This window comes from Pseudorca crassidens, chromosome 6 (genome assembly GCF_039906515.1).
Source record: "Pseudorca crassidens isolate mPseCra1 chromosome 6, mPseCra1.hap1, whole genome shotgun sequence".
NCBI classification, from domain to species: Eukaryota; Metazoa; Chordata; class Mammalia; order Artiodactyla; family Delphinidae; genus Pseudorca; species Pseudorca crassidens.
The window spans coordinates 64,648,708-64,792,886 of NC_090301.1; the positions used below are offsets into that span (position 1 = coordinate 64,648,708).

The 144,179-nt window shown below is 36.8% G+C and overlaps 1 protein-coding gene across 2 annotated transcripts; it reads right to left on the reverse strand.

Moving 5' to 3' along the window:
• Positions 1 to 13,639: 13,639 nt before the first annotated feature.
• Positions 13,640 to 82,148, reverse strand: XIRP2 (xin actin binding repeat containing 2). 2 transcript variants are annotated; one of them, XM_067741666.1, is made up of 9 exons: positions 81,943 to 82,148; positions 59,556 to 59,716; positions 54,814 to 54,951; positions 34,050 to 34,160; positions 33,598 to 33,670; positions 32,514 to 32,644; positions 22,497 to 31,851; positions 20,055 to 20,188; positions 15,385 to 15,523 (listed from the first exon to the last, which is right to left on the reverse strand). In XM_067741666.1, the coding sequence occupies exons 2-8, from the start codon at positions 59,610 to 59,612 to the stop codon at positions 20,094 to 20,096; spliced, it is 9,960 nt and encodes a 3,319-aa protein (XP_067597767.1). In that variant the 5' UTR covers positions 59,613 to 59,716; positions 81,943 to 82,148; the 3' UTR covers positions 15,385 to 15,523; positions 20,055 to 20,093. The 2 variants fall into 2 exon arrangements, with proteins under 2 accessions (XP_067597768.1, XP_067597767.1); XM_067741667.1 differs by lacking the exons at positions 22,497 to 31,851; positions 81,943 to 82,148 and having other exon boundaries at positions 13,640 to 15,523; positions 59,556 to 59,709.
• Between the last annotated feature and the right edge of the window lie 62,031 nt (positions 82,149 to 144,179).

Sequence of the window (144,179 nt, forward strand, 5' to 3'; positions counted from 1 at the left end):
ACTGTTCATGACTGAGCTCGCTTTCTGTACCCAATGTGCTTGTCATATTTAGAAGTCCTGCTTGGCTCCATGGGCATTTGTGCATGCTACCCTTTACTTCGTGTCCTTAGACCTGGAAGAGAGAGACAAGCAGTGGACTAAATCTGTACGGTTTCTATGTCCTGTGCCTCTAGACCACTTTGTGCTTCAGTCTTAAATCCAAAATTTGAAAGGGGTAGAAATGTGTTCGACTTCTTCACTGTCATTCAAAATGATGAATGTATTTAGGAAAGATGATAATGATGGATCAACATCTCAATTGCCCTTTCGTTTGTTTCTTTCTGCTGTGAAATGTCTGGTGAATCCAGGAATTTTTCTTTGTTTTTTTACTCACAAGGAAAAGTTATAGAGCAGTGGAGAGAAAGATTTATAATTAGAAGACATGGTATTGTATTTTAAATCTGGAATTCACTAGCTGTGTACCTTGGGGCAAGCCACTAAACTCTTATGAACACATATATAAACTTATCTATAAAATGGATATAATATCTCCCCTATCTCTTTCACAGGACTATTTTAAGGCTCAAGTATGATTATGAATATGAAATGCTTTAAAGAGCATGAAACTGTTAATATAAGGGATTGTTTTTAAATGGAAAATAGACTCTCATACGTTAATAATGGAATGAAATTCAGATATTTGCCTAATTTTTATATTCTTTTGACTATCTATGTTAGACAGAATAATGTTCCCACAAAGACATACACATCTTCATCCTCAGACCCTTTGAATACATTATTTACATGGCTAAAGGGACTTTGCAAGTGAGATGAAGTTAAAGGTATTGCAATGGTGTGCTTCTCCTGGATTGCTACTATGCTGGCATACATGAGCCAAGAATTGCAGGAGGGCTCCAGAAGCTGGAAAAGGATAGGAAACTGATTTTCCCCTAGAGCCACTGGAAGGAACACGATCCTGTTGATATCTTGATCTGGGGACTTCTGACCTCCAGAAAGAAAAGATTATAAGTTTGTGTTGTTTGAAGTCACTAAGTTTGCGGTTATCTGTTATAGCAGCAATAGGAAACTCACATATCCTCGTAGCATACAGGTACAAATATTAAAGAGTAATACTTAGTACAAAGGTACTGAAAAATAGATGCGGTTGGGTGTCTGAAAGTCTGGACTTCATTTTATCTCATTACGGCAAAGGTTCAGATATATGCATGTTTTTATTTTCTTCCTGGGCCCAAAGTTTCCTACATTTCCCAGGCTCCCTTAGGTAGGTGTGGCTATATCATTGAGTTCTGGACAATGAAATGCAGGCAAAAACCACTGGTGAGCCTCGCTCCCCTTTACCTCTCTGTCTGCCAACTCAGGACACTCCAGGGCCTCAGATGAGCATAGAGCCACAACGTGGGAAGACTGAGTTCCTGACGGCCTTTTTGGAGCAGAGTTTCTTCCTCGCCAACTCAAAGTGGCTTGTGATACGAGCAAGGATTAAACCAATCTTAAACCACTGAGATTTCAGGGTCTGTCTGTTACACCTGGAGTTACTGTTGGTAACCGATATATTCCGCTAACTGCCTCTTGGCTTCTGGGGTTTCAGTCCTAGAATCTGAACCAGTCTGTTTTCACGGATGGAACGAACCCCAGTTATACTGCTAAACCCTTTGCTTTTCCTTCATCTGCTCATTATCACTCACGTTTAAATGAAGAGCATCAATAAAAACAAAAAACAAAAACATCCTTCTAAGCTGTTTCCCTGGATAATTTTCTCTCTTACTATTTCCCACATACCTCTACTTCTCAGATCTTCCAGATTAGGTTTAAGCATACTAATTTTTGGCCAGTGTTCCCATGGTCTCTCATAATTTATTGTGATCTGCCACTTTCTAGATGGGTGGCCTTGGGAAAGTAGTTTAACTTCTTCAAGACTTAAGTTCTTTACATAGAGATAATAATACCTTATCTCAGAAGTATGTTATTAAAACTAAATGAACCTCAATCAGTTACCTCAATTATAAAAGCATGATACTTAAATATATGCCCTATATTTTAAGTATCAAATGGATATTAATAGATCTTTATTTTGAAAGATCTATTTACTTTGGCAAAATATAGGCATCCCCATAAGTTTCTTCCCTCCTTTCCTTCTTCGTGCTCTCCTTACTCTCTATTATCAGCTATATTTGGAGACAAAGATCTGAAGGTGCTTCTGCAACGTGCTACCATTCGCTGTCCACGGGAACCTATGCCATTCATTGGTCCATTTATTCATTCGTTCATCTATCAAGAATTAACTGAGCACTCATCGTGTGCTGGCATTAAGGGGGACAGAGGCAGGATGCCACAGCTAATGAAAAAGGCTGGAAAAGGCGGTGGTGTGGGAATAAGTGGCTGCCTACCCAGAGGGCAGGAGAGAGACGAAAAGGAAGACCACGGGGAATGTCTTTAGCGGGCTCTTGTAGAAGATTGCCATTTAAAGCGGAAGCAGCAGAAATCCAGGCTATGTCATTTATGCTCACAATTCCCTTCCTTCTGCCTTGGAATAAAAATATCAGAGGAAATTACTCTGTAAACGCGGCCACTATGTTCTACTTCTACTGATACTGAAGTTCGTTCTTATTCCCCGAGGACACAAGTGAAGGTGGAAGGGAGCTAGTGGTCTGGGTAGGTTGGAGACGCCAAGCCTGGAACTGAACATTTTCTGTAGACAGTCTCTTCGTGGGTAATTGAAAGTGGGCTCTTTGAAATGCTAGTGATTTAATAACTTTCTTATGAATTAAAAAATAGGCAGGTGCTCTTCCTTTCTTCTTTATAACGTAGCCATTTACACATCTTCCAGTGTTGGAAGTATTTCTAGCTTAAATATTTCAGAACTTTGAAACTTAAAAGGTTTGGTATTTAGGGCAAATAGTTCTTGTCCTGTTTCACATAACCAAGGCTGAACATTTCACGTCCTGACATTTCCAGGCACAGGGACAAATGCTGCCATGTTTTACAGTCACACGGAGAGTGAGGTAATTACTAGCAGCAGAGGCGTTGATGTCTTTCTCTAAGTTATTCACAGTCTTCAGGTCCCACATGTGCTGATTCCTACCTGATATCTCCTCTCTGCCACATTCAATTGCTTTTGTTAATTTCATCGATTTAAAAAGAGCAGTTCTGCCTGCTGCTTGCCTTTAAGGTAGGCGGGAGGATTGATATATTTCCTTCACTTCCATTCCCTGAGGTTGATGACATTTTCGATAAGTAATCTTATTTTTTTTCTCTACTTTGCATTATAAATGTGTCTTTGGAATGTACAGGCCTAAGTACCTGGTTGTAGTCATGTAATAATATACGTGTGTGTATGTGTGTATACAGACGCACAAATGCACATAGAAACACACACAGAATGTGATGTGCATATACATTGTACATGTGTATATTCTTTGTAATATATAAATTTATATAGTTATAGGCACATTACTGGTGCATACTTGTGTTCATATTTATATATGTGATCATTTCATGTATATATTTTTACACACACAATGAAGGGTTGAGAGGCCAGATGGAGGTGGAAAAGCCATAGTTAATGGACTTTTTAGTCAGTTAGGTCTAATTTCAGCCTGTGCTTCAGCACTCACAAGCTGGATAACTTGGTTAAACTCAGTCAAGAAACTTAACCTCCCTAATCGACAGGCCCTTCACCAGGAATAATGAAACTTTATCTCATGTCATACCCATGGAACACTTATGAGGAGTAAATGAGATCAGGAACCACAGTGCTGTCCTTCCTGTGAGCTTACAACACAGCAAAAGATGAATGCTACCTGCTACTAATTTATATTATTTTTGTGTGGACATGCATAGCTGTTTTCTCTAATAAAGGGCAATTAGTTCCCTGCCTATCTGTAATTTCTGGTTAAATAATGGTTAATCCACAGGAATGTATAGTGGAGAAAGGACAGCCTCTTCAATAAGTGGTGCTGGGAAAACTGGACAGGTACATGTAAAAGTATGAGATTAGAGCAATCCCTAACACCATACACAAAAATAAGCTCAAAATGGATTAAAGACCTAAAAGTAAGACCAGAAACTATCAAACTCTTAGAGGAAAACATAGGCGGAACACTCTATGACATAAATCACAGCAAGATCCTTTTTGACCCACCCCCTAGAGAAATGGAAATAAAAACAAAAAGAAACAAATGGGACCTAATGAAACTTCAAAGCATTTGCACAGCAAAGGAAACCATAAACAAGACGAAAAGACAGCCCTCAGAATGGGAGAAAATATTTGCAAATGAAGCAACTGACAAAGGATTAATCCCCAAAATTTACAAGCAGCTCATGCAGCTCAATAACAAAAAAACAAACAACCCAATCTAAAAATGGGCAGAAGACCTAAACAGACATTTCTCCAAAGAAGATACACAGACTGCCAACAAACACATGAAAGAATGCTCAACATCATTAATCATTAGAGAAATGCAAATCAAAACTACAATGAGATATCATCTCACACTAGTCAGAATGGCCATCATCAAAAAATCTAGAAACAATAAATGCTGGAGAGGGTGTGGAGAAAAGGGAACACTCTTGCACTGCTGGTGGGAATGTGAATTGGTTCAGCCACTATGGAGAACAGTATGGAGGTTCCTTAACAAACTACAAATAGAACTACCATATGACCCAGCAATCCCACTACTGGGCATATATCTTGAGAAAACCATAATTCAAAAAGAGTCATGTACCAAAATGTTCATTGCAGCTCTATTTACGATAGCCCGGAGATGGAGACAACCTAAGTGTCCATCATTGGATGAATGGATAAAGAAGATGTGGCACATATACACAGTGGAATATTACTCAACCATAAAAGGAAACGAAATTGAGCTATTTGTAATGAGGTGGATAGATCTAGAGTCTGTCATACAGAGTGAAGTAAGTCAGAAAGAGAAAGACAAATACCGTATGCTAACACATATATATGGAATTTAAGGAAAAAAATGTCATGAAGAACCTAGGGGTAAGACAGGAATAAAGACACAGACCTACTGGAGAACGGACTTGAGGATATGGGGAGGGGGAAGGGTGAGCTGTGACAAAGCGAGAGAGAGGCATGGACATATATACACTACCAGACGTAAGGTAGATAGCTAGTGGGAAGCAGCCGCATAGCACAGGGATATCAGCTCCGTGCTTTGTGACCGCCTGGAGGGGTGGGATAGGGAGGGTGGGAGGGAGGGAGACGCAAGAGGGAAGAGATATGGGAACATATGTATATGTATAACTGATTCACTTTGTTATAAAGCACAAACTAACACACCATTGTAAAGCAATTATACTGCAATAAAGATGTTAAATAAAAAAAGAAAAAAACATAATGGTTAATCCAGAGCTTCTTTTTTCTTTTCAATTCTTGTTAAAATCTTCCAAAAACAATGGACTCCATAGGTTATCTAAGTTCATTAAAATCATCAACACACTAAATTTCTAAACATATTGAAATTATGTGTTTATGTAAAAACTAATAAATTGTTTTTTCAGCCAAATCATGTGTCGGACCTTGATTGAGCAGTAGATGTTCCATGTAGTGCTAGAACATTAGAACATTAGTGTGTGTGCATACACATGTATATGCACACATAGATGTACATGTACGCATAAGTGATATATACACACATACACATATATATATATCACAATTATATACAATGATAAATGCAGGAGCAAAAAATAAAGTCAGAAAATGAAATTTAAATTCTTGGTAGCAAAATCACAACAAACCTTTCACAGAGACTGTTTGGATGGAGGAAAGGGTATGGGACTTCAAATAATAACTTTTTCATGTCTTTGTGTCACAGTATTAAATGCGTGATCTTGGGCAACTCAAAAGCTCTAAATCTTGTTTTCCTCAAATATAAACTAGGAATTCTAAGATCTCTTTCATTTCTAATTTACTGGGTTATCTTGGGATAAATATGTATCCTCTCTGAGCCCCAGTTTCTTTATATGTCAGGTGAAGTAAAGATTTACATACAGTATAGGGTTTTTGTGAAGACTGAGATAAATCATATTGACATGCTTTATAAATTACAAGAGAACCACATAAACTTCCATAGCTAGTAAAAATAATAGACGTATTACCATATGAATTCTTATACTTTAAATAAGTTCCTTTAAAATTCCATATTTAACATCATTTTATTTATATGTGGGTATACTTTTTGAAATGTGACCTCCAAATCAAAGACTTATCATCATTCCAGCCTTTAACTATCCAACCAATATGTTCTATACAAGTTATTGTACAGAAAAAGGTAACTACTAATACATGGGAAAATATATACTTTAAAGCTATTGTAATGTATATTAATACAGATTTCACATATATGTATGAGTATATTTGTATGAATGAATTTGTCTATCCTTAGGTACTGGATTAATTTTGTCAGTCTTTAAGAAAATAAACATGTTTTCCTGTAAAAATCTGTCTAGCACTATTTGTAATAATGAAGTCTACCCATTCAGCCATTGGTCTAGAAAAATGCCCAATGGTGCCGTTGACATTTAGATTGGCAGTCTGGGAGTACAACTGCAGTTCTCTTGGCAGTATTGCTTTTAAATATTATCAACATGGTCTGTGGTTGAAACTTTGTGTATAATGCAAAAACCATTCCAGTAGATATCCTTACCCATTTCCATATGTAATTCTAATACAGTGTGTACAGTGGCTCAAGTTTTAGATTTAAATAGTGATTGGCTCTTTCAATTTTTTCAAAATTAATTAAATGCCTACCATATGCCAAACTTTTTGCTGGGACTTGAGGGAATGTGGAGAGTAAAATCAGACCCAGTCCTGTCTTTATAAAGCTTTCAGTCAGTATGGGAGGGATGGGGTTGAGTGCTAACTGCACTCAACAAATAATTTATTAAAAACACATAAAACTACAAACGTGATTTGTGCTAGGAAGAAAAGATAAGAGAGTTATTTAAGCAGTAAAAATCAATTGGATATGGTGAAAGATTTTAATTGTGAAAGGATGAAAAAGTAAGAGTATAAAATATGAGTCCTAGTTTTTTAGCAACTGGATGGCTAATGGAGTCTGAGATAGGAAATAGAGGAAGAGACCCAAGTTTGAGGCTGGAGGTAGGGAGTGGGTGATGCTCTGATTTGGACATGCTGGATTTAAGGTGCCATTGAAACACCCAAGAGAAACTGTCAAACAGGCAGTTGTCTATGTGATTCTAGTGTTCAGAGGAGAGCTCAGGGGAAGTGATATAAATTTGGGAGTTACCGATATTAAAGAGATAATTGAAGCCTTGGGCATGGGTAAAAATGCTAGGAATCATATAGATGAGGAAATAAAAGAGATTAGTATAATGTTTTGAGTAGCTATAATATGGTTACAAGAATTACGTTAATGGACGTGCATTTGCTTACAAGTACTATATCTACGTTGTCAACAACAAACCAATGAAAGTATTAACAAAAAAGAGAGTAAAATGCATAACCTGAATATTACAGTTGGTAACATAAATGTTATCCATTTGATAATAAATATTCAAATAATGTTGTTATTAACTTATAACAAGTACGTATTCAGTGTTGCTGATTTTGACAGCAGTAAGATTAAATGTGTTGGCTTGCTAAAAACAGGCTGAACAGCATTGAAAAGTGCTGATATTGATATTTTTTTTAATAATTTGGATATTAGCTACTAAACACATACACTCACATTCACACATACAAACATGTACACTTACAGTATGAAATTCAGGGATTAAGATTTTTTTAAGACTTTAAAAAGAACTGGGGTATGGTGTTTAATAATTTTTTTTTCCATTATTTGTTCTTAGACATTGCCAGCTTAATTGTGTTTTATGTATCATCTCAGTTACAAAATCCCTGAAACTTTTATCAAACGAGAAATATTTTAGGTTAGATAGAGTTCAGGAAATAACGAATTATTTTGGAATTGGCTTTTTAACTAATTTGTTTGAGGAAATTTCTATATAGGAAATATAGAAAGGTTTGTTTACCAGAAATATCCATTAACCAGTTTGTCCTGCTCCTAAAAGAAAGAGTTAATGGAGATGAAAGGAACACCATGAGAATTAATAAATAAACATGTGCCACCATCTTACAAAACATGTGGCAAATGAGAGGGTGGATACTGTAGTTGTCGTTACCAATTATTGTCTCTATGAAACTTTTAAATCTTCATTCATCAGAAATCATGTGTGGGATGGGTCCAAGTGCAGCAGGACACCTCCTCTTTTTTACCCCAAAGAACCCTGCGCTCCTAAAGGACATGCTGGAAAGGTCACAAATCACACTGCACACAATGCTCAGAGCACAGCCTGTACCTACAAGCCTGTTCCCTCCGTATCAGGGTACATGCAAACTTTTGTTGGAATTGCTTAGCTTTGGTGTGTCAATGGCTCTTGGGAACACCCTCAGCTTCCTGTATTTCAGACTCCATGGGGCAAGGGTCAGGGTCCTTCTACTGTAGCATGAAGTGAGTTGACACTGCCCATGTTGGCTATGGAGTGGATCCACCAGCCATGGGGGACCAACACATTGTAAGGGGCTGGATCTTGCACACACTCTCTCCCCTCTTGCTGTAAGTAAACACTATACAACTAGAGGCTTGCAGTGCTCTCACTCTGACTCTGAATATAAGACTTGCTTCGACCATTAGAATGAGGCAGAAGTAAATGGTGTGCCAGTGTTTCTCCTTCTTCTCTTTTACTTCTGCCATCACCATGAGAAGGGCATGCTCAGAATCACATGCTCAGGTCACAGGAGAAGGATGAATCACCTACTACAGAGCTGTCCCAGCTAAGCACAACCTAGAATACAGCTCCCAGAAGACTTGCTGTTACTTGAGTGAGGTCAGCCAAGACCAGCAGAAGCACCCAGTTGATTGGGGAGAGGCACCCGCATCATCTTTGAGTAAGAGTTTAAGTGTTAATCTATAATAGGGGGGAATGGGCCACTTCCATAGGCTCAGGTCGTTCAGAGGAATCTGGGGTTTCAACAGTTTTGGTTGCATCAGCCAACTTATCTCCATCCATGTTCTGGATCCCATTCTTTTCCAAACAAGTCCCTGACCTTGGCAAAAACTTTAACCTTCCATGGGGCTCAGCTACTCTTACAATTAAACCACATTTAGCCTTTTATTGTTGATTACTACTTTCAGTGTTCTGTTAATTTTTCCCCACAGAGTGACAGGGCTTAACAATGGCCACTCAGTTCCATTTTCATTGCAGTAATTGCTATTTCTCCTACACATCTGAAATATCTGACATATGGTACCAGCTAGGGATTTGCTTCAATCAGTATAGCCATTCTAGTTCAACAATGCTGGGATTTTTAACAATTGCACTGCCATCTTGTGCCCAGTGTCAGGCAGCAAATATTTTAGCTCCAAAATATCATGCCAGAGTCTGCTTTCTTGGGCCACTCCTAGCACCAGCTGGTCCAGGTTGTGTTCTCAAAGACATTGATTCTGAGACAGAGATTAATGTTGGGGATGTTTTATCAGGGTGTGCTCTTGGTTCCAAGGGCAGGGAAGGGATGGGGAAGAAGGCAGATTGGGCAGAAGGAGAAGTTGAGTTGTGTTGTAGGCTCAGTAGAGACCTCAGCCAACCTTACAGGGAGATTGACATTGGAGTGACCCTTCAGATTTGTGCCGGGTTGTCCTTTCATTGATCATTACTGAATACAGTCCATGTTGAGGGAAGTGGCTCTCTTTTGCTAGACCAATCCTGGCAGGGGTCTGAAAGAGAAGAGGTTTCTGTGGGCAGTACTTCCAGCATCTGGGGAAGTAAATCCTTCATTCCTGCAGGGGAATCTTGGCTGTGCATAGTAGAATCCACAACCACATAATTACATCAAAGTAAATTATGATTATGGCAAAATGAAGACAGTTTAGCTTCCAAATCCCCAAATTTCCCACCTGTTTATTTACTACTACTTTGAAGTCTTTCAGTTTAAGAGAACTCTTCGTGGTTATACATTTTCCTGGGTTGGTTCCCTCTATATCCATAAGCATCAGCTGTAATTAATGGTTTTTTTTAATGTTTTTTATTCCAGTCTGAGAGCTTATATGGAAGGTACCATGATTTATTCTTAAAAAGAAAAATCACTGTGCTAACACATACCAAGGGTTCCATATTTGTGGAATGGCTGTTGACTAGGGCACCACAGTCTATATTTGTCAGGCTTTCTATCCATCAGTTTACTTTCTACAAAGAGATACTATATTAAAAGATAATGATCCTATTGTAGACAATCTACAGCTATTACTTTCCCTCTATCACTTCATTTGCATACAAATACCTAAAGTTTTAAAATTTCTCATAATATTTTAGGGGGGAAATATCCATGGTAAATGAACCTTGTTAGGTAGCTTAAATTAGCCTTTCCAAAAGACTCCATCAAATCTGAGATTAAATTACTTTTAGATTATATTTATCCAAAAATATTTCTTGTCTTCTATTAGAGATAATTTCCATGGGACTGAGACTCCAAATTCTTCAGTACCTCTCATATGCTCTCATGGCTCTTATTTTGAATCTGAGTATTACGTTCATTGCCTATTTCTGAACTCCATGTAAATTCAATTTTTCTAGAGTAAGATTTTATATTACTGTTAATACCTGCAGATTTTTAAACTTTTACATTAGATATGGAAATCACCCTTGGTTCTCAATAGCATTTCCAGAGAGGAGAAAATGTATTGCACTTCTCTTTCACTGCAACATCTGTGATTGTCTTTCTATAAGTTCATTTTCTTAGCAATGGGAAAACTTTTCTCCTCCTCAGTTGGATAGTAATTAGTAGCCAGTTACTAAAACATAGCAGAGAAAGTATTATTTTTCTATCTTCCAGTTCCTTAAAAAATTAATGTGCCTTTAGAAATTACTCTAGAGATGTTTATAGAGTATTGTTAGTCTGGGGAAAAATATGGCAGCTGCACATGTTGGTTGCACATTAGGGACTGGGTAGTAGGTGTGCATTCTGCAGTATTATTGCACTGTGGGAAAACCATTGTCCTAAACCAAAGAATGTGCTGCCTAGAGTTCCAAATCTCTCACAAGGGTTGATTGTGTGGAAGCTGAAAAAGATAATTCAGCACAGTTTTCTGGGTAACAGGACATTTTTATAAGATTCATTGGAAGGTCCAGTCTTGAAAAAATAATGCAAAACCCCTTACATGCTAAGCTCTGCCATCATACAGCCTCCTCTGGTAAAGCACTTGGTCTACCATGAGCCCATTTTGATTCCTTTGAAAGAGAATTATTTTCCTGGAAATATTAATTTTTATAGCATAAATCTATATATGACATAGTTCTGTGATATAAATCCCAAGTGAAAAATTATTGGGGAAGTTGTTTCATAATATTAATAGATGTAGTTTAAAAAGACTCAAGGTGAAAGGGGATTACTACTGTTATGGACTGAACTGTGTCCCCCTAAAATTAATATGTTGAAGTCCTAACGCCCAGTATCTGGAAAAGTGACTACATTTGGAGGTTGGGTCTTTGAAGTGATAATTAATGTAAAATGAGGTCATTAAGGTAGGCCCTAATCCAATATAACTGGTGTCATTGTAAGAGGAAGAAATCTGGACACAGACCCATACAAAAGAAAGACCATGACAGAAAGAAGATGACCATTTGTAAGCCAAGTAGAGAGGCATCGGAAGAAACCAACTTGCCAACTTGATCTTGGACTTCAGCCTCCAGAATTGTGTGAAAATAAATTTCTGGCTGTTTAAGCTATTCAGTCTGTAGTACTCAGCTATGGCAGCCCCAGCAAACTGATACCCTGTCTGCAACAATAAGAAAACTTGCTGTATTTTGGATTTGTGTGTTTATCTGTACTTTAGTTCCTAAAGCCTGCTATTTATTTAGCTGAAAGATTTTGTCATAGAGTGAAACAATACTCATTACTAAATAAAACAATATTTGGACTTCTACGTATATCTGAATTTTTAAAAAGTCTTACATGTCATCTAAGGAAGGTGATGAAGTCAATAATTAAGATATTTCTGATAAAGAAGATTTTAAAACAATATGTTGTTGATTGAATGAAGGGTAAACAGAAGAACAGTTCATATTTTTCTATTGTTTTCCCTGATATGTACCTTAGCTTATTTTAATCCCAAGTTTTAACATAACTGAACAGTGGACTGGGCTACAAAGATTAAGTGGGCAGAGTCCCAAGGTAGAATTTTTATAAAGAAAGGCACTTTTGTAAAAGCACAGCTGACATTAAGAAACTATATCTTAAGATACTATGTCATGATCATTCATAAATTATTTTTTCTCTATGGAAACATTTGTGTAATTTCAGCAATATGATTGTAGGTATAATGCTGTGTCTTTAAGAATATATGAAGAGCAGTGCAAAAGTGCACTAATTCAATTTAAACAATAATTTTGCTACTGTAGCCCCACAGCTTACTATTTTCTTGGCAGACTCTCACAGTATTCAATTAAATTGAGTAAAAATGTCCCCACAAAAGGTATATGTTGAAGCCCTATCCCCCAATGTGACTGTATTTAGAGGTAGGGCTGTTATAGAGGTAATTAAGGTTAAATGAGGTCCTCGGAGAGGGGCCCTAACCCAACAGGACTAGTGTCTTTACAGAAAGAGGAAGAGACATCAGCAGTGCACCTGCACAGAGGAGAGGCCATATGAGGACAGAGTGAGAGGGCAGCCATCTGTAAGTCAAGGAGAGACGCCTTAGGAGAAACCAATCCTGCTGACACCTTGGTCTTGAACATCCAACCTCTAGAACTGTGAGAGTAAATTTCTCTTGTTTAAGCCATCCACTATGTGGTACTTTGTATGGCAGCCCTAGCAAACTAATAATGTCTCAGGTATCTGTTGAGAACATACTAACAAGAGAGAATCATTATAATTTCTAAAAAGAGCGAGTTTTCAACACTGCATTTTGGTTTGGACAGGCAACGGTCTGTGCTTATGTAGGAAAATATGGGATAAGGCCTGTTTCAGATACGTACATTCTATATCACCAGGAAGCAGCTCATTTATATTCATGTTAGTTTTCTTCTTAGAATCATCAAATGTATTTGAGGAAAGGCAAATTCAGCAGAAAATTCAGAAGCCAAATCTTCTGTTTTCCTAACAGAAAAAATTAATATCCATTAATTAGGATAAGAAAAAAATCTGACAAAATGTAGTGATATCGCTTGTATGTTTATCAATTGCATATAGTAAGCAATTAAAAATGCAATTGGCATAATTCATTTAAGTAACTTCTAAAACCTTTCCAGTTCATTTGATTTCTGAGTATGGACTCCACATTAATTTGAAGAAAACTGATATTTTTCATTACATGTTTATAGACATGTTCCATGATAGTTTAATGTAGGTAATTAATTAAAGAACCACAGTACCATTTGTATCTTTACAGAAAGAGCAAAAAGGAGAAAGAATATTTTATATTTTCTAACAATACTGTGGCTTTGGTTTAGTATTTAATTTTTCCAGGAGCATGTGTGTGTGTGTGTGTGTGTGTGTGCGTGCGTGTGTATTAAATATTTGGCCCAAGACAAATACTTCCTAAATCATGGAAAACATACATACTTAGAATGACAATATGTATGGAAAAAAGAAACACAAGTGTTTTGGTTTGCACCCCAGGTGGTTTAATTTTATTTCAGCAGAAATTATAGAGGAAGTTTAAGAACAGTGATAAATGTCAGCAGTATAGAATGTCACCAGTGATGTTATCTGGCATGTTGAAAAACAGAGCAATATACTTAAGTGCCGTTTGACAGGAAAACAGAGCCATGTTGTTTCATCTCTTCGTTCCATTCAGATTCAAACCAATTATGAAAAACAACGTATAGTGTAATACAAGGAATATTCCATTGTGATAGACATGAGATTTCTGAACGTTTACAAGTTCAACAAAAGGTTATCAGAATCCCCAAAGTCCTATTTCAGGGCATTGATATTTCTCGATGCCTGAGTGCAGACTGCAAGTGGCCAGAGATGTTTCACTCAGTGTCACTGTAGCACCTGTTCCTTTTAATTTGCTCTTCCACCGTGAGTTGTTCAAACTGGACCTCCACTGTGGGAAATGGAGGCTCAGCTGTAAATTCACTGCTTGAAGCATCAAAACTTGTGTTTCCATTAATACGTGCTGCTCCTATTGTTTCACCATGCCAATGTCTGATGTCCTTCTCCAATTCTCTTAGATATAAACACGGCATATTTTTAATATGATCTACAGAATCTATTAAATTACTCTTAAAAATGTTCTCATTCTTCGTGGAAAAAGCAGCAATTTTCACAGTGTTAGACAAGAAGAACTGTAGGTTTTTGTTATTTGAGTGGTTTCCTTTGATATTTAAGATATTTGTATCAGAAGAGGGCATTGACCTTTTCCCCTTTACTATGATCCTGTCATTGAGGCCTGACTTGGGGACAGACTGCATAGGACTGCCAGCAGTAGCTCTGTCAGTCTGTTTATCAAGAGCCATAGCCAGTACATTCCCCGAGTAAGTCTTTTCAGATTCAAATACACCAAGTAACTCTGAGATTCTAGAAGCATTTTCTAAGTTTTCAGTTTGATATTCATTTGCAGTGTAGTGCGCTTCACTTGACAGTGGCAATAGATCAGGAAATTCTAAAATAGATGTCTTCTGCCTGCAATTATTCAGATATGACGCTGCTACATAATTGTTATTATTATTCTTATTCAAATTCTCTTTACGACTTTCTGGCACCACCTCATCATCAGTGTTAGTAACCTGTGAAACTTCTGTACCATCAGGTTCATTAGTTTTTTCATTTTTCTCCTTCTCAGCACTCTGCACAACCACATTACTGTTGTCATGAAGATCCATTTCACTTTTCCTCTTATTCTTTGTATCTTTGGGCTCATTCAGCTTATCTTGCACATTCTTATTCCCCTCCTTCTTCTCATCTTTTCTTGCTTCATACATTTCCATTTCTTTGATTCCTGTAACATCCACTTTCTGACACATGTGGATGGGCTGCAGACACTGTTGCAGGAAAGGAATGTTATCTTGTTCTTGTCCTTTATTTTCCACAGTTTTCATGTGTTCTATCTGCGACTCACTTTTAAATTCAGCAGATGTAGAGGTTGTCATTTCCGGTGGCCATTTAGGTTTACTCATTTTGAGCTCCTCCTCAAGGGGGAAGGTTTTCTTAGGCATCTCCCTGGAAGGGGGCCAAATGATTTTTAATTTTCCCCTCTCCCCACATTTTCTCAAGTCATCCCTTTGCCCTTCACTGTTACCAGCATCTAAATGTTTATTAAGCTCTCCAAGCATGGGGGTATTTTCTGCATTGTTTTTACACATATTTGGTTCTTCATTGGGAGTAAAGTCAACTGAGCTGCTTTGATTTTTGCAATTCCATCGATCTTTATGCTGTTTGTGTCCAAAACCTTCATCATAATTTCCTTTAGATTTGAAAAGTTGTTTAAAGTGAGGTTTACAATATATTTGTCCATGAAGCGATGCATAATTTCCCAAACTGCCAAAAAGAAAAAAAAATTTTAACATTCTAAATATACACTGCAAATTCATAAGGAATTAGGGAATTGATTATTTCAAGAATGAGTCAGAGATTCAGCACAATTAACTTACTGGCAATAGGAATGTGCTTATTAATTGAACATTCCTGTTAGATAATAGTCATCACTAATGCCCTACATGATACTTGTCTCGGAGTATTTAGAATTTCATGCTGTATGTCAGGTATTGGTATAATAGGTATTCTAGTGTAATGCATATGTAGTTATAGATGGTGTAAAATGATAGGACTAAGTCTTTGCTAACTCAGTGAATTGTGTGAGGGGTTTCAGTTTTCAATAAATCCTGAATAGCATACATGCAAAAATCAACTATTTGAGCTTCCTTGTTAACTGGATTTTGAATGAATTGGAAAGCTTGCCTATGCAATTTTTTATCTTGTCTCTTTGGAGAGATTAACAAATAGAATGCCTGTTAAAATTAAAATCAAATTTAGTCAAAGGCAGCAGCAGCATTTTTTGAATATTTCTGAACCTCCATATAAAAACAGAAAGCAAAACTTAAAACCCATGGATAAAATTACAACAGAACTAAGTGACAAGGTATCCTCACCAACCTCAAAATACAAGGAGGCAAGGACAAACCAACAATAGCTACAAGACTAGCATAATAGTTACATCTGTATGGGTGACAGTAGAGGGAGAAATGAAGGTGTCTAATGGACTTGACAATATGAGACCACAAAATAGGCAATCAATATTTCCTGGAAAGTGTCACATGCCAATCAGAGAGCAGCAGCTGAAATTGGGAGGGGTTTTGCCCGTTTCAATAGCCAGTGAGTGCAAAGGCCCTGTGGTAGGAAAGACTGAAGAGGCTAGTGAAATCAAACTCAAAACTGACCCACTGAGATCCCCTCTTAGAACAAGACTCTACCCTGAGAAAAAAAATTATGGGAGTGGAATCAAAATTGAGTTGGACAATGATGACAGAAATGAAAAGAAGGTCCCAATCAACATGGGGGAGAGGATCCAAGGCAGGAAATCCAAGAAGTCAAGCCACCATACTTTTTTGAACAGTATATGAAAACTAGGAGAGGCAGTTCTGTGAAGGTGGGAAAACCATCCTGAATTTTGCTTCCTTCCAAGATTTGTATAAACTAATTCCATATAAAAATGAGCAACAGGAAAGTATCAAGGCCAAATAGTATATGAAGTTATTATAAGAAATGAAAGAATAAAGAGCGTTATAATATCATTGCAGACAATGAAAACATGCTAGAAAAATGTGTTCTCAAAACATCAAAAATTTAACCTAATATTTCAAAATGAGCTAAAAGACATTAAGAAAATGATAAAAAACCTGAAAGAACAGCATGAATTGTAATTAGAAAAAGTCAGAAACAAGGTATCAGATACCAGGAAGAAAATAGAAGTAAAAGGAAAAAAATCAAGTATGTCAGCAATTAAAACTAAATTAAAAGACATACAAGAGCAAATCCATAGAAAGTGTCTTAAGAAAAACAGGAAAATCAAAAGCTGAAAATTTATAATCATAAATGAAAAAGGAGATAAGGATTTGAGAGATAATAGGAGCTCCTGAAGAAGAAAATAATGAAACAAGTTAAATATTAAAAAGCTATAATTTAAGGAACTTTCCCAATATAAAAAAGTATGAAACTACATATTGAAAGAGCACACTAAATAACTGACACTATTGATCCAGAATGACCAATACCACGAAGTATTCTAATAAAATGACTAGGTTTAAGAAAAAAATCCTTTGTGTATCTAAAAAGAAGAAAAGACCGTATTACTTATAAGGGCAAGAAAATTAGATTATTATCAGACCTTTCCAACACTTCATGCCAGAAAAAAAAAGAAATAATGCATATAAGATACTCAATGAAAGAAAATGTAAGCCAAAAATTTTACTTTCTGCAAAACTTACCTTCCATTGTAATGATCACAAATTGTTATCAATATGTAAGAACTCAAGGAATAAAGTTTCTATGAGCCTTTTCAGAGGACTCTACTTGAAAATAAGCTTGAATAACCAGAATGACTATGGAAATGTCAACATAAGGACAGTTCACAAGCATTAAATAAATTGTTATCTATAAACTGAGATGAAATGAGGGCAAAGAGGGAGATAATATGACATGCATTGGCTACATACTATGACACCAAAGACATAATAGGACAATTTTAAAAAATGGGGTGTGGGTGATCAGAGGGGCAAATGCAATTTTTTAATGCTTTGATAATCAAATCAGTGGTGCTGATAGTTTTGTGATTCCAAAACTTGTTGTCCAAATGAATATGGGAGAGTCTAATTCTGTTATCTCCTTTTCCTTTGAGAACTGGAAGCCCTGAAGTGGAAGAAAGGAGGTCCAGATGTAATAGAGAAGAGGCTAAGCAAAAGGAATGCAATTTTGAATTCAATTTGGAAATATCACTATGAATTCATGATATATTTTTTCTTTATACATAAATATTTACTAGCTCTTAACACTAAAAAAGCTTAGAAATAGTGATCAACCCAGTAGAAAGAGCATCAAGATTGTAGTCTTGAAATATCATTTCTCACTAAAGGAAATCAAGGCTTGGAGAAATAACTGGTTCCAGTAAATGGAACAGTAAATGCACAAGAGGAACATGGGACATCTAGTCCTATCAGATAATGAGGAAGTTATCACAGATTACTAAGGTCCTGTCAAAAGGATTCAGGATACAACTTGAAGTGGCTTCCACTGGCCAGGGATAGGATAACTGGAGTTTCAGTAATGATGATAATTGCATCTGATTGAAACCAGTCGAATATGTGTAACTCTGTGAGTTTATAAAGACATTAAAATATTTTAAAAGTGGTTATCTCTAGGTGGTAAGAAACCATTACATTAAATTGTTAAATAAATAACTGATACATTCACAAAACTGGTAAATAAAGGGAAAGAATTATGTACTTATTCTGCCTTTCCTTTATCAGTTGTACCCCTGTGTAACCAAATAGCAAATGAGGGGAAGCATCTTCCATAAAAGTATTCTCATCATGAAAAAGGAAGAACAAAATTAGAGTATCAGCATTTTGCAAACATCAATTAATGGATATAGGTATTAAGCTTCAATACCTGCTATGATCACAAAATGGGAAAAGCAGACTCCCTATGTTCTTTCAAAAGGAATCTAATCTTAGTTTAAACTAGAACCTAGATTCAGCTGACAGTCTGTTGAAAATACAAAGGATAAAGGAGCATGTGAACTGCACTGTGAGTGTGCAATCAGCAATTCCAGACTGTGGAAAACTCTACCAGTCAAATATCCTGGGTCCTTCACAAATAGATTGTAAGAAATGAAAGGAATGGATGGAAAGTCTATAGATTAAAAAGACGTGAAAGACATATCAGAGTTTTAAAAACGGACAAAACTAGAGTATAGAATCTCGGAAAGCACATTTGGATAAATAAAACTATAAAAATGCAAGGAAACAATTACTACAAAGGATACCATTTACTCACACGCAAGAGACAGGTTGTGTTTGGGTGGGGCCCAGGGAGGAAAGAGCTTCTGGAATGACTAGCAATGTCGTATTTCTTGACCTTGACAGTGGTTACAATATGTTTACTTTATAATAATTTAGTGAGCCACATACTTGCTTTGTTTGTTTTTTTTTGTATTTGTGGGGTTTTATATCATGATTTTTTAAAACAGCAGTCATTGAATAAATATTTTTGAGTCCTTATTGTATATCTGTGTTCACTAGGTGTTGGCAAGACAAACATTAATACATTTCCTACAGCCAGTGACAACTACATTAGATTGTGTTAAGAACGGGGCAAGCACAGGGGATGCTGTGATCCACACAGGGGAGTTAAAGCAGGCTTCGTCAAAGACATAAAGTCTCAGTTGAGATCTGAAGAATGAGTGGTTATTAGCTGGGTGGAGAGCTGGGAGAGAGGCATGGGAAAACTCCTCCAAGGAGCAGCAATAACATTTGGACAGCTAGATGTGAGAGAGAAAAATAATGATTTTGAGGAACTGAAAGAAATTCATGAAAAGTAACATGCAACAGGAGGAAGGGGTGTTGGGAGATGAGAAGGGACAAGATCTTGACGTGCCTTTTAATTCATATTTAGATGTTAATTTTGGGGAGAGAGGAAGCCATTATATGTTTTAAACTGAGAAGGGCTCTCAGATTTGCATTTTAGAAAGATCATTCCCCCTGCACTATGGAGCATGCCACTGGGGCAGGTTGGTGGTGGTGAGAGTAACACTTGATTTTTCTTATTTATGTGATCTCCATGCTGGGACAAAAGGGACCCTTCTGGATTTGATTAAGAAAGCAAAATGTCAAAAGGAAAAAGGTCACAGCCATCCTGAGCAACACATAACAGAACATGATCACATTCCTGTTTGGTGTTGTTTTAACTGATGGCAACAGGATCTGGAAAAGTTGACATCTTTCTAGAGACATGATGTTATAAGTATACTGCAGACTGTTCAAATATTTGTGCCCCAGACCACAAAACATTTTACCTCAGTTTACTGTTGCAATGGTGGCAGCGGAAACAGGATTTATGAAAACTCTGCCTGTCTGCTACTAGGCACTCCATTGGATAAACCGTCTTCTGACAAAGTATACATATTTCCTTGTCTTGGAGTTGCAGTTTCTAAAAATAAAAATTTATAAAAGCTTATGTAATATTGTCTTCTGTCACATCGTTAAAACAAAACAAACAGCAACAGCATATTAACTGGCCATGCAGTTAGAGTAGAAAGCGCTAACACTACTGCCCTGGTTCCTCCGGATGCAGGACATCCCACCAACAGGTTTAAGGTCCTGGTACAATCAACCTTATTCTAGTGTCTCTATTATTTATACATCGTAAAAGTGGATTTTATTATTTAAGGAAACAATACATGAGTATAACGTGTTCATTAACTTTAATACATTCAAAAGAACATATATAGGGAACTCAGCCATGAGGAGCCCTGAGAGCACTTATCATTCTAAATAACTCGGCTTTCCATATATATAAAGGTTTACACCTAACTTGGTCCAAAGTGTTTGTTTTTAAAGCATTCTGAAGAGATTTTCCCGAAACATATACATATCTTTTTCAGCTGATACTGTGTTTGTTTAGATATTTTCTTGATGGCTTAGTGTTGACTCTCTAACACCAGTTCTTTTTTTTTTTTTTTTTTTTTTTGCGGTACGCGGGCCTCTCCTGTTGCGGAGCACAGGCTCCGGACGCGCAGGCTCAGCGGCCATGGCTCACGAGCCCAGCCGCTCCGCGGCATGTGGGATCTTCCCAGACCGCGGCACGAACCCATGTCCCCTGCATTGGCAGGTGGACTCGCAACCACCGCGCCACCAGGGAAGCCCTAACCCCAGTTCTTAACTTTCAGATGAGCCTCCTAAATACACTGAAATGTTCAGGACCATTTGTCCTCAATCTAAACGGCTTAAGATTTTATGCCTCTGGGGATTCTCATATCTGCCTCTTATGATTTTCCTCCCTGTACCTACAGTCACATGCTGCTGCTCGCATGTGAATGCCAGCTCCTATGAATAATAGTAGTTATATTACTAACCAGTGTTTGTATAATGGTTCAAAACTGACACAGAACTTTCACCGGAGTATTGTTTTGATCTTCACAACAATCCTGTGAGAATAAGTAAGCTTTCATAGTAGTTATATACAAGAGCATACAGGCTCAATGTTCTTTATATAAAAAAAAATACATACACTTTAATGCTTTGATGCTCAATTTTGGCTACTGAGAAATCCCCTTGGTTGATTTTGTTCTACTAGGAGACACACTTCTATATTTAATACCATTTTCCTTGTGTTTTTTGTTTGTAGTTATCTTAGAAACTGAGCATTTGAAATTAATTAGACAGTTTTGCTTAATTATGCCAGAAGCAAGTACATTAAGAAATCATATTAACCTGATAAACTAGACACATATGTTGCAAATATGATAGAGGCAGAATTATTAGTTTCAGCAGTTTTTATTTTTAAACTTGCTACTTCAGTCTGTCCAAAAGAATGCACTACATTAATTATGTCAAGTCTTTTTATTGTGAAGTTTCATTAATTGTAAAAAGCAGGAAAATACAAAGAAATGAGCCGTTCTCTGACGTTAAAAAATTTGTACTAAGTTCATATGTTTTAAATCTCCCTCCTTCCAAATATAATCATATTTTAAAATTATTGTCCATGTTCATCTGTGAATGAGGCCAACTGAGCTATAATTTGGGGTTTAAAAAAGGTGAAAAAATCATTTATAGAAAAAAAAAACAGTGGCAGTAGAGAGAGCTAATTCCATCCAACTCAGTAACAATAATTTATATACAAAAGGTCTAATTCCATACCTACACTTTTGTCAGAGATCCCAATCAATAAAAATCCTTAAAACACATATGAAGAGTGTAAATTGTTTCTTGGATTATTAACAGGCTGTGTTGAATTCAAGCTCAAACACCACTTACGTCTGACAGTTAAAAATCTGTCAACAGTAGGTCAAGGAATATTATTTAATATTGTCTGTAACAAGTGGTTGAAATAATAACTTTTCATAAGACATATTCATAATGTGCTAATGGTATACAATGATTAATAAATATATAGTTCCATATAATAGTTAATACTATCACAATAACAATTATTATTATACCTGCTGCTTTATCCAAAGCCTTATTTACGTTGACAAACACAGGTCCCAATAATCTATATAGTAGTATTTGTTACTCTCACAAAGTGCTGGTGAATCATATTAAATTCCTTTGTAAAGAGAAAGTAGTAAAAGCAAGCATTGTAAAGGGAAGGATATCAACAACCAGGGAAAGCTGTTAGTTTTAGGTTATGTTGTTTAGTACTTTCCAGGTACTCTTTTATCTGCAAATCGTCTTAGTTATGGAACAGGTGCCTTTAAATGGGTTAATCTTACTTCACTCTTTGCAAGCTCATTTACCACTCATAAATGCAGATTCCTCTTGGAAGGTGGTTTTCATCTCAGTTGCAGAAGCATCTGAGGTTGCATATCCCAGGTTTTTAAAAACTCTTTCACTCTCCTGCCACGTCTGTTGAAAATTCCTCCTGAGTTCTGTAGGTGAATCAGAAACATCTAAAATATGGCCAGCGATGACATCCTCATAGGTTGGTGGGGCGTGCTTGAAGTCAAAGCCGGATCTGCCAGCTTCTGAGCCTTGTGATGAAGAGACCATCATCCTCGACCCAACAGCTTGACTCTCAAATGCATCCACACCTGAGAAAAGTTCACTTAGAGATCTTGTTTCAGAGCAGATGCTGGGCGGCTTAACAGGCATCGTTTCTTGCAGCTCTCTAGGATGACTGTGAGAAAAGCCGGTAAAGCTAGCGCTTTCTAAAGATGATAATCCAAATTCCTCCTTACAAAATGTACGACTTTCTTGTTTTATATTATGGTTTGCTTCTCCATTTGCATAAACTCTTCTATTTGACTTTGCGTCAAAACCTAGGCCATCCTCAAATCCCCTGAACCATCTGTTTATTTCATTTTCATGGTCATTCATGACATTTTCAGCCACTTGAGCAGTCCGGTTGGCGGCTTCATACCTCTGCACGTGCTCTGATAGGTGAGGTTTTTCGACTTGGCGGATGATTTCGACTGCGTCAAAACTCACAGTATCTGGCACTCTGCGCTTAGTGGAATTTACTCCATCTTTGTGAACGTAAGTCGCCCTTTTCCCTACTTTCCTTTCTTCCTCTTGAGCTTCCATGGATTCTCTGAAGGAACCACTATCAGCGTGATTTACACTTATAGGTATTGTGATTGTAGGTGGAGAGTCCCTACCACGAGCCTCTATCTTAATTTGACGACGAAGTGTTGCAGGAGATGTGATGATCTCAGTCCTCTTCTCTACAATGGGCACCGGGGTTACGGATGAACCTGGGACGGTCCCCCTGGATAACTTCGCAGTGGTGTCTTTGAGTTTGACAAGCTGTTCAGAGTGACTCTTGGGTGGAGACGGGGAGGTATTTGCTCTGAGAATTCTAGGTGGTTGTGACACAGGTCTTGGTGATGGTTCAGCAAAACTGTCCTTTTCAGGGGACTGGGAAAGCTTATCCTTAGCAGAGGTTTCTGTTGGCCGTGCAGTAGACTCGATTGTTATGAAAGTTGGTGATGGCGGGCGTGTTTTTAAAGAGGGAGGAGAAGTCTTGGCATCAACTAGTTTAATTTCCTGATGGGTTTTCACATGATGCTGAGCAGTTGCTTCTTGATGAGTTGCTACTTGGTGGTGCTCTGTTTTTTCTACAATTGTATTTTCTTTCTGCTCAGTGTTTTTATTATAGCTGACATCAGCATTAGACACTTTAGATAATGTTTCATTAACACTAGTAGCTTTATTTCTCTGCTTTCCTGCTTTAGAGGATATCATGGCTGTTTGAATTATCTTTTCACAGGACACAAGCCTATCCTCTGCCTGAGTTTTAATGTGCATTATTTCTTCTTTGATTTTTTCTATGTTATTCTCCATAGCAATGTGAAGTCCATATTCTCTTTTTTCTTCACTTAATAGCCATACTGGAATAATATTTAAGAGCATCTGAAATGTTTTAATGCCATTTTTATCTGGCTCTGCTTCAAACTCTTTTACCCTAGACAAAATCTGTTGTAGTTCTTCACGTTTTCTCAAGAATTCCAATATATTTACCGCACATTTTCCATCTTCCTGCTGGAATTCTCTCACAGAGGAAAATAAAGATTTGTCCTGTGTCATCTCTTGCTTTGAATCTTTAGTGTTAGAAAAGACTTGTTTCTGTTGTAGGCCCTTGACGCCAAGACATTTTTCTTCTTGCAGATTATTACATGGCTGGGGCAACTTTTTATGTTCACCTTGACTTTCAGAAGTCTGTATATATGTTTGGTGAAAATTCTGAGTCTGTGAATCAAGATGTGCACCAGTAACCTTTTGTTTGACTACCTTCTGGGCTGATTTATTCAAATGTTCTTGTTTTCTTTCAACTACTAGTTTTTCTTTCTTTGGACCAATCATTGGTGGTCCCTGAATTGTTTCTGCACTTCCTGGAAGTTTCCCACTCTCAGATTCTCTAAATTCTTTTTGCTTCTCATGAAATATATTGAGCTTACTTTCACGGCTTTTCTCTGTGGATTCTGTAGGCAGTTTTACTGTTACTGTCTTCTCCTTCGTCGGTAACTGATAATATTTTTCAGCCACCAATTGCTTATTGCTACATTCAGTCCTTGCTTCTGTTTTCTCGGTTTCCTGGTACTGTTGTTTGGTAATGGTTTGAACATCAACTTCAGCTTGCTTTTCATGGCTTTCAGAGCTGTGGCTTGTTTCATTTAACTTACGGTCTAGAGTTGGAAGCTTGATGGTTTTAACTTTGAAACTGGGGGAAACTGGTTTGCTTTGGGGCAAGTGCAACTGCTCCAGATACTTCTTCTGTTGTGTTTGCTGTGTCCTACATTCTTGGTGACTCTGTTTAATTTCACGAGCTGATTTAGATTGGATCATGTCCCTTGAGCTCTGCAAAACTTCCTTTTTCACGGTATCTTTGTCTTCTGAGGCTGTTGGAACACGCTGGAGCCTCTTGGCAGTGAATGTCACTGCTGGTGTTGTGGAAAGCTGGTTATCGGTACACACTCCTAGTACTTGAGAAAGACTTTGAGAGACTGGGTTGGTTTGAGCCACAGTGACCCCTGAATCCATTCCAGCTAGGGGGACCTCCTCCTTTGTTTTTTGTAACAGCACTTCCTTTTTCAACTCTGATACGTTTTGATTTTGGCTTTCTGTTTTGACTAGGTTGTAGCAAGAACTCTCCTGTTTTTTCTGTTTTTCAAGTTCTTCTCTTTGTTGTCTGTATTTTTCTTCAGCTATCATTAAAGGCGTCTTAAATTTTCTCATATAAGGTTTTGGACTTTGCTGTCCTGAACCTGCTGGAAATGAATGGGATTTTACAAGAGGTGCTATCAGTTTTTCCTTGGGTGGTGAAGTTTCTGGAACTGTCTGTGAGAGAGACCTTGTAGAGTCCATAGATAATTGTTTTCTTTTATCAAGACTTTTTCTAGATACGTTCTGCTTTGTCTCTATGTGTTCACTGCTACTTGCCATTATTACTCTTTTCTGATCCTTTGAGGGAGTAATTTTACATTCCATATCTGGTGGTGAATTTTCCAATTCAACTTTTGGGGAACTATGATTCTTCTTATCTGCTATCTGCTTGGGAAATTTGGGTTTGGGGAGTGTGGGAGGTGGCAAACGTCCTCCAGATTTTCCTGTTATGATTTTAGCCTGAGAGCTTGAGGCTTCTTCTTGGGAATATTGTATGAATGCTCCATTGTGCTTTTCTTGAACAGAAGAGGAGAGGAGATGTGCTGGTTTTAGAGATGGAGCTGGTGGAGGGGGAGGTGGTGGAAACATTGCTAGACATTCTCTTTCAAACTTCTCATCTTCTGGTGGTGGAGGAAGAGGGAGGCCTGGGAAATTCTCAAATTCAGCCTTTATTTTCTCTGTGGACAGTGAGGGAAGAAACACATTTTTTTCAGGCAACATCATGAAAGGAGGTGGAGGAGGAAGAGGAAATTCAATTTCAGCTGATGAATTGGAAGGTAGAGGAGAAGGTGGAGATGGAGGTGGAAGAGGGAACTCACTTTCTTTTGCATTATTTTCAGGGTTACAGTTGATTGGATTAAAGGACATTTCCATTGCCATTTTTAAGTCTTTGGAAGTATTTGTTTTCGTTAGAAAGTCCTGGCTTTTCAGATGAATATCAGTCTGCTTTTTGTCAGTTGCCTTAAATTTATTGTGGCTTTTTTGGGCGACTTTCACTTCTGTTACATTTGACATGTCTTGATCCACAGGCAAAGTCTGCCACACTGGTTGAGGGGTCATGTTCTTTTTCTTTATATCTTTATTAGAATATTGCATTTCTTGCTTTAACAGAGTCTGCTTCTGAAAGTCCTCTGAAACTTCACATGTTTCTCCAGCCATCTTGTTGACTGGACCCTGGGTTAAACTGGGCTTAGAGCTTTGTGTATCTGTTGATGTTTTAGTGTTTTTGGTATGTTTAGGACTCTTGTCAGGTAAAGCCTCAATCTTCTGGTGGTCATTCCTCACTTCACAAGTTTCAGTCTGTTGCTTTCCAATTGTTTTATCAATAGATTGGGTAAAGACAGCATCCTTCTTCTGTTCTCTCACTGTCTCTGATTCCTTGGTTTTTAGATGTTCCCTAACTGACACAGTTGAAGTCAGTTGTCCACTCACATGTTCATCTCTAAGATGTTGCTCTGTTGTGTTATCAGTCCAGATACCCATTCTGTCTCCTGATCCCAACACATTTTTAATAGCTTTGTGCTGTGAATTAGATAACCTTCTAAGGTTTTTCTCAAGAGCATCATTGTTTTGTTCACGATCTATGACAATCTTTACGGTGCCCTTGGGGGCTTTTGGAAGATGAACCTCAGTTCTTTCTTCTCTTAAATCCCCATGACAAGATTTGCCTCTAGTTTGATTAAGAATGTCTGCTCCCCCCTGCCACCTGGCTGCTGGCTCAAATGGTCCTGGTCTTGGCTGAAGAACGCTTGTTTTGTCCCTCTGGACAGCCACCTGATGATTCTCGATTTTCTGCTCTTCCTCAGATCCTACCATCACAGATTGCACATCTTCTTTGATTACACTTTTTTTATTTACCTCTTTGAAAGCTCTTTGTGCTTCTTTTAGGTTCCTTAATGATGCTTCAAGGTCATCTCGGATAAGCTCCTTTTTCAGGATTTCCATCCTTGTGTTTGCAGTCTTTTCAAGGCATTCAGTAGCTTTCTCTATATCCCCAGGGACGACATCAGGCTGTTTAGATTCTTTCCATTTTTGGTTTGATTCCTTCAGTGACTTGAGTGTGGCCAGCATGTCACCTTTTATAATTTCTTCTGTTTTAGCCACTGTTTTCTGACTTATGGCCTGGCTCACGGAATTTAGGGTTGACTTCAAATCACCTTTTATGATTTCTTCTTTGGGTGACTTACAAGATGTACTCTGAGGCTCTGTCAGAAAAACCTTAACTGTATTATGCACATCTCCTGGGATGATGTCAGTTTCATTAACAGTACGTTCAACCTGAGATTGCCTTTTCTTTAATAACAGTTTTGTACCTTCTACATCGCCACCAATTACATCTTCCTCTTTTTCTTGTTTCCTAGCTGTTAGTGTTTCATCTGACCATGTCTGGAGCTGTCTGAGATAATCCAAAGCTCCAGTTTCTATGCATGTTGTAAAAAACTGAACATTTCCCCTCTCAGAGGCATCGATTTTAACCCTTTCAGATATTTTATTGTTTGATATGGAAGATAGCAAATTATGAATGGTACGTTTTACATCACCCCCTATTACTTCTTCACGCTTAATTGTGTCACCAGCATTTTCATGAAGAAGACAATAGATAGTCATGTGAACATCACCTCTTTCATCTTCCTGAATCAAAATGCCTTTCTTTACAGATCCTTCCTCGGAGAACAGGTTTTTTATTGCTTGTTGGACATCACCACTCACTATCTCTTCTTTTTCAGCATGAAATTCTGTTGATCTGTTTAATAATTGAGTTTTGGTCAAATTAACGTTTCCCTTCTCTTCTTCACTAACCAAAATCTCTCTTTTCTTACAGTCTCTTTTGGAAAGTAGCTTCACCATTATACTTCTGAGGTCAACCCTGACGATTTCTTCTTTCTGTATCTCAGGAGAGGCTTGATTCAGGAGCTTGTATTTTGCCATTCGAACATCCCCAACTTCATCAGCTTCAATGATGATTCCAGGAGCCTCAATAACTTTTTGAGAGTAGAGTTCTTCTAAGGTTTCTTTAATGCTCTTGCCAATAACTTCCACCTTTTCTACCCTACTTTCAGTAAATTCATGAAGGGGTGTAGTTTCAAAGAGCCATGTAGTTGTCTTGACATCAGAAGGAGGGATTTCTTCCTTGGTGATTTTTGTGATGCTTTCATCTGCTTCCTTAATAGAATCTAAAGTTTGGTTTTCAAAAAGCCATACTGCCTGCTTCACATCACCTTTCTGCATATCTTCCTGGGTGACTGTTTTGATATTTTCATATCCTGACCCTTCTCCTCGCAGCTCATCTAGAGTGTGGGTCTCAAATAGCCAAGTAGATGTTTTAACATTGCCCTTTTGTATTTCATTGACACTTACTGTTCTTATATAAGTCTTCTTATCCAAATTTTCAGACTCAAAGAATTGTTTACTTGTCTTTACATCCCCACCTTGAATATAGTCTACAGTGGGCACAATACCATGTGGCTCTTTTGCAATCTGATCCAGTGGCTGGGTTTCAAATCTGTATCTGACAGAACTAACATCTCCCTTCTGAATGTCTTCTTGTGTGACAGATTTAATAACATACACAGTCTCTGATTCATTAATGGAGTCTAATGGTTTCGTTTCAAAAAGCCACCTTGTCCCTCGTACATCTCCATGAATTACCTCTTCCTTTTTAACTGTTGTCACTTCATGATAACACCCTTCTCCATCTTGAATTGCATAGAGTGGATGGGTTTCAAAGAGCATTCTGTAGCTTTTTACGTCACCCTTTATTGCTTCTTCAGTAATTGTTTTCTTGGTGCTAATATAGTCAGATTCTTCTTTAATCTCGTCTAAAGAAAAGGTCTCAAAAATAAAGCACCCCTTTCTTACATCTCCACCTTGTATGTCTGTCACTGTCTTAACTAATTTATCACCTTCTTGGCTTTCTTTTATCATATCAATTGGTTGGTTTTCAAAAAGCCACCTGCAGTTTAAAACATTGCCTTTCTGAATATCTTCAGTCTTTAGGGTTTTGATCTTTTTCAAAACTTCCTCTGAACTGGAACTTATAGAATCTAAGGACTGACTTTCAAATTTATGCCGCAGGCTGGAGACATCCCCAGCTTGGATATCCATTTCCACGGCCTTGATTTCCTTTCCTTCTTCTCCTTTTATGCTGTCCAAATTTTCTGTCTCAAAAAGAAAGCATGCTGTACGAACATCCCCACCATGGATTTCCTCCTGTTTTACAGTTTGCAATTTGACTGTTGCTTCGGAGTCATCTTTTATGGAATCAAGTGACTGAGTTTCAAAGAGCCAAGTACAGGCTTTGACATCTCCCTTATGAATTTCCTCACTGCCAGTCATTAATGAAACTTTTTCATAAAGAGACTCCATTGGCTGGGTTTCAAAAAGCCATCTACAGGTTTTGACATCCCCTTTAATAATATCTGTAGCTTGTTCAGTTTTACTTTCTACTTCTTCCATATTACTAAAATATTTAATCGCATCAAGAGGTTGGGTTTCAAACAGCCATTTAGCAGATTTCACGTTCCCAGTCTGTATTTCTTGAGCAGATATTCCTCTAATTATCTGAAATTTATGAATGCTTTCATCAAACTGGTCAATGGGCCTTGTTTCAAAAAGCCACCTACAGCTTCTTACATCCCCTCTTAGGATTTCTTCTTGCTGGACTGTCTTTACTTGATGATATTTTCCAAGGTGATCTTGAATGGCATACAATGGTGTTGTTTCAAAGAGTGATTTATTTAACTCCACAGCACCTCTTGTGACTCCTTCCACCTCTATTTTATCTGATGCATCAAATTTAATTAAGTTGTTTGATTCAAAGATACGTGTGTAATTCCTTACATCTCCTCTGTCAACCTCTTCAAGTTTCACTGTTCGTACGTACTCTTTTTTATCTTCTCTAATCTCTTCCAGAGGTTGGGTTTCAAAAATCCATTTCTGGTGCCTAACATCCCCCTTTTCTTCTTCAGAAGTAGTAATTTTTTGAAGTTTTCCAACATCAGGGCTATCTTTTAAAGCCTTTATTGGAAGTGTTTCAAATAAATGCTTAGTAGTTTGTACATCACCCCCTATTATCTCTTCAGACCTTAGAGGGTCTGCATCAGGAACTTCTTTTAGAATATCTAATGGCTGTGTTTCAAACATCCAACACTTTCTAGAGACATCTGTACCTATTACTGTTTCCTTTTCAATGATGACCTCTTCTGACTCTTCTTTGATTTTCTCCAAAGGTTGGGTTTCAAATAACCACTTTGCCCTACTCACCCCACCTTTGACATTTTCTTCCATGGATATTCCTCTGATGACTTTAATTTCTGTTATATCCTTGTTAATTGTGTCTAAGGGCTGTGTTTCAAACATCCAACGTGCTCTTCTCACATCCCCCTTTTCAACATCTTCTCTGTGAACGGTTTTAATTTCTAGCATTTGACCTGAACCATCTCTAATAACATATAATGGTTGAGTTTCAAAACATTTTATACTTCTCTTAACATTTCCCTTAATTTCTTTGAGCTCAGACCTGAGTTGCAGTAGGTGCACCTCATCTACTGAGTGAAGGTGTCTAAGTTGATCCAGATGTTGAGTTTCAAACATGTATCTCACAGTCTTGACATCCCCCCCGGTTATGTCCTTTATGGCAGTTACTACTGATTCTTCTTGACTTTGATGCATTTTATGCATTGAGTCTAATGGCTTTGTTTCAAACATCCACCGTGCTGTGCAGACATCTCCTCTGGCTAGCTCAGGAATTTTCTCAGCATTTTCTTCAGTGACAGAAGAATGATCCCCCAGAGTATCGATGGGTTGGGTTTCAAACATCCATGTTGTATATCTCACATCACCACCAGCAATGATTTCTCGATCAGTGATGCCCTTGGAGATGTTATCTTCATCTGGAGAGTCATTGTTAATGGAATCTAATGGCTGATTCTCAAAGATCCATCTCATGGACTGCACTTCCCCCTTCAGAATTTCATCCCACTCCAAGTGTTCTCTTTCCGAGTTCAGACATTTTTGAGAACTGTCATTCGTATTTTCAAAAACATACCGGGCTTGCTGCACATCTGCTGAAACTGAGCTCCCCAGGTTCACTTGACGAGAAACAATCTCAGAAACCTCACTGATATAATCTTTTTCTAAGTTTTTTCTTAACTCAGGATGGATGTGTTTATATAAACGGTTTAATTCATACAAATTTCTTTGCTTGGAATATAATTCTTTGGGGACTGGTGGTATTCTAGGAGGGCTGGGGAGTTCAGGGGACTGGGAAAATGCTGTCACATCTATTGGAGTTTGAAGTATGTCAGGTGGGGGAGGAGGAAATTCTTCTGCCTTTTCCGAAGAAGTGGCATTAACTTGTGCCAGAGTCGAGGAAGTGGCACTGTGGTCACTGTATCTTGTGGTTGATGTTTCCTTCCTCTGGCTGGTTGAAGTGGAAGAGGTACCCACAATTGATGATGGCTTTAAAGTCTCTTCATATTCATTTTCAATCTTTAAGGGAGAGAAAATCAAATCTTATAAAGATGAGTGTAGTGGTAGAGACTTTTTAGGCACTGCCATTCACCTGTCCACCTGCTATGACATCTGCACTGGGAACAACAGGTGGTATACTCCATTTAGAGACCTACTTAGGAGCAACAGTCAGTATTTGTTACTATCTGCCCTATAATCTATTTGCACTTTTTACAGTTATATTCCCTATTCAATACATCAACGACTCAGTATTTTAACATTTACACGTAATCTTGATTATTTTTCCTCCTTTACGTAATGTGCTATGCAGAGTAATCTAGAGGGAAACAATAAAAGTCTTAAAGGACTTTTGAGGGTTGTTTTGTTTTCCTTGGAATTTTAAACAGAACAGAGTAAGTAGCTGACATTTTAAAATTGGCTTTATTACTTTAATATTAGTTATTAAACTTTAGTGCATACATAATTTTTTCTTCCCTAATTTCCTCTAGTGAGAAAAGTTTTCTTTCTACTGCTTTTCTCATATAGAATAATATTCTTCTTACGGAACAGAATAAGCACTGGCTCTGAATATTTTTTGTTGTTGTTGAAAAACCACCTCAAAAATTCAATAATTTGAAAATGTTACGTATTTACATCTGGTTTTACACTTAATATGACTCTGTGCAGAGAAATTATCTTACCTTAATCTGCTTGGTTGGAGTCGTCTCTTTGTCAGAATAAAGGACCTTTTCCTGGGCAGACTTTTCAAATTGTTCTTTTAAAAACTTAGTTGAAACCTTTGGAATCTCTTCATCCTCAGGTGTATCTATGACTACAAACAGAAAACAACACCAGGGATATTATGTAACTAATAAACATGATGTTTGAGAAGACATTATAATGCTATGGAACACTTCTCATAATGTAAGTTAAGTAAAAATATTCAGGATATAAATGTATACATATGGCAGTATTTCATTATGTAAGTTAGTATATGTCAAGAAATATAGGAGGAAAAATGGTGGTGATTATCTCTGGATGGAAAGTCATAAGTAATGAAAGTGCTGTTTATTTTAATTGTATGTAGTTTCCAAATTTTCTACAAGCATGTTTTGCTGTTATGCTCAAAAATAATAATAAAAGTTATAAAACAAGAAGAGAACAGTAGAAGAACAGAAAAGGAAGATCTACTTCTTTAAGCAAAACTAAAATAAAACCAAACTCAGATATAGTCAAATAACATTTGGGTCACAGTTGGCTTAAATCTACCCTTTTAGCACTTTGAGACAGCAAAACTTCTCATTCCACTTTTATAGGCAAGACACCCTGTACCCGTCTTATGCAAACTTGCGCAGGTTTGTCTGTAGTCTAATCTCATATCTGTGGGTTGGAGAATTAGACTTAAACGTGCTTAAATTTGTTATTAAAAGTAATACAATCTAGATAACTTTTCTGTTCCCAGGGAGCTTGATAACATCAAGTTTCATTCTGGATCCCTGAGCAAAATGCAATTCAGAGGTGGCTGGCTTATCACCTTCTAGGCGTTTTGGATGAATACATCATAGGGTTGAAGGGCAATGAACTATTTTAGAAGCTTATTGCATCTCGTACCACAGGCAGAACCCAATTATATATAGAAATACTATTCTGTCCCCTTTGGGATCATAAGTCATAGTTACTAACTTTATTTAGTGGGAAGGTTTGTGCTTTGGAAGTCCTCCATTCAAACACAGAAACATCAATAGGAAAAAGATATATTGGGGTGAAATAATACCAGATTCTTACCTGTTTCTTGAACATATTGATGGAGTGGAGAAGCTTGATTTATTTCCACAGTGTGTTTTTCAAGATGAGAGACCTGTGTTTAAAGATAATTTTAAATAAACAATTGTTTTTAAGAAGTCAATTATTTCAGTATTGCACACATATTCTTCATTGCACCATGATTTTCTTCCAAGACTTCAGTGCACATTGATTACACTTTGGTCATTTATTTTAATGCATGGGTTCATGCTATAACAGAACAAATATGAATTGACACCTAAAGTGCAGTTATATTTTTAGGGTGCTCATTTTATTTTTCAAAGAATATCAACCCTAAAGTACGGAAAGAGACACTGATGTGTATTGATATTAAATATATAAAAGGACAATAAAATCAACTGTTTATAACAAGGTCAGAATTTCCACACAGTTCTGCAAACTGTGTGGAAAGTATTGTCTTTCTAAATAGTTACCGTTTCTGTTCCAAGAACATCAATTTTGTGTGCTTTGGAAGTTTCTTGTTCATTTCTTTCCATTTCCTGGCTGTGTCCTGCAATGTCGACCTGGCTGCTACGGATTACCTCCTGAAAATGAATGGATGAATGAATGAATGGACAATGCTTTAAGAAAATTCTGAAAATTTTAACTTTTATTTTATTAATGCAATTTCAGTGACAGACGCTTCTGAAAAAAAACCTGTTTCCTCAGTATATTAGTTTACTTGGCTGTTATAGCAATTATCACAAAGTTAATATCTTACACTTCTGTAGGTCAGAAGCCCTGAATGGGTCTTACTGGGTGTTGGCAGATGTAAGAAGGCATGCATTTCTTTCTGCAGGCTCTAGGAGAGAATCCATTCTCTTGCCTCTTGCAGTTCTAGAGACTGCCCACTTTCATTGGCTTATGGCCCCCCTCCTCTATCAAGTTGAACTTTTTCTCACTCTGCGACCTCTCTGATTTTCTCTTGGGATCCCCTCTTTCACTTTTAAGGACCACTGTGATTACACTGGACTAATCCAGAGTATTCAGGATTATCTCCCTGTCAAAAGGTCAGTTACTTAGCAGCTCTAATTTCATCTGCAACCTTAATTCTTCTTTGCCATGTAACTTAACATATTCACGAATCCTGAGGATTAAGACATAGATATCTTCAGGAGCCATTATTCTGCCTACTACCCTTAGAAAGCAACAAATGTTAATGAGGCAACTCATACCCAATATGACAAAGATGAATCTCAAAAAGAAAATGAAAACCCTTGATGAAAAAGAAATATATTTTGTTGTTTATAAGCCAGAGTTTCATTCTACAGAAAGACATTCCCATCTTCAAGGTGGCCTTCTGGTTTGATGACACATCCAGAGTTCAATCGAAGACTATAACCATTAAATATAACCAATATAAATAGGCCATATTATGCTAGTGTGTCTCTATCTTCACACATGGCGCTACTTTTGATTTTGGTTAAGTTAGCACAGTGATCCTGGCTGAATTGGAGGGTTGAAACTCCTATTAATTTTGGTGATCCAGCCCTGCTGTTACTACAGAATGTGATCTGACACAAGTATATGATTGATTGATTGACTGATATGGTGAAGCAGCTGGCATACTGCTAAAAATCTTAACATCAAAAAATAAGGCCATAGACAGATGACTCTCCAAGAACACACCTATTTGATTGCCTTTGAGGTTGGGATTTCACTTTACCCTTGATATCTACATGACTAACAAATACTGTTTTTGAGATGGGATTTAAAAATTTTTGTCTTAGTAGAGAATAGTCAAGTGATCAAAGGGGCATTATTACTATTAATCAAATAGGAGCACTAACTTTTTTTTAAAAAAAAAACATGGAGTTAAATAGTTCTAAGGGATCAAATTCTAAACTTTAAACCAAGAATAAGTTTAAAGTTAACTCATGAGATCTTGACTTGTGATTTTTTTTTCTTGCTAGTGGACTTCTAGTGTCTGGCTTACCCCCAGGGGTATCTGGTATACAGGGTTAAAGTTCCGATTAACCAGATGGCAGTCAGACATTTGCTTAGAGATATACAGTATTATCTGATCTTATTACACTATCTAGGAAGGAGAGTTATGACAAAAACTTGATACCCTCCCAAAAGTCCTTCAGAGAATTGAAGCCAAAATGTAGGTTTGCACTTTAAAATGTAGATTACATTTCATTGGGTGTGTTAATTAACTAGATGGGAGGAATCCTTTCACAGTGTGTATGTATATCAAATTATCACTATGTACACTTTAAATTATCTTATAATTTTTTCAATTATACCTCAATAAAGCTGAAAAAATATAAATTATATCTCATTAAATTAAAGGCCAGTGTAATCTTTTCCTAAGCAGAATGGGTTTCTAGCCCTAGTTAATGATCCACATATATCAATAGATATTTATTAACATGCTTGACACATAGTTTATGCTAAGGAAAAGTTTACTTAACGAATGAATGAATAAAACAGCAAATTTCCATTAATAAATGAATTTCATTCAACCTTCTATTTGCCTGAGAATGTCCTAGAACCTGGGGTTAGAACAATGAACAAAATGTGTACTTTACTTTTTCAAGAGGGAGTGTAGGAAATAAACAATTCATATTCTTTCCTTCAAGTTCAAAAAATCATAATTCTATATAATAAAAAGTTTTGCATAATCAAGTTTTATTTAAGGGTATTAATAACATTAGGCTGGAGGGAACAATAACTGTCATTGAAGACCACAGATAGAAAAAAATGCATGGGCACAAATAACAACTCTTTGTATAATAACTGTTTACAACTATGGCAAGTCTTTCCATCTATAGGAATATAATGGGGATATTCTATGGCTTTCTTATGACACACTGAGAAATAGGAAGTACTGATTAAACAGAAAGTGAAAGAGCAAAGGACATGGGAACTGACCAGTACCAAGATCCTTATTGAAAGGCACAATGATCATTACTATAGAATCACGTCTCTGCCTAGAGGCCCAGATGACAAGCTGTGGCCCAGAGACAAGCTTATTTGACCCACTCAATGTTTTTTAAAGTTTTGAAGTAATTAAAACCTACAAAAAAATCAAGATTTCTGCTTATGTTTGAAAATTTTGAAGATCTGGCAATATGCCATATTCCAACATGGCAGTGGCTTGCTGGAACAAAGTAGTGGCCACCTGTCTTAGTTGGGGCATATACTTTTCAGTTGGTCACTGTTCCCATCACTCACTAATAGAGTATTTAACACCAAGCTGACATTTAAAAAAAAAAACCTGCCTATCATCTTTAAATATATTTTCTTGTAGGAGATGACACAACATAAACAGTGGAAGGATACATAAATTTAGTTTAAAGGTATAAGTTTCTACTTCAGCATTATGTGCTATTACTAAATACTACTGTAATTGCTACACTAGTTTGGTATGTCAGTGTCAATGCATCAATTTTACTGCCCCCTGTTTTCTGCAGTTTACATAACGTCTGTCTTAAAATATTCCAAGATTTTGTTTCCATCATTTACTGTGTTTCATATTATGCAACTAGTAGAGTTGGATTTTAAATCTGACTTTCATTCTTCCCGATTGCTGGTGTCTATAGAGTGAAGGGTTAGATAAAAGGATGGATCATCATAATGCTCGGGAAGAAATCAAATTACACAAATAAAATGTAAAAAAGAATTCCGGCCAGAATACCATATGCAAACTCACATAAAATAGTTCATGAAATTGGTACTTAAAAATTAAATTCAAATATAGATCGGGCTGCAAGAAGAAAAATGCAGTTTTGTTCACAGGTGGATTAACCAAAGTCAGGAATGGGGATAGTACTCACTCCCTCCTTTATATTAGATATGCTATAATCTTAGGTAAGTTACTAAATCACACTTAAACTCTTTTTTTAAATATCATTCATCCATGAAAAGAAACACAGATGATATACGTGGTCTAATTTTGGAATCTAAAGGAGAAAATGTGGCATGATCACAAAATGTTATAATATTTGCATAGCTCACGTCAATCTGATATCAGCTCATAGATTAGTCAAGTATATTACAAAAGTCTCTCATGGATGTACACTTCTAAGGAGATTTCTCCAGCACAGGAAAGAGTTCACACTCTGCCTACCCAACTTGCCACTGTTATTATCGTTACAGGAAAAGACATTGTACATTTCCACTGATAAAAATGCAAACTCATGCTAGCATAATGAGAAAGGAAAGAAAAGGACAGACTTTTTATGGTGACTCACTATTATTGTGACTCTTAGAAGTATACCCAGTAGAAAAAAGTGTGATAAAAGACTGGCAGAAAAGTAGATGATTACTGCCTCACTAGAATGGAAAAAACAGCTCATGCTCAATACCAGTAATTCAGCAATTTTACCCATCACTAACCTCATTCTTAATAAAACTAGGAAGGGTTATGATGTATTAATGTTATATGCATCGTTGTCAAACTGACAGAAACAATACCAAAAATGTGCTATTTATGTTAGCAAAGATGTCAGTTGATTCAAGGTTTGAAAGAATAATCAGTTCTTTCTTTTAAGTGGTGAGCATAAAAATTTGTGGTTGATATATTGTGTTTGTCTAGATTTTGATATGTTTGAATTCAAACATGTTTTCTTTTTGCCCTGAATTTTCTCTTTACGTTTTAAAAATTTACTTTAAAACTTTACAGTATAAAATTTGACGTCCCTAGCATTGGAGCTTCAGGTTACGGCTTTTCCTCATTCACTATACACTTCTGAGTTTTGGCTCAAAATTATTTTCTATTTGAAACCTTTCCTGACTTTTCTATACAGAGTTCCCTATTACTGCTTCTTTTATTGTATTCCTGTATGGTCAGTACACACCTCTATTATCTACCTATCCATTTCACATTCATTATTTGATAATACGACCCTTTCCTTTAACTGAATTCATGCATCCTCAAATCCCAATGTTTAGCTTCCTGGTAGAGAGTAGATGCCCCCCAGAATATCAAGGAGTGAATAGTAATACTATGAGCAAATAGTCAATAGTAATATCATGAGCAAATAGCCACTTTTTTCTCAGGAGTGTGAAAATTTTATGATTTTATAAAAATCTAATTTAAAAATTAAAATTCTATTTTTTCCCCACATAATCCTATGATTTTATTTTTTTGTATTTTGGCTGACAATCTTTGACACTGAACATTTTATGATTGGTAGGTGGAGTTACTGAAGCTGATGCATATAACAATAACATGTCCATCACTGACAAAGTATATGAAGAAGAGTTCTCTTGATAACATTGCAAGTGATCAGAACATTTATGGAAGAATATGGGCAGTGCTGTGATGCTGTGAAGAGCAGCTGACATCATTAGAGGGAGGAGAAGCCTGTACCAAGAAACCAAAAAATACACAAAGGTAACAAACACATACAAAAAGGTAAAGAACATTGAAAAATAGGAAAATTTATTTTCAGGTGGCCTTTTTATAAAAAGATCTTCATGGTGCTAAAAAAAACTAAACTAGTCTGTATGTTCTTTTTTTAGTGAATTGTTATTATTCACTGAGTTTGTGAATCTGATGTATTGCCAAGAAATAGCAGTAGACATGTGTTGAGCAGAATTACTATGACATCAAAAAATTAAGTTGAGGTATTTATGATGACAGGAAAAGACAATACTTTATCCTTATTTTTAATATCAAGGGAAAAGAAGAATCAAGGCAAATGTAAGTCGTGATTCTTCATATAACTCAATATATTTGGAAGTGAAGAATACAATTTTACTTGGTTCAGTAGTAATGCTCCCTGAAGCTATGAGTGTGTCCTAGTTAGACTGTTGGACCTAAGAGACTGATGATGCAAAACGTTCAGAAAAAAAATTAAGATAGTAACTTTTTCCTTTGAAATCACTGCATCCCTAAATGTGAGTGATCGTATATAGCTTAACTTATACCTTTATTTATTCAGCCAATAGCTACTGAGCACCAACTATCTCTATAGCATTTTGCTAGGCGTTGTCAGTACTGTTTTAGTAAAAGTTTTATCTACCAACCTATCTACATATCAATCATCTGTCTATTCATCTATCTCTATATCTGTGCAATATATAAAAATACGTACAGGATTTCCCTGGTGGTCCAGCGGTTAAGACTCTGCGCTCCCAGTGCCTGGGTTAGATCCCTGGAACTAGATCCCGCATGCTGCAACTAAGAGCCTGCATTCCACAGCTGAAAAGATCCTACACGCCACAGCAAAGACCCGGTGCAGCTAAATTAATTAATTAATTAATTTAAAAAACTGTACATACATATCTAACGGAATAAAAATGGCTCACTTAGCTTGAAATTCTCTTGAGACAAGATCTGTAATATATACACATGCCTGAATTATGCAGGTTTGTTGTATAAATCTCTGAGAGAAGCACTATCACTCAATTATTTTCAGCTCTTTCTGGGCTCAAAACAATTATGCTTTGGTCATATTTAGCTATAAAGAGCAAAACTTATAGTTTTTTAATAAAAATAATTAATTTGAAAGTAGGAATATTTGACTTCAAAGAGGGAGGTTTATGAATAAGTAATGCCAGCTTTCACTACTAAAACTTTGTCCTCTACTTTCCCCAAAGTGTTATTTATAGAGCCATATCCCAGCATCCAAAAATGCTGAAGATTCATTAAAAGAACATGTAAAAGATGTACTCTCAACTGGGCCATCAAACATATTAGTAATATAAACAACAATACTTATGTGACAAACTAAAAAGAACAGGATACATAAAAACATTCAATTTTCAGTAAAGGACACCTTCTAGAAGTTTTATGTAGATGTATGTTTTTTATACACACATATACGCGCACACACACACACATACATGTATACAGGATTTCAATCTAACATAGACGTAAGGCATCTTAAAACAAAAAAGGCACTTGGATATAAATAAACATAAAAGTACAATAAAAGAGGCTAAAACTTAGTCTCAAGGAGCAGTGAAATTACCAAAAAAAAGCTTGCAAAAAGAATGAAAACATTTTAAAGAAAAAGAAAACCAGGGGTAACATATATCTTACATTAATTAATGCAAACCAAAAGAGAGAAAGAGAAGAATTCTACCTTTTTATTATTACCCCTCTTCACCAATATCCAATTGATTTATAAGCTCTTCCAATTCTATCTTTAATTATCTTTTGAGTCAATGCCCTCTTTACCCTAGAACTTCTGACCCGTTTAAGTCCTCACGTACTTAATCTGCTATTTCAGTAGTCTCCTAACTTATCTTCTTCAGTCTAACCTCGACACCATTTATATCAATCCTATACAACTAGAAAAAATGTTTCTTAAATGCATATCTATTCATCTTACTCCCCTGTTTGTTTCTTCAATGGTTTTTGATTGCCTTAGAATAAAGTAAAAAATCTTTATTGTAGCATATAAGTTTTTCTCTTATCCAGCCTTTGGCTACATCTCCAGCTTCATGACTCAATTGTGCCTCATTATATTCACAAATATACTATTTTACCTTTTGCATAAGTTGTTCCTTTCACTTAGAATGTAATTCTGTATCTATAAAAAATTACTTTAAGTCTCAGCTGAAGCATCCTCCACCCTCAGATTCCCCTCCTTGACCATCCTTCATCCAGAGTAAAGTTTATCACAACCTCCTTGTGTCCCAACAAACCTCATTTATATTTTCCATGACAGAATCTACCATATTGCACTTGTAATTATTTGTTATATGTGTTTCTCTCTGATAGAGTGAGCGTCTTGAGGGCAAAATAATATCATACTCATCATTGAATCTTTTGTGCTTGACATATGGTGAGTGGTTAATGACTATTAGCTGAATAAAAAAAAAAATAAGGCACAGACTCTGGAGTCAGCCTTCCTGAGTTAGGATCACATTTGCTCACTTTCTTGGGCAAGTTACTTAGATCTTTCATGAGTTCATTTCTTGTCAAAAAAAAGTAGGGGGAGGGCAGCTAAAAATAATGCCTATCTCAGAAGGTTATTGTGAGGAGAAAGTCAGTTAACATATGTGAAAACCTGGCTCATAAGTGCTACATTAGTATTTGCTATCTTTGCTTAACATATTCATTGCACACTTACTCTGCATCAGCTATTTTCCTAGTAACTTGGGATACATAGTAAACAAGGAAAAAAAAAAAGATTGAAGGAAAGTAGATCGTCTGTGGTTATGTCAATACATTTTGCCATGAATTTTTTCATTGTAGAATTAAGCCCAGAAACGAAAGAAAAAACAAATTTCAATATGTACATTTTTTTCAACCAGAGAAGTAGTGGATTTGGGGGATTTTTCAAAGAGAAGCAAAAAGGTGCCTATGCATATTATAACTCTTCTAAGTCATTCTGGCCCCTAGGACATGGACATTTCTATAGAGGCATGGCCAGAGAGTGGCTTTCTGATCACCTATCCCGTTCTTCTTTGGTTCATTGTTCATGAACTGGTACCCAGTGGAGAGTCAGTTCACAGTGATTTAATCTACTATTATACAATTCTTCTCACACTTAACTCTTTCCTAAAAGGTCCTGTTGTGTGCCTCTCATCTAGACGATAAAATAAGAATGTTAAGATTTGTAATTTATATATAGTTTTATCAGTCACAGCTCCCAGTGTCAAGCATCAGAGTCTAACTGATTTAAATAGGACAGGTACTTTGTTAAAGAGACATTTCATAGAAGAAGTGTATTCCACAGAGTCTCCAGGAATAAGACTCCAGAAATATACTTATTCTCACAGAATAAGACTTGGAGGTTTTGTAGCCAGGAACACTGCCGAAAAATGCTGCAGAACCTTCTGGAGAAGGCACCCTTGCTGCTGACATTGGACACACTCATTGCCAAAGCCATTGATATTATATAACAGATATTGCTTCTAGAATGGTTCTTTCTTGACAATTGATGTAGCTAATCTCCGCCACCAGCCATCACCAAAACTGATTCTTCATAGTCCCTGCTTCTCATGCCATTTCATTACTTCTTAATGCAAAGACTGAGTTGGAGGTGTCTGATTGGTGCAGTCTAGTTCACAAGCTTGGGTCCTAGATACCAGCAGGGCCAGGAGAGTGAGTGTATGATATTTGCAGCTTCTTCTAGTGGAGGCTGGTTTTGCCTAATGGGGTGGTGGAGTCCCCAAGTACAGGAGGTTCAGATGTCCAAAAGAATGAAAAGTGCACATTACCTTTCCTAAGAAAGTATTATTTGCCAACACAGAGGTCTTATTAACCAAACAGAAACCAGTTAAAAACACAAGAAAAGGAATGCCACTCATTTTTGACAACAGATAACATAGTAGAAAACTATGTTTTCTAGAAATGTCCTATGATGAAATTGATTTGGGCTTATTTCTTGGCAATATATGCTCCATGTGACATTACAACTTCCTTTAGGAAGACTGAGACAGTACAGTTTGCCTGCTAATAGGGTCATGAAGAGTTCCTGTTATACAAACCTGCCTCCTTCATTCACTGTCCCTCTGAGCCTTTATGGTCATCAGTCTTGGTCACTGGGAGGAATACATTTTAAATCCTTATATAAAATCCAAGAGGAAGGAAAAAGCACCATAAAACAGATTTGGCTCTGATGTAAGCATTCCAAGATAATCCATGCAAACAAAGCATTTCAGGATAATTATTAATTATGACTACAAATTAATTACTCTGATCATTTGGGTTTTCTTCATAATGAGGAAAAATCAGGAAAAATAAAAGGGTAATTAGTTGCAATCACTGGTGAATGTATCTACTAGTAAAACGGGGAATGGAAAGAGATTGAAGTAGAGACAGGAATGTTGGGTTATGGGCTGGAGTTTGTCATCAATTCAAGTGAGAAATCAGGTAAGTAAATCACAGCTAATTTCAGTCTCACTTAGAATCCTCATTTGTAATCTGCTGGGGTAGAGAGTAGGGAAGCATTGAAGGAGATAGAAGGAGCTACCACTGATTGAGTGTTGTTATGTATCAGGAAATATACAATGCCCTTCACACTTTATAACATCTAATTTCTTAAGAATTTTACCATTTTTAAATTCTACATGTTGATTACCCATGGACTTAACCAGTAAAAGGAGTTGAAGGGAAAATGCTGTGCAAGATTTGAAAATTCCAAACATATACCATGAATATAGAGATGAACAAGAATTCAGTCAACCAGTTGTTTTGAGTCAATGCTTTTAACACCTTAAAGCAATAAGTGATGTGCTCAACATGCACTTGTGATGTACCTAAAGTGCATTTAAAGTAGGGACAAGAAAGGAGAGTTATTCTCAACTAGCTAAGTATGCTGAAGAACTGCACTGAAATGCCTTCAAAGAATCTAAAAATGAATAATCATGTGCTGTAATTTTTATTGTATATTAATTTTTTTGAAAAAAATCACTGAGTCTTTTACCCTAATATGCTTTTCACCAGTATATCAGGTAATCACACAATTTGCTTTATTTCTTTTAGGGTTGTTGATTCAGTGAACCATCTTTTCTATCAGTATATCGGTCATCAAGTGCAAAGGTTTCAAGAAATATAAAAATCAATGTCAGAGGTTAGAAGGGTCTCAAAATGGAAACAAGGTTCTTACAAAACAGGATAAAGAACGATTTGCTTTAAGTAGATGCTTAAATAGTTTCATTTTGCCTAAAAATATACATCTCCAGCTTATAAAAATTGAGCCATTTAACTCCTATAGATTTGTAGAAACAAATCAGATGAAATGAAATTTAAGGACATACCCTTTGATCTGTACTGGATTTTCTCCCAGTTACACTTATCAGTTCCAGGGCACCCACCCACTTGCTGAAGACTCATGACTGAAGATCAAGTTGGTTCTATAAGGATGCATCAGAGCGGATGAGATTCAAACAGGCTTTGCTAAGGAGTGATAGTCTTTAAAGCTTATTTCAAGTATAGTGGTCTATGAAACAGTCAAAGATAAATACTTGATCACGTATCTCAAAATTATAAGAAGAGAAATAATACTGAGCATAGGTGCCAAACACAGAGCCTACGATCATTATATTTAAGTAATTTAACCTGTATTTTGTGTGACATGATATTGTCTGTCTCACCACTATTTTTACAGGAGGAAATCAACATATTTCCATCTGATTCTGATACAGAAAAAGAAGCTCTGTATGTAAGTATCTATAATTCTCTCATCAGTATTTTTTTTCACACTCCCTCCTCCCCACAAATTATTGCTTTTCTTTCTCTATTTTCGGTACCCAGACTTGATGGTACACTTTCTCATTATCATAATCCCCTCTGTAGTAACGAAAGGCCTGGAAAACATAAAGACAGGGAAGAAAAGGAACTGAGGAAAAAAAGGAAAACTTTTTTTTGATCCTCTAAAAGAAAAACAAAACACAGAAAATATGATTGGGGGGGAATTTGTTGATATTTTTAGAATAATGATACAAAATGCTTCTGATAAAAGGCTCACAAACTGAACCCCAGCCTAAAGTACCGACTTCATCGAAGCACCCTAAACCTCCCCAAACATTTCTATACACTGTGCAATATGATGAATTGCAGGATCCAAGGGAGGAATTTCAAATGCCATAGCAGGATGTCTCTAGAAGACCCTGGTATTTACCCAAGGATAAGGAAGATGAATTGAGCACTTGGCTCCCCCTGTTGGGGTCCATGTAGTGGCTGGTATATGATGTGCCCTGTCCTCCTGATGGGGTTAGAAATGAAGTAGTCTCCTAAAAAGCTGTTTCTTGGACCATGCTGGGTAGATCACTCAGGATAGATAGGGATAAAGAACAAGGACAAGAAAAGGCTGTTAGAAGGAGATGTAATCTTACTCTGGGTTCTGTGATGTTGAGATTTGCAAAGAAGCTGGAAAAAATGAAGAATTTCTTAAACATATCTCTGTAAGGGCATGGTGCTAAGGACAGAATCTCTTAATGCCTCTTCCTTTTCTCGGGCCTTGTGTTCTTCCAGTTTTTTTTAGCATGATAATTCATCTGTAATTATGCAAACTAATAAATAAACGAACATCCAAAAGAATAGACAAGCTTGACTCAATCCAGTCATTTTCAGAGATCCATGAAGACAGGTTTATTCTGAAAAATATGAGACCCAGAAGCAGCAGAAAGAGCTAATAATATCCTCTTATGTCAAGTGCTTACAGAAAACACCCGTTTTATAAAAGTAATCATGTGGAAAAAACATTTTGCAGATTTTACTAAGTTCTGCAAACAAAATGATTGAGTAATCTTAAGGGTTTCTTTTGTTGTTATAATTTTCCTTGCTCCTCACAAACTAGCAAAATCTCAGAACTTAAAATTCTATGTCTTGCCATTCTATTATAAAATTTAAAAAGAAAGTAAATTTAATTAGTATATTATAAGATATTATCTATATACTTGAGAATTCTATTAAGCATAATTATACAAAGAGCACAGTTACAATTCTAAACTAATAGGTGACCAGATTGAAGAAGGGGCTATACAAATGTATTTTTTTCTATTCCAACTTTCCCTAAATATCCACTCCCTCCCATAAAAGAAGACATAAAATTTGATTATGTCAAAACATCTGTGCTTTACATCTTTATCAACATCAAAAACTTTTTCAGATCACCTGCTGAACCTCTAAGAACATGAAACTCTGTGCTCTCACTTTGTGTCTTTGAGGAAAGGGTCTAGGTGACACTCTCTCAATAACCATAGGCCCTGTGATAAGAACAATACCACTCCTTTTCTCCTAAAGCAATCCCAATTCCTTTCACTTTAAAGGAGTGAAGGGTATATCTGTAAGTATACTTTTCTTCTGTAAATGAAACTGAAAATGGATTCTATAAGAACAAATAGGTTTCAGAAACAGAAAACTCACCATTAAAAGTACCATTAAGAGAAAGAGAAACTTTGATAGTAATACTCCAATAATTGGGTAAATGTTACTACTACAACTTTTATTTTGGAGAATAAGATGAATCATAGAAAAGCAACCAATTCAAGGTTTTTTGAAAGCATTGAATCTTGCAACTCAGTTTTACTTATGAGTATTTGTACCATTCACTGAGGCCCTGACTGCCTGAGAAACTGTACTGGGGGCCCCCCTTCCTCTGGTAATGTTTCTAAACCCCTCCAAGCCACCAGGCAGATTAGTTTGTTTGCTCATTTTCAGCACGGTAAAGGAACCCAGGCAGAATGCACACATTGGATGGACTACACTGTTTCATCAAGAAGATAGAGTTTCCACACAAGACCCAGGCAAATGCTTTGCGGGTATCTTCACAGTGCGGGGTTGGAATGTGTTTCCCTTTATAATGATGCACTGGAATGGCCTGCAGTGCTGTCCCAGGGGAGGGAGGTGTGAATCCCTCTGTGCACTAGCATCTACCAACAGATTCTGCAAAAGAAGCTGAAGTTGGAAGTTGCAAAGGAACCATGACTGAGACTTTATGGTCACACCTCAGTTGACAGTTAGCAATTACCATCAACTTCATTTGGGGACAGCAGAAGTTGAGAGTTATAGTGTGTGGCTCTAAAGTAATGTGATTAATGCCAGTAGATCACATAAGATAGTCTTATAGTGCTTTATAGGCACACCTTGTATCCCAGGGGGAGTCCACATATTAGTTTAGCTGTGAAAGGAGCCAAATGTCTATGACCATGTTACTATATGATTTAATAAGGTTTATCACTTTATAATCATCTTATGTCTTTCAGAAATTAATATTATTTTTATAGAAATATCAAAGGTACAAACTCAAGAGACATTAGGTAACCAGATTGTATAATCCTATGAAATTAAAGTTTTTTAATGAAAGATGGCAATATTAATGAGTTAAATCTCAGTTTTAATTAATTATTGGCATATCAGTGTAGCTTAAGCTAATAAATTCATTATTTTTAGTTTATTTTTATTCTAATTGGTTTATTTTAAATGCTTTGATATGTATTTCTTTAGTTCACTTATATCACTCCATTATCTAGCTTTTAAAAAATATTTGAATCTATCTTTGTATATATGCAAAAAAAATCCTCACAATTTTAATACAGTCTGCCATTAACATGGGAGTTAACTGGGCTTGGAGGTACCAGTAAATTGGTCGTTTGGCTGACTGGCATTTATTATATTCACCATGATTCTTTTAAGCCCTTGATTTCTCTGTTCTCAGCAGCCCCTGTTCTATTCTTTGCAGTAGGCATCTCAAGAGAAATCTCAATAGAAATAGAAGGGCCTTGGTATCAGAGTGAAGAATGAGGTGGGCAGTGGAGAAGCCTCAGATGAGAAACTAAGAGGGGAGTGGTCATCTCTGGGATAACAAATCCTGGCTCAACCTTGAACTGCCATGCTCATTGCTGCACATTAGAATCCCCTGGAGGGCTATAAAATTCCCTGATCCCTGACCCCATGCCAGGACAATTAAACCAGAATTACCTGGGCTGCCCTAGGAGTTCCAGTGCATGACCAGAGTTGAGGACCACCTTACTGAGAGCCTAGGAGACTTAGAGGACAAGAGCTCCCACTGAGATTTCATGTCAATTCTAAATCCTTATCCAGTCAGAGAAAAGGTAGGAGGAGACATGTCAGGAGCTCTGAAGAGGTCTTGCTTCAGGTCCAGAGTGATGTAGAAACCAGCAGACAGAGGACTTACTGAAACCCACTCCTACTACATTCCTGTACCCCAACCCAGGGAGGCCTGGGGTAGAAGCCCGTAATAGGTGCTCCATAAGTACCGGAAGCCCCATTTCTAGACAAACCAGGCACATATGGGCTTTTTGGAAGCAGGAGAAGAATTAGTGGTTTGTTGGGGCTGGTAGAAAAAGCCTTTCATCCTGAGAAATACACATTTTCACAGAGTTTAGTTTGTGTTTTTGCTTTCCTCATAGTTGGGAAAAGCAGTACTAAATGCAGTTAATTGGCTTCGCATCTTGAGCAAGGACATTTTTTTTACCAAATATAATTCTTTTCCATTCACCTTCTGTCGGAGAAAATGTGGGATTCCACCAAGACCTACAGAGCTATAGGAAGGTGGACACGGGTAGGAAGGGAGGAGACAGATGGAGACTGGGTAGCAGGAGGTCACCAGTTGCAAAGCATGTACAGGGATGTTAATTATAAACTAATCTTTAATTACCTAATGAGCTTCTAGGAAACGATTCTGTCTCCCCAGGCTAAAAAACTGAAAAAACAGTTAAGGTGTGAGGCACAGAACAATGCCATCCTTTGTCATCTTACCTATACATAAAATGCTTATGAACCGCATTCTACTTTGAGAATAATTACCACTGGATTATGCTTCACTGGCAACACTACTAATGATAATAGCTGGTGTTTACTGAACATTTAATATCTGCTAGGCATTCTAGTAAGAATTTTACATGAACGGTCTCATTTTATTCTTAACACACCTGTTACTTCATCCTCATTTCACAGAATAGGTTACGTGGTTAACTCAGGGAATTCTAACCTGGGCTGTATGACTCTGGAGCCAATAGGCCTAACCATGAGTGTAAACTGCCTCATTTTGAGTGGGGTTACTTTAGTTATAATAGTCATTTTAAAACCGTGCGCACAACTAGAAAACTTTTCAAGACACACTTTTGGTCACAACCTTGTGTGCTGATAGAGATCTAGGTTAGATTGGGGTTGTTAATAGCAATCTAGGCCCTTGAAAAATCGTGCATGGGGCAGAAAGCTAAAGATAGGTTTAAAACATTTACGTGAGACATGCTTTGCAATGTGGACATTTAGCTGATAAAAATATGTTTAGTTTGCTAGAAAATAATTACGGGTCACCTTTAAAGAGTCTAAAACACACAGATGTCAGATTATATCTGTCACAACCTGTCAAAAATATTTTCTATCAGCCTAAAATTGTCCAGAGGTTGTTCCAAATCTACATAATCCTACAGAGTGCTAATGTTTACATGAGGACTTTTGCAACAGCAGATGTATGTGGAAAGATACATACTGTCTTGCAGCTCCCTACTGGTCCCCATCAGACTTGGCGGCAGGGAGTGAAGGTCAGGAATACTTTAGACTCTTGACATAGATTCAGTGCAGCCATTTTCACATGAAAGCAATTACCTAAGCACTGTATCGCACTGATTACTTACCAGACTTTTGGAGCCCCATCTGCTCTTCCCTACTTAAGTCACTTAAAATGAAAACAAAACAAAACTAACAAAAAAAAACAACTCCAGAAAAGAAGATGCTTGTAGGACTTCACAATTAATACGCAAGGAGCTACTCAGTACTGTGTAAATAAAAGAGAAAGAAAACGAAGAGGAAATAAGCATGAGAGAATGAAAATCAAATCCTGAATGTGAGACTATGGCACAAAGAAGGAACGTCTTAAGACTGCTAATGGGTCCAAGGTTTGTTTTTTGGAGGAATGGAAATGTTCTAAAATTAGATTGTGGTGACACTGTACAACTTTGTGAATATATTAAACAGACATTGAATTGTACACTTAAAATGGGTGAGTTCTATGGTATGCAAATTATCTCAATAAAGCTGTTAAAAAAGAAGAAAGAGAGGAAGAAAACCTTTAAAAAAAACAACAACCCAGAAACCATGGAAAGGGTGAGTGAAAATCAACTCTGAAAAGAGACAATGGCCATTTCATACCAACAACATCTGCTCCAGCATACTTCAAGACACACTTTTAAGGATGAGGGGATGGGTTATTTTTCTTTTTTTTCCCAAATGGAGCCTGCTGTACTGAGTGGATTAAAAATCTCTCTCTTAAATGGTCCTTTCCATTCTAGCATTAAGAACCTACTGATTTTCACTGGCATAGAATTCTGAGAAATCAATCCTAAGACAAAGTCAGAAACAATGCTAATGTGATATTTCTAACCTAAATATCAACAGGACACATGCTGAATGGCTCATAATCCCTTAAGGAGGGTTGGATTTCATTCCTATCTACAGGAATCAGTAATGGCTGTTTTGAAAAACAGAATCTAAATGGGTGATATTAAAAATGGGTAGTAGTAACTACCAGAGTCACCTAGTAAAGTTTTCTCCAACACATTCTTCTAAGAAGCTGAACCCTCACCCCAAACATCCTTCACCCAGGGGCCCTGACTGTTGAGAGTAGCTCCTTTTTCTAATTTACATAAGGATACTCCACAGGCTAGCAGTGATGCTGGTAACTGTTAAACAGGCAGAACCATAAAGTATAAGTTTAGAACACATAAATAGGACATCATTCCAAGTTTAAAATGTCTGGCATAAACGAATGTTCCTATATCTTGTACCTCCATTTTTCCCCCCTATTTCAGAACCTCTTTTTCAATACGTATGAAATAATCAATAAAAAAACAGAGGGACCTTTAACCTCAGAGATAGCTTAATTTTCAAAACTTGTTTAGTCCCATTGCTGATCTCCCAGACAAACTGTTTCCAAATAGCTAATTACCCTGAAATAGCTCACTTCAATACATTAGGAAGGAAAGAGGCAGACTGGACTGAATTATTACACCTTATGAAATTATTACTAATTGTGATATTAAATATTGTCAGAAATCCAAAACAAATGTTCTTTCTTTTAACTCTAATTAAACTTGATTTCCAAGCTAATATTAATTTTTATATGTCAGCAAAATAAATATTTTTCTGACCAGTGGCAGACTTAGCAGAGAGCTAAATCTCAAGTACTTTCAATAAAGACTGAAAACACCCTCAGAGCCGACAATAACTTGGGTAAGACAGAATTAACTGTCTGTCTACCAGTAAATGTTTTGTTCTCAATCCCTGCTGATAAAAGAAGTGATTTTTAGAATGCATTCAGATAGCTTTAAAAGTTTAAGTGAATATCTAAGACATGATTTTTCTGTGTTTTCCTCTCTATAACCAAATCTGATATGTATCTCAAATTTCCATTAAGGAGTATAAGTTAGTCATTTGATTTTCTAAGATACAGATGACTTTTTTCTTTCATTTTCCTACAGACTTCTGCATACAGTTCAATAAATGGTATTTACTAGTTTATCCTTCCATATATTCCCTTTATATTTTATTTATATTGCATTGCACTGTGACTTAGATTTAGTTATTCCTCATGGAATTATGGGGTATTATTAGTGTATCTAAACGTAGATAATGAAACTGAAGTTCAGAGAGGTCCCTACAGGCCCAGAGTCATGCAGATATTCAGATTTTTAGCACATGTTTTTTTATTACTCTCACACACTTTAGTATGTCATGGTCACAGAGAAGGAACTACAGCTTATAATAATAAACTATACTTGCAAGGAGCTTATAGTGGATATATATATATATATATATATATATATATATATTTGCTGGTTTGGTTGTTTTTGTTTTTACCCAGTATTCATTTATTCTTTGTTCATAAGGGTATGCTGAGATCTTCCACGTAGCTAAACAGGTACAGAGGCCTCAGCCAATCAGCAACCTCTAGCTACAGCAATTTAGTTCTAGGGGGAGCATGTGTATTCCACTTAGAACCAATTAGATCCTGTAAGGTTTCTTTCCCTGGGGCTTCTGGGAAAAGGATTCTCACTCTTTCTCTGCATTGTTTTTACTCCTTTCTGGGGAAAACCTGGGAGAGAATGGGGCCAGCTCAGAGGAAGTGAAGCTGAGAGGTAAAAAAGAAGAAATATGATCAAGGAGATACTCAGTTTTTTAAACAAACACTTGTGAAGTGCTTATAAAGGGCCAGGTACAGTCTTAAGTACTTTACAAAAACAGCTTAATTAATCCTCTTAACAAACCTATGAGGTGGGTACTATTATAATCTTGACTTTATAATTGAGGAAATTGAGACACAGAGAAGTTAAGAAACTTGCCTAATGTCATTCAGCTAATAAATGAAGGAGGGCTTCCCTGGTGGCACAGTGGTTAGGAATCTGCCTACCAATGCAGGGGACACGGGTTCGAGCCCTGGTCTGGGAAGATCCCTCATGCTGGGGAGCAGCTAAGCCCATGCGCCACAACTGCTGAGCCTGTGCTCTAGAGCCCGCGAGCCACAACTACTGAGCTCTTGTGCTACAACTACTGAAGCCCGCGTGCCTAGAGCCCGTGCTCCGCAACAAGAAAATGAGAAGCCCGCACACTGCAACGAAGAGTAGCCCCTGCTTGCTGCAACTAGAGAAAGCCTGCCGCAGCAACGAAGACCCAATGCAACCAAAAATAAATACATAAAATAAATAAAATAAATAAATAAATAAATGAAGGAGCAGGGATTTGGACCCAGGTGATCATGCTCCATCCCAGTGCTCTTAGCTACTATGCTAGAGACATACTGTGAGTCCTTAATTACATCAATGGTAAGGTAATATATGCTTCACAATGGGTTCTCAAAGAAAAGAAGGAAAGAGGGAAGGAAGGAAGAAGGGAAGGGAAGGGACATCCCTGATTTTTTGCATTTGACAATTCCCTTGGTATAAATATTATCAACATGGCTGATTTCAAGCTATTAACACAATATTATCTGGTTTACAAAATTCCTGAAAATTTAATAATCAAAGAGTTGGTACAAGCCAGTTGCTCTAGTACACCCCTGGAACTTACATCAAGCCTTCCTTCCACAAGACTGCACTTTTATGAATCTGTAATGTTCCTTTTGGTTTAAGACTCTTGTGGTTGAGTTTTTGGTCTTTTGCAATATAAAGCATCCTAACTGATACCAAGTTTCACAGATGATGAAATGCTTTCATGGAAACTGCTCTTTGTCATCTTTGACTGCCACAATCACCTCATGAGATAGACAAAACACTCATCAGTTTCTCCATCATAACTCAACAGAAACTGAGACTTTGAGGGGCTTATGAATTTGGACTATGTAGTACTGGCTACATAATTTGCTACACCCAGTGCAAAATGAAAATGTACGGTCCATTATTCAAAAATCTTAAGAATTTCAAGATGACAGCAGAGCATGAAACTAAGTGCAAGGCCCCTCTAAGTATGGAGCCCTGTTTAACTGCCCACAATGAAGATGGCCCTGGGTCTATGGGACTCAGCTGATAAATGTCAGGGGTGGTGTGTGAACTCAGATCTACAAGTCCCATAGCCCTTACACTCTATCACACCGCTTTCCTGCAAAATAAAGGATATGGAAATACTTTACCTATCTTCTACGTAGGATTTATTTAAATTATTAATGATGACTATATAGCATGTGGTTGATCAGTTTCAAGTAAACACATATACTTGATTCACTTAGAATCCTATGTTGCAAGAGCTATACATTAGGTCACAAGTATATCCAATCTTAATTTATTTATATTACATTTCCTTTAGGCAAAATTAAAAGAAATCTTACCGTAAACTTATTGTGAGCAACTTACATTGCACATTTTTTTTCTTGTTTACTTTTCAAAGCCAGAAAAAGAAAACAAATAATATTCCACATACCAGACTTTTAATCAATCTATCTGATATACTGCCCCTGACGCAACCTTACAAACCCAACTGCCTTAATAGCCACAACTTAGGCAACTCTAAATACCCTAGGGAGTTTTCTGAAAAAACAAGCAAACAAACAAACAAACAAAACCAAAAAACAAAAACAACCCCCACGTTTATCTCTGACTACAACATTTCAGAAATACCCCAGTTACTTTCTTCCTCCTGGAAAACCTGGGCCTAAGTCCAGCTGTTTACAGTGCAATTACTATTTTCCAAAGTGCCAGGCTTACTCTAATGAGTTTTATTACTTAGATTTTCACATGCAAAAATCATCACCCATGACAATATTCGGTAATATAGGACAATGGAGTAATGAAATGGGAAAGAATCTTTTATATAAGATAGCATTTAGAAGTTGTATTATGCAGTTTTATATAACATCTGGTTTCCACTACTCAATTTTTGGTGATTTTTGAAGAAAGCAGAAAACTCATCACAATACGCAGCTGAATAATGCTTCATATTTAATCTATGCAAACAAATAACAGATAGTTTATCATGAATTATAACCTAAAGGCAGAGGCTCAATGTAAATATTGTGCTCAACATTTCTATTTACCTGTTGACTAACCTAGGCTATTTAATTTTCATTTTTGTTTGAGACATTAGAAGCCAAGAGAACAAATATTCCAGTATGATTCCCTAGAAACATGGCAAAATGCTCCAAGTAAATAAATCAATACATTGATATGAATTAACCGTGATTTTTCTAAAACATTTTAAAATTACAATTCTTGTTAATGAGTAATGAAAATAAATATACCACCAAAGAGGGCAGGGATGTGTGTTTTATATTAGCACTGAAATGAAAGCATTTCAACCAGACACGATTTATCCTTTACCAATAGTAGTACTACCTGCTCAGATCTGTCCTGGTGCTGGTATTGGTACTGAGTAAAGGTATTACAGGAAGAAGCAATTTTGTCCTTCTCAAATTGTTTCTTCACTCTGGCCAAACCGCCAGGCACTGTGCACATTTCTGATTCTTCCAGCATCTAAGACAAGAAAAAGGAAAGAAAAAGGAAATTTCAGCTTGACATCTTCTCAGGATGGGATTCTCAAGCTATTTTTTAAAAAAATGGTTGATAATTATTGAGTGGTATATTAAAAAGATATTAACATACACAATTATTTCAGGAGGATCTTATTACAGAAAACCTTAATAAAAATAAGTTCTCCATGTTGTTTTTTCCTGTATCAGTCTTTTGATATAAAGTCAGAAGGATCTTTAAAATATTGAGTTAATTTTCCTTATCTCAGATAGATTTTTATGTCTGGAGATTAGGTCTGTTAGAATGGATTTCTCTCATAATACACAGACTAGCAGAAATTAGAGTAATTGATTCAATTTTAATCCACAATAAAGTTGTCATTAAAATTCCAAATGTCTATATAGGTAATACATTAATAAGGATATTAAAAAACATTTGACTTATTCTAAAATGTATTTAAATCATTAAGGATGAACAAAATAGCTTTGAAGCTATTTTGGGGAGCATATTTTTATTACTATACATTAATATTAGTAAAAATAACAACTACTTAATACGTAGTGCTGAGTGATTTTCTATGTATTTACATATATTTTGTCACTTGATGCTTCTCACGTTCTGTGAGATACGGTCATTTATGGTGGGGATGTCTAAGTTTAGAAGGATTCAGGTCTATCATTGGCATTTTACAAATGAGAAAGCCTATTCCAGTAGGTGTCATTTAGAACAACCTGAATCACTGAGGAGTCTTGTCAGATATTATGCCCCTGTGGGAAGTGCAGTAATTCGAAGGCTTTGGTTTTGATGATTCAGCACATGCCCCAGCCTAGTGGGCACTCAAGCCCAGATGGGATGACAACTGTCAAGCAAACAGGCCCCAGGCCAGCCCACTTTCCTCTAAGATACATCCAGGTCCACCTGAAACTGGGAGGAGACTCAGTGACACTTCTTGCACAGGAGATCTCCTGAGGTCTGGCCTAGTCCTGACATAACCCTGGAAGCCTTGAGACCTGAGAGTAACGGAATGCCTGTGAGCTGAGGTTCCCATACCTTGGACTGTGGACTCTTGGGATCCTGCAATCTTCACCCAAATATGTAGTTCCTCAAACAAATACTAAAAATACAGCTACTAAATTGGGGTTTTCCATACTCCAAAATACTGGAGGTGAAATTAATATTCAGGATTATCCGAATTACTAGCAAACACTCAAGTGATTGCTTTGTCAAGTTCATAACCTTTCCCTAGTTACAGGGACTGCCAAATATTTAAGAATATGCACATTGACTCTATGGAAAGAAGGGATACATTCTATCAAATTCTGCAACAAACTTCACATGTAAATCCTGGTCAATTACTGTCACTTGATACATGTTAAAGTCATTAGAAATTATGGCATCTCTTTTGAAATTTAAGATAAAGAAAGGGAAGGGTGAATTAAGGCTACAATATTTCTTTTACCCCCTCTGCCATTTAATTTACATAAATGGCCTTCTTCAATTGATCATATGCAGATAATATATAAATATTAAATTACAGAAATTAAGGCAAATTTTGTTAAGAAGAAACTTACTTTTTCCAACTATAAACAGTGTCCAAACGATGTGCAAATTAATCTGGTAAGCCTCATTAATTATGCTAACGAGTGGGTACTTTACTAGTGTGTGCGTTTACACAAAAATATCAGTTCCTATACTGATCAGGTTGCCTCTTATCTACTAAATGAATTAAAAAACAGATATATCCATTCATTTACTTTAGCACTGTGCTTTGGAATCAGATCATGTTACACAGGCAAAAATGCATACAGTTGATTATTTTTACTAGTAGTACAACCATGACCCCAGCCTTCCTGATGCTTCTCTCCAGCCTAAGGGAGAAAGTCCTTTGAGCTATAGTTTATTTAGTAGTGGCGATGAGGTCTTCTTGTTCAGCTCAGCTTGGAAAGTTTACATATGTAAGATGGCAGGACTTACTCAAGGAGAAGCCTATGGCCATGAGCTGGAGTGATGTTTCTTCGCTCAGACTGAGATCACTTTGCCTTGTTAACCACCATGTGCTAACATCCCAACTAATCTATGTAATTGTAAATGACCACATAACTTAGATTGCTTTGTGTCGAACCTTTTAAAAAATGTTTATCCTTATTCTATGTTTCTTATTCTTGGACACAGAAACAAGATTTGGAATTTAATGGATATGCCGATAATTATTCTATTAACGAGTTAATTTAAATACTTAATACAGAACCTACCTAATGTTATTTTAATAATAAGTTAACTTAAATACATAACACTGAAACCTAGGTAAGTATATTCCATACAGAATCAGCAATTTCCTTTACAAAGAACTGTTCTTGGTTTGTAGGGCATAATAGAAATAACAATCTGGGGAGTTGGACAGACAGTAATTCTAATCCCAGTTGTGACACTTAAAACCTTGGGCTAGAGTTCCTGAACCTCAGTTTTCTTTCCTATAAACTGGGAATAGCAATATATTTCTCACAGATTTCTTGCAAGTGTTAAAAAAGATAAAGGAAATAAAACTGCACAGTACAGAACCTGTTATTTTGTTGCCTAACAAATGTTACTTCTCCTTTCTCCTCTAGGGGGCTTCTGAGGACCGATGCCTTTTCACAGGCAGGAGGCCTTTTCCTTTAGGTTCAACAAAATGCCATCTGCCTGAGTCTAGGACAAAGAGAAACTGATGTAGGACAAAGAGTAACTACTTCAATGTGACTGAAATATAATGGATTCAGTTTGGGGCCAAATCAGTGACTTCCAAATTTTGCACATAAAATATTTGGTTTATTTGTATAGACAGAAATTTGGTTATAAGCAATTTCCATGATTTTTTGATTGAACAAACATTTGATGCAACTGACCAAATAAGGCAGTTATTTTGCTTTACTTTAGATATTTATCAAGATTTCTCTGAGACAATATGTGTGATCATTTTTCTCAAAATATTTATTAGCTTAGGGCCAAACCAAACAGTAGGGCACTTTTTCTGGACCAAAGATGCTTTCTTATATAAGAGGAGGCAGTTGAATATAGTTGAAAGAGTACTAGAGTCAAGAGACTGGAATCTAGTCTGGCTTTGTCCCTGTCTAATTGCATATCTACCATAAATCACTGCCCCTCAATTTGTTTTGTCTGTAAATGCGCAGGAAAGAGAAGGATTATTAAATTCCTTATATGTAGAATTTCTTCAGAATAGCATTAAAATTTAAAATTTTTATATTAAATAGTGAGATAATTTAGTTTCCTTATGTGCCCAATTTAAATATTCTCTTTTTAGTACACAATAAATACGAATCATGCCTTATACAAATTTGTTTTATGGTATATTCTCCTAGTGTTTAGCAAGATAAAAGTCTTCCTAGATAAAAGATTGCTTACTAAACAACCAGTCTTTAACTAGGTATTTTCAAAGTCAGCTTGTTTCACCAAGGATCATGTTTCCAATTTAGAATACTAATTTGTAGTAAAGTTCCTTAATGATCCAGCAGGGGGTGCTATGTAAGAAGACTGGCAGGAGGCGCTGGAGGGATACTATTTGTTTTGGAAGTGATGAAGTTAACTTATGTCATTTCTGTACATTCATTCAAAATCTATGGTGCGCCTGAAATGTATTTCAATAACTATGTAAAAACTCAAATGTCATCTAGAATTGCAACATTGTTAATGAGTTTGGCACAGTCATTCTTGTCTCTGAATGATTTGTAAAGAAAAATGTTCAGGGTAGCTATTTTAGAATACCAGGCTTCTTGGCTATTCTCTCTCTCTCTTTCTCTTTTGGTTAAATGAACAACTTTGCTAATTTGGAGATTATAATTATAAAAGAATATCCTTATATTCCATTAAGCTATAAAGCTACTACTGATAAAATGACTTATCAAATCCTGTGGATTGAAGGCCACAGAATATGGAACCCAACAAATTCTTTTGAATATGACTTTATTATGCATTCGCTCTAAAAACTGGTGGTCTTACTGAATCCTGCTGTTTCCTGTAATCATAACTGGTTTAGCAGACTCTCTACATTGCTAATCTCCCTCATTTCTATGTTGATTAAGCTACTTCTAATGGATTTAGGGCATACAGAGAAACGAGAACAGCAAAAGAAATTATACTGCCAGTGAATTTAAATGAACTATACATGAGACCAAGGAGGGCAGCATGCAGATCCACATTATTAAGATCTGAAATTAATTCCCAACCTTCCCAAGGAGAATAGCTATAGGTTAAATGATAATTATGGCAGTAGTAACACATTTATACAGTGCCTTATGGCTTACACGTAAATGATCTCTTTTACTCTTCACGGAGACGCTCTGCAGTAGATGTGTTTTTTTCCCATTTTTCAGTTAAGGAAACTGAAGTTCAGAGAAGGGTTAAGATAGTAGCTCAAGTTCACACAACTAATAAGTGGCAGAGCTGAAGCTTAATTTCAGATACTCTGGATTTGATACTATTTGAAACACTATTTCTGTGTTTTTTCTACTTTATCCCATTGTCCAGTAGTATTCTTATATTGCAATGTAAAGGAGGCATATGAAAGGCAGACAAGCAGCCTGCCTAATGCAGAAGCACTAGAAGCAGCTTACGTTGGTGGAGAAGCTGCGGCAGTCACCCTTGGAAACAGCTGCCTGGTACCTCGCCATCCGCTCCTTCAAGGACACCACCTCCTGGAGGTCTGACACACCCTCTCTCTGCACAGCACTGTCTTCTGCAAATCCACTCGCTGGCTTACTAGGGCCAGCAGTCACTGAAAACAAATGTAGCATCGTTTCAGGTTTTGAAAAGAAAATAGCATCATCTTAGGAACAGTGAAGGCACTTAAAACATCTGGTCTCGGAAAACAGACTGTAACATTCCATGGTATTTTCCAAGTTTCATGGTCACCCTCTTTTTTTCAAGCTTTCAAGCAAAGCTACAAAATGCCTACACAGAAGCATATGCTTATGCAAACAGCAAATTAAAATATTGTCCCCACTCCTACTCCTGCAATTATTCTGATGAACAATAGGTATTTATTAAGAGATACATAATGTTAATGAACATTTCCTGAAGCATTGTGTTGGAGTTATGCTAAATGCTATAAAAGCATCATCTCATTTACTTCTCTAACATCCTCATGAGGTAGGTTCTATTATTTTCTAAAATTTTTAGATAAAGAAAATGGAGAGTCAGAGTAGTTAAAAAACTTTCCCATGATCACACAATTAGTAAGTGTCAGATTTGGTGGTTTGACTAAATCTTTGGCAAGTCTAAAAATTGCTCTTTGCTTCTCTCCCTACCCTTCAACCCTCAAGGAGATAAATCTAAAATATGTGAATGCTATGAGAATTATAGACTATGGATTTTTTTCCTTTTATTCCATAGAGGCATGTGTAACATAAGAAAGAAATAATAGTCCCATTAAAAAAAAGCTGTGTCAGTTGTTCCAGAGCATCTTATATTTTCCCATGTAAGCCATCTACCTGACAAAAATACAGGGTATTAGGAATTACATACTTGCAAACAGAGCAAAAGACTGATTGCATGATCACAGAATAACAGTTGTTAGAAACAGAAATGTCTTAGAGCTGATACAGTCTCACCTAGTCTAACCAACTCCTTTTAGGCATAAGGAAACATGTCTAAATATTTCCTTATGTGAAAGAAACCTAAGGATTCTCCCTGGTTAATGTGATGGTTATTTAGATATAGGTGCCAGAGTTGGTTCCAAAACTAGTTTTTCTTATTTTATCCAGTGTTCTTTGCTGTTATGACTCTGCTTGTTGGTTTACTATTCACTCTTAAAGAATTGTAATTACAAAATCATTTCAAGGGCTCCTTCTGGAACCAACCAGTATATGGTGTGTCTGTGTATATCTGTGTATGTGTGAGTTCTGATATGTTTATCACTCATTCATACACCCCCTGCCTTTCACCTTAGGGCTGGTAGTCTTTTGTACTCACAGGGTTAGCGGTCTTTGGTATACTTTGTTATTTGAATCGGTTTGATTTAATTACAGTGAACCAAGTCCCAGACAACCCCAGGTAACAGACCACCACCAAGCTGTTCCCTGCCCTGTTCTCCCTACCTTCTTACCCAGTCCCCACATTGAACCATCTTATTACATTGTTTGTTCTTTCTATTAGCTTCTCCAAGATTTCTGTACACAACAGCAGTTGAGAACAACTACTGCGACCCAGGAAAAATTAAAAATCATTTGTTTTTTGACTCCTTGAGTATTTGCTTTTTCTTAAGGACTTCTTATTCAGTTAAAATTTTCATTTATTTTAATAAAATTTGTAAATATATTTTTAAAATTTTAATATTTATTTTTTATATTTTATTTCACACAGTATTAAAGGAAAAAAATATAAAGGAATAAGACATTGTATCATATGAATACTGTGATTGTAGAAACTGATATGTTCACAATAAATGTCAGTTAGTTTTTAAAATTCAACTGTCTTCCAAAACCTCATATCTACCTACACAAAGGTACACTCCTCCAGTTGATCCTGATAAAAAGAGATTCCCACCAACTACTGAAAGTCTTTCACATGCTGAAGAAAATATATCTTTATTTTCCTCTCTGGATTATCTATTTGCACAGATGAATTCCGTTTATGTTCAGCTGTACTCTTCTTACTTTGTTGTAAATGGTCACTATATAAATTTTATTGAACATGAACCACTAAAGTTTTTCCACATTAAGATATAAATTTCATTTTGCACATTATTAATTAAAGATGTTATTATTTTATTAATCTTAACAGAAAGTCAGCAGTTTATTTTTGCAAAAATTTACAGCGAGTATTTACTTCTGAAATATTTCCAAATGATTTTTATCATTTTCATCCTACTGGGAAATGCCTAAGATTAATGGTCAGGAAATCAGTTGCCTGAGTATTAAGAGATTTGGATTCCATTGCCTTGTAGCCTTTTATTCTGATCACAGAAAAAACATTACATTTTAATCTCTCTCTCTCTTTGTCTCTCTTTTTCTCACTCTCTCTCCTTCTCTCTTTCCCATCAGTAACTTTGCCTACGCAGGTAGGGTCGTGGAATAGAAAACCAACCTTCAGCTAACAAACTGTGTCCATGTTGGTTCTTAACCTCCTAAGTCAGTGTCTTTCAATTTCCTCATCTGAAAAGCAAGGTGATGTTTCCTGACTAGTATACTATAAGGCAGTGCACCTATCTGTTCCTATCTTGATGCTGATGACACCTGATGTAAATTTGTAGGGTTGATAAGACAGTCCCTTACTTAGGGACTTAGGGATGTGTGGGGAAGAAGATAGGAACATTGGTCGCCTGACCTCACAATGTGCTATTCCAGAAGACTTGGATGCAACTGAGATTGCAAACAGTGTTTAATGTTTAGGGTAACTTTAAAGAGAAAGGTAACACAGAAGAACAAGTTGTGTGTAAGACAGAATCAAGGATACATTGTACAACATGGGGAATATAGCCAATATTTTGTAATAACTGTAAATGGAAAGTAACATTTAAAATTTATATAAAAAATTTTAAAAAGCAAATAATTGACTGAAAATAATGATGCTACTGTCATCAATAAATAAGTCTATAGAATAAAGTAAAAAGTACTTTGACCTCTTTATTTCACTAAGAGAACACTTGCTAATATCTGAGTTGTGAAGCTGATACTTGCTCTGTCTGACTTACAGTACAGGTGTAAGCAGAGGTGTGTCTGATTTCCTAACCATGGTGAAATCAGAAGAAAGGAAAGTTATCAAAGGTGAGAAGAGAACTAAGGGTATTGAAGGTTTCTTAGAAGAATTAAAATACACATTGAAGGCAGCTAATAGAGTAATACATGCTGCAGAAGAGAAAAACCAATAACATACTAACAACAATGTGAAAGAAGATGACAAAGATAGAGAACAGACAGCAAAATTCAAACTAGAAGATAACAGCATTTCCGTGGGAGGGAGGGAGAGTGGGCAGAACAAATGAAAAACAATAGAAGAAATTTTTGCTGAAGATAAAATTTGGGCATAGATTTAAAGTATTTACCATAATATAGGAATAAAATTAATTTTAAAACACCAATATATCAGCAGATCCTAGTAAAACATTTCAGAATCAAGGAAAAAGAAAAGTTCTACAATTACCCAGACACATGAAGAGTTTCTGTGATGAAGAAACAAAATTCAGAAATCCTGAGGTATCTTCTTTATAACATTGAACACGAAAAGCAGTTAGAGAACTGATTACTTGTTACTGAAATTTTAGTTTTGAGGACTACTCTATGTGAATTCAAGCTGTTACTCATGTGAGAAGTCAACAAAAAGCCAAACACAGACCATTTAACAAAAGTCAGCCAAAAAAGAAAACAAAGATCCTTAACAAAGAAAACCAAATATAATAGTGTAAAACCAAATGTAAATAAACATGGGTCAAACTTCACCCTAAAAGACAAAGACAAATAAATCCAACCATATGCCACCTGCAAGACACAAAATTTAAAAAGAAAATATTGGTCAAGAAATTGTGAGGCAAAAATAAATGAAGAGAAGTTATCATGACTATATTCCTTTCATGCAAAGTAGCATTAAAGACAAAATATGTTAAATGAAATAGAGAGCTATTCTGTAGATAGAAGATGCTGCCCCACTATGAAGCTGTAACAACGATGTGACTCTACATGCTGACTAGCATAGTACAGAAACATATAAAGAGCATCTGTAACAAGAAGAAGAATTTTATGGGACTGTAATCGCTGTGGATGACTCTAACTTTCTTCCATCTTTGCCATATGAAACTTCAAAAATAAATTATTTGAATTATATAATTAATAAGGTTTATTTTAATATACTTATTCATTATTATTAAATAAATATTGATTATCTACAATAAGCATAAGACACATTCACTATGCTCCAGAGATTTCAGTCTAGTTGGCAAGAGAAACAGGCAATTATAGCCCAAGGAGTTTATGGTTTTGCACCAGGTGAGTTGGGAGCCTACGGGGGAGAACCTAATCCACCTGGGTGTGTCAGTGAGCTAGGTGTCTGGAAGGCATCCTGAGAAGTGGAACATTTGCACTGAAACATGAAGGAGTTGGCCATGTGACTATGTGGAAGAGGGAACAATGCAGAAGTGGGAGGAAACAGCAGAATTACCAACAAATCATGTTGGGAAAAGTAGGTAATGATTTCGAGGAAAACATTCAGAGTTCCTCACCACACTGTATGTTACACATGGAGTATTAGATAAGGACTTAAATGCTTTTTTAAATGATGAACAATTCTTAGAGAGATATAAGTAATTCATAAAATGATTTTAGTTGGACTTTCAAAGCATGAAAATTCAAAGTGAAAAAATCTTTCAGAAAATTTATACGGCCAAAGGAAAATGGAAAAGGGACAATTATAATAAAGAGGTTGAAGTGTTAATTTTCTGTAAAGAATACTGGTTGAAAAAAAAACTAACGTTATTGAAAAGACAGATAAAGGACTTAAAAGAATGATTCACAAGTAAAAAAATAATAGCAAATATGTATAAAGTGCATTCTATGTGTCAGACTAGTTAGTCTTTTTAATGGTCTCAACCACCCTATGAGGTAGAGACTATATTTATTTTTAATCTCCATTTTACAGATAAGGAAACAGAGACATAGAAAAGATTGTAAAACTTGCTCAAGATCATGTGGCTGGTGAGTTTCAGAGCTGGAAGGGGAGCTAGACAGTCTGGCTCCAGGTTCTGTGACTTAAGTACAATTCTATGCTACATCTCAAGAAGTACAAGAGTCCAGAAACCAAAAGACAAACCCAAACAATCACTTGCTCAAGGAAACAGATGAAGGGAAATTCAAACAACAAAAAGATGCCTTTTTTGTTGTTAACTGACTCATTGCCTGTGCAATAACATATATACAATAAACAAATAGTCCTGGATAATCCGATGTATAAGTATGACTCAAAAGAAATTGTAAGGTTCAATAGTAATTTGAACTCTCGAGCAGAAAAATGAGAATTTAATGATTTTTTTCTTGGAAATTTTCTAAAATCAATTTGAGAAGCCTTTATTTAGTCCAAACTAAAAGCCAGGCAGAGAATGCGCTGGGGTGTCACATGGAAGCCCACAAAGCTGAGGCAAATATAGATGCCAGCTTCAAGGAGGCAAGCATACTTTTGGTGACATATCAATAGCCTTGCTATTATAATCTGGATGCATTATAAAGAAGTCAACTGCTTTGAACTCAGAAAATTGATTGAGAACTAAATTGGGAGAATGACGAGCTAAATTCTATCAAATCTAAATATATGATCTATACCCCAGCTCGGATTTGTGTACAGCATATCATACCGATGGACATACCATAGACTCAGAGCCATTAGCATGAATAAATTTTCTATAATTTATAATATTTGCATATCCCTCAGCTAATAATAAAATTCATGTCTTTTAAACATTCAGAATGCTGCTGCCAAGTCAAATTTGTAATCAATTTGAGTTTTATATATTTTACCCTCATTTGAATATTATGAAGCCAAGAAACGGAGAATAAAATGAAAGAGCAAGTGTATAGCACAATATTCCATTAATTTACTGTTTTTAAAAAACATGGAGAGGAAGGGCAAAGAGTAAAGTGTATGCCATGATGGCACGAAAGCTATACTGTGCCGTCCCTCCAGCATACGAACCCAGTGAATCAGATTCCACCTTTTAAACTAACTTCCCTATGGTCCCACTCCCCCAAAATGCATTGTGTTGTGTGTACTATTGTCACCTTCCCCAAAATCCATCCATTCATCTGATTAGCATGATTTATACATTAACAAAAACAGATCATCTCTCAGGGTAATAAAAAGGATTAGTTCTTGCCGCCTTACTACATCTTCCATAACCACTATTCTCCTAATTCACCGGGTACTGGAAGAGATCCTATACATCCAGTTGCCTGACAGAGGAAAACGACAAGATTTAGCAATGTGGTAAACCAAATGTTGGTCCTCCAAAGATGTGCACACCCTTATTCCCAGAATTTGTGAATACGCTACATTACATGGCAAAAGGGACTTTGCAGATGTGATTAAGTTAAGGATTTTGAGATGGGGAGTTTATCCTGGATTGTCCAGGTGGGTTCAATGTAGTCACAAGGGTTCTTATAAGTGAAAGAGGGGCAGGAGAGTCAGAATCAGAAAGGAGAGGTAATGACAGAAGGAGAGAGAGAGGGAAGAAGAAGAAGAAGAAAAAGAAGAAGGAGAAGGAGAAGGGGGGAGGGAGAAGAAGAGGGAGAGGAAGAAAAAGAAAGAGAGAGAGAGAGAGAGAGAGAGATGCATTGCAGAATCTAAACTACTGGCTTTGAAAGTGGAGGAAAGGTCCCATGAGTCTAGGAATGTAGATGGATTCTAAAAGCTGGAAAAGGCAAGGAAGGAAACAGGCAACCTCCCTCATAGAGCTTTTAGGAGGAGTGGGGCCCCAGCCAACACCTTGATTTTGACCCAGCAAAACTCATTTTGGATTTTGGATCTCCAGAACTATAATATAATGGATTTGTGCTATTATAAGCCCAATTGTTTGTGCTTACAATTGTTTGCAGTAATTTGTTACAACAGCAACAGGAAACTAATACAAACATCCACTGTACATACACGTACACCTGACCAAGTCAGAAATCACTACACAGTAAATTCTTCTTAAGGCATATTTCAGTTCTAGCTCCCCCTAATCTCACAGATTCATATACACAAACTACCCTGTGATGGAAACATCTTTGAATTTCTTTACACCCCAAAGAATAAATGTCCACCTACTTACAGATAAGACCCAGCATAAATGTCCATTTAGATAGTAATCTCTTTGAGTAACAGAACTGCCATTTCTAATTGTAGTAAGTTTTTCTTATATAGACTTGTCTTCTGTTTTCTGCAGCCCCTATCATCTCACAAGAAGTGCTTCTGTTACGAGAGCAGTTATAAATGTACAGAAGTTAGACAGAGATTAAATAATCATTAGTAGGTTAATATTGCTGGTTTGGGCATATTTGAAAATTCAATCATATTGCTATTAGATTAATTAATTGCTTAGTTTAGTTAAGGAATTGGCCAGTTAAAAAATCAATAATTGAATAAAATGACTTAAATTCCTTTGAAATAGTCAAATAAAACTATTAAATGCTTATAGATGATGCATATTTTTACAATATGTCTCTTGTTAGACACTTCCCTAGCACAATCAGACTTATGTTGCATTATAACAATGATAACCATCTGTTAATGAGTATCAATTACGCATTAATCATTTTACATGTATTCTTTACACATCTACATTTTACATCTAATTCTTATAACAACTATATCTGATGGGTGGTATTATTTCCAGTTTACTGCGGTGAAAGCAACATTTAAAAAGGTAAAAATCATATAGTAAGTGGCTCAGCTTGGAATTAAGTTCAGGTATTTCTTTTTTTTTTTTGCAGTACGCGGGCCTCTCACTGTTGTGGCCTCTCCCGTTGCGGAGCACAGGCTCCGGACGCCATGGCCCACGGGCCCAGCCGCTCCGCGGCATGTAGGATCCTCCCGGACAGGGGCACGAACCCGCGTCCCCTGCATTGGTAGGCGGACTCTCAACCACTGTGCCACCAGGGAAGCCCCAAGTTCAGGTATTTCTGAGTACAAGGCTATTTAACTCTACACAGTCTCTTATGTAAGTATTTTTCATTAAAATATAACATTATAAAGTAAATTTTAAATTAAGGGTATGAATTCTCCTTTCTGTTTCCTAAATATCTACACACAAATCCTTTATTTCAGTGTATATAGGGATAAATCAAAGGGAAACCAATAAGTTGAATTTCTATGTCTCTAAGTGAATCCTTTTTTGTCCTTATAAGCTTGAGTTTAGAATTAAAAATCAAAGCAAATTTTTCAGTTATATTTCTTTGGTCACTATAGAGATCAAACTTGAGATGGGGTTAGGTATTGATCCAAGCCAGCAGGGAGAGAGACAAACTTTACTACAAGGGAAGGAAAATGTGAAGCAAGGTCCACTGCTCTCATTTCTATTGATTTGTTTTGCCTCAAGGCATGGGAGGTGGTGGCATGCTTCCATCAAAGTTTCCTCTTGTTTAAATCTGCATCCCAGGTATACAATAAGAGTATCTGATAAATTCTCCTCTTAAGGCTTTAGGCATACATTCAGTAAACATCTACTACTCATCTGCTGTTGACCAAGCACAGTGCTCAGGGCAGGGCACAAATTACTCACCATTGTATTTAGTCCTGCTCTACCTGAAAAGAGAGGAAAGGAAAAACACCAGAGAGATCCTCAAGAAATACAGTATTCTAAGTGTTAATCTGGCCTTATCTCTAAAAACAGAAATACAACAGGTTGCACCATTTCGACATGCTGATTTAGGAATCAAAAATTTCCCAGATGGCTGGCCCTGCTAAGGAAGTTACCTTTTCTGAAGACATACCAAATGGAGTCCTCCTTAGGTGGGGAATCCTGAGGAACTTGGTAGCACACACTCCACAACCCCATCCCCAAAATCACATTTATTTATACTGAGATGAAACTGAATTAGAATAGATCAAGACCAATCAGATTTGATGGGGTTGAAAAGTCCCTCACATGTATCCTCACAGTGGCTCAATTTCTCTTCAGATTTTTCCGCACTTAATCTAGGCAGTGAGTAGCTCCCTCTGCTGTGCTTTCCCAACATTTAAAAATTACACTTCTGTCTGTATTACTTGTTACTTTTTAGTGTATCATTGAATCTCTCTGTCTTCCCTTCTTCTCTCACCTTCCACCCACATGCGTGCTCCTCCAGCACAGGGTTAAGTTCATTTAGGAAACCTGTTTTACGCTGGGTTCTGTCTTGGTTTCATCCCACAGCAGGCAGACCCACAGGGGGATTGACCATCTACTCTGGACCCAGAAAGCCCAATATTTATTCTATCTCTGACACTTACTTTTGACTTTAAGCAAATTTCTTAACCTCTCGAAGTCTCCTTCTTCTTAGCTATAACATGAGAATGATACCAGAATCTGATTGCCTGTGAGGACTGAAGGAGATCTTATTAAAGTAAGGGGTTTTACATAGTATCTTGCACATAGTAAATAATATACGCTCAGTAACTTCCAGTCACCTTAGGTGTTATTATATATCCTAGATATTATTTTCCAGATAATCTGACATGATACAAGTCTGAGATAATAAAAGTTATGAAATTTTCCCAAATCTCAAAGCTAGTAAGTAGAAAGGACAGGACTTGACTCTGGTCCATATGAATCTAAAGGCTATAATGATATTCCATTCCTCTTAATAAGCCAAGTATCTACCATGTTGCTTGAAACAAGGAGAACGCAATAGATTGTGAAAGAATAGATAATTACAGTAAGAGATTAGGGCAAGGAAGTTGGCACAGTCCTGCTCATATGGCCATAGGAATGGAGAAAATATATGTAAAAGAGAAGAATGTCAATGTATATAATATCAAAGTGTTAGTCTATCTGTGTTTTTGGCACTAGCCAATGAGCTACTAATTTTTCACCAGCAAAGAAGAGGGCAGTCCCCTGAAAATGTAAAGTTCATGAAAATCACCCTAGTATGGCCCACTATAGGGACAGATCTGCTCCTTTTCTCCCTGCGATGGTTCCTCATGTTTTTCCCTGCTCTCTGTTTTTTAGGTAAAATCATGACACCATGATATAACTCAAAGTTATTCACATTTTTCATTTTCCTATAGGGTCTCTGAACACATAGGCTTGGCACAATGAACCCTGGCCTAGACCAGTCAGGTGGGGATGACTGGGCCGCTCCCTAAGTCTCTGCTGCCCTTGTCACCACCCACCAAAGGCAGAGAAGAGAAGGATCCTGGATCCCTCACTTATGATCCATTCCACGGTTGCTCTACTAAGTACCTCTGCATTGCTAGGCACCTCTGTACCCCTACTAAGAAACTTATTTAGGTGTTTGATAACAGCTAAAGGAAGAGGTGTTTTAATATTTGGTTAGTTTGAATATAGGTATTCTTTCTATTTAATCTGTGTATTCCTTCTGTTTAAATTGATTTCCATCCCTTTTTTCCTAAAGTCTCTGTTCTAGAAAGTCTTCAAAGTTGGTATCATTCTACATTATTCACCTCTCCCTAAATTGTTACCTCTTTGATATAACTTCTTTTTCTCACTCATTATTTCCTAATATACTCTTTTTTTATTCCTACTGATTACCAGTTTAGAATTTGTCTTTCCCTAAAATAATCGACTTTTGCTTCTCATAGGCTTTTAAAAAATCCATATGAAGTTAGTTCATGTGTACTGAACTGTTTCGTTTAGTTCCAAGTATGCTGTTGTCACTCAACAGATCAAAAATAAGCAACAGTAATAAAATGCAGATGAACATTTAATAATTTGCAGCTTTGAAAAACATCTTCCCAGCATGCCTACCTTTAAATTGTTTGAGCGTGGGCAGGGTAGGAAAATTACTTAGTTACTATTACCTTAAATAAGTTCTATGCTAGCTGCAGTCTGGAAAAGCCAGACGTTTCCAGATCCATTTTTAGGAATTCCTCAATTCTTCATCCTCTTTCCGACTTTCACCTCTCCATTAAGGTTAGCATCTGAGATTTATTCTGACAAAGGATATTTATTAAAAGAAAGTAAATCACTAAACTCTGACTCTCAATGACTTAGACAATTAATGCTGTGGCAGCTTCTCTCTTACTAATCATTCTTTTCCTTTGAATAATAAAATGTATTTAATTCAGTCCACCTTTTGTCTTAGAGAAATTCGGTCTTCAAATTTACACAGACTCTTTTCAATGACCTTAAGTAAGTCTTTGTTTACGATGCTTTCTCTGCCTAAGTCCACAAATAACAGCATACTTTGATATGGTTTTCTTTTGAACTTAATGGCTGATAGACTTGATCAAAGAAAGGAAAGCACACGAATTCCATATACTTTCTTTACTGAACATTATCTGGAAAAGCTGAGCAATCAAGGAGAAAAGTGAAAATGCTTAAATAATGCAACATTTTGCTTGCGAATAAAAGACGCCTTTGGAAGTAAATTCACTCTTTCAGAGCAGTGATGTACTTAGAAAAATTCTACCTAAAGAAATAAACACTTGGCAAACGATGTGATCTTCAATCATTTAAATGTTTCCTGGGTAGGAAGATAAAACTGTGAGTGTTAAGCAAAAATATTAAGAATCTGTTTTTCTTACCAAAGCTCTGGTTCTTCTAACATGCTCTAAAATGAAAGGTAATCAACACTTGTCAAATGTTTGTACTGTCACAACTCCTTTCTGATTATTGTCCCCCATAATTGCAGGGGACACTAGATAGTGTTGTATACATTTTGAATTTAAGTCTTTTAAATTTCGTACAAGGATGTTTATAAATTAAAGCTATAATGATTTTAATATATCAAAACTTTGAATCAGCCAGGTGCTGGGTTACTCTCCCTGTCACCATTAACATGACCTAAATATCCTCTGCATATCAACACAGACTGTAATTTCAAAAGAAAGAGATGATGTCAGTTTCCTAATGATATGCTGGTCCTAAGAACTGTCCAAAGAGTGGAAGTAATTTAATAGTCTTCCCTGCTTAAGATACACATGGGATACATAGTTAGTCTCATCATCCCTTAATTTATTTATAGTTACTTATCTTAAAAAATTTGGCATTGGCATTTGTTTCTTTTCCCTTAGATTCAAAACCTAATCCTGTAAGTGCCCCATAAGTGGAGGAACTGAGTTTATGCTGCTTATTTCACTCCTGTTTTTAGAGGGTGTAGTGTAAAAATCAGTCTTTAAATGTTATTCAGATTGAAACTTGCTCTTTTCCATGCACATTAAGACAGTAACATCTGTGAACAACAGAGAATTTAATTAAAACTTGCAAACAAAATTTCCCTAGACCAATGGTATTTAAACTCAAGTGTAGTGGAAGGTGAGAAGAGGAAAGTTGTGGGGAGTGAAATGTAAGAAGCAATTAAAACTATATATTGGGCTTCTTTGTAAAATTCCATATGAAGCTAAGCCTTCACAGCTTTAAAATAGAATCACTTTCCAAGACTACTCCCTTTAGGTACCAAAAGCCTTAGGCAGATGGACAAATCACTTCATTTTAGTGTGACCTCCTACTGTTTTAGGACAACTTACCTAAAAGGGAAATCAGACTCTAAAGTTAAGCATCTCCTTGTTTGTTTTTAAAGATTATTTTAAAAATTTAGACACTAACTACAACTACAGGTTATCAACCACTAGCCAGGAACTCAGCATAGTCTCCATCTCTTGAATCTTCTAGTAGCCTGCATAACCGTGTCCACCATGATTTCAGTCAAAGAATCTCTTAGTTTCATCAGTTTACAAAATGGCAACACCCACATTGTGAATATGAAAGGCTGGCCATCACACAGTGGCCAGAAATGCTCCTTGTGGGCCCTTATGTGGAGATAGAAGAAATATAATGCACCTCTAAGCATGACATGCTTGTGTTTTCCCTAACAATGAGTGCCAGAGACTTTCCTAACATTTTTGCAGAACTGGTTATTCAATTTTTATTATACCTAAAATTCCTAGATTGCCAAGAAGCAAACCAACAGTAGAGATGAATATGGCCAACTTCACAGGTATTTAACGTATAACATCATGACTTGTACACAGTGTATGCCCAATAAGCATTTATTGAATGAAACTGCCTTGCAAAAATCCTGCAAAATTCAACGCCCATCTTTTCATGGTTCCTGTTGACAGATTTTAATTTCTCTCTCGTACTTCTTTTTAAAGAGTAGAAAACAAGTTCCAAATTCTGTAACAGAAGTTATTTAAGCAGAGCAGCAATGTGAAATTTGGGATTAGAGTTTCCCGGAGGGAGCAAAAATAAACTTCTTGCCTGTGAACCTGTGAGTCTGCCACAATGAAATCCAGCTCATCCCCCAAAATGCTCAGCGGGACACCACATGAGCAGGTGAAAATTAGAACTGCACAAAAATGTGTGTTTGGAAAGTGAAACTAGTCAACTTTGGGCTTTCTGCCCAGTTTAATTTCTGCCAGAAATTCTCCTGTTATTACATATTTGCAGAAAGAAATTAGAAAAGTGTTATAGCTAAAAAATTTCAGATACATTCATATCTCTATCGCAGTTTGGCCCAGAAAAAATAACTAGCTTCCCCAGGCCAGTGGGCAAGTACAGGACTACGGCTAGAACATGGAAACACTAATACACACACACACACACACACACACACACACACACACTTTTCTTTGGAGGACCATTTAATCACAAGTAGTATCCTATTTGTTTTATGAGATCTAGGAGGAAGACCTCAGTAAGTTTTCAGAGTGTCCCAGTGCAGCTCTGAGTTGAAAGTCTGCCAAGGAAAGCAGATGTGACAGAAAGCCCCAGGTCCCATTCACCAGCAGTGCGGGGCCTGAGGAAAATGTCATAAAACTCATGGAGCCTAACACTTGCCATTATAAGAAATATCTCAGAAGGAGGAATTAAAAATGCTGAGGCTTTGCAGCATTCTCTGCATTGTTCTTTATAAACTCTCAAAACCGAGCGTGGAGTTGGTGAGTAGCTTAGACCAGGAAAAAGTAACACTCATCTATCTATGTCTCCTGAAACACACACACACACACACACACACACACACACACACAAACACACAATTCTTGACACCCAACCATGTATGTTTTTCAGGGCTCCATCCCCAGTCTTCTGTTTCTGCCTTATCACACACACTCCATCAGTTCTCAGCTTCATCCATATTACATCAATGTATATGTCTAGTAACTAAGTCTTAACCTTAACCTTGACAAACCTTTTAAAATTCAACGTGGCTTTTTAAAAAACATATTACCCACAAATTTATTTCCATTTTCAACTTTTCCAGTGGTATATTAGAATAGAGAACATCTGGGATTGTCAGGAATAATGGTGAATGTGATATGCAGTCAATTAAAAGTGAATAAAATGATAGTTGGGTATTAGCATATATGCAAAACAACAGACCTTTAAATATACATATTTAAATATATATATAAATATATACACCTAGGCAGCCTGGGAATGGGAGCAAATATATCAGATTATGAGGAAAATGTTGAACTGGCTTTTTTTTTTTATGGTTAGCATTTTTATTTTTTAATTTATTTTAATTTTTTATTATTATTATTTTTTTTGCAGTATGGGGGCCTCTCACTGCTGTGGCCTCTCCCGTTGCGGAGCACAGGCTCCGGACGCACAGGCTCAGCGGCCATGGCTCAAGGGCCCAGCTGCTCCGCGACATGTGGGATCTTCCCGGACCGGGGCACGAACCCGTGTCCCCTGCATCGGCAGGCAGACTCTCAACCACTGTGCCACCAGGGAAGCCCTGAACTGGCTTTTGATGGGTAGATTTAGCTCAAGAACGTGGGGACAAATGAGATGGGAGGTCAGTGAAAGCTCTTCTCTTGCAGCTGACAATGGCGCCCAGGCGGAGTGGGCATTGGATGTCTCATGGTTCCTTTAAGCTTTAGACCCATCCCTGAAGCCTGGAGTCAGGAGTCCTTAACACCAGGCCACCAACACTTCTGAACTGTTCTTGGCCTTGGTTGAAATGGGTGCCCTAGTCCATCCTAGGCTCCATCCTGTCGTGTTCCTAGCTCTCCTTACTTCTGACCTTGTGATTTATTTTCCCGCTTAGCTTCATCCGTCAAACCTGATGCATTGTACCATTTCACTGGCTCATAAGCTTTTGCTTTCTCTTCCATTATTGGATTCTTCTTTGCCTTTTCTGCTTTAGATTCTCCTGATAAACAGTCTGGCACCCACAGCCCCATCTTTCAGTGCCTCCCTCCCCAGCAAGAGTTCTCCTTCCATCTTTACTCAGACACTGTGAGTGGATCCAAAATACAGAGAGATGAGGCAAAAGAGGCAGAGAGCTGAGGGGCAGGATGTGTTGAGGATGGGAAGACTACGCTGTGGGTCAAGACCAGTTGTAGTTGAAAAGAAAAAAAACTGTGATCTAAAAGAGTATTCTGAGAGTCCAAGAACTAACTCAAAGTAATGACAAGGTCCATTGTATGGCCTTGAGCAGCTCCATCAGAAAGGAGACAGAGTCATTATGGTTGAAGTGGTTGAAGAGTTCAGTTTCTTGAAGTAATGTGATGCTGACATCAGTAAGGATAACCGAAAAGTTCTTAGTTTCAAGTGTTGGAAAGATTATAATAGAAAAAGGGTATTTAATAGCTTTCTACAACTCCAGAGAGGACAGAAATTTAATTTGAGCTCAAGAGTGAACCTCTGAAAGGGAAGGATGCCTTTAACAAGAGAACAACCTATTAAATCAGGTAGATAATTTTCTCTCAAACGGTTCTCATTTAGTGTGCTGTTATTTTGAATGTTCATCATCTAGGATAACTTGGTACTTTATATTCTTATCTTGCTCTCTGGGGAAGATGTAAAGGTTATTGTATTAGTCTCATATATTGAACGATAATAATAATGATAATACAGCAAAAGCTTATGTAGAACTTACTATGTACCAGGCCCTATTGTTTTTGTCATTTTACAAATATGAATTGATTTAATCCTCAAAACAACCCTGTGGGATAGATTTTATTATTATCTCGATTTTCAGATGAGGAAATAGGCACAGAGATGGATTAAATAATTTGCCCAGATTCAACCAGCTGGTTAAGTGTCAGAGCTAGAATTCAAACCCAGGTAGTCTGGCTGCAAAGTCTGTGTTCAACTAATAAGGGTTTACCTGACAGCATTTTCTGGTTTCCTAGTAAAGTGTTATGTGGGTTTCCTTTGGAATTTCTTCTGGCCCTGGGAGATGGTGTTTCTGTGATTCTGATAAACTGAGGACGCTTCATACATCTTAAGGATAGTGATAGCTCTAGAGTTAAGTAATATATTCCAGAGGTCTTTACTAGAAATGAAATAAAAAAGAAGGAAGGAGAAAGGGAGAGAGAGAGAGAACATAGCACATCATTTGTGAAATCTTTCTAATTTCAAAAAGTATTCAAAAAACTTTCTAATTTCAAAATGTAAAAATGATATCAATAATGAAATTTTATATGTCAACTCCTGGAACTCCTTTTACATAGCTCTCTATGGGAGAATAATCCTGTAGAAAATGTTCATTATTGTCATCGTTATTATAAAGATGTAGCTTCGCACTTTCTCAATACAAATGTTTACAAAACTCTGTCAGGCTCTTAACGCAATGTTACACAAAAGGTAGAAAGAGGTGTCATTATGGATGATATTATGGTTATCGAATGTTGTTTGAAGACTCATCTTTCTTTGAACATCTAAATGGACTTTTAAAATATGAAAGAAATGGAGAACAATATGGAGGCATAGGTAACACTGTGCTTTATAGAAAATAACATACACATAACACAGACACATACATACACACATATATGTATATATGAGCATAATGGAGCACAAATTGAAAGAGATGGTTATAGTATAACATAATGACATAGTCGAGAAGCTGGGGCCAGTGGGGCTGAAATGGTGAATTAAATGAAAAGCAGTGAAAATTGAAGTTTGCAGTAATTTGTTGCTTCTATTTAAAGGGTGGACTCTTAGAAACTATAAATCGTAGTTTTGAGCTGACAATTGCAATAGCTGGACTAGATCTTTGTAGGGAAAAAAATATTGCGACTTTAATACAAACATGTGCCTTCCTTTCAAATTTCATTTCTCTGATATTTTACAGAGTTAAACTTGAGGTTATTGTTCAGCTCTGGATGAATGAATGGATGATGAATGCTGAAATCATTCCCATTCCAGAATGAGTCAGTGACTGAAGCACACATGCACTAATACAGTTACATTCCTAAAAATAAATGTTTTTGAGTCCTCGGGGACCCAGAGGGCTAGCATAGTTTCTACTGAAGAAGTCAGGGCTGTAACGAGGTTCTATTCCCACTCTGAGCATCCTCGAATGGCACAGAGGACAGAAAGAGCTGACCAAGCGTCTGACTGCTGCCCGTCGCTCTTTCTTTGGCACCTCTAGCTCTGGCCCCTGTGTTCCAACTGGAAACTGGGCTGGGCTTCACCTTAGTAGCCAAATAGCAGACTTTTACCCTATATAATACTCAGGAGAATCGGTCAAAATCCAACAGAAGCAGAGACAGTGAACTTTAAACAAAGCTTGTAGCTGGAATTGACCACCCTTAAATAATGTGACCAAACTCACTTTATTCTATCTCTTTCCCAGAATATTCCAACTTGACAATAGGACCCTTGTGTCAACAAGAAAAACTTCTAACTTATAAGACAGATAAATTAAAAGGGGATCCTTGGCTTTAAAAAAAGATTTTTCACTGTTTCCCTGGAGCACTTATTTACTATAGTTACTTATGGAGTCTAATTACTTGACAAAAAGGCTTAGTGGTTAGATAAGATAAAACTGAATTCTTATTATGATGGTACTGACTAAAAATAAAATAATCAACAACAACAGAGATAGTGATAAAGCACCCTTCAATTTTAAAGCAATTCAGTGGGGAACTATGACTGTACTCATCAAAATTTAATATACATAGTTTAAACAAACCTAACCACTTTATAATGTGAGTTCTGCCTACATCTTATTTCAATGCAATTAACTTCCTATGAATTAAAAAATAAAATAAAATTACTATTTGAACATTATTTTCTATTCAGTTCATATTTATGAAACTTAACATGAAAACCATTGACATGTTTTGAAATCATTTATAATGCTGGACTTTGCTTTTAAAATTAATGGTGAGGGCTTCCTTGGTGGTGCAGTGGTTAAGAATCCGCCTGCCAATGCAGGGGACACGGTTCGAGCCCTGGTCCGGGAAGATCCCACATGCCGTGGAGCAACTAGGCCCGTGCGTCACAACTATTGAGCCTGCGCTCAGAGCCCACGAGCCACAACTACTGAGCCCGCGTGCCTAGAGCTCATGCTCTGCGACAAGAGAAGCCATCGCAACGAAGAGTAGCCCCCGCTCGCCACAACTAGGGAAAGCCCGTGTGCAGCAACGAAGACCCAACGCAGCCAAAAATAAATAAGTAAGAATAATAAATAAATAAATTTATTTAGAAAAATTAATGGTGGTACAATTTTTTCTTTTTAGCTTTTCTATGTTGATAACTACCAAGTTAATGCATTTAGAAACACACATGCTGATATATTCAGATTTGGGGGAATGTGTTATTGGATCTTTGACCAACAAAAATTTCCTAAAATAAATTCTTTCATTATTATATTTATTTTAAGTCGTATGTGTGCCTGGAGCAATTTGGCCATTATTTACTTTTGAACAGTCAGACATACCTAAAGCATTCACCTCGCCGGGCAACAGGATATATCCCACATACAATTAGAAAAAGGTAGAAGACTAAAACCTACTTGAAGGTCTGCCAAAAAGAGCAGTGAAAAATGATGTCTCCAATGACAAGGTGATGGTGGGGGTCTGCGCTGGGGGTGGGGGCAGAAACAGCTCATCTAGCACAGAAGATGAGCAAACTTAAACGCTTAGCCAAGTTAAAAAATAAACCAATCACCATTTTTTTGAGTTTTAAATGAATATCTGGATCAGTTCTCCTTTTCCATAATTTATCCTAAATTAAAGAGAAACAGGAAATGCAAAATAAAAAGCAATAAAAACCTGGAAGAAAAAAGGCTTTATGAAGGTTTACCTCTAAATGTGTTCCAAGTCATGGGGGTGGAGCAAGGTTGGGGTGATACGGCACAAAGCTTTGCAGAATGACATATAGCACTGAAATATAAGTCAAGAGAGTTGGTTTCTAGTTCTCTCTGTCTAAATCTTGTAAGCTACTAGTTAATGTTCTGTGGCTCAGTCTTCTTATCTAGAACTTAAAGGTGTTAAATCAAATAGTCACTGAGGTTCTTTGTGTTATCTATGTAATAAATTCCTTTTATCCTTTGTGATATTTTAAGAAGTACAGCCACTCTACCAGGAATTTGGATTACCTATTGCACTGCTCACTGCCAGATTATTTTTATGCCATCATGTATGCCCACAAAGTCCCAAGAGTCATTAAATATAGCAATACTCTCATTTCTTGTCTCCAAACTGATACAAATAACTCATTGAATTTGCTGATTCTCAATTCTTAAGAAAAAAAAAACCTTTATTCTTTACACTGGCTGATTATCATTGTTCGTTGTGCTTTTCCTGATTATATTGTACAAATGGAGAAGTACTCAGCTTAGTTAAATTTGCAAAAGAAGGATTCCAATGATTAGGAAAATAAATTGGATGAAACTTTTACTCTGGAGTTTATAGGTAGCGTTTCATAGACGGAGAAGTAACATTGTGGATATATGTGATATAATACAATAAGTATTTGGGTTTTGTCCCTGGTTCCTGGCACAGAGCTCCTAAAACCCTTCAAAACTCCTGAGTGATGTTGTCTTTGGTATGCTAGCGAATGAGCTAATTCCTGGCCTTATGTGGGGTGGGGGAGAAATAGAGATAGCTTCAGGATGGGGCCTGGTTGCCAGAAAAAACACCCAAGAGTCTGAATATTCAGCCCCACTTCCCACCTTGGAAATGGGGAGAGGGGTTAGAGATTGAACCTACTTAACGACGGCCAATGATTCAGCCAATCATCCCACATCATGAAACCTCAATAAAAATTCTAAACAACAGGATTTAGTGAGCTTCCGGTTGGTGAACATGTTGACGAGTGGTGAGCCCAGAGAGTGCATGGAAGCTCTGTGCCCCCCCTGCCCATTACTCTATGAATCTCTTCCACTTGGCCGTTCCTGAGTTAGTGTCTGAAGTGCGGGCAATCGGTGGGTTCTGCTCTAACTCTGGAAGTTAATGTGAGAATGGAACTGAATTGTTGTACACCCCGCTGGTGTCAGAGAATTGGAGAATTGGTTGGTGTCAGGGAAAAAACAACAACAATACAACATATCATGCAGTCACATAAAAACCATGTACTTATATTGAATAAATCAGTGTTCTAAAAAAAGTTATTCCTGAATCAGAAAAGTCTGATGTTACCCACATTCTGCAAAGGATGAACCTATAATTTGAATGAGCAAGGGTTTGTCTCAGTAGCAGGGAAAAAAAAATTACAATTTAATTAAATTTCAAAGTGTAACTTGAACGCTTTTAAAAGAGGGGGTGGGAAGCAAATAAAAAGGATAACATAATGTCATTTAAGTTCTATCCCTCACATATTGTTCAATCAGAAATCTGGGAATTACACTGCCAAGTACTGATTAAGTTTCTGGCCTAGTCTGTAAATTACTGAATCTAGAGGTGACTCCAAGCTAACAAACAAGCGTTACAAAATGGTCTCTTACTGACCAGACTTATGTGTATGCATGAGAGAGAGAGAAGAGAGGAAGTATCAGTTTCCAGTTCCAAGGTTACCATGGGGGCCCAACCCCAAATTGTCTCATCATAAGTAATATTTTACCAAACGAATAAAACGAATACCGATATGCAGAAGTTTTTCAATTGTGGTAAATGTAAGTGAGAGGCAAAATACTGGAAGTGGCTGAATAGTAGACAGCTACCAATGGTAAACAATAGTAAACTATCTATGAACTTTGTGGAGTTTTTTACCCAAAAGTAAACTTGAGGAAAGACAACCAACCCTCTCTTCCTTTGTAATCACTGAAGACTTGAGGCCCGCCTGACATTTTCTGAAGTAAAGCTCTCTGTGATCATTAGAATATCTACTTTTATTTTTCAGGTGGTTGAGGGAAGTTGTATCTAAAAGATGCACAACACTGCATGCAGAAATATTTACTCCAAACTCCAGACTACATTTTCCCCAAACAGCTGGCACTTTGCCACATTGTAGGCATCTGAAATGCTGAATGACTTTAAAAAATGGATCTAGCTGTTCATTTACATGTTAACAGTAAAAAAGGTAAAAGATTCAAAGATTAGGCAGAGAGGTAGAGAAATATTTAAGCACAGAATTCAACACTTTCCCATTTTTTTAGCCAATATTTTTGCCACTCAATGGTAATAGCTTCTAAAACTCAAAACTGGTGCTCATATTAAAATTCAGGGCTCTGAATGTAGCTGAGGTAAATATTTTACTCGTCCTTTGGCACCCTGCACATAAAATTTTTAAATAATTCAAACAAACTCCAGCTCCTCAGTGACCAAATAGAGTTCTGGTAAAAATAAAACATCTTTCAGTTCAGCACCAGCTGGCTAAATTTAAACCCTGTATTATGTAATCTTAAAGTGTCCTTGCTTTTAGTTGGTGTCGTAAGAGATTCTGTTATAATGCCTCTTCCAAATCACTTCAGTCTCTAACATCTAGACATTTAAGGCACAACAGGACCAAATTAAGGTGTTCATAGGCAACTGAAGATAGAATAAATTCATTTGAAACAGTATACAGGCCATGTTATTTTAAAAGTAAAATCTCAGGCTTCTCTCTTTAAGTTTGTAGTTACTATAATTAGGCCCGGCAGATCCAACCGGCAGTGCTTTTCTTAATTCTGCAAAACATGTAAGAACCTGATTCTTTAATCCTTATTCCAGTAATACTCCCAGAGGAGATGAGACTGGCTGGAGCAAGAAGCACAAAATCAAACTAAGGCTGGAGAAAGAATACATTTTATACATTTCTCTGAGCAAGCTGCAACAGTTGAGCATATTTTCAACTTTTTCTTTCCCTCAGCAAATTTTAAGAAGTATAGTTAAAAAAAAAAAAGGAAATATAGATTAGAGTTTCAAACATATTCATTGTGTACATTATCAATTTATGCTCATAAAAGATAAACTAATTTTGTCAGTTTTCCCTTTTAGCTATAAATTGAAGTATAATTTTCATTGATGTCTGTTTATCAAGTTTGGTTCATATCTCTTCAATACTAAAAATAAAAAATGCTAACAATTCTACAAAATCCAATTGAATATTTGCTGTGATGACAATTACAATTTGACCTGTGGTCTTCATTGATCTTAAGCAATCAGCAAGAACATATCACAACTCTGGAAGTAGAGTATCCATGACTATATAACACATACCTTTTGTAATATTTAGACTTAACCCCAAGTTCGTGGAAATGTCATATATCTTTACAGTTCTTCACAGACTAGTTTCCTCCTTGGTACAGCAAATTTCCCAGTCCCCTGAAAGCAGTCGGTGGAGTGGAGGCCAGCTCCACTGAAGGGTCTATCAAGAGAGTAGATGGGACGGCTGAATTTATTTCAGCCCTGCATCTAAAGGATGCAACTTAGCACCTATTTTTAGGAACTGAGCTCTGTATAGGTGGGGCCTGAGTCAACTACTCTTTTCAGAAGTGTTCTCTGAGGGCACTCTGCCTCGTAGTGCCCTCAATAATGTATGCATAGTATTAGCACATGTGCAGTCAATCAAACTCCCTTCCACAGCTATGACCATCGAGCCAACTCTGACCTTCTGAACAAAGCCTAAAATATAACCAGCACTGATGAGGAAAAAGAGGAATGAAAGCTCTTTAATTACTTGCATTTGTTTTAATAATTTCAATCTTTAAGAGTCAAGAATCTGAAAATAAAGCACAGAGAGAATGTTCCAATTTATTCTGGTGGAATTTGGGTTCTCAGGAAGTGGAAACGCTGTTTTTATTTACAGAATGTTCTTAGGCATGGAAAATATTAGTTTGCTTTTTGAGACTTCACATATAAAGCAAAACACTATTGTGATGTTTATATAAGTAAAGAAAGTGCTCTTTTGGACAAAAAGTGAAGGAGGAAGGAGTGATAAGGCATTCTAGAGAGAATAAAGGGCATACCTACTGTGTGATTCCTGCCCATTAATATTAGCTTAAAATCACTTGGCAGGAGGAACAGCAGGCAAGGGACGGGAGTCACCTCACATGCTCCTGAAAGAATCATATTAAGTGTCCTTTGCTGCCACCCTGCTTATTCAGCACACCCTGCAGACCTGACCCGGAAGGAAGTAGGAGAGCTCGCCATTTAGCTCCATAATGCCAACATCTAATACATTCTAAGTAAATATAAAACAACCAGCTTCCCCTATCTTTCCTCTCTTCTATTATTTTCCTCATGTGGGCTTAAGTATGTATACTAATGCCCTCACAGCAAGCCCAAATAAAGAAAGAGAAAATTGCCCTTTGACTTAAAGAGAGCACCTGACTTACATACTGTTTATTTCATACAAATGCTTACAAGTAAGCTATTTACCATATTATTTACTAATAAAGACCAGTATACACATTACATTTTTTTCCATATACAATATTGATTTCTATTAAAAGTAGGTCAAGGAGTGATGTTCCAGCTGATTAAGAAAAAGCTCCTAAAATAGTGTTCTTGTACACTTCACAAGATTTTTCAGGGCCAGCAGCCAATATAATCTAATTAGTTTAGAGTTGTGCTGTCCAGTGTGGTAGCTACTAGACACATGTGACCATTTAAATTTTACTTGATTAAATTAAATAAAATTAAGAGTTCATTTCCTCAATTGTACAAGGCACATTTCAAGTACTCAATTTCTATATGTGCCTGGTGGCTAGGTATTAGACAGTGCAGTGATAGAACATTTCCATTATTGCAGAAAATTCTATAGGACGGTGTTGTTTTAGATCACAGGATTTTAACACAGCTTTGACACTAACTAAACCCTATGACCTGGCAAATTTCATATGTTGTCTGTGCTTCATTTTACTTCTCTATAACTAAACAGGACTAAGTTTACCTACTTTAAATGGTGGTTGTGAGGATTAAATGTCATAATATATAGGTAATACTCATGAAAGTCTAAATCTAGGACAAAATATTTATTTTAAAATAATAATAATTATTATTATGACTTTATCCTGCTATATGGATAAGAAAATGACATTAGGCTGATCTAAGATCACAATAGTTCGATTTAAGTCATGAGGAGATCGACCCACATGTAAATATAGTTAAATTTAATCTGGTATTTGCATATAGGTGCTAATGATGCTTATCATGGTTTTAGTCTTTCAAAATATTGATAATTACTCAAGAATATGACTTGTAGCTTTCTTATTTTCTCTTCTTACTTAAAACTGCCTGCCTTCTCCTTCCATTGTAGTGATACGTTTCTTCACTTGCTTCTCTAAGTTTCATTCAAGATAACCTTTCTTCAAACTTTCTGTTTTCTGCCCTTTCAGGAAAGAAATATATTTGATTTAAATACATACATAAATAAAATTATTTTTTCATATTTTCTAATGTTTATAATCATCCCAAAACTCAATGATTATGCATTGTTGTTGTTGGTTATTTTTTGCGTTACGCGGGCCTCTCACTGTTGTGGCCTTTCCCATTGCAGAGCACAGGCTCTGGACGCAGAGGCTCAGCGGCCATGGCTCACGGGCTCAGCCGCTCCGCGGCATGTGGGATCTTCCCGGACCGGGGCACGAACCCGTGTCCCCTGCATCGGCAGGCGGACTCTCAACCACTGCACCACCAGGGAAGCCCTATGCATTGTTAAAAGAAAAAAAAAAAATGGATAGGAAAAGAATCCTTGTTGAAACATTATAAAATAGGTGGTAATGGATTAAGAGCAATAAATGTTAGATCTGAGGTAGTATGCATAAATTAACTAACGTAAGATCAAGCAAAGTTTTTCAGTTATAGAATTAGCTAGCTATCATACAATTTGGTTTATTCATTTTAGTCATGAAGACAATGAAAATGTCAGCACCTAGATTCTTACCATTTGTTATTTCAGTTGTTTCAGACACTGATTTTCATTCTTCATTTTGTAACAATCTAACTAATTGCTATGAAATTACTCTGAAAGAAAGATGGATGGAGGAGTGGATAGATGGATGGATGAATGGGTAGATGGATGACAGCTAGCTAAATAGGTAGAAAGATCCAGAAGGTTATTCCTTGTATCAAAAATCTTAGAAAATTTAAGTGGAAAATTTTGTTCCCTATCCAATCCATAAACATACTTTATCTTCACAGAGCCTAGATACCTCTACCTATTAAAGCCTGTATTGTACTCAATTGGAACCTACATAAGACTGTTGCTTTTAGTGAGATGGAGTCATTAGCATCAGGCCAATGATCCCACTGAGAAAAATTAGAAAAACTGAATCAGTTACAAAAGTAATATATGTAAGGTATCAAGGATCAGCCAAACAATAAGCACCAGAGAGAGCACAATTCAGGAAATGCAAGACTAAGAGCTAAGAATCTGAAGCTGTCCCTGGAGGTTATTTTTCATTTCCGGATGCAGATAGAGGCTGAGAATCCAGGCTCAACTCAGGAAGAGAACTGCTGCCGGGGGACAGTTTTGGCAGTTACATGGGACTGGAGTAACAAAATTGGAGAGTAGCAGGACCTCAAATTCGTTTTTCTCCCCAAGATATTTGCTAAGTTTCAAAATTTCACAGCAAAGCAGGCTACAGTCATATAAGCCCAAACACAGAGAATTAAAGTGGAATAGCCTGCATTTTCATAATACTTAGGAGACAAAGGTCTACTGGGAGGACAGGTGACAGCTGAAAGTCCTCAAAGGAAAGGAAAATTGACTCTAAAATAATCTGAGATAACTTTGTTCCTAGTGGTGCTTGATAGTGTGGGCTGAGCTGGAGGCTGAGTGAGGATCCTGTTTCAGCCCCTAGAAGGTGGGAGAGAGGTGAAACAGCAAAGTTGGGGACCTGATCAGGCTTGGAGTGATAAAAGTGGTGACTTGAGTAGACTCAGCCATAGCCAGTCTCCCCCTCAAGACATTTGCCAAATTCGGAAGCTTCATGGGGTGTGAGGCTATATATCCAAGCTGAAGACCTCTGAAAAGTAGAGCAGAGATAGAATCTGACAGATTCTCAAAGAAAACTTAAAGTGGTCAGCCCCACTACCCCCTCTACTCTATCTGCCTAGCAGAGGACAGGCTGAACCTCTCTGATGAAAGTATATCATCTGGAGCTTTTCCACCTTTGCTTTTTGGAAACACAATGCTTGACTTTCAATTAAAACAAAATACCTGGCACGCAAGGAGACAGAACACTGTTGCTAGTTACAAGTAAAAAAAAAAAAGGGAGAAAAAGCAGATGGTATAGATGTTTGAATTAGCAGATAAGGACTTTAAAATAATCATGATTTATATATTTAAGAAAATACAAGAAATAACATAAAAAGTATATAAAAGATGGAGAATTTCACAATAAAATTAAACTTACAAAATAATAATGAAATGGACATTCCAGTATTGAAAAATACAATATCAGACATTAAGAACTCAAGGGATAGTTTAATAGCAAATGGGAGATACCAAAAGACAAGATTAGTAATCTGGAAGACAGGTGAATAGAAAATAGAAAGCTTTGGTTTGGATATTTTATATTGAATATCAAAAAGTGCTCACAGGGTTTTCTGCAGCAATATGACATTGTTGAATCATATAACTATCGTCCATTAAAATCTGTCTTTTTTGCATATATTACTGACAAGCCACATCACATTCTCCTATAATTGTTTAGTTTATGCCTAAGCGAATGGCAATGATTCCATTCCATTATTCCAGCTCGCTTCTGCCATCAAGCATAGTTGTTCTCTTCACAAGGCAATATATGTGTTATCTAAGTCAATAATAAAGGATATTTAACAGAATGGAGCCACTAACATATATAAAGTCATACTCCTGCTAAAGATCTCCCTCTGAAGGGAAACTGATATATGAGTTTAGATCCATTTGTGTATCTACATTTGTAGATATTCTTGATGACTTGAAATAAAATGTATCTGATTAGGGGATTTCAAAATTCTCTGTGCTTCTTTACTAGGTCATCAGTAATCTTGAATTTATTCCCTTTTCTACTTTTGCTGGTACCATTTGTAGGTTGAAGCCTATTCTCCTTAACAAGAAAGATACCATCTAGGAATTCATTTGGTTCACTTTCTTTTCTTGTTCATTAATATTAAAAATTTCCAAGAAAAGCAGTGAATCTCTCTTCTTCCTTTAATTTTCCCTTAATAATAAATCTATACTTTATAAGAGAATTGTGCCAGGGTGATTTACATTTATTTTCTTTTATTCTTACAACAACCCCAAGATTTTGGTATTATCACCATTTCATAGAAGGAAACTGAGGGTGAGTAAAGTTAAGTAACTTCTTCAAAGACAAAAGTTAATCAGCATTATTGGGAATTAGACTCAATTCTGTTGATTTCATATGTTTGGATTATTTGGGATATATTATTTATCCTGACCTTAATCTAAAAATTCTATCCAATCGCTATTACATATCCTGAATGATATGCTTTGAGAGGGGTCACCTCTTTCACCTATTGATAAATACTGTGGCTAAGGCACAGTGTAGGCCTTCAAATTACGTAGGCTCTGGCAAGGCCTTTTGTACATGGCAGCAAGCAAAGTGAACGATCAATCAGTGGACATTCCAAAGACAAAAAGAGTGGATGAGTGAGAACTTTAAAGCTGGGACAATTGTACTTCAGTTACCTGCTATATAGTCCCTGGACCAATGGGGCCAATCTAAGATTTCTAGAATTAAAGAACAAAAAGTCTAAAATTTTTAGAATTAAAGAACTTGAATTATTATATAGTCTCAAATTCTACATTATTATCTAGCATACATGAAGTACTAATCCACCAATTAGAGTTTAACAATCTGCTTTGAACATTGTTGATGGCATGACCCATTCAGTTGTCATGCAAGCAGGATTATGGTATTAGTAACTAAATTATGGCTGAATTTAATTGACTGTAATTTTCACTTGCTCAATTCCATTAAAATTACATCACAAGGGGGCTTCCCTGGTGGCACAGGGAAGAGAGTCTGCCTGCCGATGCAGGGGACACGGGTTCGTGCCCCGGTCCGGGAAGATCCCACATGCCGCGGATCCCACATGCCGCGGAGCGGCTGGGCCCGTGAGCCATGGCCGCTGAGCCTGCGCGTCCGGAGCCTGTGCTCCACAATGGGAGAGGCCACAACAGTGAGAGGCCCACATACCGCAAAAAAAAAAAAAAAAAAAAAAAAAATTACATCACAAGGGGCTTCCCTGGTGGTGCAGTGGTTTAGGAGTCTGCCTGCCAATGCAGGGGACATGGGTTTGAGCCCTGGTCTAGGAAGATCCTACGTGCCGCAGAGCAACTAAGCCCATGTGCCACAACTACTGAGCCTGCGCTATAGAGCCCACGTGCCACAATTACTGAGCCCATGCGCCACAACTACTGAAGCCCGTGAGCCTAGAGCCAGTGCTCCGCAAGAAGAGGAGCCACCATAATGAGAAGCCCGTGCACCACAACAAAGAGTAGCCCCCACTTGTGCAACCAGAGAAAGCCCACATGCAGCAACAAAGACCCAACACAGCCAAAAATAATAAATAAATAAAATAAATAAAATTTAAAAAATTACATCACAATATTAAGGAAGCATGAGTAAGTCTTTCAGGCATATATGACTCACATTTTAATTGTATCTCATAGTCTTATGTACGATGATGCAAACCAGGATGCTTTAGAGAGTGAAAGGAACACTATAAATAATTATGCTAACACAACAGCACAATCTGAAACAGTCCAGGGCAAACAGGGATGTGGAATCACCTAATAGGCCAAATGTGGACCTTCTTGACTCACCATCAGGGTCTGCATACAGGGGGATGTCTAGTGACCTGGCTCCCAATATAAAAAAGAAAAAGAAAAACGTTCATTACTAGGTACTTCAGTACGTGAATCATCCCTACTCTTTAAATATAATTTGTATAAAACATGCTCCTTATAACAAAGACAGGGATGAATTAAAGAACTCTAGGGAATCTATGAGATTTGAACCAGAAAAGGGTAAGTTAAAATTAGGGTGCTACCTGGTTAAAAAATGACAGAGGACTAGACATTCCTAATAGGATTTTTATTAACTGTCAAGTAAAATGGTAAAAAAGAAAAAATAAAAAGCAGCACAAAATAGCATGAATTGCTAATACAGTAATGAAAGAGAGAGAGTATTAATGTGATTTTATGTTTGTGTAAGAGAGAAGATGAAGGAGATTAAAAAAATAAGAGAAGGGCTTCCCTGGTGGCGCAGTGGTTGAGAGTCCGCCTGCCAATGCAGGGGACACGGGTTCGTGCCCCGGTCCGGGAAGATCCCACATGCTGCGGAGCAGCTGGGCCCGTGAGCCATGGCCGCTGAGCCTGCGCGTCCGGAGCCTGTGCTCCGCAACGGGAGAGGCCACAACAGTGAGAGGCCCGCGTACCGCAAAAAAAAAAAAAAAAAAAAAAAAATTAAAATAAAAAAAAGTAAGAGAAAAGGAGGAAGAAGAGAAAATACTCTGACATTTGTACAGAATTTCCAATAATGGTTATGATTGAGAGCGACAAACATGAATCACAATTTTGGATGACACATTGCATAGTAAACTCTCTGAATCAGAAGTGGACACAATTTTCTCAAGTAAGAGGGAAAGACTGACTCAGTCCACAGCCTCATGTTGCTCTGACCAAAACTAGGAGGTCTTCCCTCAGTACCATGTGAAATACTTCTGGGCCAACCTGAGCTATAGCCCTGACTCATCTCCACTCCTACCCCTCTCTGTATATATGTCAATACGTGCACTACATCTCTCAGAAGGGAGAAATGGGGTGGATTTTAGGCTCCTAAAGAAGCACTTTAGAGAGTAGATGATGGAACTTTGTACAATTTTTCATGCTTTGCACCATGCAAAAGCAAATTTACATACTGTATCTGATAACCTAAGTTAATTTTGTAAGGTATGGGGTAAAAGTTTCAACCTCTATTCAGCAAATTTGGATAGGACCCAAAATTAAAGATTTTAGATGTGGTTCAGAGACAAAAAGGAAAAATTATGGGAGAAATTATAAGAGCCAAGTGTTCTGTGATGGCAGAAAAGGAAAAAATTCACCTACCCTATCTGAAGGAAATGGCAAGCCTGAATCAATCTCAACACAGTGCAAGTAAAGTAAATAAGTCAAGATGTCATAAGGAGGCACTGCTAGAAGAAGGCAAAGGGCACTGACTTGATGAGGCCAGTTGATAACATAGTTTTTTAAAATTAGTTGATTTTTGAAATAGCTAAAAAATTTACACTTATATTCTTGATGTTCTCAAAAATATTCAGGAGGAGAAGCCTCTACAAAACCATAATAGGTGCTATTAAGGAGAGAATGGGATGGAATGAAAAGAATGGAAAAAGTGAAGACTAAAACTGTTTGTAAGAAAATGCAAAATTCAATAGAAAATTAAAGTAGCATTTGAGATAGTAAAGAGCACATATGAAAAAAATTAATTGAATCAATGAAGTGGGGAAAGATTTGAGAAATTTTTCTGTAATGCAGGAGCAAAATCAAAGAGATGAAAATGATGGCCTAGATAATCATGGATACGAATGGTAGAGATATGATCAAAGAAACAACTGTTTCAGGGGAAGAAAGAGAAAAATAGCAAGTACATAAATAATTAAATTTAAAAGAAAAGAAAAAGTTTTCAAGCTGAAGATCTGAGAGGAAAAAAACCAAAGGCTCATCAAGATACCTGGATATGCCCTTATAAATTTTTGAATTTTAAAGATAAAAAATAATGAATAAGGAAAAAGACAAGCTGTTCTCAGAGTTCTTCACTGAGACATTATGTATTATGATAGAGTGGAATGTTGTATATGAGGTGTTTTGCTTTGTTTGTTTTTATCATGGACATAGATTTGAATGAAGAATTCTCATTATAGACAAGTGCCTGTTATTCACGTATGAGGCACATAGAGATATATTTTTCAATATATAAAAAACTTCTCAAAGAAAATGGTTACTATATCCTCAGTAGGGAAGCAACTAAAATATATCTGCAAGCCTACAAAAGGTGATTCAACATCAAGAATAAAAGAATGAGAAATTTATTGTATAAAAGACTTATTATTTGAATTAAAAGTAAACAAATATTGTAAATGCAGTTACAAAATTGAATGTAAACTCCCCCAAAATCTTTGAAAAATGTATATGGAAAATAATATATTTTTAGTATTCATGACAGCTTATCTTAATAATGTAATAATTCAGAGCTCTAATCATAGATTAAAATAAATTATGTCACATTAAATGTCAAGAGTAGAGAAAAGCAGGGGAAATAAAATCGAGTGTTTTTTTTGGAGTTTGATGAATTTATTCAATCACTCACACATGCATTCATTCATTGAGTAGGTCAGTCATCAAATATTTATAGAGCAGGTGTGTATCAAGTGCTGTCTAGATATAGTGTTTATAGGATGAACAAAAATCCATGGGCCCTAGTAAATACACAAATATATATACTGCATAAAGAGGGATAAGTTTATGAAAAAGAAGAAATCAGTGGTATGAAAAAGAAAACACTTTAATTTGAGTGGTCAAGGTACACACCTTAAGGTGGTGACCAAATTTCAAATTTCATCAGAAAAATGTACACAAAAATTTAATAAAAGAGGTAAAAAACATGATAAATCAATATGGCACACTAGCCCCAAAACAAATTTCAATTTACAAAGCTACATTAATTCAAATACAGTGAATTTGTTGTTGAAATCAATATTCCTTTTAGTGGAATAAAAATAACTATTCTGAATCAAGCATAACAAAATGGAACTAATTCTCCAGAATAAACTCAACTAAATAATTGGAAAAAAAATATTTCAAAGTCTCACCTTATACTTTACTTCAAAATATATTCTAAGCTAATAAAATACTTAAGCCTAAATGCAATAAATAACCATAATAAATAGAGGCATGTATTTTTTTCAAAGTCATATATGGTCAACATTTCACATAGCACAAGAGAGTAGGCATAAAATAAAACCTTTCTCCTAGCCTAGATACCCAGACCTTTTGCATATGGGCAACAGATTGTTGTTAAGTTTTTCATTATCCTGAAATGTTCTCTGTACATAACAGGACACGTATGTGAGTGATAATATATGCATAAAATATGTCTCTGTGTGTGTGTGTGTGTGTGTGTGTGTGTATATATATATATCTCCATACTTTCCTTTTTTATATGAATAGGAGAATTATATACCCAATGGTCTGCATTTGCTTTATTTTTTCGTGAGCAATGATGCAAATCCATTTCCATCTCCAAAGTAGATAATGTCATTCACCATAATTGTAGATTAAAAAAACTTTTAAGTAATTTATCATTCCAGTAACTGAAGAACCATACTTGACAACATTCAATATCCTTTCATGATTAAAAGCTTTCAACAAATTAAGAACAAAAAGAAATTTTTTTAAACTTCAAAAACAGCATGTATATAAAATGCTATAGCCAACATCACACTTAATGATAAAAAGTGAATGCTTTGTTTTTATTAAAAATTAGATGAAGATGTCTACTCTCATCCCTTCCACTTGGCATCATGCTGGAATGTCTTGCCAGTGTAATAGGACAAGAAAAAGAAATATGCGACAAAATGATTAGAAAGGAAGAAGTACAACTATCATTATTCAAATAGCATTACTATATATTTAAAAACCTTCAGAAATTACTATAACTAATAAAAACACAATCAAATACCACCACACATCTTGTAGAATATAGAATACCACTACACAGCTAGTAGAATGCTAATTCCTAAAAATGTATATTTATATATGCTTATTTACATGTAATCCATTGAGGAAAAAACTAGGAGGAAATACACCTGTTTCTCGCTGGGTAGGAATATCAGTAATTTTTATTTTTATTTTATTTTATATTTATTTTATTTTATTTTAAACTTTCTCTATCTTGTAATGGGAAATCCATATTATATTTACAACAAGAACAAAACAATAAACCCCATTAAATTTTTTTAAAAATAAGAAACGTGCTGTCATTTGCCATTGGACAATATACATTTACAAGTGGAAGAACTTTTGTAGCCAGATTTTTTAAATCTAATTTTTTAATATCTTATTTTTCTGTTGCCTATATATGTTAGAAACAACTAGATTGCTTAGAGAATTATTTATTAATAATCACCTCTCCCCAAGACCTGCACATGCCATTCTACTGTTTTCTAGCATTGCACAGGTTGGAGAAAAATTCAGTGCAGCTTGACAATGTTGCTTTGTATATGATGGATTTTCTTCCCGGGATGCTTATAGATTTTTATTCTTTATCCTACATATTTAAGATTTTTTAATGGAAGAAGTAACTCAATAATATATGATAATAACAACAGTAGTCTACAAATGAGCATTATGTATGTGCCAGCTACATTCCAAACACATTGCAAACATCATCCAACATAATCTTCATAAGAAATATATGAAGTAAGTTCTGTGTTTTGTTTGTTTTTTAAATGAAGAAACAGAAACACAGAGAGGTTAAATATTTTTCCCAACATATTTTCCCCAAAGTCTAACAGTCAGAAATTGGACCAGGCTGGTGCCAAATTCAATGCTTTCGATTACCAGGTTGTAAGTTTTACTCCTTATAATAATGGGCAAAATATTTAATCTCATAGTTCTTTATCTTTTAAAACAAATACAGGAAAGATATTTTTAAATGACTTCATCCATGACATAAGAATAAAATATGTCTCCCCTTAGTGAATTGTGACAAATAAATGACATGATATAACTCATCTAAATGTTCTTGATATACCAACGTGTCACTTATCATTTTATTCCTCTAAGCTCCAAATCTACCCTCTGTGGCTCTGTTTGTGATACTGGAACGTTTCTCCCTTGCCAGTTCGCAAGATGGTAAGCTTCATCAGTAGAGAACCCTGGAGGGATCTGGAAGAGAAACAGTTCTTGGTTTCTGCGCATCCTCTCTCCTGGCAGGCTCCTGTAATGCTCTGTGGCCAGCAGCATATGGCATCTCTCCATGGTACCTCCCTCAGCAACCCAGAAGGTGATTTCCCACTTTCCCAGTGCAGAGCCTCGATGAACTCTTCTGCCATCCAGTGGGCCACAGTAGTGCCCTGAGGTCTGGATCCCAGCTTCATTAGGGCAGAGGCCCCTTTCCATATTTGTTTCTTTCTTGGGTGCTCTGTGTTATCCCTAGAGGTCGTGGCTGCTCTCTATATCTGCTATTTCTGTATTCCTTAGAGTTTTCTTTAATCCTTTATATTGAACACCTTTTGCTCCTATTTCCTGCTATAGCTGACGATTCCTTATTTTAAACTTTCCCTGTTGAAATTACTGTAGGCTTCTTGTCTCCTGATTGAAATCTTATTGAAAGAACCATTAAGTGAAATAAAATATAAATGGCTATTTTTGTGATTGAATATCCTCTACACGTATTTGTAGTTTTCTCTGAATCTCCCAGGCTTAAAATGTCCAAGTTTCAATAATCTCATTTATATGCTGGGAATAATAACACTTATCTCAAGGGATAAGAAGTAGATAAGACAAATGTTTGTAAAAATGCCTTATATATTGTTGAAGCACAATAGAAATGTAAGCTATTATTACCACATGGTAAACTCTGTGAGGGCAGGTCTATTTCTGTCCTGCTGTTCCTGGATACCCAGGGCCTTTCACAAGGCTTGGTACACTGTGGGTGCTCCATAAATGCTGGTTTGGTGAACAGATACTTGGACACATCTCTATTACTCCATTTCATGTTTAAGTCCATTTGAACTGAATTTCAAAAATGTTAGATAAATCTAGTGTTTTTAACTTTGCAAAAGGTAAATACTATACAATTAAAAAAACTTTGTATCCTTCAACTGCATGTCACAATCTTCTACTGTAGATTCTTGCCTCCAATACATTTGTAGTTATAAATGAGATAGAAAATATGGAGAAAACGATGTAGCCTCAGAGACTAAAACTGTGATGCTCTGTTTAATTAGTGATTTTCAGGTGCATTTTGTAAGGATATTTACTGTTTGTAACCTGATAAGACATATAATTGACTACGATTTTTCTTTTGTTATCTTTAAGCAAATTATAGGTTCTGATGGCAAACTGTTTATGTTTCTGCATAACTACAGCACCGTTTTAAGGCATTTTATTATGTCGATAAATAACTTCACACTTGATGCCCTTTATTTTCAGGGAGAAAAGAAACAGCTTTCATAGATTTTTTTCACTCTTAGTAGTCTCTCCTACAATATTTTAACCAAAAGCCTTGACAGATATCAAGTTAAACTATGTCACAATGACCAAGATGAAGCTGTACAATTTTTTCTTCTTACATCAATACTCAGGCTTGTGTACACATACTGTTTGTTCCTCCTTCTGCAACATTTTTCATAATGATCTCCAGCAGTCTTGTCAAGGAAGTTTATTACTTTTTTTTCTAAGAGTATGGAATTAGTAACATTTCACAAGCTGCTCTGATCATGGGTGGGGCGTGGGTAGGGGAAGAAAGGCAAGGGTTCTGGGTTCCCAAAACTTTTTCTAAAAGTAATGAAAAATCACTTATTTTTTAGTGGACTTCCTTCTCTGTGTCTGCGTCTGGTGTTTCTAAAAAAACACACACACAAAAAACAATTGGAGATGAAGGATAGCCTCTGAGCTGTTATACATGTATATGTATTTAGTATATGTGTAAGTTTCTTTCCTTTGCTTCACATAAATGAAGAGCAATATCCATACAAAGTAGATACTGACTTTTGACATAGGAACATTCCGTTGAACATACTAGGATCAAATGTTATCCCAAGCAAAAATAATGAATTAAGTCAAAAGCACATCCAAAACATCTGTTTGTTTTATGAAATACAGAATAAATAGATAGATAAGTAAATGAATAAATTAATCAATGAAAGTCAAGAAGATTTGAGGGAAGGATTTAGCAGTACAAAACTAGGTTCACTGGGCTTTCTCATGAACTTATCACCTTTTTCAAGAATGCCATTTGAATGTCATAAACTGCTTCATGTGTCCATTAAGGAGGCTTGTTTCCATGCCTTTATTGCACTCAATGCGCTTGTCGTTGTTGTAAATAACAAAGCATAGTAAACGTTTCTAAGCAACATTTGATTTGTTTATGTTGGGAATTGGGAAAATATGTAGGGATGATTTAATATGGGCATTTTTAGGCTGTGAATTGAAAAAACATAAGCAAGATGAAAATAAAAATCTAAAAATGATGCAGTGGAGCTTGGAAGGGGAGTCAGGAACAGTTTCATTATCTTTGAAGTTTTAGACACTTGTCTGTTTCCTCATCTATTTTTATTGACTAACCAAAGGGCCATTTATGTTTTGCTTCAATTGTCATTTTACATTGATAGGTCAGTTTTTCTTACGCTTCAAGCCTTACTTATTTAAAAAAATATTTTTCTGTTGACAGGTCATAAAAACATGAATACAGCAGACTTTACCTGATACAACGTTTTTTCAAAACTTATCATTTAAATTTATGCCTCAGAAGTGCAATCCATAGGCAACCACCTGGTCAAGACCTGGAAAATCACGTATTCACATAAAAAACATTCCTTGAATGTCTACTAGGTACTGAGTAGGCAAGTACAACTTGCCTTGTATTGATGAACTTACACTTGTTTATTGATGCAAAGAACTTGGAAACATCTTAGAGATATGCTTTAAAATGATTCACTCTATAAATATATCTTATAGATGTTTTATAGAATGCACTTTCCCTAGCTGACAAACAAAATCTGTGCCATTTTGAGTGCTATGCCGTATAATAAGTTATTTTTATGTAATATTCAAGGTAATACCAACAACAGGCCTAAGAGATAGCTATTATTAACTTCACTATTTTAAAGAGTAGGAAATTAAAGCTTAGATCATTTAGGTAACTTTCTCAAGGTTGCACTGTTTATAAGCGCCCAAAACAGGATTTAATTTGGACTTGCCTGCCACCAAAGGGCATTTTCAACTATTTTATCACGAGTCTGTATATGAAAAAGCATATTCCCATATGCACAAAATTATAACTATGTTCAATGATTCTTAGTGTTTCAAAATTAATTTATTCATTCAACAAGTATTTTGAACATACACTTCACACAGGGCACATATTGCTATGTACTTGTGAATAACATAGACAAATAAATCATAACACAGTGCAGAACATGACAGAATCATCATATAGATATATGTAGAGGTTGCATGTGCAATTGGGGGAGGGGTTGCATTTGAGGGGTTGCATTTGAGGGAGCATCTGAAGAAGATGTCCTGGGATCATTTTATCTGTTATTCTAATGTCAGTGGCTCAAAACACCAACTTCCCTTTAAGCTATCTAGGTATTTTCTATTTTGTAGAATGTTGTACTTCTCAAAGTGATTTCATGGAAGCGGGGGCATCAACATGGTAAACAATTTCTCCATGGGCCCATTTTTTCTTCTTTTAAATTTTTTATTGGAGTATAGTTGCTTTACAATGTTGTGTTAGTTTCTACTGTACAGCAAAGAGAATCAGCTATACATATATCTCTTATTTTTTGGATTTCCTTCCCATTTAGGTCATCACAGAGCATGCAGTAGAGGTCCCTGTGCTATACAGTAGGTTCTCATTAGTTATCTATTTTACACATAGTACCAGTAGTGCATTTATGTCAATCCCAATCTCCCAATTCATCCCACCCCCGCTTTCCCCCTGGGTATCCATGTTTGTTCTCTACATCTGTGCCGTTTTTTCTTATTGAAATATCTATTCACATATCTAGAGCTGAGGTTTCTGTTATATTGTTTTTCTAGCCCTAATTAACTAAGATTTGACTTATCTTCTTGCTCTTCAAGCCCAGGTTGTGTTGGGCATGAAGACATATCAAGTCCATTGCTGTGAGGACATAAATGATTATGTATGTATAAATGAAGACTTTAAAAAAACATAAGCAATAATACCCAGCTGGTCTAAAAAAAAAGTAAGCTTAACCTGAATGAAATGAAAGTACATGGTCAGAACATTCCTCTCACAGAACTGTCAGCCACAGATGCTTACTTCAGGAGTTAGCTGATTTACAAATACGACAACAGGAAAAGAGCTGCTATCACCTCTACAATCATTTGACAGCCTACTGACACATAAATAGCTCAGAAAATATCTTGTCAGACTTAAGAGCTAATTCTTTTGAAATCTAGTTGGAAATTCAATTTTAAATATTATGTTTAAATGGTTCCTTTGTCCCCAGTAATTCCATAGCCACCCCCATCCCATACACCCAGTTTTCTTCCTTTACTCTCACAATTTGTCATTACCTATTTTGTTACTAGTTTATGTACTTATTGTCTACCTTCTCCACCAGAATGAAAGATCCATATGGGCAGGAACCACGTTTTTGTTCATCATGGTATATCTAGCGCCTGGTGTCCAGTAGTCACCCCATGAATTTGTTGCTTGAATAAATGAATAGTGATTTCTATAGCTCTATCAGCATTTATTTCAATATATTTGTATCCATATCCATCTTCTTCTCTAAACTGTGAGCTCTGTGAGAGCAAGATTATAGTCTTAATTCATATTTGTGTCTTCTGAGCCTAGTCTATAAGAGATGCTCAACCATAATTTGTTAAATGAATTGATTCAACCCAGATATTGCAAGACTGCTCCACTCACACAAACAACTCCAACATATAATTTCCTTGAATGACTTTAATGGGGAGAGAGGGAGAATCCCAGGATCCATTTGAAAATATATTTCCTATTTCTCTCTGTCTGAAGAGAATTTTTGCTGATCTAAAATTTATGGTACTTTAAATTTGTGTTCTTATGCCTTTGTTAGCTATTTTCATGTTGACTGGCCTGTACCCAAAACTCAAAAGTTTGATCCCACTCCAGCCTAACTCCTGCCTCTCTGCAAACACAAGATGGATCTCAGTACTTATGAGCTGCTAGAATTCAGTGGTATTTCCCTTAGCAAACAAAAATCCAAGATAATATAGTTTACCAAACTAGACCAGAATGCAAGGAAATCACTTGGGAAGTTTATAAAATGCACTGATAGTCAGAGTCCAAATCAAAGAGATAAGCTACATTTTACTTTAAGCTATAGGTTGCATTGAGAAATCTGCATTTTAATAATCATGCTAGCAGGGTGATTTGAGAAACTCAAATTATAAGACCTGAGAATTCAGAGAGGATGCTTTACGTATCCTTGCATTGTCAGTGCCTATGTCTGACACATAATTGGTATTAACGTCCTCCCTTAAAATGTAAATGCCTATGCTCCCTAGAGAATCGGTTTTCTCATGATCTATCTTCTTTTGTTAACCTTTTCTCTGTACCCGAATTCATTTCCTATTACTTCTTATCCTATGTTAGGGCCTAGCCTCAATAGGAATTCAGCCTATTGGTTTATATTTAATGACAACCTTCTTTATGCCATTAACAATTTCCAATATCACTTAAGATAACTGAATTGTTTATTAAGAGCCAGTTGAAATGGAAATAACTTAAGCGATGTCTTATAGTCACTGGGACCCAATCCAGATTGCTTGGTGATAAATGACAAACATTGAATTTATTCCTTTGTAAACCTGTAAAAGAATCTAGACTTTGTTCTTCAGACGATGCAATATCATAGATTGAGCTATGTCCTAAAATAGATTTTACTTAAAGTTATAAGATTTTATATTAACCTCTTCTAAAATACTTTATTCACTAATATTTGTTAAACTTGAAAATCTCTAGAAAACTTCCACCAAGGTGGAAAGAAATTGAAATAACAGTGGTCTTTTAAAAAGTGTGGAATCAAATAAGCAACAAAAGCCCAGTTCCACTGTCCAAATAGCCACATTTTAATAAAATAGTTTTTCACTTATATTGCTATTATAAAATTTAAACGTAACTTTTTACAGCTTTTTATGATTCTTAAGCACATAGATATGCCACTCACAGTACTGAAACCAAGCAGGTCCCCGTGGGGCCCTCCCAGATACAAAAGCCTTTCCGTGTCCCCCATTTCTTGTTTGTAGGAAAAGGTTTCAACCTCCTAGACCTTCCTTGAGTTCCAAAGGGCAGATTCAAACAGTTACTAATTAGAGGAGTGAGGGAATGCAGAAACAAAGGAAAGGCAGTTAAGAAACAATAGTGCAGTGATGGGGCAGGGTCCTGGTTCCTCTTCAAGGGATATACATAACAATCTGATATATATTTCTGAGTTCTTCTACAGGAACTAAAGTCCCCACCCGGGTGGAGAATGATAACTTTAGGCTGAGCACAAGGACATAGACCCCAGACAGATTGAAACCAGAAGACTGATGATTGAGATTCCTGGACCAAAACCCTGTTACCTCACCATCAACCAATCAGATGAAGGCCACACGCCCTGCATACCTCCCCCTAAACTTTGCCTATAAAAACTTTTCCAGGAAAACCATCAAAGAGTCTGGGCTTTTTTTTTTTTTTTTTGCAGTACGCGGGGCTCTCACTGTTGTGGCGTCTCCCATTGTGGAGCACAGTCTCCAGACGCGCAGGCTCAGCGGCCATGGCTCATGGGCCCAGCTGCTCCACAGCATGTGGGATCTTCCCAGACCAGGGCTCGGACCCATGTCCCCTGCATCGGCAGGCAGACTCTCAACCACTGTGCCACCAGGGAAGCCCCTAGTCTGGGCTTTTTGAGCATGAGCCACCCATTCTCCTTGATTGGCCCTTGCAATAAACCTTTGCTCCAAACCCGAGATTTTTGTTTGTTTGGCCTCACTGTGAGTCAGGCACACAAACTTGGGTTTGACAACAGTACTATGAAGATTTCAGTATTTTACTTAATCAAAAAAGTTACCACACGTTTAGGGATTTTTCTATTTTCAAAATTATACTAGTAATACATGGAAAATACTTTCTTGCTGTAGAACATTAAAATAGCAGAGAAACTTAACAACACATCTTAGAAAACTTTCTATGTCAATACCAACTGAACTATCTTATTCTTATCAAAGTTATATAGTATTTCTTGGTATTGGTGAGCCATAATTTATTTAATCATCCCCCTATTGATAGGCATATAAGTATTCCAATCATTCTCTAATAAAATCAATACTGCAATATATATCCTCCAATATTGATGATTATACTCATTTGTAGTGTTTCTTTTAGATAAATAGATAAAAGTTGATAAAAAATTTTGGGGTGAGATTTTGAATTTTAATTAACATTTTAAAATTGTCTCTCCAAGAGATCAAACCATTTCTGTACTACCACCACTAATGTATGAGAGGGTTTATTTCTTTATATATCCTACAAATGCAAATTGTTACACAACTTTTTTTTTTATTCTAATGGTCTGATGGAAAATATTATGCCTAATTATTATGTTAATTTCTATTTTTCCCAATCATTAGTAATGCTGTTCACATTTTCATATGATTATTACCTATTACAGTTTTGTTTTAGTTCATATACTCTGCCCAGTTTTAAGTCTGGTTGTCTCTTCTTTGGTAGGTGTTTCCTATATATATCCTGGATATTAGTGTTTTGTTGGTTATATGTGCAGTAATATTTTTAAATTTTTCTAGTCTTTTAATTAGTTAATATATTGTTCATAGAACTGTGGAAAAAGAATGTCACCTGCCATATCAATAAACAAAGGACATTGGGGCCACCAAGCCATTGGCTATTGTAGCCACCCTGATGGTATGACCTGAGGGGGTTCAGGATGGATAAAAATAGGACACTGGTCCTAGATAGTTGAGGTGCCTATAAAAGGAATAATTTCATTAAGCCCATACTCTTGTATCTTCCCTTACATAGAACAGTGTTAAATTCATAAACTTGAGATGTCTCTTTTTTCCTTAATTAGCAGTAATCTTTTGATGTTCAACTACCTCCTGGGTTTGTTTGGGTTTTTTTGCAAAAACTCCTATATATCCCAGCTCTTCCCTTACCTCCTTAGAACAGTCCCTTGGAGATATCTGAGAGGCTGTGTCCTGGGCTTAATTTCTCAGTAATGTCCCCAATAAAACATAATTCTCAACTTTTAGGTTGTGCATTGTTTTTCAGTCAACATAAGTTTAAATACTTTTATGATGTTGGGTCTCATATTTTCTCTTTCTGGTTCTTGTTTTTAGTGTTTATTTTCCCCTCTGAAGTCATAAATATATCCTTCTATAATTCTTCTAACTTGTTAGAGTTTCGAGTTTTATGTGTAACTCTTTAAACCATCTGGAAGAAAGTTTGTGTATAATGAAAGACACGAACTACTTTTTATTTGTTTTTTTTTTGCGGTATGTGGGCCTCTCACTGTTGTGGCCTTTCCCGTTGCGGAGCACAGGCTCCAGATGCGCAGGCTCAGCGGCCATGGCTCACGGGCCCAGCCGCTCCGCGGCATGTGGGATCTCCCCAGACGGGGGCACGAACCCGCGTCCCCTGCATCAGCAGGTGGACTCTCAACCACTGCACCACCAGGGAAACCCTATTTGTTTGTTTTTAATGACAGACAGTTATCTAAGACTAGTCTATCCATTTCCAATGAACTTGAATGCTAGATGTTTTACAACTAAATTCCATAGTATACAGAGTTCCCTTTCTAAAATCTCTAATTCATACCTGATGTCTATGTAGATATAGTTCTGCTTTGTTATACATGTTGACTCATATAGTTTCGTTTCTTGCCTATGTTGTGATTTTTGATTGTGAGCTCATGTTCACTGGAACTCTATCCCTAGACTTTATTGAGGCCCCAGTTGAAAGTACGTTCCTCCAGAGAGGATTTATATTTTGTCCTACCAGCTATTTACCAACCTGGGTCCATTATAAATTAATATTAAAATTCCTTAATAGTTTCCTATCTATAGTATAACTAAAAGTAATGGGCTCCATGCTCTGACACTATCTTCCCGCAGAGCAGTACATCATTGCTAGGGATGGAGACTGAAGATATTTAAGCAATGAGTCAAAAGTATTGTGACGTGATGATGTAAAATAGGTTTGGAGGTGGTGTATCAAATTCTTCCCTGACGTTTATGAAAAGCGATGGTCTTAACAATCACTAGAGAATGATTACATAACCCCTAATAAATCTGGAATTACCTAGAATGTTACATGCTGAAATATTAGACCTAATAAACTGTGAAACAGGATGAGTTTCCAATTGTGTTTGGCAAGAATTGATTATCTTTTTTTAAATAGATGATCTTCAGAAAATTGAACAACTGGCTTTTTGTCTTAGGCAATACAAAGTTATGTGTTATTCTTTAAGAATTCTGAGACCCTCTGGCTGGGACTTTGAGTACTCTTCTAATTGAGGCCTCATATAGTATTTCATCACTTTGGAAGCTGCAATCATAACTGTGACAGGCAAAACTTATTCATAGAACATTATTTTAGCCCCATCCTCATATTTATAGATGTTCAAAAAAAGCCAAATATAGAAACGTGTAACTCTTTGTAAATGTAACTTCAGAAAGAGAAAAGTTCATGTGCTACTATGTTTTCATATTTATTATTAATAAGTTATTATTCTTATAATTCATCATAGATACTATTTATTTTAAAGGGCCATGTGAAGCTGCATTAAGCAGAAATAATAAGAAATTACCTTTAAAAGTAAAATGTTTCTAATTAATTTTGATTTTAAATAAATGAGGTATTTCTAATATTAGATTGTGTGGAAAAAATACACATTTTTAAATAAAAGTGTGTGGCTCAAAACCTTAAACTACAAATACATAAAAAACTTTATATACTTTGAAAATTGAATTTTAAAGAATAGCTAATATACTTAGTGGCTTTTTTCCCACTCCCCATATCTAGGATGTCTAGAGCTTAGCATTGCCCCTAGAATGCTAGTTTTTTATTGTGGTTAAAAATAGACAAATACTCCATTCCTTCACTTTTGTAAACATTGTTAAAACATGTCAATGAACATTTTAATCAATTCTGAAAGCATAAAAATTGTCTTCCTTTTTCATTCAAACCAGCTCTTAACCTGGCAACTGAGTCTAATTAACCTCAACCTGAATTGTTTCACCCTCATTTTAGAATTGAGAACCCACTCTGGCCCCAGCTCATGGGGTATAAGGACATTCATCGAAATGACCTACTAAGCATCAAACATACGGAGGGTCCCTATTTCCCTCAAATTCCTTACTTTCAATAACCCTTCATGATTTTGCTAGATCTACCTGGAATTTCCACCCTTCCTCCTATTCCTCCCTCTCAAACATCCCTTCTTTCTCTTCTTGATCAAATCCCAATCATACTTCACAATCAGCGGAAAAAAAAAAAAGTAAAAGAGAAAAGGAAAAAGAAAATCAGCACTTGTACAAAGCATCTCAGGTTCAGGCACACATGGCTTCTTCTGTGTCCTTCCATGATAGAACTGTTCATCCTTTAAAGATGATGTTTGTTTATGAACCTGCTTCCTTTCTTAAAATAAAATCACTCAGGGACAGAGTGGGTCTTCACATACTCCCCAATACCGAACACAGGAGCAGGTCCATAGTACATGTTCAGTAAACATCTGCTGAATTTATGGATTTTGCTACTGCTCTCCCTCTGTGTTTGTCTCTGACACCAAAAATAGTTCTTTAATAACTGGATTCTAGCTACTTCTCAAAAGTGTTTTAGAACTGCTTTTTCCTCTCTGTATCTTCCTGCCTTTTTTCCTCCATTCTTACTTGTGTTTCTCTCTGTCCCTTTCTCTGCCTCTGTCCCTCTCCTCCTTTCTTCTTTCCTTCTTCCCTTTCCCTCAAAATCACCAGCTCAAAGTAATGAGTTTTCTTAGTCATGCACTAATCCTTAGTGACTAGGTTTTTTGCTTAAACACAGCTAGGATTGCATCTTCAACACCGGTCATCGAACCTCTCCAATGTGGACCTAACACATTCATGAACCTCTAACGTTGCCTTTATTTTGAAACACTGACGGTCATCTGAGCCATGCCAACCTGGAGAGACACATGAAATCATGAACTCAGGTTAAGATGTGGGGTTCTTGTGTTTCACTTTTGTACTGACATTCTAATTTCAAACCTATTAGGTAACACAATTCTCATGTCCCTTTCCCTAGAATAACCACTTCTAGTTCGGCTCCCATGTGTGGGCTCCAAGTCTTCAGCCAGCCCTGTGATTCTGCCTGAACTCTTTGTCTCCTATCTGGGCCTGTTCTCTGGAGATCAAAAGAGAGCAATAAATACTCCAAATGTATAAGATGTGTATTGAGGAACAAAGGGAGGAATAGTCACACACTTTGCATTGGTGACAGTGGTAAGGTGTAAGGGTTTTACTGCCATATATATCTTTCCTCTGCTTCTAGTAACGGCATAGAAACCAGCAATATAGTCAACTCAGATCATGGGGCTTGGCATCACCCAGGGAGGATTCTGCCTCAAATCTTCATGGATATATTTGTCTTAAACACATTTAAAAATATGACTTTGTATACCCCTAGGGATGAAGAAAAAGAGAAAATATTTTATTCAAGTCTTTGCTTAAATGTCATCTTTTTGTTGTGCTGATCCTGACCACCCCAATTAAAACTGCAGTCCTTCACCAAGAGCCATCCATTCTATCCTGGTCTATATTTTCTATAGTACTTATTACCTTCTGGTATGTAATCTACTTTTTAACTATTTTTTATTGTGCATTGTGTGTTTCTCCCTGTTAGAATACAAGCTGCACAAAGGCAGAGTTTTTTCTTTTTTCTCGTCTTTGTCTGTTTTATTCATGGATGTTCCCAAGCACTTAGACGAGTACCTGGCTCAAGTAAACACTCAAAAAATATTTGCTGAATGAATGAATGGACAAATGAAAACAGTGCATAAAAAATATTCTCTAGGAACAGATATACCTTTCTGATTCTACAATCAGAATATTTAAAAATAATATTTAGTTCTTTCCAATTGCAAGGGAGTAAGATGAATGAATGGTTTTCAAGTGGGATATTTATATTTGTTGTTCTCTTTCTTTGATGGCATCATGTTTTAAAATTAAGTATGACCATGTCCCAGCTTAAAATGATTTCCTGGGATTTTGATTATTAATCAATGGAAATTTTCCAGCATTCCAAGGTGCTGATTTATAGCTATCATGTGAAAGACTTAATGAATAGACCTTTCATTACAATTTCCTCAGAATAGCAAACTCCCAGCTGCCCCATCCAGCAGAGCCCATGATTTAACTCTGGAATTTGTTTTGACTCACTGACTATAAAAGGGACTGAAAGGGCCATGTGGGAGTCATTGAAAAACTGCAGATGAAACCCACTTTAAGAAAGAGAAAAAACAACTCCAAACTGAGTAAACATCAAACATAGCAAATCCTTTTGATGTGACAAAAGGATTCTTCACTTTGGAAAGGACGTCACCCACCTCAGGATTATTTTAAATGGTGATTCACTAACAATATTTTTACTGATGAAATGTCTCCTGTGTGAATCAAAATAACATGGCTGTTTTTCAGAAGATTGTCTGGGGGCGTGAAAGAAGGTACGAACAGGGAAGGAAGCAAGTCTGGAAGCAGAAGTTGGTGTTGAGAGTCTAGGGTTCACCATGGGGTGTCCAGAGACTAAGCTGAAAACCTGTGCTCTGAGTTTCATTAGAGAGAACACATCAGTCAGAGCAGAACAAATGGTGCTGATAGCCGTCACAGGAGATGCTCTGTGACTAAATGTCTGATTTATTTATAAGCTTCCAAATGAAGCCCTTTTTTATTAAAGGAATGGTTCTGTTAATTTTAAAGCATCCTGTTACGGCATTTCATTTAACTTTGTTGACCTTAGGAATTTAGAGAATGGGTTGTTTCCTGACCTGAGAGGATTCATATTCCCAAGACAATTAAGGTCTAGAAATGTTATAGAAAAACGCATAGCCTCACAGTAGATATTTCTGTTTCTATTATAAAACCATTGTTTTTTAGTGCATTGAGAAGGGAACACAGGTGAAACTACGTTTCTCTTAATTTTTTCACCAGGAAATACTGCACAGAAGAGACTGTCACTAGATCTCGAAGACAATCTTTTTACTATGTGGATTATTGCTGCTTACTTGCTTATTTTGCTGACACAAATTTTCTTTACATTTATCCACATATATTTTAAGAAGGATAAATTTGCGGAGACAGGGTAACAAAATGAATAACTATCATCGGGATCCCTTCCTGTGCAAAAGGTAGACAATGAGTTTCTTGGAGAAATGACATGTACTAAAACTATAATGTCCAAAAGAGTGACTACTTGTATTTAAGTTAATTAAAGTGCAATAAAATTCACAATAAGTTGCTCAGTCTCACCAGCTACTTTTGAAGTGCTTAATTAACATTAGTGGTTATTGGCTAGTAGTGTTATCACATTGGACAGCATACATGTGGATCAATTTTATATCACAAAAATCACTACTCTAAAATGCCTAATTTTAAACAACAAATGAGATATGTAAATAATAATCACTCACACACAAATATATATAGTGCACCTACATCAATATTGTAGAAACATTAATAATTGAAAGGATTCCACCACTTAAAGAGCAGTACAAAATTTGAAAAAACAGACCACTCAGTTTGTTTGTAAAATCTGTCAGAGAAGATGAATGGCCACTATAAGAATAAAGAATGAATTTAGCTTTAATGGAGCATAATAAAAAGAGAAATACAGCAGGTAAAGGTTTATCACAAAAGCCTTGAAAAAGTGACTTTGGGGCTTCCCTGGTGGTGCAGTGGTTGAGTGTCCGCCTGCCGATGTAGGGGACGCGGGTTCGTGCCCCGGTCCGGGAAGATCCCACATGCCGCGCAGCGGCTGGGCCCGTGAGCCATGGCTGCTGAGCCTGCGCGTCTGGAGACTGTGCTCCGCAACGGGAGAGGCCACAACAGTGAGAGGCCCGCATACGGCAAAAAAAAAAAAAAAAAGTGACTTTGAATGTATACTTTATCTGTTAGCATTTTACATGTTGATGACTTAGAAAATTAATATTAAAATTATGGTTTAGAGAATAAAAGTGAAAAGCAGGTAATTGTCATATAAAAAAATCCCAAGTAATTTAAACTTGATAAACATTACCTAATCACCTGTGATATGTGAAGCATCCCTTGGACCAGAATTTTTCAGCAGAAAAAGTAGATGTCTTACACTATGTACAGGTGGATCAAACCTAAGTAGATCAAACCATGTAAATCAGTACGTAAGGTTCTCAATATTCACTTTCTAACTTATCCGCTTTTAAATTTCTAAAGGAAATTCCACAAATCAGATTTTTTATATCCCTACGATACTTCCATCAAAACCATTTATATAAATTTATTTTTTTCTCATAACGATCACATCATCCAGATTTGTCAAATTATGGATTTATCATGCTTGACATTTAATTTCAAATGAGCCATGTCTTCCTAGAATCTTTGGAATAATTAACTGCTAGAGTACATACCACAGAAAATGTGAATGGAATGCACTAATGTGTACACACAGTACTGTGTTTTATTTGACACCCGTAGATCAGTGAGGAAATCTTAGCAAACCTAAGAAAAGGGTGGTAAGAGCAATTAAACACAACCTGAGATGGCTCATCAAACATAGAAAGGAGTCTGGGGAAATCCCAGTGCCTTTCTGTGCTGCTCCCTGGGACCTGCAGTTGAGGATAAGGGGCCTGAACTAATCCATCAGGGATCTCTCTTCCTGAGTCCTGAGATGGGACTATCAATTTACATTGATTTTACTAAATTCTAACAATGCAGGACATTAGGTAGCTACATTTTAATGATCTATCGTTAGTTTATTTTAAAAATTCTACTGTTTATGAAAGAGCTATAAATAAATAATACCTTCAAGTATGAAATGCTTGAGGCTACTTAAGTGGTTTAACTAATATGCGAGGCCATTATAGTCACTCATATAATTGTATAAACTCTGACATCTTTCAGTTACCACATTTTATTTAGTCACTTGTATTTATCTTCTTGGAAAAAAGTCTCTTTGCAGCAGAATGACAACATCAATATACTCTTTGGTTGTGTAGGTTTTGTCAAGATTATAAATTAACTCTAAGTATTAAAAGGGCTTATGATCATTCCATCAGAGAGAAAAATTTTAGCCACCATGGAAGAAGTAAAAGGATCCCATAATGGGGCTTCCCTGGTGGCACAGTGGTTAAGAATCTGCCTGCCAATGCAGGGGACACGGGTTTGAGCCCTGGTCCGGAAAGATCCCACATGCCTCAGAGCAACTAAGCCCATGTGCCACAACTACTGAGCCTGCACTCTAGAGCACACGTGTCACAATTACTGAAGACTGCGTGCCTAGAGTCTGTGCTCTGCAACAAGAGAAGCCACCGCAATGAGAAGCCCACACACCGCAACTAAGAGTAGCCCCCGCTCGCTGAAACTAGAGAAAGCCCGCACGCAGCAACAAAGACCCAACACAGCCAAAAATAAATAAATAAAATAAATACATTTATAAAAAAGAAAAAAGTATCCTATAATAAAAGAAGTTTCTCTTTTAAAAAGCAGTGATGGACTTCCCTGGTGGCACAGTGGTTGAGAGTCCGCCTGCCAATGCAGGGGACACGGGTTCATGCCCTGGTCCGGGAAGATCCCACATGCTGCGGAGCGGCTGGGCCCGTGAGCCATGGCCGCTGAGCCTGCACGTCCAGAGCCTGTTCTCCGCAACGGGAGAGGCCACAACAGTGAGAGGCCGGCGTACCGCAAAACAAACAAACAAACAAAAACAAAACCCAGTGATGCATAGGGATTAAAGTTCTTGGGCAATGTGCAGATAAAATTAAAATGAAGTTGGTTGCTATCATCATCCTTAGTGCAATTTCCCTATAATGTTTTTTTTCAGTATACCTGGAAATTTAAATCTGTGATCACTCTTAAATTTGTCATATCTCTTTTAAAAAAATACATCTTTATTGGATTATAATTGCTTCACAATACCGTGTTAGTTTCTGTTGCACAACAAAGAGAATCAGACATATGCATACACATGTCCCCATATCCCCTTCCTCTTGAGGCTCCCTCCCATCCTCCCTATCCCACCCCTCTAGGTCATCGCAAAGCACCGATCTCCCTTTGCTATTCTGCGGCTTCCCACCAGCCAACTACTTTACATTCAGTAATGTATATACGCCGATGCTACTCTCACTTTGCCCCAGCTTCACTGACGCACCCCGTGCTATCAAGTCCATTCTCTGTGTCTACCTCTTTATTCCTGTCCTGCAACTAGGTTCATCAGTATCAATTTTTTTTTTTTTTTTTTTGCGGTACGCGGGCCTCTCACTATTGTGGCCTTTTCTGTTGCGGAGCACAGGCTCCGGACGCGCAGGCTCAGCGGCCATGGCTCACGGGCCCAGCCGCTCCGCGGCATGTGGGATCTTCCCGGACCGGGGCACGAACCCGTGTCACCTGCATTGGCAGGCGGACTCTCAACCACTGCGCCACCAGGGAAGCCCTCAATTTTGTTTTTTAAATTCCATATATATGCGTTAGCATACAGTATTGGTTTTTCCCTTTCTGACTTACTTCACTCTGTATGACAGACTCTAGGTCCATCCACCTCACTACAAATAACTCAATTCCATTTCTTTTAATGCCTCAGTAATATTCCGTTGTATATGTGTGCCACATTTTCTTTATCCATTCATCTGTCAGTGGACATTTAAGTTGCTTCCATGTCCTGGCTATTGTAAATAATGCTTCAATGAACATTGTGGTGCATGTCCCTTTTTGAATTATGGTTTTCTCAGGGTATATGCCCAGGAGTGGGATTGCTGGGTCATATGGTAGCTCTATTTTTATTTTTTTAAGGAACCTCCATACTGTTCTCCATAGTGTTTGTATCAATTTACATTCCCAACAGGGCAAGATGATTCCCTTTTCTCCACACCCTTTCCAGCACTTATTTTTTCTAGCTTTTTTGATAATGGCCATTCTGACCAGTATGAGGTGATACCTCATTGTAGTTTTGATTAGCATTTCCCTAATAATTAGTGATGTTGAGTATCTCTTCGTGTGCCTCTTGGCCATGTGTATGTCTTCCTTGGTGAAATGTCTATTTAGGTCTTCCACCCATTTTTTAACTGGATTGTTTGTTTATTTGATATTGAGCTCCATGAGCTGTTTGTATATTTTGGAGATTAACCCTTTGTCTGTTGTTTCATTTGCAAATATTATCTCCCATTCTGAGGGTTGTCTTTTTGTCTTGTTTATGGTTCCCTTTGTTGTTCAGAAGCTTTTAATTTTCATTAGGTCTCATTTGTTATTTTTGTTTTTATTTTTGTTACTCTAGGAGGTGGGTCAAAAAAGATCTTTTATAGTGTCTGGTCTTACATTTAAGTCTTTAATCCATTTGGAGTTTATTTTTGGGTATGGTGTTAGGTAGTGTTCTAATTTCATTCTTTTACATGTAGCTGTCCAGTTTTCCCAGCACCATTTATTGAAGAGGCTGTCTTTTCTCCATTGTATGGTCTTGCCACCTTTGTTGTAAATTAGGTGTCCATATGTGTATGGGTTTACCACTGGGCATTCTATCCTGTACCATTGATCTATATTTCTTTTTTTTGTGCCAGGACCATACTGTTTTGATTAATGTAGCTTTGTGGTATAGTTTGAAGTCAGGGAGCCTGATTCCTCCAACTCTGTTTTTCTTTATCAAGATTACTTTGGCTATTCAGGGTCTTTTGTGTTTCCATACGAATTGTAAGATTTTTTTGTTCTAATTCTGTGAAGAATGCCATTGGTAGTTTGATAGGGATTGCATTGGATCTGTAGATTGCTTTGGGTAATAGAGTCATATTCACAATATTGATTCTTCCAATCCAGGAACATGGAATATTTCTCCATCTGTTTATGTCATCTTTGATTTCTTTCATCAGTGTTCTATAGTTTTCTGAGTACAAGTTTTTTGCCTTCTTAGGCAGGTTTATTCCTAGGTATTTTATCCCTTTGTTGCAATGGTAAATGGGAGTGTTTCTTTAATTTCTTTCTGATTTTTCGTTGTGGGTGTATAGGAATGCCAGAGATTTCTGTGCATTAATTTGGTATTCTGCAATCTTACCAAATTCATTGATTTCTAGTAGTTCTAGTAGTTTTCTGGTGGAATCTTTAGGATTTTCTATGTAAAGTATCATGTCATCTGCAAAAAGTGACAGTTTTACTTCTTTTCCAATTTGTATTCCTTTTATTTATATTTCTTCTCTGATTTCCATGGCTAGGACTTCCAAAACTATGTTGAATAAGAGTGGCAAGAGTGGACATCCTTGTCTTGTTCCTGATCCTAGTAGAAATGCTTTCAGTTTTTCACCATTGAGTATAATGCTTGCTGCAGGTTTGTCATATATGGCCTTTATTATGTTGAGGTAGGTTCCCTCTATGCCCACTTTCTGGAGAGTGTTTATCATAAATTGGTGTGGAATTTTGTCAAAAGCTTTTTCTACATCTATTGAGATGATCATATGGTTTTTATTCCTTAATTTATTAATGTGGTGTATCACAATGATTGATTTGCGTATATTGGTGAATCCTTGTGTCCCCGGGATAAATCCCACTTGATCATGGTGTATGATTCTTTTAATGTGCTGTTGGATTTTGTTTGCTAGTATTTTGTTCAGGATTTTAGCATCTATGTTTATCAGTGATATTGGTCTAGAATTTTCTTTTTTGTGATATCTTTTTCTGGTTTTGGTATCAGGGTGGTGGTGGCTTTGTAGAATGAATTTGGGAGTGTTTCTCCCTCTGCAATTTTTTGGAAGAGTCTGAGAAGGATCGGTGTTATCTTTTCTCTAAATGTTTGATAGAATTCACCTGTGAAGCCATCTGGTCCTGGAGTTTTGTTTGTTGGAAGATTTCTAATTACGGTTTCAATATCATTACTTGTGATAGGTCTGATTATATTTTCTAATTCTTCCTGGTTCAGTCTTGGAAAATTGTACCTTTCCAAGAATTTGTCCATTTCTTCATGGTTATCCATTTTATTGGCATATAGTTGTTTGTAGTAGTCTCTTATAATCCTTTTTATTTCTGCAGTGTCAGTTGTGATTTCTCCCTTTTCATTTCTAATTTTATTGATTTGTGTCCACTCCCTTTGTTTCTTGATGAGTCTGGCTAAGAGTTTATCAATTTTGTTTACCCTCTCAAAGAACCAGCTTTTAGTTTTATTGATCTTTGCTATTGTTTTCTTCGTTTCTATTTCATTTATTTCTGCTCTGATCTTTATGATTTCTTTCCTTCTACTGACTTTGGGTTTTCTTTGTTCTTCTTTCTTGAGTTGTTTTAAGTGTAGGGTTAGATTGTTTATTAGAGATTTTTCTTGTTTCTTGAGATGAGACTGAATTGCTATAAACTTCCTTCTTAGAATTGCTTTAGCTGCATCCCATAGGTTTTGGGTAATTGTGTTTTTGCTGTCATTTGTTTCTATGTATTTTTTAATTTCTTCTTTGATTTCTCAGTGATCTCTTGGATATTTTGTAGCATATGTTTAGCCTCTATGTATTTGTGTTTTTTTTACTGTTTTTTTGCTGTAATTGATTTCCAATCTCATAGTGTTCTGGTCAGAAAAGATGCATGATACGATTTCAATTTTCTTAAATTTACCAAGGTTTGACTTGTGACCCAAGATGTGATGTATCCTGGAGAATGATCTATGTGCACTTGAGAAGAAAGTGTATCCTGCCACTTTTGGGTGGACTGTTCTATAAATATCAATTAGATCCATCTGGTCTATTGTGTCATTTAAAGCTTGTGTTTCCGTATTTATTTTCTGTTTGGATGATCTGTCCATTGGTGTAAGTGGGGTGTTAAAGTCCCCTACTATTATTGTGTTACTGTTGATTTCTCCTTTCATTGTTGTTAGCATTTTCCTTATGTATTGATGTGCTCCTACGTTGGGTGCATAAACATTTATAATTGTTATATCTTCTCCTTGGATTGATCCTTTGATCATTATATCTTGTCCCTCCTTATCTCTTGTAATAATCTTTATTTTAAAGCCTATTTTATCTTATACGAGTATTGCTACTCCAGCATTATTCTGATTTCAATTTGCATGGAATATCTTTTTCCATCCCTTCACTTTCAGTGTGTATGTGTCCCTGGATCTGAAGTGGGTCTCTTATAGACAGCATATATATGGGTCTTGTTTTTGTATCCATTCAACCAGTCTGTGTCTTTTGGTTGGGGCATTTAATCCATTTACATTCAAGGTTATTATCGATATGTATGTTCCTATTACCATTTTCTTAATTGTTCTGGGTTGTTTTTTTGGGTCTTTTTCTTCTCTTGTGTTTCCTGCTTAGAGAAGTTTCTTTAGCATTTGTTGTAAAGCTGGTTTGGTGGTGCTGAATCCTGTTAGCTTTTGCTTGTCTGAAAAGCTTTTGACTTCTCCATAGAATCTGAATGAGATCGTTGCTTGGTAGAGTAATCTTGGTTGTAGGTTTTTCTCTTTCATCACTTTAAGTATATCCTACCACTCCCTTCTGGCCTGCAGAGTTTCTGCTGAAAAATCAGCTGATAACCTTATGGGGATTCCTTTGTATGTTATTTTTTGTTTTTCCCTTGCTGCTTTTAATATTTTTTCTTTGAATTTAATTTTTGTTAGTTTGATTAATACATGTCTTGTGTTTTTCCTAGGGTTTATCCTGTATGGGACTCTCTGTGCTTCCTGGACTTGGGTGACTATTTCCTTTCCCGTGTTAGGGAAGTTTTCCACTATAATCCCTTCAAGTATTTTCTCAGACCCTTTCTTTTTCTCTTCTTCTTCTCGGATCCCTACAATTCGAACGTTGGTGCATTTACTGCTGTCCCAGATGTCTCTGAGATTGTCTTCAATTCTTTTCATTCTTTTTTCTTTATTCTGCTCCTCGGCAGTTATTTCCACCATTTTATCTTCCAGCTCACTTATTCGTTCTTCTGCCTCTGTAATTCTGTTATTGATTCCTTCTAGAGTATTTTTCATTTCCGTTATTGTGTTGTTCATCTCTGTTTGTTTGTTGTTTAGTTCTTCTAGATTCTTGTTAAACATTTCTTGTATTTTCTCAATCTGTGCTTCCATTCTATTTCTGAGATTCTGGATAATCTTTACTATCATTACTCTGAATTCTTTTTCAGGGAGATTACCTATATCCTCTTCATTTATTTGATCTTGCAGGTTTTTAACTTGCTCCTTCATCTGTGACATATTTTTTTGCTTTTTTTTTTTTTTTTTGCGGTACGCAGGCCTCTCACTGTTGTGGTCTCTCCCGCTGTGGAGCACAGGCTCCGGAGGCACAGGCTCAGCAGCCATGGCTCATGGACCCAGCCGCTCCGCGGCATGTGGGATCTTCCCAGACCGGGGCACGAACCCATGTCCTCTGCATCAGCAGGCGGACTCTCAACTACTGCGCCACCAGGGAAGCCCTTTTTTTTTTTTTATGTTTGGGATTGTGTTCCTGTTTTACTGGTTGTTTGGCCTGAGGCTTCCAACACTGGAATTTGTAGGCTATTGGTAGAGCTAGGTCTTGGTGCTGAGATGAGGAACTCTGTGAGACCACACTCTGATGAATATTCCCTAGATTCTGAGGTTCTCTGTTAATCCAGTGTTTTGGACTCAGAGCTCCCACTGCAGGAGCTTCCACCCGACCCCAGGCTCGTGAATCAAGATCCCACAAGCCACGTGGAGCAGCAAAAAAAAAAAAAAGAGAATAGCAAAGTAAAAAATTAAATTAGACTAAGAACTAACAGATATGGTAGAAAGAATGTAAAAATAAAAATATAGATGAATCAATAGCCAGAATGTACAACAGTACCACAGTAGTAAAAAAGAGGAGGAAGGAAAAAAAAAAGGGCACGGTTGGGGGGTAAGGGAGTGGGAGGGGGAAGGACTCAGCTGTGGAGAGTGGGGTCTAAACAAGGGCGAGGTTTGGGCAGTGGGCAGAGCCAATGCTCAGGACCCACAGGGCTGGAAAATGCCCTAGGGGATATAGGGGGTGGGGCTTAGGCTCAAGGAACAGAAGGGGCCCAGGCTTGCCCCACTCCTGGTCTCAGAGGACAGGGGACCTCACCTGGGAGCCCAGCAGGCTTCCTGAGCTCAAGTGGGCGGGGCAAACACTATCCTCACTTCTGCTCCTCCGGTCTGGGGTCTGGGAGGGCCCCTCCCGCCTGCCTCTCCCGTTCTCCCCTGGGCCTCCCTCCTATGCCCCCAAGGACCCATGTGACCTGAAGGCAGCTTTGGAGGGCAGGGGATTGGCCTGGGAGCTCAGCAGTCTCCCCAGGCTGAGTGGGCAGGGCAATCGCCCTCTCCTCTTCTCCTGCTCCTCCCACAGGGCCCCTCCTGCCTGCCTCTCCTGTTCTCCCCTCAGACTCCCTCCTATGCCCCCATGACCCACACAGCCTGGATGGGGCTTTGGAGGGGTGGGAAGTGGATTGGGAGCTCAGCAGACTCCCCAGCCTGAGTGGGCCAGGCGATTGCCCTCCACTCCTCTCCCACGGTTCCTAGAGAGTCCCTCCCACCTGTCTCTCCTGATCTCCCTGGCCTCAGGGGTGTGGATCTTGTATGGCCTCCACTGCTCCTCCCCCTTTTGTCCCCCTACATCCTACCAATTCACTCTGGGGTTCCTCCTGTCTCCTTGGGGGTCAGAGTTCCCCGCTAGCTGCCGGCAGGCACCCTAGTTGTGGGGAGATGCTAACTCCGCATCTTCCCACACCGCCATCTTGACTCCTCCCCTCTAAGTCATATCTTGAAACTAAATTATAGCTGCCCTCCAAGACTGCCTTTTCTAAGCTTGTAAATTAAAGAGACTTTTAAGAAGCTTTGCAGGGGAACCAAAGAAAACACGGGACAGGAGAAGTAGGGCGAGATAAGAGTTGTTTATCTCATGTAACTTTGATCAGTTTGCCAACCTCATATACACCTCCCTGTGCTAAGATCTCCACAGGCCAGCATCATCAGAACATAAATCATTCCCTAAAGCTTCCCTGTTTTTGGCCTCTGCTAATCTAATTCTTTTCCATTCAGCCAAGTGCACACAAAGTTTAATCACAAGGCTAGAAATATGTGGAGTAAATTCTTCAAGACTGATACTAATCCTATTAGGATATCAATTGGGCATACCAAAACTAATTGAAAATGAAAAAGAGAGATTGAGATTCTCATTTGAAGGTATTTAGAGACCACGCTTGGCCCATCCTTAGAAAACTCCCCTTTATTCTTTCCACACCACCTCCCACTGCAAATTACATACTTAAACCAATTGGAAACAGAATGGGCTAAATCATATGTAAATCATTCTGAGGTTCAGCCTGTACTATCATAGAGTATAGCTTCTCAAACCTTAACGTGCACACGAATCATTTGAGGATCTTGTTAACATGTTGATTCTGATTCAGTAGGACTGGGGAGGGGCCCAAGGTTCTGCATTTCTAATATGCCTCCAGGTGATGCTCCTGGTCTGATTCACAGAAGACATTTTGAATAGCAAAGTTTTAGAGTATCATTTGCTTTCCAAAATTGTGACCTGTCTGTCATATTCCAAAGAATATTCCACATTGCTCATGTTGACTGGTAACTTGATGGCTGGCTATATATAAATATATATATATCAAAGAATGTCCTAAAAGTTGTACTAATTATGATCTTTAACAAACATCACAAATCCTATAATATGCATTACTTGGCTAAAATGGAAAAACCCAGAATGTGACTAATCAGAAATGATAAACAATATCTGTATTTTATAATAAATTATTTATATTTTGCACTTCTGTCATAGTTGAAATTATATTGATAGTGTAATTTCTAACATATGAGCTAGTGACTTTTTAATGACATTTGTAAAACAATCAAATTTAAGAGGTTTTCCCTTAAATTATGACATTCTCATGTCACTTTTTATTCTGAATTCATTAAGCACATTAAGTTTAATTGTCTGAAAAAGAGATGCTGAAGGCATTAAATTTTTTTTGTTTTTCCATCAACAGTTACTTATATTTTATCCTTTTATTTCCCATAGACAGAGAGACAAATACGTTTTCCTTTCTTTCACAAAAGGAAAAGTCAAATGACGGTCAAATGCATTGCTCCAAAAGCATAATACAGAAAATGCTTATTGTACTGATTCATACTTAATTAAAATATATTTTACTTTTAAAAATTAAAGCACATATGGTATAGAGAGAAGTATTTAAATATACCTTCCTTTTTTTCCCCTGAATTGTGTTTCTTGAGCTATTCCTTCCCAATTTTTAAACAAAACTTTTTAAGGCTTTATTTATTAACCACTCATGCTGTATAATATATAATCCCAAGAAATCACATCAAAATATTATGCTAACCTTCAAAGATGTGGCTGTGACCACTTTCAGGTGACATCTTTTCAAAAGGTGTTTCCTCACCTTTCTTGTCTGAATCTTTCACAGAATCATCGGACTGGCTCCCAGGCTGACTCTTAAATGTTGGTGAATACAAATTTCTCTCAATTTCCACTTCCTGTTAGAAGACATTAAAGGGATGTGTGTTAAAGCTATCAGTGGGAAACAGATGTGGTTTTTAGGGGGTTTAGAAGGCGGGAGTGAGTGAGGGAGGAGGTTTCTATGAGTGATGCTTTCCAATATGCTTCGGGTAAAATGTTGATAACTTAGCCAAGAATGGCAAACACATATGTGACGCTTAGTTTACTTTTCTGCCACAGGTTCCACTTCTGAATTAGCTTTTCTTTCATGTGGCTTTTTTTGCTCTCATAAAAGAGAGAAAGTGGAAATAAGAGCCAAAATACAACATAATACAAGTTAATAGATGCAACTTCCTAAGGCCTGAGAAATGTCCATAAGGGATTTCAAAAAATAGCTATATATCAACATTATATGCTTAAGACAGAAGGAAATGAGTTTTTCTTTAATGTCATGCTCATCCTATGGTGATAAACTTAGTAATTACAGAGCTCCCAAACCTATTCAGCTACCATACAAAAGTACAGTTTGGCAGTTCATAGAGATTATGAAATTACTTCTTTGAGACAGTAATTCAAAATTGGAGAGAGAAAAGTTTCCCACTGGAAAAAAGTATAAAGGATATTTCAAATACAGGGAGTCTAATGTTTCTTATTTTATAAATTAATACAATCCAATAAAACAAACCAAGTCAATCAGACTAATTATTTTGAATAAAAAATTGTGAAAAATAAGTAAATTAGCCAAGACAACTTGAGAAGCAAAGCGTATTTTTTTTTAAATCAAGTAATACATTGAAAAAGGTTTTAATAGCTACTCACAAGTTTTATATTTTTGTACATGAGGTGGTATTTTCTAAACAACAACCATTCAGACAAAGATGTGATAAATTGCTCTTCACTTTTGTTACATTTTAAATACACTGGCATGAACGAGTCAAGTTTGAGAGACAGCTAAAAACTCTAAAACATTTCTTAGAGTAGGTATATTTCCTGTATCTATGATATGGTTAGAAAGGCAATGCTTTCAGATAAATAACGTCTTAACTTCTTAGCATGTTTATGTTTTCTAATTTTCACAGATACTACATACATAATATATATACTACATACATACAATATATAATTAGAAAATATTGGCATGTGTTTAATCATCTCATCTTTAAATCTCCCCCCCACCCCCAGTATATGATATATACTATCTTCACTGTGAATGTTTAACTGGAACTAAAAACATTTACAGGAGTAAAACAAAGGAAAAGAAGTTTCCATTTTTTTCAAGGCATTGCCTTTAACATTTGTGTTTCCAACTATTAGCAAAAACCCAAAGGTTCATAACAGCAGTTTGCTTTATGTTGTCAAGACACAGTGTCAGACAAGCCACGGCATGTGGCATGAGCTCCTGAGCTAGTGGACGAGCACAGAATTCCCAACTCAGTTCAGTCTGGTGTCCTCTCCCACTGTCACATGAAGTGACTCTATGAAATGGATGCGACATGTTTATTTGCTCTTGTTTCAGCAGTTTAATCCAACTCCTAGCACTGGCAAAAATAAACTAAGTTAAATAAAGAAAAAATCAAGACGCCTCAAAAAGTAGTGATTCTTGTTCAGAAAATTTTTGTTTTGACAAAGGGCGGAATGCTGAACATGGTCCACGAACTTGATAGATAATGTGAAAGTATCGTCTCTCTGTTTCATATAGAAACATGAAATGTGATTTGGTAAAATCATTTAAGCAAATTTCAGGCAGTGATGACACTAACTTATGCTATATTGATATTCTCAACTCCGAATTCACAACTATCAAAAGTACCTCACATATTGAGGCAGTAAGGGGCCCCGCAGACAATCCACAAACGAAAATAGTAGACCCATTTCTACTCTTTGATCATCAGATCCAAGTCAGTCTGTGGCAAGTTCCTTAGCACCCTGGCAAGTGGTAAGAAGGGGACTGTGTAGAAAAGAACTTCTTAGATAAGGTTGCATTGAGCTATCTCTAATCAAAGCAATGATCTGCTTTAAAATCTTTTAATCTGTTTTATGCACTGTGCTTCTACAAAAGATTTACTCTGAGTGAAAATCTACAGGCTTAAACAAATGCACCCAACACCACTTTAGAGGGGAAAAACACCACAGCTTTTGATTATGAGAAGCTTGGATTCAAGCCTTCCCTTCTCTACTTATTAGCTGCGTGACTTTCTTCAGGTCACTTGATACATCTGGGACTAAGTTTTCTCGTATGTTATAGGAAGAGATTTAGTCACTGAACATCTAACCTCCAACAATCAACCATTAGTAGTGCAATTTCATTTGAAATTAAATAAAACATAATAAAGGATTATAATTCATCTGTTGTAGGTTCCAGTCTAGTAAGGGAGACAAAGCGTAGTAAAGCACATAAATAAATGTAAGTATGCAACTATGTACAGATTATGAAGGAGAGATACATACACTCTGAGCACCTAAAATAGAGGAATTAGCCTAGTGAGGAAAGTCATAAAAAGCCACCCTGGGGAAAAGATCTTCAGCTGATATTTGAAGGATAAATATCCTACTTTGGCAAAATCTACTCTAGAGGTAGGCTGAGCTTTTCACGCTGCAGACCTGATTCTGTCATGTGTGCAAATGTACACACTCACACACACACACACAAATTGCTGAAAATTCTTCAGTAACTCCTCACTAAGCTAAGATCACGATAGTTTGTATGTCCCTTCACTGGCACCACTGACATTTTGAACCAGATAATTCTTTCTTGTGAGGGGCCTATTCTGTACATTGTAGGATGTTTAGCAGCCTTCCTCCTTTTTGCCCGCTAGATGCTAGTAACGCTGCCCCCTAGCCGTGACCATTAAGGTGTGTTCAAACATTGTCAAATCTCCGGTGGGGAGCAAAGTCACACTTGGTTGAGAGCCACTGCTCAAGAGCTGGATGGACTGGAGGAAGGTCAATATGTACATGAGAAGATCAATTATGAGAGTATGGTAGTGCTCCAGGCAAGCAACGACAAAGAGTGGTGATGGAAATAAAGAGAAGTGAACTAAGTTGAAAGCTATTTAGGATGTAAAACTGACAAGACTAGATAATGGGCTGAATCTGAGGTTTGAGAAAGACAGAGAATTTCATTTTTCTTTCTGGCGTACACAGCTAACTGAGTCGTGGTATGATTAAATAATGTCAGAGTACCAGAAGAAGCCTGATTTGGGAGAAAGGAAAGACCATGAATTGGGTACCAAGATGTTCAAAAGACATTGGATTGATAGTCCTGGAGCTCAGTGGAGAGGTCTTAACTGAACAAGTAATTTGTGAGTCATCTGAGTTATAGTGGTTGGTAATTGAAACAGAAGGTGTGAATGAAGTTGCTTCAAGTGTGATGAGGAAAACGTCCAGAGCCAAGCCTTAAGAAATGCTGACATTTAATAGCAGACAAGAAGAAGGATGGAAGAAAATTAGAAGCGAAGAATATTGTTAACAATATTTAATTCTTACTGAGAGTATAAATTAGATAGGAACTTAAATATAGTATATCCTTTGAGTTTAGCAACATGCATATAAACTGTAGAGCAAAACTGTTTTGGTGGAAGTAAAAAGACTGGAAGGCAGATCAAACTGGTGAAGGGTTGACTGAGAGATAGCTGGTGAAGATAATTTCTTGAATAGTTTAGTGTTAAAGTGAAGGGGAGAAATAGAGCAGTAACTTGAGAGACGTGTTTTGCTTATGTTGGTGGTAAAGAGAGAGACTTGCATATGTTGAAAAGTCAACTGAAGGGATCAGTGAGTTGGAGAGGTTGGCTGTGCTGAGGAGAGAGGGAAAAGTCAATGATGTAAAATCCCTGAGAGGGGCAAGAAGATGGCACCCAAAGCGCAGAATCAAATATAACACAAAGATAGGAGAACATAAAGCATTCTGGTTGTCACTGATGGGAAGGAAGGGGAAGTTACCATAGATATAGGTGATTTGTGTGCTTGGAAGCTTGAAGACAGGAACATCTCAATCTGAAATTGTCTGTTTTCTCTGTTAGGATGTGAGGTCTGAAGAAACTGGGAGGAGTATTGGGAAGACAATGAAGAAAGTTTAAGTTCATTGCTGTGGGGTATGGGACGTGAGATGAGCAGACAGAGGTGGCCATGCTTAATGCAGCACTGGGTGCCCATTTGAGGTTAGTAATATCAAGTTTACAGGGCTATTGTTAGGTGTTATTGAGTGAATTTGTCTGAAATTTCTCCACAGTTCTACTTTAGACAATGAGAAAGTGGATAGCTGCTGACTTCAGCCAGATAGAGGTTTTGTGAGGAAAAAATAAAAAGAAAATGGGTATTGTAGGGTAGTCTAAGGTGTGGGAGGGGAGAGGTATTAGGGAATTTAGGTTACCATCAAGAGAAATAAAAGAGTGATTGAAATGATACACCACGGCATGCAAGATGGATCGAAAGGGAAGAAAGTAAAGGAACGGTGGATCAGAAGACAGAAAAAGGATCATCACACTCACTCTCAGTGAGTTTAAAGAACACTTGTATGTACTGTGAATACTTGGCGAAGCAAATTGGAAAGAAAGGCGAATGAGCTGTTCGCTTTACTGATTTGGGAAGTAGAACAGTTACAGTTGTTAGGATCCATTTGTGACCATAAAAATGGAAGCTAAAGTGGAGTAGAGGAAAAAGTTGTTAAATACGAGGAAAGCTAGGAACTCAGAGGCTATAATATTTCAGGTTAATGGAAGGGCTTGGAAGGCTGAGAAAGACTGTAAGTTAAGTCTCAGCCTCCCTGGTAAGCAAGGGAACCTTAACTGAAATTTAATAAATAACAGTGATGAAGGGGGACAAAATGGTACACCTGACTGCCATGAGCCTCAGATGATCACAGTTTTTAACAAGAGAGTGAGAGAGGAGTGGCCAGAAAGAACAATGGCCTCCAAATACACAAGGAGAATTCAAGGATGATGGTTTTTCAAGGAGAGTCATGCTCCTGTTGAGGCAAGAAAGCAGAGAAAGCATTTGTGGAAGAGGTTGAGGGTAGAGAGGAGATTGCTGATGATGGACAGGTAGCTCCAGAAGCACTGGTGCAAGCTCTGGTTTAAATAATATCCAAATAAATAAAATCTCTCAATAATGTTTATAATCTTTTCTAGCTTTAAAACACCTTGAAACCAGGAAAGACATGGAAAATAGGAGAAATTTAAGCTTAAAAGAGAATGGAAACCTTTTTTTACATACATTTATTTCTTTAACATGATATATAATTATTATCTTAGAAGATAAAATATGTATGTTTAAAAGTGTCAGAATGGAAAATGCCAACTTTCAATCACAATCTAGCATCTACTCCCCAAGAGAACATGGAGCTATATAAGATCACCTAAAATGGTCAGAACATCTTCCCAGGCATTCCAAAGGAAAGTGGATTGCCTTATTACTTTGTACTTTTTCTTCTCAGTATGGGTTCATGAGTCACAAGGTCACTGAGGTGGGAGGGGTTGGAAGGTGAGCAGGGACTAATAAAATGAGAATGTTTGGACTTGTCTATACTTAAAGTGCTGAGCTAGCTCATGTACATTCCCGACTCAGTGGGTTCTTGCCTTTAGAGAAATAAAAAGGAAGTTTTATGCCGACATAAAGAAAAGGCCAGAAAGAAAGGGAAATTATCAAGATACAAGAGACAAGTGAAGAAACCTCCTCATGGTGAATTCTGCTGACTTGAGGGAAAAGGAGAACTCCAGTCATGGCTTGAAGACTTCATGAATGAACAATTCTGCTGAAGGTTTATAATCCCTTTTTACCAACCCCTTTCCTGGAAGGTTTTACCTCCTCCCTCTGTGTATTTTTTCTTTTTTAATTAATTAATTAATTAATTTATTTTTGGCTGAGTTGGGTCTTTGTTGCTGTGCATGGGCTTTCTCTAGTTGCGCGAGCGGGGGCTACTCTTTGTTGCGGTGCGTGGGCTCCTCATTGTCGTGGCTTCTCTTGTTGCAGGCTCTAGGTGCGCAGGCTTCAGTAGTTGTGGCACGTGGGCTCAGTAGTTGTGGATCCCGGGCTCTAGAGTGCAGGCTCAGTAGTTGTGGCGCAGGGGCTTAGTTGCTTCGCAGCACGTGGGATCTTCCCCGGCCAGGGCTCAAACCTGCGTCCCTTGCATTGGCAGGCAGATTCTTAACCACTGCGCCACCAGGGAAGCCGCCCCCCTCTGTGTATTAAAAATATCATTTCCCTCGTAACACAACTCAGTGCAGCCTTCTCTATGAAGTTCCTTCAATCATTCCATTCCACAGCATCTTTCATCCATTCAACATACTTTTGAACACTTATTATGTCTCAAGCACTGTTCTAGGCACTGTGAATACAAAGATGATGTGCAGGTTGGGTCCTCAAGAAGCTCATAGTCTAGTGACAGAGAAAGTATATCAATTGACCCTTGTAACACAAAAAAGAGTATGTAATGATAAGGAAATGCAGGCATCCTGGACACACAGAGGGAGAATTTCTTTAAGATGTGGTCAGAGCGAGTTGACCCGCATACCACAAAAAAAAAAAAAAAAAAAAATGGTTATGTCAGAGCTGATTCATGGACTGAAGTTGAATTCCATCCTGTAGGTAACAGGAATCCTTGAAAGTGAATGAAATAGGGGTAACAAGATTAAATTCATACTTTAGATAGATATCTGTCAAGTATATGAAAAATATATAATAATGGAATAAGATGACTATCTTATATAGTAAGTATAATAAGGAGCTTATTAAAATTTCCATTTGAGGAACGGAACAAGCCTACAACAGACTAGTGAGAAGGCGAGTAGAAAGAGAGCACATTAAAAAGGTATAATATTTACACATAAAATTAACAATTTATAAGGTAAAGGTAGTAGAGGAGTGAATGAAGTCTAGCATAGCTCATAGATATTCTAATTTGGATGGTTGTATAAAATTAATAAAACAGGATGAATTTCTTTTCCAAACCCAAAGAAGTTGAGGTCAATTTCAGGGTTCCTTCCGGACCCACCACAAAAAGTGAGGTGATCTAGGAGGGATCCTGGGAGATCAAGCATATACCACACCCTAACGGTTTTGGGGCACTATTACTCCGGATGGAAGCCACAGGGGCTTCTGTTTCTCCCGGTACATATTTCACATATGAAAGTGAAATTTAACCTTTCCATGAAAATATTGATAAAAAACAACAGAGTTATCTTGCTTTAAAAATGATGCCTGGGTTTCATTTTTGAGGGGTTGGTAGGTGCAGCCTCCTCTGTGAATAAGGTCTTTGACATGTGGAATATGAGTTTTCCATGAGACATCCAGATGAAGTCATCCAGGAGGCAGCTACATTTCTCAAAAGAGAAATCTGTGCTAGAGTGAAAGATTGAGGACTCACTAGCAACAAGCTGATAGTTACAACAGTAAGAGTGTATTAAATTACCCAATTAGAGTATATGGAATAAGTGCAGAGAGCTGAGAAAGAACCTCACTGGCAGGAGACAGGCGAAGGAAGATTATCTGGGGAAGGCAGTAGAGGAGGAACAGTCAGAAGCAGGGCCACTCCCAGTCCACTCGGTGCCTTGAGCTCATCAGAAAAAGGTGCCTTCTCTTCCAGACACATTATTCCATCTGTCAGAAAGTTGTCATACTATATTGATTTTTAGACCAGAACATGTTACTGCCACCTGCTGGAAAATGTCACAATAGATACACGATTCTATCTTAGTTTTGCTGGGTACCTCTTTCCCTAGATGTGTGACCTTAAGCAGATTACAACCTGCACAACTGTACGTGGCTGCCAGAAGCAGCCAATGAAGAATGAAGGTCATGAATGCCAAGGATGTAGGGCATTTTCAGAAAACTGGAGAAGAGAAACACTCCTTGAAGAAATCTTAAAGGCCAGCATTTCCTGAATATTACTTTGTGCTAAAGGTTCTGCTCTATATGCATATTTTTATTTGATACTTTAAACAATACTCTGAAGTAGTTATCTTTTTTGTTTGCTTGTTTTAATACTTTGAGTTACAATGCAATACTACATCATTGTTTATTTTGTTGTTCAAACTGTTTCTGCTTTGGCCATTGGGAGCTCGCTCTTTCCTTCTTTCTTTTTTGGCTGCACTGCCCTACACGTGGGATCTTAGTTCCCTGACCAGGGATCAAACCTGTGCCTCCTGCAGTGGAAGCTCAGAGTCCTATCCACTGGACTGCCAGGGAATTCCTCTAAAGTTAGAGAGCTTAAGTAACTTGAATAATTTGCCCAAGTCCACACAGTATTAAGTGCTAGACCTGGGTCTCAAATGCTGATCTGTTTGATTCTTAGCTGATATTTTTAATTGCTACATAAACCTGTCTTCCTACTGTAATTTATTAATCAGTCCCCCAAATTGAAATAATATGGGTTAGAATGGGATGACAGTACCAACTCCTTTACAGCTATAAATGTGCCTTATTCCTCCTTAGACCTTTAGTAGCATTATGCCTTATACATTGCAGGCATTTAACAAACATCGAGCTGAATTTTTAAAATCTCATGACATTTTATATTCACATAGCATCCAGGAACAGAAGTGGAAAATAGGCAAATTCAATAATTAGATGGGGAAAGCGTGATGAGTGTTACAACATAACACACTCTATTGCATGCCACTGCTCAAGAAGGGTCAAAAGAAATCTTGGCTAACTCCCTCATTTAATCACACTTGATCAATATTTTCAATGTTGGGTTTATCAGATGAATTAACTGGGCTGCATGATTTCCTAATAACTTCTCAGTAACTTGGCATTTAGAACCTTTTAATATGGCTCCACCGGGCCCCATCTGCCTATGCTAGCCCATCCCTCTGGCTGTTCTCAAAGGTAAATACCTTTGAGGTATTTACCTAAATACCTATTTACCTTAAGGTAAATACTTATTTACCTTAAGGTAAATACCTAAATCATCTCTGCACTTTCTGCTTCTCCACCTGTGTTCATACATGTTTGCCTAAAAACACTCTCCCCCGTACGCCCACTTGCCATATTTTCCTATAGAAATTCCAAGTGTCTTTTCACATGAGGGTTAAGTGGCTCTTGCTTTAGGAAGCTTTCTCCTAACGCCACAGCGAAAAGCAATCCCTCCCACATCGGAACTCCTCCAGTATCTGCAATCTCCTTGATGCCTCTTTTTCACTCTGCTTTGCATTCTACTCATTTTTTTTCTTTTTGGAGTTTTTAAAAAAATTTTGTTTTGTTTTTGAAGTATAGTTGATTTACAATATTATACTAAAGTATACAGCATAATGATTCAATATTTTTATAGATTATGCAACATTTAAAGTTATTACAAAATAATCTACTCATTTTTGACACATCTTGTTTTCCCCATTACACTGTCAGCTCATTAAGGTTAAGCTTCATTCATCTTTATAGTCCACATGACATCTAACACACTGCTTTCCTTGAACACTGCAGATACTTACTCAACATCTGTTGAATGGATTCAAATAATTTTTGAATTTTATATTCACATAAAAACTGAGAACTCAATACAATCTAGAAATGTCCAGAGATGGTAAAGACATGTGAGATAGAGTGAAAGGGCAGACATTAAAAACAAAACGAGACAAAACAAAAAAAAAAACAGGCTAACTCCTTTGGCGAGAGAAGGAAAAACAAAATTTATACACTACACAGGATAACTCAAAACTTTACTGCCAATACTTTAAAAATATTCCTTTAGACACAACTCAGCAGTCTAATGGAAAGCAATTTTATCACAATTTTAAAACTTTAAACTTAAAAAAATCTATGACACATGAAATAAAAAATTGGAGTATTAAAATTATTGTCTATAAGCAAGAATATATGCATCTTTGCTAAAGTGCTATAAAAAATTTCCTTTTTTAAAACTGATCATCAGTTATTATGGTATTTCTATTACTCCTTCCAGCATGGGTTTAAATATTAAATAACAGAATAGAAGCTACCATTTTCCAGGGAAGAAAATGAATCAATAATTTTTATAACTTTCAAATTGCTTTTATCAATGCTTATTGACTGTACAGCAATAAAATTAACATCGTCCATGTCACTCCTATAGGTACTTTTTTCCCAAGTAATCCTACAGTCCCCTGTTCTACTATGGTGCACACAGATACCACATCCAACCACGTTAATTAATCCATTTCACTTACTACTGTTATGGGCTGAATTGTGTGCCCCCCCCCACCCCCCCGTCCCCAATTCGTATGTTGAAGCCTCAATGCCCTATAGCTCAGAATGTGACTGTATTTGGAGACAGGGCCTTTAAAGAAGTGATTAAGTTAAAATGAGGCCCTTAGGCTGGACCTTATCCAATCAGACTGGGGTCCTTATAAGAAGAGGAAATTTGGACTCCCTAATAGATACCAGGCGTGCACATGCAGAGGGATGACCACAAGAGGAGGTACCAGAGGGTGGCCATCTGCAAGCCAAGGAGAGAACCCACCCTGTCAGCAAGTGTATCTTGGTTTCGGTCTCTGGAATTGTGAGAAAATAAATCTCTGTTGTTTAAACCACCAAATCTGTGTATTTTGTTATGGCAGCCCTAGCAAACTAATATAGTACACTTAGAGCAATAAGGATATAACTGGTCATTGAATATATCTATTAAAATAAGTTCCTCAGTAGCTTTAACAACAACAGACTTATTCAACTGGTTGTGTCTCTACAGCCAGACAGAAACGTTCTTACTAACTACCACTAAGGTGGTCTCTCCTTAGTGAGAGACGCATAAGTCTCTCACTTATTGGATGAATTTAACAGGATAACTATCAGAGTAGCTGTGCATCACAATTTTTGAATGCGTTTACCTCACCATGTCTACTCTGCTTTGGAAGTAAGGCTCACATGTGATATAAGGTATGCAGGCCGTAGTTTCTGAGATTAAGCCATAGGCAAAAGTTTTCCTAGTTATTTTATAACCCCCTGACCAAAGTGAGATTCATTCTTGAAATTCTGACTTTGGCAGATACGTTCCCACTGTGACTCTGTCTGCATTCTGGTCAATGTTATTAAATGCTGACCGATTTTTAGGTCCTCAGGTGAAATGAACATAAGCCTTATCTGTCTCTTGACAAGCCAATACAAATCAAGGCACAAAGTCCCAAAGAATTCTCTGGCAGAAAGACCTAAAGCAAAAAACCATAAACACATAAATAGCACTGACCCTCAAGATCATTCTCTGTGTTTTATTTTATGTTACCTTTGATTTCTTTAATTCTAGGTCCACCACTTAAGGCCATTCTTCACTTTGACTTTAGTTCCGGAATGATATAAAGACTTCTTGAATTTTATCTCTAAACCTGTGATGTATACTAAAATTCTCCCCAACATTTCTTCCTTAGAATTCCTGAAACGGATGCCATGGCCCTCAGGAACAAGGGTATGTCTCTACCATCTTTCATCTTTTCCTCTTGGTGCCCTGCAGAGGGCTAGGAATGGAGGAGGCATGCAGTAAGAAATGTTCTCAAAATAAAAGACGGTCTCTAGGATTTCTGTAGATCACCTAATGTAATAAATGCGCCTACCAATCTTTACTATATTATCAAAGAATTTGACAAATATATTAATTCAAAAAGAGGCCTTTTGCTCACAGATGCAACTAGTGGGCCATCATATAGCTGCAGAACTCAGGAGAGCTCAGCCACCGGGACCTTGGGTCTCCCTGCAGCCAGAATCAGGTCCCTTCAGATGATGCTCTCTGGTGCCTGTGCTCTGCCAGAGAGGCTGGTGAGCCTGGATGGCCGAGCCAGCACTGTCACAGCCAAGTAAATGCTGTCACCTATACTTCTGGGCTGGAAACAATGTTGCTGTCAACTATGGGTAGACCTTCAACCTTTCCCATGCCTGTTACGTTATTTCTCTGCAGAATGAGCCTGCTTCTCATCGCCTCTCTTAGAACGTACAAATGGGTATAAGGCGACTCAGCACACATTCACCTTCTTGGTGTGAAATGTTGTACTGTGCCCTACACGTTAAGTTAGATGTCATCATTCCTGCTTTCTAAGTGGAGGAAATGAAGTATAATTATAGTCCTGGTTCATAGCCCTATTTTTGGTTGAGTCCAAAATGAAAACTCCTAGGTCCCAACTTTTTGAAGAAAATATTCTCTATATGTGTGTGCCCCATTATTTAATATTCTTGGAAGAAGGACTCTTCAGGGAGGGGAAAAGCTGATTCGGGTCTTGAATGCATGTTTCCTCATTTCTTTAGTTTAACCGATCTCATTTAGAAGCTGGGCATGTCCATGATTATTTTGTTGTTTGTTATTGACCTAACAGAAAGAATGCTGTGAAATTGAAAGAGGTATGTTTTGAAGTTCCCCATGCACAAAAATAAACCATGTTGTTATTTGAACTTTGAGTGGCAGTGCATATCATTATGTCCCTTCGTTTCTCACCTCCTTAGAGACCATGTTCATCTGACTTGCTGTGTGCCTAAGAAAGCCTGTGGCATTTTATGCTCTGGGAGAACTGAACACAAATTCCCCCTGAGATGGAGCTTTTTAGTGCTACGTACCCTTATTTTCATGCTGGCATCCTATTTCGGCAGTTAATTTTCCATAAAAAGCAGAAATACCACCTCCTTCTCCTTCTCAGTCAAGAATCAAATTCTGCAGCTTGCCCCAGTTGCTCTCATTTTCTTAAATAGACCCCTAAAGTATTTTATGATTATCTTTATTAGTTGGAGACTATATCCAGGCTTGAAATAATTCTAATGAAAAGAAAACTTCTATTAAAATATTCTAACTAGTTTCAATCGACCATGTTACTGGCAATGGAAAATTCCCTAATGGCTAAACCTTTTAAAGCTAATCTGCTTTAACACAACTTAAAACTGATATGCCATTTGAGATTTAGGTGTTAGCATGCAAAGTGTTTTCTTTTCCTATTCTTATATTCACTTGCTATTTCATTTCCCCTTAACTTTTTGAAAATGAGATAACCCAACAATATTCCCTAGTGTTGCATGAATGAGTTAAAAGCAAATTTCTGTATTCAAACTATCATACTAAAAAATGCAAAAGAATAAAGTGAAAAAATGTATACTTGCATGGATGGTGATCTAACAATGCTCAGAGTGAATCGTTTATGTTTCCTGAGGGGCATGAAGTTCTTGACAACGAGAACATTCACATGATTGTGTTGAGTTGCGGTGACAAGGTGGAAAACGGCTGGAAGCTAGGTGGACCTGGGTTTAAATTTCAACTTCATCACTTTCTGGCTTAGTGAACGTGAGAAAATTATTTCATCTCTGTGAGCTTCCATTTCTTCCTCTATAAAATTATGATAATATTTTTCACTTTGAGGTGAATATAAAATATGGTATTGGGTAGAGTAGGCATTCAACACCTGATAGCTACTCCATAGACATTTCAATACACGATTTTAACAATCATCAATGAAATACTAAGAAGGAAACAGAGTTTTCCAAAGTCAAAGAGACACTTCAGAGAAGATTTCTTGGGGAATGTATTTGATTTCTGGCTGTGAATTCTCTTCTAGACACTAAATTGAATATTCAGAAAAAAAATGTGGTCCTCATAAAGTATAAATATTTATATTCATGGGCTAATTATGCCATGTTGAGATTTTGTTAAAAAGAGCCTGAGATACATGTTCTTATGAAGCTTCTGACTGTCCATGTTTTACAAATTATCAAAAAAGATGGGCTTTAATCTTCTTTCATCTCCTATGAGCTATGGGAACTTGATATATCGTAAACTCCCTGTAACTCTTTTTCTTTACCATAAATTGAGGGCAATGGTAACTCAGACTTGCTGAAGTGATAATTAGAATAATCACTGAAAATAATGCCTATAAAATGCCTTAGATGCTTCGGAGGCAGTGTTGCTCTCAAAGTTCAAATTGTTCAGAATCAAGAAGTAGAAACATTGAGACTTGTGAAGGTATCACATACCCTAACACCGTTATTTGCTGTTTGTAGGGAATACAACACTCGGCACCATGGAGGAACAGGTGGCAAAGAAAGCTTGCTCAAGTCCTCCCTTCCTTGGGGACTGTGCTCTCTGCTAGAAATAACACTGTGGAGCTCTAGGAAGCCAGATACGCTCCCAGAGAGAAGTTCACAGATACGCTCCCAGAGAGAAGTCCATGGAGTGGCACTGAAGAAGTGCAGAAAAGGCCTCATCTTTTCCTGGGAGAGTTCCTGTTTCTGTATTATGTACTACAGATGGTCAAAAAAATGTCAAGGGAGATCAGCCCCACTGAGACTGAGGTAAATCATTTCAAAGGCTCAGGGAAAAGTGGAAAGCATACTAGCACTCTACAATCTCTCATCTCTCAGAAACTCATTTTATAAATCCCCATGAACAACACAACAAGCTGTTTTAAATATAGTAACAAAGAAGGGGAGGCTCCAAGTGGATTATCCATATAACATTTTTACAATGCTGAAAGGGAAAAGAGAGCTCTTATAGGCCAATTAGATCAGCACTTTGCATGCACGACAGACTGATGTTTAACATTTGCAGCAATGAGGGAGAGAAGCAGAAGCAAAATTGTCCTATAAATAAACTGCTGAACTTTAGCATGTGCCATATTAAGAAATTTTCAATCTTCTTAACTCAGAAACTGTGTGTTTTGAATTATAATTATTTCTGTAGCCTTTGGAACAATTGTTGGCATCTTAAGTATAATCCATTTGTTCATTCAGCAAATATTATTAAGCAACTATCAAATGCCAAAAACGTTACCGAAGACTGATATTCTAGAGAGACGAATAGTCAAGAGCTTGTACTTCAAGAGCTCCCAGTCTGGTAGAAGCACCTGTAGGCTGGTGCAATTGTTCTCCGAGGTGGTGAGTCATGAGACTGTGCACAAGTACTGAATTTTGCAAGTGAATTACATATACTCCCTCTTTGCCCTATTTCATGGTGATCCCCATAGTATTTCATTCTTGTTCTGCATTTCAAAGCATTATCTTAATTTAAAAGGGGTGCAAGGGGCTTCCCTGGTGGTACAGTGGTTGAGAATCTCCCTGTTAATGCAGGGGACACGGGTTGGAGCCCTGGTCTGGGAAGACCCCACATGCCGCGGAGCAATGAGGCCTGTGAGCCACAACCACTGAGCCTGCGCACCTGGAGCCTGTGCTCCGCAACAAGAGAGGCCACGATAGTAAGAGGCCCGCGCACGGCGATGAAGAGTGGTCCCTGCTTGGCACAACTAGAGAAAGCCCTCGCACAGCAACAAAGACCCAACACAGCCAAAAATAAAAAAAAATAAAAAAATAAAGGGTGCAAGGCCAACCACTGCAGCAGAAAACCATGAGTTCATTTAGGAGAATGTATCATTCCTATGACCACCATCCATCATGTGCATTTAGAAGTTAGGCCACGGAGACTACTATCTCACACCAAAGAGCTGAAAGAGTCATTTGTCAGTGGACATTTTGCTCTTAAAACTGGATATATTTTAAGAAATCACATTTGTCAATGGAGAATACCTAAGAAGCTAAATCAAAGAGAGTGAATTTAACAACTAAAATTCTATAAAGACCATTAAATTTACCTTAAAATATTGTTTCTGTCCATGCACATAGGAAGCTTCAAAGAAAGAGTAGTGAATATATTCAACCCAATTAAAATATTATTCCATTTCAAAGAAATTGTATCTGTCTTCTCCCTTAATTTTCACAACCGGATTAAAGTGAAACAGGCATTATTTTTTCCTCTAAATCTATGATCTTGCATCTCCAGTCCACCCTCGCTTCCTTTTTTTAATATAATTTTTAAAAAATTTATTTATTTTATTTATTTATTTTTGACTGCGTTGGGTCTTTGTTGCTGTGCGCGGGCTTTCTCTAGTTGTGGCGGGTGGGGGCTACTCTTTTTTGTGGTGTGCGGCCTTCTCATTGCGGTGGCTTCTCTTGTTGTGGAGCATGGGCTCTAGGCACACTGGCTTCAGTAGTTGTGACTCGTTGGGCTCTAGAGCGCGGGGTCGGTAGTTGTGGCACATGGGCTTAGTTGCTTGGTGACATGTGGAATCTTCTTGCGCCAGGGATCGAACCCGTGTCTGCTGCACTGGCAGGTGGATTCTTGACCACTGCACCACCAGGGAAGTCCCCAACCCTTGCTTCTTTTCTGTATACCAAGTGGTATCCTCCTTTTTCTAAGACTAATTCTCTCGCCTGTGCCCTTATTACCACACCTTCTGCCAGAGTTCTCATCTCTGGGTGTTGTTGGGGCCCCACTCTGCATTAATTAAATCAGAATCTCTCAAAGTGGAGCCAGAATTTAAGTACTTTTAAAATATTTTGCAGGAGATTCCTATGTGCAGCCAGGATGAGCGCACTTTCTTGCCTTCTTGGAGATCTTACTCTATAGTTATCCAGCGTCTCTAATGTATGTCAGAAAAATTATCTAAAATTTGAAAATAAGGCCAAAAGCGTGGAAGGCACATTTCAATATCACATTGGAGCTAAGGCACATAAGGATTGTCTTGGGAAATGTATTTAATTCACCTCATATGTTTACTAGAGATCTGAAGTCCAAAATCGGAGACTTAGAGAAGACACATGTCGATGTGTATATTTTTGTCCAAAAGAGTTGCAATTTCCGACCGGTGGAACTGATGACTCCAGTGACTTATGGTGTGTTGGACATGATCAAGTTTTATATCTAATCTAGTAATCTTATCCTAACATATCTTTGTTAGATTGCCTATAACAATCTCAGCTTCTCAGATGCTATAGGAACAGGTCACAATATCACACTGCTTCCTTCATTAATTAATGAGTTATATAAAATCTTTGACTTTATATTTCCATTTGTCTGTTATGATTTTTGCCTTTTTGAAAATTATATTTTAAATATTTTAAACTTTTCCCCAGTTATTAGATTCCTGCTAAAGAACATTCCAAGATGCCAATGTTTATATAATGTTAAAAAAATTTTTTTTAAATTTTCTTCTCCTGGTTCCCTTTCAGGAGCTCATTATCTTCCTCCTCCTTTTTGAAAACCCTGGAAAGAACTGTCCACTGCCACTACCTCCACTTCATTACTTCTCCCTTGCTCCTCAACACATCCCAATGCAGCTTCTGCTTCCACTGATTCACTGCATTGATCTTGTCATGTTGTCAATCTCATCTATATCCTCCTTGCTGCTGAAATCAATGGACATGTCTCAGTCTTTAATTCACTTAACACTCTAGGCTCCTTTCTCCCCTTGAAATCATCTCCTTCCCTTGACTTCTATGACACTGCACTCTCTGGATTTTTCTCCTATTTCTTTGGTCACCTTTGTCTATTTCTTTCTTGCTCTGTCATAGTCCTCTTTTTTTTCCTCTCTCTCTAATATTCTATTACCTAGAATATATGAACATATACATAAACATATATTCTAGGTAATCTCATCTTCATGATTTCTATCTATATATTTTAAACTCCCTATAGATCTTGCAGATATCAGAAGAATAAAAAAGGAATGTTGTTCATCTCTCCACACATAATATGATAGCTCAGATGAAGAGGACTAATTCCTTGAAATGCACTAAATACCAAAACTTACCCAGGATAAAACATAATTTTCATAACCCCATAACTACTAAAGAAATTGAATTTGTAATTTTAAAACTCCCCAAAAAGAAATATCCAAACACATAATATTTTCACTTCAGAACTGTACCAAATATTTTAAGAAGAATTAGGACAAATTGTATAGAATCTCTTTCAGAAAAATAGAAGAGGAGGGGACACTTCCCAATTAATTTTATGAAACTAGTATTACACTGATATCAAAACCAGACAAAGATAGTACCAAAACAAAATAAAACAAAACATAATGACTACAGAACAATATCATAAACATAGGTACAAAAATTCTTAATAAAATAGTAACAAGCAGAATTCATAATATATAAAAGAATTTTACACCTTGAACAATTATAGGGATGCAAGGCTGGTTTAATATTCTAAAATCAATCCATAAAATCCACCACATTAATAGATGGAAGAAGAAAAATCTCAGGATCATAGGATTTAATGCAAGAAATTTTGACAAAATTAAGCAATAATTCATGATAAAAAAAATCTCTGAAAAGTAGAAATAGAGAGAAACTTCCTCAACTTGACAAAAGCATCTACAAAAAACCTAGAGCTAACACAATACTTGACTGTTTCCCACTGAAACTGGGAACAAGGCAAGAATGTCCACTCTTACCAGTCTGATTCAGTATAGTACTGGAACTTATAGCCAGTGCAATAAGGCAACTAGAGGAAATAGAAGCATGTAGATTAGAAAGTAAGGATTAAAACTATTCCTATTTGGAGATGACATGATTGCCTGTGTAGATTATCTTGGGTAATTTACGAAAAACATCCTAGGATTAAAAAGTGAGTTGAGCAAAGTCTCAGAATACAAGATATACAAAAAATATTTAATTTCTTTGTACTAGCAGTGAATACTTGCACTTTGAAATTAAAAATACAATAAGATTTACAATTGTTCACAAATAAACTACATGTAAATAAAACATATACAGGACTTAGATGCTAAAAACAACAAAACACTGATGAAAGAAATAAAAGAAGATCTAAGTAAAGGAAGAGGTATATATGTGGAAATCAAAGAAACTAGAATAGCTAAAACAATTTTGTAAAAAAAAAAGAATAAAGTGGGAGGAAAAAATCAATCTGATTTTAAGAAGTATTATACAGCTACAGTAATCAAGACTGTGATATTAGCAGATAAATGCATAGATTTATGGAACAGAATATAGAACCTAAAAAAAGACCCATGCAAATATGCTCAACTGATTTTTGACAAATGTGCAAAAGCTATTCAATGGAGGAAGTATAGCTTTTTAGGCTTTTCAACAATTACTGGAGCAACTGGACATCCATAGGCAACAACAACCAAATAATAAAAAAATCACAAGGGGCTTCCTTGGTGGCGCAGTGGTTGAGAGTCTGCCTGCCGATGCAGGGGACGTGGGTTCGTGCCCCTGTCCGGGAGGATCCCACGTGCCGCGGAGCGGCTGGGCCCGTGAGCCATGGCCGCTGAGCCTGCGCGTCCGGAGCCTGTGCTCCGCAACAGAAGAAGCCACAACAGTGAGAGGCCCGAGTACAGAAAAAAAAGAAAAAAAGAAAAAAATCACAAGGTAAACCTTACATCTTACACAAAATTAAATCAAAATGGAGCATGGGTTTAAATGCAAAATGTAAAACTGTAAAACTTCTAGGAAGTAAACATAGGGGAAATTATTCAGGATCTAGAGCTAGAAGAGTTTTAGACTTGATATTGAAATAATGATCCACAAAAGGAATATTGATAAATTAGACTACATCAATATTGAAAACTTTTGCTCAGCTAAGAATGTTGTTAAGAGGGTGAAAACACAAGCAACAAATGGGGAGAAAGTATTTGCAAATCATATATAAGTCAAGTGACTGGTGTCTAGAATATATAAAGAACTCTCAAAACAGGAAAAATAACAAAACATAACAAAATTTAATTAGAAAATGCGTAAAAGTCATTAAGAGGCATTTCATTTCAGAAGCACATGAAAAGATGTTTAACTTCATTAGCCATCAGGGAAATGCAAACTAAAATTCAATAAGATAGCTAAAATAAAAATAGGGACAACACCAAAAGGATGTGGATAAACTGGATCATTTATACATTATTGGTGGGGAGGTAAAATGGTATAGCCAATCTAGAAAACAGCTTGGCAATCTTCAGAAAAGCTATACATGAAACTATCACACAACCCAGCAGTTGAACTTTTCGGAATTTATCTTAGAAAACTTAAAATTCATGATCACACAAGAGCCTGTACATAAATGTTCATAACAGCTTTATTTGTAATAGCCCCAAACTGCCATCGACACATATCCTTCAATGGGTGAATAAACAGACTGGTGCATCCATATCATGGAATACTTTTCAGCAATAAAAAAAAAAAAACTATTTACACATATACTCAATGACTTAGATGAATCACCAGAAAATTAGGCTGAATGAAAAAAGCCGATGCTAGAAGGTTACAAACTGCATGATTCCATGTATAGGACATTCTTGAAATGACAAAATTATAGAAGTGGAGAACAGTGGAGATCAGTGATAGCCAAGGGTTGAGGAAGTGGTGGGACTGGAACGGAAATGGATGTCACTATGAAAGGGAATAGGAAGGATCTATGTGGTGATGGAAGTACTCACTGTGAATATCCTGGTTGTGATACTGTGCTAGAGTTTTGCGAGATGTTACTATTGTGGAAAACTGGGTAAAGTGTGCAGAGGATTTCTGTTATTTCTTACAACTGTGTGTAAATCTACAATCATCTCAAAATAAAGCTTGATTAAAAACACTAACTTACTAACTCATTTGGTAATTAGTTATTAATCACAAGTAGATTTTGCTATTCAAATATATTAATTCAACATTTAATTCATAGATCAAGTTAGCAGAAAAATTGTGTTGAGGAACTTTTTACTTTTAGTAAACATTTATATTGGATGATTTCATCATCTGGACTAGCAGCTCAAATGAGCTAAAAGGTATGTACAGAATAAGGATAATTGAATGTTATTATACACAGATATTGTGAGTGATCAAGAAAACAAACTGAAAGTAGCTTTGATGATATAAATCTATCATAACTATGGCTGTGGGTCAACTGATTTGAATCATAAATATATCTAATGCTATTCTTGATGGCAAAACTCAATTTTATGTGGGAAGAAATAAATTAAGCAACACTAAAATAAAACTATGAAAACACCATATTTACCCAAAGGTTACTTATTTGGCAACTACAACCATTAAGAATTCAGAAAGGCAAGTAGAAACAAGTAAATATCTCTAAGAAGCCAAGAAATGTCACTAAGTTCACAAAATGAAGCGCAAGCATTTGGTTCAGGTCATTACTCTTTTAATTTTCCTTCAGAAAAATTTCACATAGCTTGGTTATTTGACATTTTGAAAGTGGAAAATTAGAATCTGTGAGAGTATATAAATGTAAATTGAGACTATTTTGCAACGATAGTGGCTATTTGGGGGGAAGGAATCAAATTATTATGCAGGGTTGGTGAGAGTGAAGGGGAATTTTTAATTTTTATTCTATACGCACCGGTATTTTTGAACATTTTACCAGCATGCATTTCTTTATTTACTAATTTTACAAGGAATGAAATGGAAAATAAAAATAAGACATGAAAAATACTCAGATAAATTCTATTGCAAGAAGTAAGATAATTATTCCAATGAAGTAAAAATATGAAAATCCTTCATGAGAAAAACCAAGAGAATAGAAGACAGTAATTTCTTGTTAAGGAGAATTAATCACAGAAGAACGTCAGCTCCTATCAACTGGTGTGCTGGAAGCTTAGTTTTTGTTCTCATACAAAATGCAAGTGAACACTTTGTGAGAAAAATTCTAAAGGAGCCCTAACAATAATTATAACATGCAAGGCTTTACTAAGAGAGTCAGCTGATTCCTTTTTCTGACGGGGGGGAATACAGATTAGGGCAGAAAAAACAATCACTGGTGCTGGTAATAATGCAATAATAGCGTCTAGTGATAAGAGTAGCTACATTTAAAATCAGCTGTAGTTTGACCTTGGCACTTTACTACTTTTTTCCTATAAAGTGAAGTCATAAGAATGAGTTTTCACAAAGCTGGGCAAGGACATAACTAGTGTTTGACTCCATTTAGCTAAAGTGTTTTCTGACAAATGAATTTCTGTATTTCCTTAGGTATAACTACTTTATGAAAGGTTTCTGTAGAACCTAAAATATAAAGAGTAATCTGTTTTTCTACTCTGTAATAACATCTTGGTCAAATAACAGCTTTCCTGTAGCCTAGAGCATTGCTGTAATATTGGCTAAGTCTGTTTGCTGATTTTGGGCAACATAAATTCCTGGTAGCAATGGTGACTTCCTAAATATCGAGATTTGTTGGAAAAGCCTGTTTGGGTAAGAAAGAAAGATTTTACTGTGCAAACCCAGAAAAGGCCAATCTCAAAGAGCAACAAAAAAGCGGGGTGGGGGCGGTCAGGGGGAGAATGCTAAAGCCAGTTTTATCTGTGATAGACCATTATCCTTTTCAAATATCATAGCTGATGATTTTCAATTTGGAAAAGAAAAAAGCCAATTTTCTAAGAACTGTACCAAAATAGGACACAATTCTTTCTTTGAAAGTAATAATAATAAAAAGTTAATCTGGTAGATTGCAGTAGGCAAACTCCAAAGGGTTTTTATTCTTTGTTATTTACAGCAAGTCATCTTTTGTCTGACAGGCCAGTTGTAGAAAGATTATATGGTAATAAAATGCCCCAAGAGATAAAGAATAAGACTTGAATGTCAAAGGGAAAACTTTTTAATTTGGACACCAAATAGTGGTAGAACAAAAAATTCGCTACCAACAGAGTCTGCTATATATCGTAGAGAAATAGGAAAATTGGTGAATAAATGTGACACAAAACTGATAAGACCACATTACAATGCAGAGGAGGTGAGCAATGAAAACTGTGTTGATGGTCTCTTCAGCTTTCTGATCCTTCTGAAGATAGTACTTTTATGGAGATTAAAGGAGAGCATGTATTACGATCTTTATTATGTCTAAAAACAATGATATTGTCACCATGTTAAATGCTAGATTTACAACAAAACTTTTCCTAGAAATAAATCTACGTTAATGATAGAGTAAGTGTAGTTTTCACACAGCATGTTTTCAAGCTTTAACTATAATTCTTAGCTGTCTTGAAGCTAATTGCTTCTCTACATTGTTTATTTTTATGTTGTTTATATGAATGTCAATATTCGTACTTCTGCAGTTATTTTTGACAGAAAGTGGTCGATAAATGGCCATGTTAAGGTATATAAAGACGGTCATTGAGAATGGATGAGCTTTAAAAGCTACATCCCAAAGAATTCCTTTGCTTTAGGTTTCTGATTATTTCATCCTAGCACCTATACTTCTCAATGCCCCTCCAGGTCTCTGATTCGGACAGCTGTTTCCATGATCTCTAGATTTCTCCCTATTAATTGGTGTCCAAGCCGATCTAAGTCAAGCAGTTATTATCAGGGTTCAACAGTTCTGTAGGGGTAACCACTTACTGTAGGGGTAACCTACATAGGCAAATAAACCCTTCAGCTGAGACCACTAATCTACACTAGGGCAACCTGGACACAGAGTATGAAATTCATCTTGGACAGATAACTGCTCATTTCTAACTTTCAGAAATGTTGATACCACCCCCTCTACTCATTGTGTCCTGGAAGCACAATGACTTCCCTACTCCCCACCTTCTTCCTCAACAATAACTCAAGTTTAATAGGCAGCACATTAAGGAGGTTTAATAAATGGTTCTTGGATGAATGAATGAATGCATTATATCCTATATAATCTTATTTTGAGAAATCTTGAATTGTGTCATTTTATTAACTTTTTAAAATTGAAACTACCTGAAGCATTTCATAAGAATTTTGAGTGGTACACAAGAGTATATGAGTAAAAAGTAAGTCTCCCTTCCACCAGGGAACTCAGAAACTACTCTTATATATTTTTCCACTCATAATCAATGCATATCAAAATATATATGTACGTATTCAGACAATTTCACCATTTTTTATAAATGAGATTATACTCTACACACAGTTCTATACCTTCATTTTTATTTAGTAATAAATCTTATAAATTATTTATATCATCACATATAGACCTTCATTCCATTTCATAACTAGATAGTATTCCAATGTATGAAATATATTAATAGTTTTTTAATTGTACTTGTAGAATTAGAATACATGGAAGGAAAGGTAAATCTCAGTTTTGCAAAATTATAAACTCAAAGTGTTCATTAGGTTTTTTCTTAGTCTTCAAGTGACCTTGAGCATCTGGGTAAAGATATTAGAGAAAAAGAATAAACAACAACAGTAAAAACAAAAAGTAGGACAAAAGGATCCTTTTATATTTGAACCTCTAAGAAATAGATATCTGCTTTATCTTCTCCATAACTTATTTTTCTGGCAAGAAATGAGGAGATGCATTAAAACATGACTCTACCCAGAGCTTGGGAGCAGGGAATTAATAATGATGGAAGGATGAAGGCTAGAGATAGAGGACTGAAGATCAAAGTAGCACACACAGACCTGACAAGAGGCAGCTCTTTGATTTCATGTCAACCACTATTTCCTGAGTGACTACTGTAGGCAAGACACTTACTTGCTTTTAATCTAGAAAGACAAATGACAATTCAGCACAACATATGTTCAGTCCCAGGTGAGTGATTATAGATTATAATTGCTAAAAGAGTCTGCTGAAAATATTAACATAGCATGTAGCTTCCTTCTTAGGCCAAGGGGAAGTACTGCAGTATTTAGTGGTCTGCCTCTATGGGGGAGAATTTGGTGCTGTTAAATGGGAGATTATCTCCTCAGGATAATAATCTAGACAGGCTAATATGTCACATGTGGTTCAATAATTTCCAAGCAACTGTTACATTATTTATTATTCATATAAATCCTGAGCTTTAGAGATTTTATGCACTTTGAAAAAATAATATATTTGAAAAAATTCTAAAGAAGTAAACAGTTCTCAAAGAACTTTTTACTAATTAACCATCCCAGCCATAACCAGAAGTCCTTGTACAATATTTCATAAATATTATACCTATTATATATGTTTGTAAACACCAGTATCATGTCTGATTTTTCATTGCTTTCTCCTATTTGATATGGTATAGCAGGAAAAATATCGTTTGGGGGATCAGACAAGCCTGTGCTCATATCTCAATTCAACTATTCACTAGTTGAGTCATTTCTATGAAGTTTTTCCTGGTTCCAGTTCTTGGTGTGGTTGTGGGGACTTCCCTGGTGGCACAGTGGTTAAGGATCCACCTGCCAATGCAGGAGACACGGGTTCCAGCCGTGGTCCAGGAAGATCCCACATGCCACCGAGCAACTAAGCCCGTGTGCCACAACTACTGAGCCCATGTGCCACAACTACTGAGCCTGTGCTCTAGAACCCACAAGCCACAACTACTGAAGTCCAGGTGCCACAACTACTGAAGCCCACATGCCTAGAGCCTGTGCTCCACAGCAAGAGAAGCCACCGCAATGAAGAGTAGCCCCCACTTGCTGCAACTAGAGAAAGTCTGCACGCAGCAGCGAAGACCCAACGCAGCCAATAAATAAATTAATTAATTAAAAATATATATATAAAACAAAAATATGCATTGATTTATATCTATGAAACATATATATTTTATATTATTAAATCATTTGTTTAATATTTTATTAATACTATTTAATATATTAATTTTTATTATACTAATTAATATAGCTAATTATATATGTTACATTATTATTTCCAAAACTTTAAATCAAAAATTTCTGGTACACATTAAAGCTGGGATACTAAAGAATAAGAAAACAATTTTCACTTTTACAACTATCTGCACAAGTATGTTTTACTTTAACATCCATTGTAAAATCATATTATTATAAGAGATTAATAAAGCATTTAGTTCTGGTTACTTTTCTAGGCACTATATACACCAATAGATTTTTTTTTAATTTTGTTATAGTCTACCTATACTCCAATTAAAGTTCACTCTTCTTCAGTATTGGGTCTTCCCTTTCTAGATCAGTACCTGGCTTGTAATTTGCTTAAATCTCCCTCTATGACTCACATATAATCATCTATTTCTACCATTAACTACCATTCTTAAAGCCAATCCTTGGATAAACCACAGCGGAGCCACGGCATTGCATTTTTAATTGTATAATCTGTACATGATGTAATCAAGAAGTCCAAAAAGTTACTAAAGATAATAGGTAAGAATTATTATATTTGCCAAGAAATGCTGCCTGGTTGGGAATATTTTTTAGATTCAACATGGAAACTAAATTTAGAATCCAGGGACAGATCACAGTAAACTGCAATGCCACATGGAAAAAAAATACCTTTCCTCTAAAAAGTATGTTAATTGGTGGAATATCTTTTATTAAATATTTTGGTTTTGGTGTTAATATTGTTCAGTTCTGTGCAATTAAGATCAGAACATGCTTGAGATATGAAAGTGCAATTGATAAGGTCTTTCTTCTTCAAGCATGAAAATATCACTTGCAGA

Bases quoted from the DNA above. Each gene is read 5' to 3' on its own strand.
- XIRP2 (XM_067741666.1), bottom strand. From the start codon at position 59,612: ATGGCGAGGTACCAGGCAGCTGTTTCCAAGGGTGACTGCCGCAGCTTC. The intron at 33,671-34,049 runs GTAACTATTTAG...CTTTAAACACAG, and splicing joins ATGTTCTTGGAACAGAAACG to GTCTCTCATCTTGAAAAACA. The intron at 20,189-22,496 runs GTAAATGAGCTT...TTTTATTTTTAG, and splicing joins GGAATCTGCATTTATGAGTG to AAACTGCAACTCCAAGACAA.